This window comes from Alnus glutinosa, chromosome 3, assembly GCF_958979055.1.
Source record: "Alnus glutinosa chromosome 3, dhAlnGlut1.1, whole genome shotgun sequence".
Taxonomy (NCBI): Eukaryota; Viridiplantae; Streptophyta; class Magnoliopsida; order Fagales; family Betulaceae; genus Alnus; species Alnus glutinosa.
In genome coordinates, this window is record NC_084888.1 from 35,858,063 (window position 1) to 35,985,312 (window position 127,250).

The following is a 127,250-nucleotide window of genomic DNA, read 5'->3' on the forward strand; positions in this document are numbered from 1 at the left end:
AGCTGAAATACGATTAGAGATGGTGTTGTGAGTATTTTGTTGAAGGATGATATCCTAGTATGGAAGTGTAAGATGCCATTTTTTCTTGCTTAAGACCTATGTGTAGGCGTGATATCTGTAATGGAGTGATTGTGTGCACATATGTCTGAGCCACCGTTCAAAAATATTATTGTAGAAGGGTCTATATATAGAAACTTCCAAGCGGTAGACTGAAACTGTTACATATGATCACAGCTATATAGTATGTTTTAAATGTTTTCTAAATAGTTGGTGCTTACTGTATTAGCTATTGGTAAATTGTGACTGATATAGTACTCGCATGACTAAAAATAAAGGAAATGTTGGTTCTTTGTAAAAACTCAGTTAGTTTAATATCATTAAGGCCTTAGTATGTTTTATACTAAGACAGTGGACTCATTATTTCACCTATGCGGATGTGGATACCACCACAACCATGTAGATTATGCTCTTATGATTGCAGGTACTCCTGAGGCGGATGATGATCCGATAGCATTCTATTTAGGTTACTACGATCGAAACCCGTAGCGATAGTCGTAGTGGATTGACTATAGTGTCCTTATTTTGAGTACTTTTATTTATGGCTTGTGACGTATGTGTCACATATTCTTTTGTATAAGCTATTCTTTTGTAATAGTTATATGTTATTAAGCCTTAAACAGTTAAATTTGTGTTATGGCTCACTTTTATATAGACAACAATTTTCTTTATAGTTATCATTTTCCGCTATAATTGATGGTATCATAATGTTTTCCGCTGTAGATATAACTATGCTTATTAGGTGCATGTTATAGGGCAAGTGTCATATGTTGGCTGAGCGACACTTAGCCGTGTCACTGTGATAACTCGTTTTACATTTGTATTTTTTTTTTTTTTTTAAAAAAGGATCGTCACATATCATGTTTGGATCGTGTCAAAGTACGTATGAGTATAAGACTATATATTAACCCTAACTCGACTAATTTAATTAAATATCTTAGACCTCTTAACCCTAACGAAATGTGAAATTAAAATTTTAGAATAACCCGACTAAGGGTGGTTCTGCCACCTAATCTTAACCCACTCATTTTGCTTTGGATTCATCTCAACTTTGCAAACATTGTAAAAAATCGCCGGCCCACCCTAATAAATCTCAATCATGAACTTTTTTTTTATTATTATTATTTAAATGAAGGAAATGGATTATAGGGGAAGATATTTCTTACTCTTGATCCGGATGGAAGAGAGAATGGGGAATCCTCTAAAATTGCTTTAAAAAACAAGATTGAAAGTAGCTCACTTAGAGTATTCCTAGTAGCCTCACCAAAGTAGTTAAAAACCACTTTTCTCTATTCTGGTGAGTCACTTTTTTAAAGTTCCCCTAGCTGCCTCGGCATTTTAACTATTCATTATCATTATTCCGTTTAAATAATACTTTTTTCAGATTTAATTTCTTTATTCTTTCTCTATTTAATCTTATTATACAACAAGCTATCATACATTTTCATCTTGAGATTAGATCATTGCTAAGAAATTCATAGAAGATTTCATTTGCTTCTTAACCAAATTCAAGAAAGAAAAAAAAATAAATAAATAAATAAGTGAAAGAACCACAAAGTTTATGTCAGAAACAAAGAAACCTTCAATATGACCATTATTGAATGCTTGCGATTCTGAAATTGAAATTTGAACTTGCTATTGAATTGCTTTATATTTAGAAAAATATGATCGGTAGAAACTTGGTATTGAATACTTCATTTTTTTTTAATAAAAAAAAATATATGACCTTTTAAAAAGGACAAAATTAAAACAAATATTACAGTTACAAAAAGGCAAATTTAAAAAAAAAATTTATCGTTAGGAAAAGACAAATTTTTGAAAAATATGATTATTAATAAATGATAAGTTTTCAAAGATATGATTATTGAAGAGAGAATAGAGAAAGATTCTTTAAAAAAAGAAACACTCTATATTGGATAATATTCTCAATAGTTAGTAAATGGGCCGAAGAGCTCAATTCGGCCCATTCATTATTCATAGTCCCAGAGAAAGCCAAATTTAGGGTCCATTACCCGGGCCCATCAATTCATCGAAATGGGTTAGGCCATGAGATCCACCACTCGGCAAAGCCAAGCTCACCCGAAAGTAATTTGTAAGGAGCCCATCAAGACTCCGAGATACCCGGAGGTGTCTCGGACATTAAAGCCCACGTTTCGGTTAGCAATCCCGCGGTCCATAACGTGAGTGCACACTATCCGAATGCAAGAAAATGCATAGGTTGGACACGTGGAGACCCATGTTTCGGAAGATATGAATACCCACGTTCCGAACATGGAGACCCACGATCAGAGAGTCAATTCTCTCCATTTTCCGGGTAAACCGACTCAACTCTTCAATATAAATACAAACCTACCTTCAGGTACGGTATTTCCTAGCTAAAATTATTGTGATTAATCCTTGATTCACATTCTTCAGAAAAACTGACTTAAGCATTGGAGTGGGACCGGTTGGCACCCTTGTAAGCATCCTTATCGACCTTACTATTTTACAAGAAAAAAAAAAAAAAAAAAAAAAAGAACTTTCTAATAGCTTGTGCTACCAAACCAAAAATTGTTTGAACAAAGTAATTTACAACATATAAACGTACGTATTATTCATAGATATTGCCTTTATCTTTCGTTAGTATTCAATTTCAAACTCTTTTATACTTTATATCAAATCAATCACTTCTTATTATTATTCAAACAAAAATTTCACAACTTAAAATAAATCACTTCTTACTACATCAATCTCTTCTTATAACTTGTTTGGACTGGATTTTTTGGCAAGGTTTACCGCTCTATTTTTTTTAACAATTTTATATCAAATTAATTATTTTTTTAACAATTTTTTTTTATTTTTTTATATCACATCAATTACTTTTATATACTTTTTTGTTCACTTTTTTATAAAAAATAAATCAAAATTTCTCTCTATTTTATATTACATCAATAATTTTTTATCACTATTTTTTTTAAAAAAAAAAAAATAAAAAAATAAAAAAATTTAAACAACTCAAATATTTACCAAACACACCGGATTGACATGCATACGTTTGAAAGTTGTTTCTGTGTTCTGGCGTAAACTTGACAAGTTTGTGGAATGGATATTCCTCGGAATCCTCTGTTATGAAAACATTCCTGACATTAGGAGTCGTAGACCTATAATTGACTTTGAAGTCTGTGTCACTATTAAATTGCATTTGCAAATCAGCTTTCAAATTGGGGTGACCTCATGTCGTCTTTTCGCTGTCGGAGTTATAATTTATGGGGAATTTTATTTCTAAGAGAAAATAAACTTAAAAACTTGTGCACGAACTCAACCATAAAGTGTTGGGCATAGCAGTTGCGCATAATATATGAAAACCGGTATAAATACATGGGATCTTAAATACATGGTATAAAATACTTGCCTAACATGGGATAAACTGGTATAAATACATGGTATAAATACATGGGATCTTAAACCGGTATCAATCTATGACAATTGATGCCATTTTTTATTTTATTTTTATATATACGCAATAAAAACAGAGCATGCGCTCTTCGTCTTGCATGCTGACGTGCAGTTATTATTCTGTTATTTGTCTTTGCTTTTGCATTCTGACGTGCAGTTACGTTTCTTATTTTTCTCTCCTGCTGTGCAGTTTCTCTTCACAGGACAAAAAACTCCTTTCTGTTCTCCAACTCCAAATACAAGAGTCGTCAACAAATATGAATAGAAAAGTAAAAAAAAATAATGGAAATCAACATGTTCTAATGTTGACGTGAAAAAATAAACGGTTAATATTGCCTCCAATTATAATAAAGAAAAGTTCTCCTTTAATCTTGCGGGCACTCTTAACCGTTCATTTTTTGTAGGAGATTTTCAGTAGTCTTTTCACCGGGGCAGGCGAAACTCAATCCATATAAATTCAAATAAACAATTTGTGGTCTCTATTTTTATTTTTATTTTTATTTTTATTTTTTTGACTCACCGATATTAACAAATATATCCTTATTAATTATTGGTAACTTACTAAGCTATCCTCACTGAAGCTTGACAAATCTATTCATTAAATGCAGGCATGAAGTTTGTGTCAATTGTAGAATAAATTTTGTGAATTCACATCAAATCCAAGGTACAAATTGGTACAAAAATCCAAATTAAAGAATGAATCTGCCACAAAAGTCTCAAGGCATATATCAATCAACTTTCATAATAAATTCTTTGACCTTTCCAACCATGCAACTTGCGAAATATATAGGGCCAAGAGAGAGAGATAAGGGTCAGCATCACTAATTTCTTTATTTTTTACGATTTAATTTAAAATCGTAATTTTTGTCTACAAAATCGTAATACCAAACACACCTTAAATCGGACGAACCATACCTTCACTACTTTTTTTCATTTTAAAAATTATTTCTCAGTGGTGCGATTGTTGTTGGGCTTCAAAGGGATTTCTTAAACTTATGGATAAGTAAATAATGATTAAAATTATTTACCAATCTATAAAAACCGGTATATGAATAGGTCAAACTACCATTAATTATCAAAAATGCCACTTCGTTAGTATTGGACATTAAAATGGATGGATAAGTGGCGCACTTGACCCACCTCTTTTCTGTCTTTTTTCTTAAAATATTTTATTTTCTCTTAAAAAAACTAAAATGAAAAAAAAAAAATAAATAAAAGGAAAGAGAAAAAAAAAATTAAAGGGTGGTCTAATCATCCCCAAAGTCATTTATTATGTTTATTTTGTTTTTATTATTTAATAATTATAATGGGAGAAATTATGTTATTTCAAAAGTAAAAAATGGGGGTATTATCGTAAGAAAGACAAGTTTTCACGGGCAGCGCACGTGACTACATTTGCATCCATTTTAACGTCTAACGCTGACAGAGTAACCTTTTTGACACGATATAATAGTTTAACGTAATCATATTCCACTTTTTAAAGTTTGGTAGCGTAAATGAAAGAGTGGTTGTTTGTAGGAAATTCTATCTTATATGAACACATTATTATTTATTACACAAATCAAAAAAAAAAAAAAAAAAAAAAAAAAAAAAAAAGAAAGAAAGAAAGAAAGGAAAGAAAATCAATATATAAGAGACAAGCTGATTTTAAAAGGAAGTTATGTGTCATTATCAAAAGAGAATGCTATTTAATAAACGGCTATATGATTATTATATAATTAAAATGATGCGATAATAGTCTTTAATTTTTCTTTTCTACAGGTCATTGCTAAATCAAAAATTAATTTTTATTGTTCTATTATCTCAATTTTATAACATTCTACTAAATAAAATCTCAAAATTGTAACGGGGCATTGACTTGTTCTTTACGTAGGCTTTACCACTTTGATCACTGCCTTACAAAACTTATCACATTTGGTTGACCTCGGTCCACACGTACAAGTCGTCTTGTTTGTTGGCGTCATAATGGTGGAATTTAATTTATATAAGAAACGAAATTAAATCAATTTTTAGCGCCTTTTCCTGGTAAGAACTTCTTTCATTCGATTTTTTTTTTTTTTTAAAAAAAAACTTTATATAAGAACCATTTCTGATACTTAGATAGATCGCCAAGTTTACAGCTGACACTCCAATGGCAAGCAAAAGCTTTAGTCTTTCATGGCTGCTCCTCAGTCTCGCCTCCACTCTCCTTGTTGCTCATTCTGTTTCTGAGAATGACCGAAAGGTAGATATCTCTATAGCTAATGTCTTATACTTTTTATGAAAGCGTTCTTCTAATTACCCAATTTATTCAGGGCAGAATCTCTCTAAAATTAATCCCCCTTTTTTTTTTTCTTTTATTTATTTATTTTTCATGTGGGATGATTTAATTTTAATAGACTTCATTTTCTACCAATGCTATTGTGCACGTAGGCTTATATTGTGTATATGGGCAGCAGGAAGATGGACGAGGTTTCCACGTCATCCCTTCACACAAGCATGCTACAAGATGTCATTGGCAGGTTCTAAAAGCAGAACAATGAAAACCATTAGAAACTTGCTATCTGATGCTTAATTGAATTTCGAATTATTGTTAATCAGTTCATGATCACTTAATTTGTTTTGAATTGTTCATCAGTTCATCATAACTAAACTAGATCTTTCAAGGTCGTACTTAAATTGGGTAATTTTTTCTTAACTTTGTTTGATCTATATATACCCGTAATGAGTCGACCATTAGACCTCTCATAAAGAAAGTACCTCTGGACTTCAAAACTTCCCACTCCCATATTTCTTTTTGCAAATCAATTTTTTTTCTATAATTTGTACTGCTTGACCTCCAACATATTTATGTACCTGCATTCAGCAATGTTGGACCAGAATCACTGCTCTATAGCTACAAAAAAAGTTTCAGTGGATTTGCAGCGAAGCTAACCGAGCAAGAAGCCCAAACAATGGCTGGTCGGTGAACAAAATCTCCCCCCCCACCCCCCCCAACGTTGGTTGGGATTCTTGGAATTTTTCAATTTACCCATGTTTTCTATATCCATAACGACATGTTTTGACAATGAATACGTAGGAATGGACGGCGTAGTGTCCGTGTTCCCTAACGAACAGAAAGAGCTTCATACAACAAGGTCATGGGACTTCCTTGGATTTCCACAAGAAGTTAAGCGATCAGCTGTTGAAAGCGACATTGTAATAGGAGTTCTTGACACTGGAATTTGGCCGGAGTCTGATAGCTTTAATGACAAAGGATTTGGTCCACCACCTAGCAAATGGAAGGGATCCTGCCGAGCCTCAACCAATTTCACTTGCAACAAGTATGAATGTTTACTAAATGCGCACACACACACACATGTAAAAAGAGTCAAAAGCACCACTGAACTGAGAAATGCTGTTACACTTCTGCAGTAAAATCATTGGAGCACAGTATTACCGTAGCTCTGGAGATTTTGAAGTAACTGATATAAAATCTCCTAGAGACACAGATGGCCACGGGACACATACTGCATCAACAGCAGGTGGGAACGTGGTTAACATGGCAAGCGTGCAGGGCATCGGCTTGGGAACAGCACGAGGAGCGGTTCCATCAGCACGTATTGCTGTTTATAAAATATGTTGGACCTCTGGGTGTTTTGATGCTGACATTCTTGCGGCATTTGATGATGCCATCGCTGATGGCGTTGACATAATAACTATTTCCGTCGGTGGATCCACTGGGGCATATTTTACCAATTCAATATCCATTGGTGCCTTTCATGCTATGAGAAATGGAATCTTGGCATCAACTTCTACTGGGAACAGGGGTCCAGGTCTAGCAACCATCACAAACTTTTCGCCATGGTCTCTCTCTGTGGCTGCAAGCACTATCGATCGAAAGTTCATCACTGAGGTCCAATTGGGTAACAGCAAGATCTATGAGGTAATCAGAAAGTCCAGCCCCCTGTTTTGTCCTCTGCTATACATATAAAGATTATGTGCAATTTATCCCAAGAAATAATAACAGTTTAACAATGAAATGCTGACAAATAAAGAAAAGAGTGCTATAAACATGCTTACTGTCATTGAATGCTTTCATTTTATGCCAAATTTTCAGTATTTAATATCTAATTAGTTAGTTTCAAGTATTTATGCATATATATATATATATATATATATATCCAACCATTTGCTTTAATCATGTGGAAATAGTACTCGTGCCTAGAATTAAAACTTCAAACTAATTTGGAGAAATCATTTGCTCCATGCATGTGTAGGGAATTTCAATTAATACATTTGACCTCAAGAACGAAACGTATCCAATAATTTATGGAGGTGATGCACCAAACACCACAGAATTTTCCTCGGGGCTCCAATCCAGGTAACTACAAAATCAACAAAAACCCAACATGATTAATTCCTTGTTTGTAAATAATAAGTTTGATGTACGTATAGACGACAAAGGGAATAAGTTTAACCTTTTGCTTGTGTTTGCACAAATCTATCAAACTAGCAGGTGAAATATTCCTTAGTACGGTAGCGAAATATTTGAGATATTACACTTTTTACTACAGTTTTCTTACAAATTGACGTGTAATTCAATAAATAATTAACAAGTCAGATCTTATGGACTGCCAAATGATAGTTAAAAAGTGGAACTTCTTGTTACAATATTGCAGGTATTGCTACACAGATACGCTCGACAAAAATTTGGTGAAAGGGAAAATTGTACTTTGCGATGGCCTGGGTGATGGGGAAGGGCCATTATTAGCCGGTGCAGTTGGCACCGTGTATCAAGCCCGACGTTCTGATGCTTTCTCTTTTCCCTTGCCTGCATCTGCCCTTCGCCCAGAGGATGGTGCCAACGTTTACTTATACGTTAATACGACAGGGTATAAATCTAAAAGAACTTGGACATTAATGAAGAAGTTCAGGAAACATGTATATACTAAGCCTAAATATGAACGTACACGATCTGCAGGGGACCAACTGCGAATATTCGTAGGACAAAAGAGCGTAAAGATGCATTTGCCCCTTACATTCCCTCCTACTCATCAAGGGGTCCAAATCCTGTTACACCCAACATTCTCAAGGTAATTAACCTAGTAAAAATCTTATTTACATTTGCTTCCTTTTATTACTTTTCTCATTAAATATTGGAAACTTTTTTTTATTTTGTTGTAGCCGGATTTAGCTGCTCCCGGAAATAACATTCTAGCAGCCTGGTCTCCGATTTCCCCAATTTCTGAAGTGGAAGAGGATAAGAGAGCACTGTCATATAATATACTGTCCGGGACATCAATGGCTTGCCCACATGCTTCAGGGGTGGCTGCCTACATCAAATCCTTTCACCCCACATGGTCGCCTGCCGCTATCAAGTCGGCTCTTATGACTACTGGTAATATATGTATATTGTATAGTCCCTATTTTTGATAAATTAATGCATGTATTACTCACTCTCATTTGGTGTATTACTTGCAGCTAGCCCCATGAGTGCTGGAAAGAATCCGGAGGCTGAATTTGCATACGGTGCAGGCAATTTAAATCCTCTTCAGGCACCTTATCCTGGTTTAGTATATGATATTGATACGCTTGACTACGTAAAATTTTTGTGTGGACAAGGATACAATACTAAGTCATTACAAATTCTTGCTGGGAACAACAATACCTGTTCTGAAGCTACTAATGGAATTGTCTTTGATCTAAACTATCCTTCATTTTCCCTAGTCACGCCTCCCTTGGAATCTATGAGTCAAGTTTTCAAACGGACCGTTACAAATGTTGGATCACCAACGTCTACATATAAAGCTATTGTGACCACCCCACCTGGACTTATAATCAAAGTGAATCCTAGCGTTCTGTCATTCACATGTCTTGGACAAAAGCTATCGTTTGCGCTCACGATTGAAGGAAAGATAGAGAATTCGATTGTATCTGCAGCTTTAGTGTGGACTGATGGTAAATTCCGAGTGAGGAGCCCCATTGTGGTGTCTGTTCCATGATTCGTGAACATTCTATGCTACATGTATTACGTAAATAATTGAAGCAAAAGCCTGGAAGGAATTTGCACAAAATAGCAGTGGCAAAACATGTAGGAAAATGGTTGTAATTTTTGAGCCTTTGCTCCAGTTCTTCACTGCATTGTAGTGTACCAAATAACGATTCTGTTTCTAATTTAATGCTCTATTCTGTGTTGTTTTCAACTTTTTTAGGTAACTACGGTGCGTTTGTCATTGCAAATATTTTTTATAGATAAAAAATGCAATTTTAAATCAAATCGGTTACAAATATGTTTTCAAAAAATTGCGATTTAATAATACAAAAGATCTATTTTTTCAAATTGCAAGGAAAAATGGTTTTTTTTTTTTTTTTTAAACGCACAACTTTAAAGGCTAAATTGTGATTTTAAAGGCCAAAATGCGATTTTATCAAAAACTTAACTTCGTTTTTAAAAATCAGGTTTCCAAAATCGTACATTTTAAAATTGTTATTTTTAAATTGCATTTTTTGAAATTGTAAATCCAAGCGGACTCGTAGGAGAGGGAGAGAATAAATTTATGCTCAAAATTGTATTGTTTAATTTAATCATATGAATGAGAGTAATTCTAGATGTCATATATACTTAAGCAAAACGACAAAGCTTTAAAATAAAAGTTAAATAAAGGTAGAGAGCGGGAATTACCGAAAGCTATGGGCTATAACATTAACAATACGTACATTAGGTTTACGTTGATGTTACCACGTTATTGACAAATTTCAAACGAAGTAGTGTACACGGTTATTAAAAAAAAAAAAAACCCGACCTTGACTTGGTGATCTTTAGTTGACTGGTCCACGTGTTTGTTGGAGTCACGATTGTGGAATTTAATTTCTATGAGAAATTAACATCAAAACTTTACTACTGAATATAAAAATGACGTGGCTGGCCACCTTCATTGGTTTTGGGTTCGAGCTACCCTTCAAATCGTATACTATTTTGGTATATAATTGTAAAGACCAAAAAAATAAATAAGGAATTTAGCAATTAATAAATTATATTTATTAAATAGATGAGACTAATAATTATATTCTAAGGAATAATATTTATATTATTGAAAACAAAATAAGTCTTAGGTGAAATAATAGAATTACAATAATAATAATAACGGGTCTTAATGAATTAAATGAGTAGTGAGTAATTAAATTAAATGTAGGGTTATATATTAGTTATTAAAAGATAGGATTTTAATATTGTGGGGTCCTAGTGTAATTTATGAAAGTCTAAACATTTAAATAAAAATGTAATCTCACTTTGCTACATGTCACCATTGGATTGGTTAGGAAAAGATAACATCATCTTCTCCCGACCACCCATAATGGAACAAGTGTCCCACTCAGTCTCTCTCCCTCGTTCCTCTTTCTTTTCTTCTTGCTTTTCTTTCTTTTCTTCTCTCCATTCCACGCAGCCCCTCCTTTCCCTTGTTCACATTTCTCTCTTCCTCATTTCTTCTTCACTCACTCGCACACACACGGCCGTGAGAGAGAGAGAGCTGCCATGGGAGAGATTGATGCTGAGAGTGAGGCGTTGCAAATTTTTGAGAGGGAGATTTAGAGCACGACGCAAAGAAGAAGATGAGAAATGGATTTTCGGACATGGGTCTTTGTAAGGTAAAATCCCTAGTTTTTCTTTGTACCCATGTGTTACCCATTACTTATATACCACGAAAATCATATTTAATTGTTAAGATTATATGTGGGTTTGAGTTAGGTTGATTTTTAGGGACTTTGGAAGGGAATAACCAAATGGGTATTATTGTTGTGGAATGGGTTTCGATTTTTGAAGATCATAGTTGATTTTTGAGTGGTTTATTAAGGAATTTATGCCATAGAAGCTAGAAGTGTAAGGATTGAAGCTTTTCCTTGAAATTCCATCAACCCATTAAATTTATAGTTTGAAATTATATTGTTTTGTAGAAATTCTTATTGGGTCCGAAATTAGGGTTTAATGTTTGGTGATTTTAGGGGTTTCCATGGACTACTATTTGAATTGGTGCGTGTGTGTGAAGTTTGGGTATTTGATTTGCAATAATTGATGGATGATAGAGAATATAATTTTGGTTATGTTTGCTTGTTAGAAATGGTTAGTTGTGTTGCCTATGGAAGAGATTGAGTGTATTTGGGTTGGGTTGTTTATGAATTGGTATGAAGCCTAATGGACATTGTTATGTAATCTTGTAGAAAATCTAAATGTGTCCCCACTTGAGAATAAGGAATTTATTGGGTATTTATGGATGAAGTTTTATGAAGTTTGTTAATAGATTATTGATGATTATTATTATGATATTCTAGTGGGAGAAATGTGGGCATTTCCATTTGAGAAATGGGTTGAATCTTAATATGCGAAGGGTAGTTGATGGACGCTTATTTAGGTGGATTGGTGATGTTAAATTGTTGAGTGTTGGGTAAGTGTTGGCTTGTTGGAGAATGGTTTGAAGTTAATGTATTTAGACTCTTTGTATAGATAACAAATATGGTAAGGAATTAAAGTTGGGCCTTTATTATACTTATATGAACCGAATGAGATCAAAGGACTTTAGTGTTAGTACCAAATGAGAAAATGAAACAAACAACGAAGGAAAACGAATAATTAAATAATTAAAGTGTAATAAATGAATATATATTATAATATGCGATTATAAGTTAGTTTAATAAGAGTTATTAAATTATAATGTTAAATAAGATTAAAAGTTCTAAATCTAAACTACTTACATGGTTAGTAGTCAATAAGGATAAAACATTGAATATATTAGAAATTGTATTTAAGGATAAGAAACGAAATAAGCTATAAATCTAAAGCCTAATATTTATATCATAAGGGACAACGATTAGGATAAGAACGTCAAAGAGTGGTAAATTGTCCAAATAACCTTAAGACAACAAATATAAAATAGTGACATTATAGAAATACATAAATAGACTCCAAAGTCAATTAATAATGAAACTAAATGATTAGTGTGTCTACTTATGCAATACGAAATACCTAAGCGTATTATGGGTTTGTGCTTAACTTAATAAGCACTTTATACATATATGTGCATATATATGTATATGGATTGAATACACTTAGCTTAAAATGGATAACCAACTATAAGGCTTATAGTCAATAATGATAATAAGGGAACGTGGTACTCAATTTACCTAAATACGTATACCAAGTGTTTAAGTGTATCATTAGATTAGGTTTAAGCCTGTTAAGCGTTGCATGTGTGTGTGTGTATATATACATACACATACACAGACATATACATGAATATAACTCTGGTAAATAATGCTAAGTTAGTACATAAGTAATAAGCTATAAAAAAAGTAACAATAATGACAATATGATGTAACGATAATAAAGAGACATAAAATAACAAATGTGTCTTAAAGATTATAGTGGAACAAAATATGAACCTAAACCTAAGTGTTAACCTACAAGTAGCTAAAAGTGCCGAATCAGCTTTACAAGCTGGTATTGCAATGTGTGAGCACGCGGGTAGTTAGGATGCCATAGAGTATGAGATTCAATAGTGTAGTCTAACGATACCAATGTTTGCAGGATCGTGTCCGGATTGGGGACCTTAAATGGTTCTCCAATCTAGAATTCAAGTAACTAGAACACGGGGGAATGTCGGAGTCATGAGTCCAATGCAGCTAAGGTGAGTATTCTACTCACTGAGAAGTATTATTTTCATATGATGAATTGCAAAATGTATAGTGTTTTACAAACCTGAACCAACTGTATGTTGATTATGATCTGTTTTGGATGCTTTGAGTACTTTTGAGTATATTGAAATTATGATGATGTTTTGAAATATGAATATGATATGTGATTTTAGAGTGAGTATAAGTTGGAGATTTAAGTTATGAAAATTGTGTAAGAAATGACATGTAGAACTGTTTATGTTTATAAAGAAAGCATGTGTTAAAAGCATGATTATGAAATTAAATGTATAGTATTTAAGCATGAGCATTGAGCATTGAGCATGAAACATGAACGCATAAACAAACTGTTAGGGGGATCTATGCCCCATAGGCATGAACTAGAAGGGGGACATACGCCCCAGGGGGATCTACGCCCCAAACGCATGAACTAGAAGGGGGACATACGCCCCAGGGGGATCTACGCCCCAAACGCATGAACTAGTGGGGGATATACGCCCCAGGGGGATCTACGCCCCTTACGTATGAACTAGTGGGGGGACATACGCCTCATACGAACACACGCATGAACTATGGGGGGACCGACGCCCTAGGGGAATTTACGCCCCATACGAACGTACACATGAACTAGTATTGGGAGATTTACGCCCTTAGGAATATACGCATGAACTAGTATTTCGGGACCAACGCCCCATAGGAATACAATCGAAACTTACATGAGCATGTATAGCATTGTTTTCATGAGTGTGATGTTTTTATACTATGAGTAGTTTTGCTAGACGTATTAGTATGCATAAGAGTCTCAATGAAAAAGAACTTATGTATATTTCTATCGGATGGTTGCATGATTTAAATGCCGTTGTTTCTTATAACGAATCTTCTACGTATAATCTTAGCTGTCTAGTATGTTTAAATGTTTTCTATTAGTCGGTGTTTGCTATATTAGCTATGGGGGTTTTCAAACAAAAGTTTATAAAATTGGTAGCTGTTACAGTGTACGCGAGACTAAAATAAAGAAAAGTTGGTTCTTTGCGAAAACTCAGTGAATAGTATACCTCTGAGGTCTTAGTGTATTTATTTATGCTAAGATGGTGGGCTCATAATTCCACTTATACGGATGTGGCAAACTCCCACAACCGTATAGATGATGTTCCTTTGGCTGTAGGTACTCCGGTCGTAGTTGATGGTGTTGTAGATGTGTACTTGAGATATTATGACCGAAGCTCGCCGCGACGGTAGTGATTGCGGGGCAATGGACGTCCTCTGTTTTATTGGTTTGTTTATGGCTTGTGATGTCTGTGTCACTTGTTATTGTATAAGTCATTATGTTATGTATTTAATTTGAGGAAAGATTTAAACAGATAGATGTAATATTGGCTCTTGTTTATGATTAATTTATGATAGAGTTTTAAGATGTGATTTCTGCTATTAGGTTTATGTTTTCCGCTGCATAGTAGATAGATGTTATACTCTGATTTACTAGGTATATAACATGGGGTATGTACCATATGTTGGCTTTGCGACATATCGTCGTGCCACTGTGAAGATCCGTTTATGTTTTGAGTACTTTTGTTTATGGCTTGTGACGTATGTGTCACGTATTCTTTTGTATAAGCTATTTTTTTGTAATAGTTATATGTTATTAAGCCTTAAACAATTAAACTTGTGTTATGACTCACTTTTGTATAGACAACATGTTTATTTATAGTTATGCTTTTTCGCTATAATTAATGGTATCATGATGTATTCCACTGTAGATATAACTCTGTTTATCAGGTGCATGTTATAGGACAAGTATCATATGTTGGCTGAGCGACATGTAGTCGTGCCACTGTGATGACTCGTTTTACGTTTGTATTAAAAAAAAAAAAAAAAAAAAAAAAAAAAAAAAAAAAGCCAGGTCGTCACATGTCATGTTTGGATCATGTCAAAGTATGTATGAGTATAAGACTATATATATATATATTAACCCTAACTCAACTAATTTAATTAAATATCTTAGACCTCTTAACCTAACGAGATGTGAAATTAAAATTTTAGAATGACCCGACTAAGGGTGGTTCTGCCACCTAATCTTAACCCACTCATTTTACTTTGGATTCATCTCAACTTCGCAAACATCTTAAAAAATCACCGGCCCACCCTAATAAATCTCAATCATGAACTTTTTTTTTTTTTTTTTTTTTTTAATTTAAATGAAGGAAATGGATTACAGGGGAAGATATTTCTCACTCTTGATCAGGATGGAAGAGAGAATGGGGAATCTTCTAAAATTGCTTTTAAAAAACAAGATTGAAAGTAGCCCACTTAGAGCGTTCCTAGTAGCTTCACCAAATTTGCCTCACCAAAGTAGCTAAAAATCACTTTTTTTATTCTGGTGAGTCACTTTTTTAAAGTTCTCCCAACTACCATACATTTTCATACAGCAAGCTATCATACATTTTCATCTTGAGATTAGATCATTGCTAAGAAATTCACAGAAGTTTTCATTTGCTTCTTAACTAAATTCAAGAAAGAAAAAAAGAAAAGATAAATAAAAGAACTACAAAGTTTATGTCAGAAACAAAAAAATCTTCAATATGACCGTTATTGAATGCTTGTAATTCTGAAATTGAAACTTGAACTTGCTATTGAATTGCTTTATCTTTAGAAAAATATGATCGGTAAAAACTTGGTATTGAATACTTCATTTTTTTTTAATTAAAAAAAAATATGACCTTTTAAAAAAGACAAAATTAAAACAAATATTACACTTACAAAAAGACAAATTTTTGAAAAATATGATTGTCAATAAATGATAAGTTTTCAAAAAAATAAGATTGTTGAAGAGAGAATAGAGAAAGATTCTTTAAAAAAAAAACACTTGAAGTATGTTGGGTAATATTCTCAATAGTTAGTAAATGGGCCAAAGAGCTCAATTCGGCCCATTCATTATTCACAGTCTCAAAGAAAGCCAAATTCAGGGTCCATTACCCGGGCCCATCAATTCATCGAAATGGGCCGGGCCATGAGATCCACCACTCGGCAAAGCCAAGCTCACCCGAAAGAAATCTGTAAGGAGCCCATCAAGACTCCGAGATACCCGAAGGTGTCTCGGACATTAAAGCCCACGTTTCGGATAGCAATCCCGTAGTCCATAACGTGGGTGCACACTATCCGGATGCGAGAAAAAGCATAGGCCGGACACATGGAGACCCACGTTTCGAAAGACATGAATACCCACGTTCCGAACTTGGAGACCCATGATCAGAGAGTCGATTCTCTCCATTTTCGGGGTAAACCGACTCAACTCTTCAATATAAATACAAACCTACCTTCAGGTATTCCCTAGCTAAAATTATTGTGATTAAATCATTGATTCATATTTTCCAGAAAACTGACTTAAGCATCGGAGTGGGACCGGCTGGCACCCTAGCAAGCATCCTTACCGACCTTACTATTTTACAAGAAAAAACAAAAAGAACTTTCTAATAGCTTGTGCTACCAAACTGAAAATTGTTTTAACAAAGTAATTTACAACATATAAACGTACGTATTATTCATAGATGTTGCCTTTATCTTCAATTAGTATTCAACTCCAAACTTTTTTATACTTTATATTAAATCAATCACTTCTTATTATTATTCAAACAAAAATCACTTCTTACTACATCAATCACTTCTTATTATTTGTTTGGACTGGATTTTTTGGCAAGGTTTACCGCTCTATTTTTTTTTTAACAATTTTATATCAAATTAATTATTTTTTTAACAATTTTTTTTTACTTTTTATATCACATTAATTACTTTTAAATACTTTTTTGTTCACTTTTTTATAAAAAATAAATCAAAATTTCTCTCTACTTTATATTAAATCAATAACTTTTTTTTATTATTTTTTTTTAAAAAAAAAAATTAACAACCCAAATATTTACCAAACACACCGGATTGACATGCATACGTTTGAAAGTTGTTTCCGTGTTTCTGGCGTAAACTTGACAAGTTTGTGGAATGGATATTCTTCGGAATCCTCTGTTATGAAAACATCCGATTAATCCTCTGTTATGAAAAAATTCCTGACATTAGGAATTGACTTTGAAGCTGTGTCACTATTAAATTGCATTTGGAAATCCGCTTTCAAATTGGTTGACCTAAGGTAGTCTTTTACCTGTCAGAGTTATAATTTATGGGGAATTTGATTTCTAAGAGAAAATAAACTTGAAAACTTGTGCACGAACTCAATCATAAAGTGTAGAGCATAACAGTTGTGAATAATACAAAACATATGAATATATCTTATATCAGTGAAATTTATCACATGGGTCTCATCTTTATTTATTATATTATGCACTTGTGCACAATATAATAAATTATAAAAACTGTCGCTTCATTAGTATTGGACATTAAAATGGATGGATAAGTGACGCACTTGACCCACCTCTTTTCTGTCTTTTTTCTTAAAATATTTTATTTTCTCTTAAAAAAACTAAATTTTAAAAATAAACAAAAAAAACCTAAAATGAAAAAAAAAAAAAAAAAAACCAAAAAGGAAAGAGAAAAAAAAATTAAAGGGTGGCCTAATCATCCCCAAAGTCATTTATTATGTTTAATTTGTTTTTATTATTTAATAATTATAATGGGAGAAATTATGTTATTTCAAAAGTAAAAAATGGGGTATTATCGTAAGAAAGACAAAAGTTTTCCTGGGTAGTGCACTTGACTACATTTGCATCCATTTTAACGTCTAATGTTGACAAAGTGACCTTTTTGACATGATATAATAGTTTAACGTAATCATATTCTACTTTTTAAAGTATGGTAGCGTAAATAAAAGAGTGGTTATTTGTAGGAAATTCTATCCTATATGGACACATTATTATTTATTACACAAATCAAAAAAAAAAAAAAAAAAAAAAAAAAAAAAAAAAAAGAGAGAAAGAAAATCAATATAGAAGAGACAAGCTGATTTTAAAAGGAAATTATGTGTCATTATCAAAAGAGAATGCTATTTAGTTGACGGCTATATGATTGTTATAGAATTAAAATGATGCGATAATAAAAATTAGTCCATAATTTTTCTTTTCTACAAGTCATTACTAATCCAAAAATTAATTTTTATTGTTTTATTATCTCAATATTGTATAACATCCTACTAAATAAATAGCATTACTGATGTCAAAATTGTAACCGGGCATAGACTTGTTCTTTACGTAGGCTTTACCACTTTGATCACTGCCTTACAAAACTTATCACATTTGGTTGACCTCGGTCCACACGTACAAGTCGTCTTGTTTGTTGGCGTCATAATTGTGGAATTTAATTTCTATAAGAAATGAAATTAAATAAATTTTTAGCACCTTTTCCGGGTAAGAACTTCTTTCATTCGATTTTTTTTTTTTTTTTTTAAAAAAAAACTTTATATAAGAACCATTTCTGATACTTAGATCGCCAAGTTTATAGCTGACACTCCAATGGCAAGCAAAAGCTTTATTCTTTCATGGCTGCTCCTCAGTCTCGCCTCCACTCTCCTTGTTGCGCATTCAGTTTCTGAGAATGACCGAAAGGTAGATATCTCTGTAGCTAATGTCTTATACTTTTTATGGAAAGCGTTCTTCTAATTACCCAATTTATTCAGGGCAGAATCTCTCTAAAATTAACCCCCCTTTTTTTTCTTTTATTTATTTATTTTTCATGTGGGATGATTTAATTTTAGTAGACTTCATTTTCTACCAATGCTATTGTGCACGCAGGCTTATATTGTGTATATGGGCAGCAGGAAGATGGACGAGGTTTCTACGTCATCCCTTCACATAAGCATGCTACAAGATGTCATTGGCAGGTTCTAAAAGCAGAACAATGAAACCCATTAGAAACTTGCTATCTGATGCTTAATTGAATTTCGAATTATTGTTCATCAGTTCATGATCACTTAATTTGTTTCTAATTGTTCATCAGTTCATCATAACTAAACTAGATCTTTCAAGATCGTACTTAAATTGGGTAATTTTTTCTTAACTTTGTTTGATCTATATATACCCGTAATGAGTCGACCATTAGACCTCTCGTAAGGAAAGTACCTCTGGACTTCAAAACTTCCCACTCCTATTTTTCTTTTTGCAAATCAATTTTTTTTCTATAATTTGTACTGTTTGACCTCCAACATATTTATGTACCTGCATTCAGCAATGTTGGACCAGAATCACTGCTCTATAGCTACAAAAAAAGTTTCAGTGGATTTGCAGCGGAGCTAACCGAGCAAGAAGCTCAAACAATTGCTGGTCGGTGAACAAAATCTCCCCCCCCCCCCCCAATTGGTTGGGATTCTTGGAATTTATCAATTTACCCATGTTTTCTATATCCATAACGACATGTTGTGACAATGAATATGTAGGAATGGACGGCGTAGTGTCCGTGTTCCCTAACGAACAGAAAAAGCTTCATACAACGAGGTCATGGGACTTCCTCGGATTTCCACAAGAAGTTAAGCGATCAGCTGTTGAAAGCGACATCGTTATAGGAGTTCTTGACACCGGAATTTGGCCGGAGTCTGATAGCTTTAATGACAAAGGATTTGGTCCACCACCTAGCAAATGGAAGGGATCCTGCCAAGCCTCAACCAATTTCACTTGCAACAAGTATGAATGTTTACTAAATGCGCACACACACACATGTAAAAAGAGTCAAAAGCACCACTGAACTGAGAAATGCTGTTACACTTCTGCAGTAAAATCATTGGAGCACAATATTACCGTAGCTCTGGAGATTTTGACGAAACTGATATAAAATCTCCTAGAGACACAGATGGCCACGGGACACATGTTGCATCAACAGCAGGTGGGAACGTGGTTAACATGGCAAGCGTGCAGGGCATTGGCTTGGGAACAGCACGAGGAGCGGTTCCATCAGCACGTATTGCTGTTTACAAAGTATGTTGGACCCTTGGGTGTTCTGATACTGACATTCTTGCGGCATTTGATGATGCCATCGCTGATGGCGTTGACATAATATCTATTTCCATCGGTGGATCCACTGGGACATATTTTACCGATTCAATTTCCATTGGTGCCTTTCATGCTATGAGAAATGGAATCTTGGCATCAAATTCTGCTGGGAACAGGGGTCCAGGTCTAGCAACCATCACAAACTTTTCGCCATGGTCTCTCTCTGTGGCTGCAAGCACTATCGATCGAAAGTTCTTCACTGAGGTCCAATTGGGTAACAGCAAGATCTATGAGGTAATCAGGAAGTCCAGTCCCGTGTTTTGTACTCTGCTATGCATAAAAAGATTATGTGCAATTTATCCCAAGAAATAAAAACAGTTTAACAATGAAATGCTGACAAATAAAGAAAAGAGTGTTATAAATATGGTTACTGTCAGTGAATGCTTTCATATTACTCCAAATTTTCAGTATTTAATATCTAATTAGTTAGTCTCAAGTATATATGCATATATATATATATCCAATCATTTGCTTTAATCATGTGGAAATAGTACTCGTGCCTAGAATTAAAACTTCAAACTAATTTGGAGAAATCATTTGCTCCATGCATGTGTAGGGAATTTCAATTAATACATTTGACCCCAAGAACGAAACGAATCCAATAATTTATGGAGGTGATGCACCAAACATTACAGAAGGCTACTCGGGGCTCACATCCAGGTAACTACAAAATCAACAAAAACCCAACATGATTAATTCCTTGTTTCTAAATAATAAGTTTGATGTACATATAGACGACAAAGGGAATAATGCTCCGTTTGTTTGGGCGTAAAATATTTTCTGTATTTTTCGGTATTTGGTGCAACAGTAAATGATGGTCAACGGAAATCATTTTCAGTTTTATCATAAAAACTTCTTTAATTTTTGAAAAATCATTTTATGTATTTAAATTCTTCGTTCTTGCACGCACGTTTGTGGGAATCCGTCACCGCTGGGCATTGGAGTTTGTTTGTAATCCGAATTTGCCACCGAAGGTCCCCGAATTTTGGTATCCGATTGCCGAAATCTCAAACGACAAACCATTCTCAAATCATTTTTCTGAAAAATGATTTCGTTGAAAATATTTAACGATGAAAAACATTTTAGGTCGAAACAAACGGAGCATAAGTTTAACATTTTGCTTGTATTTGCACAAATCTATCAAACTAGCTGGTGAAATATTTCTTAGTCTCGTAGCAAAATATTTGAGATATTACAGTTTTTACTACAGTTTTCTTACAAATCGACGTGTGATTCAATAAATAATTAAACAAGTCAGGTCTTATGGACTGCCAAATGATAGTCAAAGTGGGACTTCTTGTTAAAATATTGCAGGAGTTGCTTCCCAGGTACGCTGGACCAAAATCTGGTGAAAGGGAAAATTGTACTTTGCGATGGCCTGGATGATGGGGAAGGGCCATTATTAGCCGGTGCAGTTGGCACTGTGTATCAAGGCCGACGCACTGATTCAGCTTTCTCTTTTCCCTTGCCCGCATCTTCCCTTCGCCCGGAGGATGGTGCCAGCGTTGGCTTATACGTAAATACGACAAGGTATAAATCTAAAATAACTTGGACAATGAAGAAGTTCAGGAAACATGCATGTATATACTAAGCCGGAATATGAACGTACACGATCTGCAGGGAACCAACTGCGATTATTCGTAAGACCAAAGAGCGTAAAGATGCATTTGCCCCTTACATTCCCTCCTCCTCATCAAGGGGTCCAAATCCTGCTACACCCAACATTCTCAAGGTAATTAAACTCGTAATAATCTTATTTACATATGCTTCCTTTTATTACTTTTTTCATTAATTGGAAACTATTTTTTATTTTGTTGTAGCCGGATTTAGTTGCTCCCGGAGTCAACATTTTAGCAGCCTGGTCTCCAATTTCCCCAATTTCTGAAGTAGAAGAGGATAAGAGAGTACTGTCATATAATATACTGTCGGGGACATCAATGGCTTGCCCACATGCTTCAGGGGTGGCTGCCTACATCAAATCCTTTCACCCCACGTGGTCGCCTGCCGCTATCAAGTCGGCTCTTATGACTACCGGTAATATATGTGTATACTGTATAGTCCTTATTCTTGATAAATTAATGCATGTATTACTCACTCCCATTTGGTGTATTACTTGCAGCTATCCCCATGAGTGCTGGAAAAAATCCAGATGCTGAATTTGCATACGGTGCAGGCAATATAAATCCTCTTCAGGCACCTTTTCCTGGTTTAGTATATGATATTGATACGCTTGGCTACGTAAAATTTTTGTGTGGACAAGGATATAATACTAAGTTATTACAAATTTTTGCTGGGAATAACAATACATGTTCTGAAGCTACTAATGGAACCGTCTTTGATCTAAACTATCCTTCCTTTGCCTTAGCCACGCCACCCTTGGAATCTATCAGTCAAGTTTTTAACCGGACCGTTACAAATGTTGGATCACCAACGTCTACATATAAAGCTATTGTGACTACCCCACCTGGACTTATAATCAAAGTGAATCCTAGCATTTTATCATTTACATGTCTTGGACAAAAGCAATCATTTGCGCTCACGATTGAAGGAAAGATAGAGAATTCGATTGTATCTGCAGCTTTAGTGTGGACTGATGGTAACTTCCAAGTGAGGAGCCCCATTGTGGTGTTTGTTCCATGATTCGTGGACATTCTATGCTACATGTATTACTTTAAATAATTGAAGCAAAAGCCTGGAAGGAATTTGCCCAATATAGCGCGCAGTGGCGGAACGTGTAGGAAAATGGTTGTAATTTTTGAGCCTTTGCTCCAGTTCTTCACTGCATTGTAGTGTACCAAATAACGATTCTGTTTCTAATTTAATGCTCTATTCTGAGTTGTTTTCAACTTTTTTAGGTAGTTACGGTGCGTTTGTCATTGCAATTTTATAAATAAAAAGCGTGATTTTAAACCAAATTGTTTATAAATACGTTTTAAAAAAATGACGATTTAAAAATACAAAGAATCTATTTTTTTAAATCGCACGGAAAAATGGTACTTTTTTTTGAAAATTCACAACTTTAAAGACTAAATTGCGATTTTAAAGGTCAAACTATCATTTTGTCAAAAACTTAACTACGCTTTAAAAATCAAGTTTCCAAAATCGTTCATTTTTAAATAACATTTTTTGAAATTGCAAACCCAGGCGGACTTGAAGGAGAGGGAGAGAATAAATTTAGGGTTTAGGGTTTAGGGAATTAATTTAGAGAATTAATTTAATCGTGTAAATGACAGTAATTTTAGATGTCATACCTATGTCACTCTAATAATGATGTGACATTTAAAATCATAATTTGATCATAATTCAATAATGATAAATCACAAGTCGAATGGTATTTAAAAGTCACATCATTATTAGAAGATACAAAAGGAACATGAGTATGATGTTTAGAATTACTGCGTGCTCATTGTCATATCATTTAAAATTTTCAGGAATACAAAATTAACTTGTACCATTACTCCTATGTCATATCTTTCAAAAGTCTACAGTCTCAACTTTCCAAATGAGCCGCAGCACAAAACATGAAAGAACTTTTAAATGTAAAATTTATTTCGAATGATATATTTTGTTGGGACACCTTTTAGAAATTTTGCCAAAATTTAATTTACTCATTTGGATAATGATTAATTGTTTTGTCATCAAAGTTGCATTGAACGGGCCTCGGCCGGATCCTGCTTACTGCTGTAGGATAAACAACAGCAAGCTATTAAGGGTTCTTGTTTGGTTCTTCTCCTGTTCTATGGCCATAAAACAGAGCATGTTCCTCCTCCCCTTTCTCGCCAATCTCTCAAGGTTGGAGAGAGAAAATTTGATGGAAGCAGCTAAATTACGAATGAAAAATGTACTAACATTGAAGAATAAATTAATATATAAAAAAATAAAATTAATATCCATTCATTGTTAACAAAAACAAATAAACATTAACTATTTTTTAATATATTTCAATTTTTAACTCAAACACCTATAAAAAACTCGACATTCTTTTACAATATGACTGAAATTCTAGTTATATAATTGCAGTATAAACGGAAAAGTAAGCCTACTTTGTTGTTCTTGTTGCGTTAAAAAACTCTTTTACCTTTCCGAGGCTAATGCTCATCCGCCTACTGCCAACTAAAGCCAATGGAAGAAAACTTGAATATGAAAGACCACATGGGAATGATCCCTGTTAGAATGGATTCCCCATGGGCCATCTGTGTCAAAGAAAAGAGATGCCGAAAGCATGAAGATTCCATTGTATCTGCTGCTTTAGTGTGGACTGATGGTAACTTCCAAGTGAGGAGCCCCATTGTGGTGTCTGTTCCATAATTCATGGACATTCTATGCTACATGTATTACTTAAATAATTGAAGCAAAAGCCAGGAAGGAATATGCACAATGAAGAAGTGGCGGAACATGTAGGAAAATGGTTGTAATTTTTGAGCCTTTGCTCCAGGAAGGAATTGTAGAGCTTGTTTGGTAACCGATCCAAACAATTTCAATTCCCATTTTACTTCTTTCAAAAAAATCAAATCAAAAACATTTCAATTTTTTTACACTTTTTACATCACATCAATAATTTTTTATTACTATTCAAATAAAAAAACTCACTACAAAACAAAACTTTTTCACTTTTCTATAAAACATTCTCAAATTCTATATCACATAAATTATTTATTACTACTATTCAAATAAAACATTCCATTTTCCACAACTTACCAAACAGCTTCGTAGTGTACCAAATAACGATTATGTTTCTAATTTAATACTTTATTCTAGTTGTTTTCAACTTTTTTAGGTAACTACGGTGCGTTTGTCATTGCAATTTTATAGATAAAAAGTACAATTTTAAACCAAATCATCAAAAATAAATTGTTTAGAATTGCGTTTTTAAAAAATTACGATTTGAAAATACTGAAAATTTATTTTTTCAAATCGCACACAAAAGAGTACTTTTTTTTGAAAATGTACAACTTTAATGGCAAAATTGCAATTTTGTTAATGGCTAAATTGCGATTTTGTCAAACGCTTAACTACGATTTTTAAAATCGAGTTATCAAAATCGTACATTTTAAAATTATTATTTTTATATGACACTTTTTTAAATCGCAAATCCAAACGAACTCGTAGAAGAGGGAGAGAATAAATTTATGGTCAAAATTATATTTTGTTTAATTTAATCGTGTACATGAGAGTAATTCTAGATGTCATAATCATGTCACTCTAATTAATAATGATATGGCATTTAAAATCACAATTTAATCATAATTCAATAGTGATAAATCACTAGTCCAATGATGATCTTAAAAGTCATATCATTATTAGAGAGACACAATAAAAACATGGGTATGACGTCTCGAATTTCTCTGTACATAATGTCATGTCATTTAAAATTTTTAAATAATGTGACAAAATATTCACTATATGACAATATATACATCATCAAATTTGTAAATTATAAGGTTAAGTCTAAGAGACGAACTGTGCATCACTGGTATTTCTACATGTTTCCTGTGTATTTTCATTGTGTTCCTTTAAGATTGATACGATTTTTAAAATTATCATTGGATCAAAATCTAATAATAATCTATTACAAATCTAATACTAATTTTAAAATCACATTAATTTTGAAGGACACAAGATGAACTTGTACCATTACTCTTGTATCATCTAATTCTCTTAGACTTCTCAAACTTTTATGTTATTGGAACAATCTCATCACATACCTTTCAAAAGTCTACAGTCTCAACTTCCCAAATGAGTCGCAGCACAAAACATGAAAGAACTTTTAAACGTAAAATTTATTTTGAATGATATATCTTGTTGGGATACCTTTTACAATTTGAAAAAAAACAACAGCAAGCTATTAAGGGTTCCTGTTTGGTTCTTCCCTTGTTCTATGGCCATAAAACAGATCATGTTTGTTGGGGATAAATCCCACTCAACCCGATCCAAAGAGGAGATTCAAAAGTCTAATAAGGTCCAAACAGATAAGAATGATGATCATTATCAGAAGTCTAAGAAGATACTCAATTAGAAGTCTAGTAAAGGATTGAAGTCCAATTAGAACTCGGACAGCAGTTCTAAATCAACAAGGAGCAGGAGTCCTAATCCAGGTTTGACTCCACCTCTATGCCTATAAATAGGCTCATACCCCAGGTATAAAAGAAGACTCGATTTTATGCATAGAACATTATTTTCTCACAGAAGCTAACTTAGGCATCGGAGCGGGACCCCCGGAAGGGTCCCTAGGTTTTGTTGTTTTGCAGAGTTATTGAGAAGCGTGAAGAACATCAAAGGAACGTGCAGATTCACACCATACCGGAAACTGTACCAACAGTTTGGCGCCGTCTGTGGGAAACGATTATTCGTTCCTCATAAAAGAAAAAGAAGATCCAGCATGGTGATGAACACACGTTCCGGAAGCCAGACCAATCGACAGCCCGTGGCCCCACAGGAACCGGCTATTCAGAATAATTTGCAGCCTCCACCGAACCCTCCCCCGGGGGGTGGAGATCAAGATCGCATAGCAGCGTTGGAAGCCCAGATTGAAGACTTAAATGCAGAATTGTTACGCATGAGGACGAGACAGCCCAATCCCGAGATGAACAGGGATGAGCGTGAGGAAGAAGATCACAATAGCAACATTAATCCTCGGAGGGAGGATGACCGCCAAGGAGATCTGAGCAGAATTATTGCCGAGCTGGAGAGAAGGTGCACGTACATGGAGATGGAAAGAAAGGACAAAGGCAGATCCGTAATGGTGGACAAGCTCCTAATGGGTACAGACTCACCCTTCACCAGACGGGTGGCAGACTATCAGCTTCCCGATAAGTTTAAGGTACCCCAAATTCTAAGTTATGCAGGAGACAGAGATCCCTTGGATCACCTAGAGAATTTCAAAGCTCATCTAGACCTTCACGGGACACCCGATGAAGTAGCATGTCGGGCCTTCCCTCTTACTCTTGCGGGGAATGCCCGAGACTGGTTCAGGAAGCTGCCCCCGAATTCCGTTGATCAGTTCAAGGAATTGTCCAAGATATTCCTAACGGAGTTCTTGGCTTTCCGGACAAGGAAGAAACCTTCGGGATATTTGCTATCATTGCACCAGCATGGCAATGAGAGTCTTAAAGAGTTTATGGCTCGGTTCAACCGAGAGAAGGCTACGGTAGAAGATCCGACCGAGGATATGATCTTTGCTGCCATTTATCAGGGAATTTCACCCGAGGAGCCTTTGATGAAGAAATTGATCCGGAAGCAACCGAGTACCTTGCAGGGCCTCATGGATAAGGTAGAAGAATTCATCAATCAGGAAGAGACGCTGAAGTCTATGGCCAGTTCTAGACTACCCCGAGAGACAGCCCCAGAAAAGAAAAGGAAAGAATTCAAGAAAGCTGATTGGGAAGAGCAGAGGCAGGTAAAGAAGTTCAAAGATTACAACTTTACACCTATCAATGCCGAGAAGGAGCCTCTCGGATTAGTCCTAGCCGAGAGCAAGAACAACTTCTCGGATCAGTCCTTGCCGAGAAGGAGCCTCTCGGATCAGTCCTAGCCGAGAGCAAGAACAACTTCTCGGATCAGTCCTTGCCGAGAAGGAGCATCTCGGATCAGTCCTAGCCGAGAGCAAGAACAACTTCTCGGATCAGTCCTTGCCGAGAAGGAGCCTCTCGGATCAGTCCTAGCCGAGAGCAAGAACAACTTCTCGGATCAGTCCTTGCCGAGAAGGAGCCTCTCGGATCAGTCCTAGCCGAGAGCAAGAACAACTTCTCGGATCAGTCCTTGCCGAGAAGGAGCCTCTCGGATCAGTCCTAGCCGAGAGCAAGAACAACTTCTCGGATCAGTCCTTGACGAGAAGGAGCCTCTCGGATCAGTCCTAGCCGAAAGCAAGAAGAAACTTCTCGGGGGGTCGGATTTAACCCTCGGGTTTTGCAGGTTTTTCAAGATACAGGGAGAAAACCCTAAGGAAAAACAAGAAGGTAATTGGGGGGTAAGATTTAACCCTCGGGTTTTGCAGGTTAGCAGGTTTTTAGAAGGAGACAAAGATCGGGTTTCCTTAGACATGGAATTCCCATTATTCAAGCAAGCTTTGGATAAGGGAATTGGGGGGTAACTGTTGGGGATAAATCCCACTCAACCCGATCCAAAGAGGAGATTCAAAAGTCTAATAAGGTCCAAACAGATAAGAATGATGATCATTATCAGAAGTCTAAGAAGATATCAGATCAGAAGTCTAAGAAGATACTCAATTAGAAGTCTAGTAAAGGATTGAAGTCCAATTAGAACTCGGACAGCAGTTCTAAATCAACAAGGAGCAGGAGTCCTAATCCAGGTTTGACTCCACCTCTATGCCTATAAATAGGCTCATACCCCAGGTATAAAAGAAGACTCGATTTTATGCATAGAACATTATTTTCTCACAGAAGCTAACTTAGGCATCGGAGCGGGACCCCCGGAAGGGTCCCTAGGTTTTGTTGTTTTGCAGAGTTATTGAGAAGCGTGAAGAACATCAAAGGAACGTGCAGATTCACACCATACCGGAAACTGTACCAACAATGTTCCTCCTCCTCTTTCTCCCCAATCTCTCAAGGTCGGAGCGTGAAAATTTGATGGAAGCATGAATGAAAAATGTATTAACATTGAAGAATAAATTAATATTATGAAAAATAAAATTTTTAATATCCATTCATCGTTAACAAAAACAAATAAACATTAAATATTTCTAAATATATTTTAATTTCCAACTCAAACACCCATAAAAAAAAAAAAAAAGAAAAAAAAAGTAAGCCTTCTTTGCTATTCTTGTTGCGTTAAAAAAAACTCTTTTACCTTGCTTTTCGAGGCTAATGCTCATCCGCCTACTGCCACCTAAGCCCAATGTGATGTAGCACGTGAAGTGCAGTTCCTAGAAGGAACCTGAGAAGTGGTCCCAAGCATAAAAGAAATTAATAATTAATAATTTTTATTAATCTTTTTCTTTTGGAATAAGTTTTAATTTTACTAATAAAATAAGGTTTATTATTGCCATTAGGAAATGTTTACTTTTACTACTAGAATAAGGTTTACTATTGCTATTAAGGAAGGTTTACTTTTTTTTACAAGTATTTCTCTTCTATAAATAGACTTACTTAATTATTATGTAAAACTCACTCAATTGAATTGTGTTGGGGTTATCCCACATCGGTTGTGGAAGGGGTTGGTGGTCAGTTTATAAGTGTGAGGGAAAATCTCACCTCATGAGCTAGCTTTTGGGGTGAGAGAGGCCCAAGACCACCTAACACTGGTATCAGAGCCCAGGTTTACCAACAAGTCTCAGGCCCAACAGTCCACGGGAGAAACGAGTTGTCCTTGCTTCGACCCAAGGCCCGATGTGTGAGGGGGAGATTGTTGGGGTTATCCCACATCGGTTGTGGATGGGGTTGGTGGTCAGTTTATAAGTGTGAGGGAAAGCCTCACCTCATGAGCTAGCTTTTGGGGTGAGAGAGGCCCAAGACCACCTAACAAATTGTTATAAAATAGAGAATTCTCTCTCAAATACTCTACGAAATTTTATATTTCTTTTAGCCTGTGAGCTTGTTTTATCTTTTTAGAGTAGAAGACGAAAACGAAAACGAAGACGATTCTTCTTGTAGAATCAAAGACGTTGCTATTTGATTAGTTACCTTAGTCTTTCGCTATAATATTTGGTATTAGAGCAGACAGTTGGTTCTGCTATGACCGTTACGCTGATTGGCCATGATCAGGATAAAGCCTGTTCTGATACCAATTGACGTAGCGGAAGACTATGGTAACTAATCAAAGAGCAGTGTTTTTTATTCTGCAATGAGAAGCGTCTTCGTCTTCTATTCCAAAAAGTAAACATTCCCTATTAGCAATAATAAACCTTATTCTAGTAGTAAAAGTAAAATTTATTCTAAAATGAAAAAATTTATAAAATTTATAAAAATTATTAATTATTGTTTTCTTTTATACTAGGGACCACCTCTTAGGTTCCTTCTAGGAACTGCACTACATCACGATGGAAGAAAACTTGAATACGAATTCAAGACCACATGGGAATGATCCCTGTTAGAATGGATTCCCCATGGGCCATGTGCGTCAAAGAAAAGAGATGCCGAAAGCATGAAGATTCCAGGGAACATCTAACACCACAAAAGTTCAAACAAATTAATACAAAAATCAAAATAATTCAGGCATGACCTGATTAAGAACAAAACAACCAAGATAGTCAATCGCATTGGGGATAATATAACGACAGATTTCTTATGTCCAAATGCTAGCAAGACCCGGTTCATTTTTAGAGTGATATCATATAAATAGTAATACTATTTAATAGACTATTATACAACTTTCGTACAACTAAGAGATGTCACACATTTAAAATTTGTCATTGATTTTTTTTTTTTTCCTCGCAAGTGTTAATTTAATGGCTGATTTTCACTGTTACACCATCAAATTATATGATAGCTGTATAACAGTATACTAAATAATATTACCCATAATATAAATGACCATAGTCTTACTTGAAAGAAAAGAAAATCAAATAGAAAAATAAAAACAAAGCAGAATAAAGAGAAAGAGACAAGAGATTTTACATAGTTTGGTCTATGACCTGTGTTTACAAGATAAAACCCAAAGGGCTACATTATAATATTATTTCTCTTGATAAATTTACAATTCAAATAATCCCTATTTATAAGAATGTAAGGAAAATACAAAAATGTATAAAAGAATATTAAATCAATGTATTCAATTCTAATTTGATTATAATCAATTACAATCAAATCGTACAATCTCATACTCTCCTATCATATTCAATTACAATTGTACGAAAAATATATTTTCTAACATCACTCTCAAACTCAAGGTGGATGATTCTGAAACCTTAAAGTTTGCTTTCTTTTTTCTTTTCTTTTTTGTTTGAGATGGTAGGTAGCAACAGAGGCCGAAAAGTTGGAGTAGATGGCGGCTAGCGGCAATGGTTGGAGGCGGTCAACAACAATGATTGAAGATGGGCCTTTAATAACTATAGGCCAAAACAATGACCAATTATGAGCCAAAATAAAAGCCGACAAAGGGCTGAAAATGGGGCCATATATGATCGTGGCCAACTTGGGCCAAAAAAAGGGTCATCTATGGGCCTAAAATATGATCATAGATAACTAGGAGCTGAAATTGGCCTGAGTTTTAAATAATACCACAAAGACTAAACCTAAGTTTTTAAACATACTGCAAAAGCTAAAATAATGAGCCAAAATAAAAGCTAACTATGAGCAGAAATGGACAACCTATCTCTTTTTTTTTATTATTATTATTTTTTTTACATAACGAAATTTCTCTTTTCCACAGCAACCGTACGAAAGAGAAGAGGAAAGTTGAGAACACCTAAATGCGTATTATCTGAGTGCGGCAATGCTTTCTTTTTTTTCTTTTTTTTTTTTCATTTTTTTTTTTTTTTCATGTGTCTGGAGCCTATGATCTACCCCACCAAGTGTGAATCTGCCGCTGGCCTTGACTTAATTATCTTCATGCGGCAATTTGAGGGAGAGAGAGAGAGAGAGGGAGAGGAATATGCAACAAGGTTGAAACTTATGGACGAAGTTGCTTGTTGCAACTTATGGACGAAGTTGAGATCGCGCGGACTTCCTCCAAACATGCACGTAGTTGATACCAACATTTTTTTTTGGGTCGTCAGATATTCTGCAAGATCCATGGCGAAGAGATTCGCAAAAGTATTCATTATTAAGAATAAGACAAAAATAAAAGTAAAACAAAAATTTACAAGATCATTAGATCGAACACCGGAATTAGTCAATAGCTTTGATATTATGAAAAATTATCACTTATCTCAAAAGTTTAAGTTAGTAAGAAGATGTAAATTTAATTATTTAATCATACTTTAACACTCCCCCTCACGTACGAGGTTAAACTCCCTTTGAATAACTGAGGCCCAACATGTAAAATATTTAATTAAAATATTTATCCGACCATCTACTTGAGCATATAGGTTCATGTAGACTCTCTTAAATGTTAATATAGTTTTGGAGGATAGTGGTAAGTAATGCACCATAATCAGTGCGTGAATTAATTGATGTTGGCTGACTGCTGAGCTGGCCGATCATGTATGCTGGCAGTAGCTGTGCCTGAATCAAAAGATAGCTTTACAGATGAGAGTCCTGCTGAGGTATTGTTATATGCATGTGTGGCTGACATGGAAGCTTTCGGTGCAGATGAAGATTCTGCACAGTCAGCATCGGATATTATCTTAACGTACACTCTCCGGCAGGCTCCATTGTCTGCAAGGTGACGAAGTCCAATTTAACGACGGTTCCGATTAATATTTCTAACCGTTCCCTTGACATCTAGATATTGTTAGATGTCAAGGGAACGGTTAGAAATATTCAGAATTGTCGTTAAATTGGACTTGGTCACCTAGTTGTGCATTTACCATTAGTACGTGGTAGAGTACGTACTCGTGCCAATATATAGATTGAAGCATCTGTTTGAAAGGTTTCAGCCCACACCCCAAACCCCAACTTCGTCAAAGCCCACCAGTTCCATTATATATATATACAACACACATTCTAGCCAATTAAGTTTATAGCTGACCCTCCAATGGCAATGGCAAGCAAAACCTCCAGTCTTTCATGGCTTCTCCTGATCAGTCTCGCCTGCACTCTCCTTGTTGGTCACTCAGCTTCTCAGAATGACCGAAAGGTAAATATCTCTATTTATGGAACAGATCGATCTTATAATATTTATCCACTTTATTCAAGGCCAAATCTTTCTAAAGTTGGCCTTGTTTTTAAAAAAGACCCAACTTTAGAGAGACCCACAATATTATATAAAATATTATTTTATTTTATCATTCGATGACCTTGGTGGTACAGATAGCTACATAGCATCTTCCTCACTTAATTAGTGGGGAGTCAGTCATGCATTCGAATTGTAGCACTTACTCTTAGTCACGCTGTCGATGTTAGAATGATTTAACGAGCAGCCGGCCACCATTTTTTCCACTCTCTAGCTCACCACTAAAAGTGCTCAACTCCGCCACCCACTCTAGTAAGTGCTTCCTCACACTCCATCCCATAAGTTGCCAAAAGAGATCGAGTAATCGGACAAGAAGAAGAAGAAAGCATCCCTGGCCTACTCATGATCATGCTAGATCATGCCTCCCATGATGACCAACACCAAGTCCTTTTCGAGTTTTTTTTTTTTTTCTTTTTTTTTATTAATAATTAAGAATCTTATAAACAACAAAATTTACAAGCTAGAACGTTAGAGCATACTTGAGGCCGAGGCTACAACAAATTATAAGACATGGAGGTCATACTTGTTAAATCACCACTTATTTTAAAAGTTTAAACTAATAGAAAAAATGTAAATTTAATCATTTAATTATACTTTAACATTACCAACCACTAATTAATCTATACATGGGGAAGGAAGGTGATCATCCCTTATAATCAAAGGAATTAAGCTTGGCTCTAACCCAAAAAACAATTTTGTTACAAACACTAGCTTGAGAATGACTCTGGAAAAGCTGAAAATTCCTTTCCCCCCAAATTCTATAAACGGTAGCGGAAATCATCAATTTAATTAATTAGTGATCATAAGATTAGGGACAAAATTGCTTCTGGTAGAGTGAGCCAGTCAATGAATAGATCGTTCTGATCATTCAATTCTCCCGGTCAATGAAAATGTTTCTGCTCCATATATATATATATATATATATATATGCAATTATTGTAATTACGTTACTACTTTGATTACTAGTGGCCTATTTTAGTTTCCATTCATTACAAAGTAAACCAAGCCTAACTGGTCTCGACATGTTCATTATTTATAGTAATTATAATCTATTTGTCCAAATATTATTTTTATAATTATTTTTTCAAAAAAAAAAATGATGAAGTTAGTAAAAAAAAAAACATTTAATATTATAATAAAAACTATAATTGTTATTTTTAAAAATTTGGACAGTGGTTTATTTATTAACTTTATAGTTTTTTTTTTTTTTTGGACAATGGTTTATAATATTCTTTCTGCGTTGTATGTGTAGATCTAGTTGTTTATTATGTAGAGTTGTATAATATAATGGAGAAATTAAATATTATTTCCGCATTAATATTCTTTTCACAATATTTTTGGAATGTTACTTGTGGTTTGAAATTGGTATTTATCCATATGATGTCGATTCAAAATAGAAAAAATTGAAATCATTCCCTTGCCATGATCCCGTAAATATACTCGAGACTACCATGAGATAATTGGGATAGAATATATTGGGATCCTTATCCCAATATTATTGCAGGGAATTATGGGAAGATCTAACCCGTAATTCTTGAAAATGTGCTGGAAGGTCTCAATCTCGGATCCTCCGGGAGAACTTCTTATCCCGCACAATACAAGATAGGTTATATGATTTATTCCTTTAAGAATAAATTATATTTTTTCAAAAAAAAAAGACCCACATTATTTTTTGTTTTTAAAACCCTAAATAAAAAAGACAGAAATTTCTTACAAAACGGTTTCTATAACCCACATGTAAGAATGACATGTGTCATTTAAGCATGTGAAAATCACATGTTTTTTTTTTTATTAATGCTATTAAAATAACATGTGAGAAGTACATGCTATTAAAACATGTGTTTCTCACATGGCAAGGGACACATATCAATCTTAGATATGATTTGTATGAAATTTCCTACAAACTGGTTAATTTATAGGAAATTTATGTCAAATAAAAAATTTAAAAGGCTGCCGAGTGTCGGAGTTCACCATAATCTATCGTTGGTCGCTGGAGTTTTCTTGAATCTATTGTCAAATTCGTTGAAATCTGTTGCAGGTCGCCGAAAAATATTTTACGTCAAAACAAGTGGAGCCTCATTTATTTATTGACTTATTTTTTTTAAAAAAAATGTGGGTTCGTAATTTTAGTAATTTTCATGTTTTCATTGGTATGATATAGACATGCAATATCACAACTAAAAAAATTAACCAGAGAGACCTATTTGTCCCAAAAGAAACTGATCTCAAAAGTGCCTTAATAGTAATAAGGCCCATCATAGTTATTAGGGATTGAAATACGCCCAGCTGTTTAACTTGTCAAATGTATATGCCTTCATTTAGCAGTATTGGACCGGAATCTCTAATCCATAGTTACTCAAGGAGTTTCTGTGGATTTGCAGCGAAACTAACCGAGCAAGAAGCTCAAAAAATAGCTGGTCGGCGAACCTATTCTCTCCCCACCATGTTTTCTAGATCTACAATAAAAATTGTAAGTTGTAACATTAATGAATCCAGGAATGGATGGCGTAATATCTGTGTTCCCTAGCAAACATAAAAAGCTTCAAACAACAGGGTCGTGGGACTTCCTTGACTTTCCGTAGCAAGTTCATTGGAGACTTATTGAAAGCGACATCATTATAGGAGTGCTTGATCAACTCTGGAATTTGGACGGAGTCAGATAGCTTTAGTGACGAAGGATTTGGTCCACCACCTACCAAATGGAAGGGCACCTGCCAAGCCTCGGCCCATTTCACTTGCAACAAGTATATATATCTTTGCAACCCTATGTTTTGCCTATCAACACGGCCACGCATATGCAAAGACACACACAAAGACATACATAAGAGTCAAAAAGCACAACTAATTAACAAATGTGGCTACACTTACGCAGCACAATCATTGGAGCACAATATTACCATAGCAGTGGAGTTTTTGGCGAAAATGATATCAAATCTCCTAGAGATTCAAATGGCCATGGGACACATGCTGCATCAACAGCAGGTGGGAACCTAGTTAATTAGCGGGGCAAGCCTACTAGGCTATGGCTTCGGAACAGCACGAGGAGGAGTTCATCAGCACGTATTGCCGTGTACAAAATATGTTGGACCGATGACGTGTCCTGTGAAGATGCTGACATTATGAAAGCATTTGATGATGCCATTGCTGATGGCGTTGACATAATATCTCTTTCCCTCGGTGGCAAATCTCCTTCCAATTGCCATTGGTTCCTTTCATGCTATGAGAAAGGGAATATTGACATCAATGGCTGCGGGTAACGAAGGTCCAGCTCTAAAATCCATCACAAACTTTTCTCCATGGTCTCTGTTTGTGGTTGCGAGCACTATAGACCGAAAGTTCTCCACTAAGGTCCAATTAGGCAACAAGAAGATCTATTAGGTAACTAAAAAGTCAGCCTTGTGTTATATAAGCTGCTTTGAATATCTATATTATCACTACATGCTACTATCTTCTTCATTTTACTCCAATTTATTAGTACCTAAATTTTAATTTGAAGAATTTCTTTACTCCATGTGTAGGGAATTTCAATTAATTCAATAGGTCCCATTCCAGGTAACTACAAATATTAATGAAACGTATTCAATAATTAATACTTTTGTTTTTGTTTGCATAAATCTATGAACTAGCAATTGAAATATTTCTTGTGTTTTAGAAAAGTAGTACCAATTGTAGACACATTCCAACATGATAATTAAAATGGAACTTAATTATTTTTAAAATACAGGGTTTGCACAAAAAATTCATTGAACCAAGATTTGGTGAAGGGTAAAATTGTGCTTTGCGATGGCCGGACAACAGGGGAAGGGGCATTCTTAGCTGGTGCAGTGGGTATTGTGATGCAAGGCCAACCACGCCAAGACACTACTTGATCTTTTCCCTTGCCTGCATATTACCTTCGCTCAGAGGATGGTAGCAACGTGTCCTCGTACATAAATTCAACAAGGTATATATTAATCTAAAATAACATAGACCATTAAAGCAGTTCGATCGTAAAACATAACAATCCTAATGAACACACAATTTATAGGGGTGCAACTGCGACTATTCATAAGAGTAACGAGGTTAATGATACATTTGCTCCTTACATAGTCTCATTCTCAGGCAGGGGTCCGAATCCAGCTACACCCAACATTCTCAAGGTAACCTAGTACTAAACTTATTTACATTTGCCCTCTTGTGTTACTAATTATCTCATTGAACCCTTTTCTTTTTTCTTTTCTTTTTGTGTTGTCGTAGCCAGATTTAGCTGCTCCCGGAGTTCACATTCTAGCTGCATGGTCTCTAATTTTCCCAATTTTTGAAGTTAGAGGTGATAACAGATTGCTGCCATACAATATATATATTCTCTGGGACATCAATGGCTTGCCCACATGCTACCGCAGCGGCAGCCTACATAAAATCTTTTCAACCCACATGGTCACCTGTCACTATCAAGTTGGCTCTTATGACCACTAGTAATATCTATATAATGTATAGTCCCATCTTGATAACCAAAACCATGGCTAACTCACTCTCATTTGGTGTATTACTTGCAGTTGTCCCCATGAGTGCTAAAAGAACTCTATGGCTGAATTTGCGTATGGTGCAGGCAATATAAAACCTCTTATGGCTCTACATCCTGGTTTAATATACGATATGGATGAACTTGACTACATAGAATTTTTGTGTGGTGAAAATCAATATGATACCACGTTATTACAAAGTGTAACTAGGGATAATAGTACCTGTTCTGAAGCCACTAATGGAACCATCTTTGATCTAAATTATCCTTCTTTTGCTCTATCCACGTCACCCTCAGAATCTATCAGTTATGTTTTCAACCGGACCGTCACCAATGTTGGATCACCATCGTCTATGTATAAAGCTATTATGACCACCCCACTTGGACTTACAATCAAAGTGAACTCTAGCATTCTATCATTCATATCTCATGTGCAAAAATTATTGTTTGCGCTCACGATTTAAAGAACAATAGATAAATCCATTGTCTCTGCTTCTTTAGTGTGGGATGATGATACCTTCCAAGTAAGGAGTCCTATTGTTGTGTATGTTGTACGATACATGACATTTTATGGTACTTGTATTACGTAAGTAATTATAAGAAAAAGCTTTGAAGCAATATACATGAAAGGTTAGAATGAAAGCAATGGTGGAAGGCAAGGGATTTAAAATGGTTGTAATTTATGCCTTTAATTTGCTGCAATTCTGCACTGTATTGTAGTTTACACTTCTAAAGAAAAATAAATAAATAAATAAATCACTGTTTTGAGCTATGACGACCCCTTTTTTTTTTTTTTTTGAAAACATACAAACGGATCTTCACATTTGCACGATTACATGTTGCTTGGCCAACATATGGCACATGTCCCATAACATGCACCTGATAATCAGAGTTAAATCTAATAGCGGAATATAATAATCAATGTGCAGCGGAACACATATCATAAGCGGAAATACATCTAATACATAACAGTTAATTACAACAAGAGCCATTTACAAGTCTATCTATTTATGGCTTATAAAATGTATAATTACATACTAAAATACAGGTTCAACAAATACATGTGCCACGTAGGACATGAGCCATAAATAAAATATCCAAAATACAGACTACCCTTGAGTCCGTAACTTATGACTGCCACGATATGCTTCACTCATAGCATCGCATACGCTAAGTGGACGTGTCAATATCTATATCCGCATAACCTACAACCAAAGCATCAATGTCTGCACGGTTGCGGGGGTTGCCGCATCCGCACAGGTGAAATTATAAGCCAACCGTCTTAGCATAAATAAATACACTAAGACCTCAGAGGTATACTATTCACTAAGTTTTCGCTAATAGCCAACTTTCCTTTTCTATTCATGCGTACACTATAACAGCCACCAATTTTATAAACTTTTGTTTGAAAACCATCATCGCTAATATAACAAATACCGACTAATAGAAAACATTTAAAGCATACTACGTAGCTGAGCTTATACGTATAAGTTCCATTATTGGAAACAACTACATACATCATCACCTACTATAGTACCTTTGATTTAGTGAGACTTAGAAAACAATTGCATTTAAATCATACAACCATCTGATAGAAATATACATAAGTTCTTTCCCATTGAGACTCTTATACATACTCACACGTCTAGCAAAACTACTCATAATATAAGAACATCACACTTATGAAAACAATGTTATACATGCTTATGTAAGTTTCTGTTGTATTCCTATGGGGCATAGGTCCCCTAATACTAGTTCATGCGTATAGGGCGTAGGTCCCCCAATAGTTTGTTTATGTGTTCATGTTTCATGCTCAATACTCATGCTTAAATACTGTACATTTAATTTCATAATCTTGCCTTTAAAACATGCTTTCTTTATAAAACATAAACAGTCCAACATATCATTTCTTAGACAATTTGCATAACTTAAATCTCAAACTTATACTCACTCTAAAATCACATATCATATTCATACTTCAAAACATCATCATAATTTCAATATACTCAAAAGTACTCAAATCATTCAAAATAGATCATAATCAACATATTATTGGTTCAAGTTTGTAAAACAATATATATTTTGCAATTCATTATATATGAAAATAATACTTCTCAGTGAGTAGAATACTCACCTTGGCTGCGCGGATATTAAGCACTAAGTCTCCTAGGCACCACCTTGCAATGCATTACTGTAAAAACAAAACATTACACATTATTGACAACTTCTGATACTCAACTCACATTTAGCTCTTAAATTGCTCAAGAGCTAACCCATGAAAAACCCATAATATTTTAAGGGTTCCAAACGTCTACCCATAAATCCTAGACACTATCTAAAACTCAAACAATATTAACCCAAAGTATTTACTAAGGGTTAGATATTAAAATCATTATTTAATTAATTACTCATAATATTAATTACTTACCCGTAATTAATTTCACTAACCCATAAATTATTTTCACTAACACTTTTATAATAATATTAGCCTTAAAATTATATTCACTTATTTCTAAATTATTTCTCACTAATATTTTCTCAATATCAATAATTCTAATATTATGTTCGTTAATCTTTTTACAACAATTACTAACTAATTAACATAATTTAACGATCTAGATTTTAATTACTTAAAAACCTTCAAATTAATTTAACCCATCAAATTAAGGTTTCTAAACTTTAAATTATAATTTATAAAACACTGCCCCAAATACAATATTATTAACCTAATAGCTTTTATTAAGGGTTAATAACATAAAAATTCAATTAAAATTAAATACTCAAAAGTTAGGGTTTGAAGAAACTCACCAAAAATTCTACAAAATGTAAATCCAACACTTGAAGAGTGTTTAGCAAGCTCCTCACACAACAAATCCTATAAGCACATAAAATCAAATTCATATATCTTTAGATTTAATTTAAAATCTCAAAGACCAAGAGTTTGCGAAAATACCTCAAACCAATCGGTAGAAACGTAGTTCAAGTTTCGTAGATCACGTTACCAAAGTCGGATTTGAGTTTGGACAGTTTGATTTTCGTAAATCATAATTTTTGTATGAAAAACCTTAAGAAAAAAATTCTTTGATTCCTGTTTCTTTTTCTCTCGGGTCATATGACGCTTTCCCATTTATTTATTTTTTCTTTTAAAGAGCAGAGGCACATGGCCTTTGCTTTGGAAAGGCCATTTTGGCCTTTCCATTTATTTGAGAAGGGAGGTGCACGTGCACCTCTTCTATTTATTTATTTATTTTTTTTTGACTTTTGACTTTTATTTTTCTTTTATTTATTTATTTATTTTTATTAATTTAATGGTCATTTGGCCATTTCTTTCTTAACGACGGTATGGCCTTGATTTAAAGGCCATCGGGCCCCGTTTTCTATATATATATATATAATTTTATTTTCTAATTTCTTTTCTTTTCAATTTTCATTCCTAATTTCTTTTATAATTTTTTTTTTCCTTTCTATTTCTTTGGACCTAAAAATATTATTTTACATTTTTTAATGACACTAAATTAATTTTAATCAATTATTTACTCAAATTTTGTATTTTAATTACTACAAAATGTCTTGGATATTACATTCCTCCCTCCTTACAAAAATTTCATCCTTGAAATTTAGACATTAATTCGCTTTACACACATACGAGCATGTGTTCCATATTAAAAATACCCATACATGTATGCATTTTACTTGGGGTACTTACGCGAAAATTGTATGACATAACAATCATACCCGCATTTATTCTGTAAAATGAGGGATCACTCCCGCATTTAACGGTCGAACACTCATATGACTTTCTCAACACCGTGATTTCACTACAGAGTTTTCACCAACGAAATGAATTTTGCGTTTTCTTATAAACCATAGCTTGTTTTGCACTTCTTCATAAGTGATTTGGTCTTTTGTTTATCAAAATATATCAATAATAAAATTAACCACTCGCAATAGAACGAATCATTGTATGATAAGGCTATAGAGAGGGTGTCGAACCTCAAGGACTGCAGGGGTATTATTATCAAGCTTATCGAGATTAAATATAACTTAATTAAAAATATGTTTGATTTAGTTTTTGTTTTCTAAAAATAAATGCATAAAAGTAAAAGACATAAATTTAAAGATAGTAGAGATGAGATAAAGAATAGGGGATTGATTTCACCACTCACCGCATAACAATGGTTAATAATAAATTAATAAGGAAAATTCATACTATGCATGATATAGGGCTCGTCTCACTCGAGTAGTCAAGAAAGTACCTTTAAAGAATAAGTATAATCCATCTTCGGTTGGCACAAACCGTCCACCTAATAACTAAGATGCAGTACGACCCGTCTTCCCTAGGCATGGACTAGTTACGTCTTTAATAGAATATACACACAATCAATGGAATAGTATAACCCATCTTCGGTTGGCACGGACTGTCTACCTAAATTACACTAAACTAGGGTGTAGTTCAATTCGTCTTCCCTAAGCATGGTCTATCTAATCCTCTTGATCATATATCAATTAAAACCGTTGTATAACAATCATTCACATAATCACAGAAAATATGAAGAATTGAGTTCAATCAATATGAAAGACTTTCTAAGACAAGATAAGAAATTCATAATGATTAAATATAAACATTAAAATCAATTTTCATACTTATACAACCATCATGCATAGAGAAAATTCCAAACTAAAATACAATTAAACTATTGTTACTTGGAAAGGGCTACATCAACACCCTATTAAGAATTTAGTCGCTCATCGTAGTGCTGGGATGGCCTCCTGCCATGTTCTTCTCCTCTTCAACTTGTCAGGCCTCCAAGAAGAATTTTTGTCTAAATCTAATTAAGCATAAGCCCAGGCACCAAGCACACATTCTTTTGAAGCTTAGGGGTTATTTATAGGGATTATGAGAGGCTTAGAAGCTCTTGTAATTCCAGAAAAATCGTCTCTTGAGTCTTCTTGTCCAAGTAGGAAAAGAATTCCAAATACGTCCAGGATTGTGGTCATTTATTGCGAGGCGATTTTGGCATAGTAAATGTCCGAATTTGGGAAAATATATTTCAAACATATTTGTTTTATTTTTTATTAGCTTTCCAACGCCATCAATTTAATTGTAATATGATATCTGACGCAAAAGATATGATCAAAACACTGAAACATATGCAGAATTCAAATTTGAATCCAATCCAATTTTGACTCTTAGTGGAGAAATTCCGATTTTATCCTTCTCTTGATTTGATTAAACCTAACCACATCATATAGGTATTCTATTATGATTAGTTAAGTTTAAACATATCTTGTAGGTCTTCTCAAACTGTACTTTAAGCCCAAAATTAATGGAATTAATTGCATCTTTATTTAAAACCTGAAAACATTAAAACAACACAAAATCAAACAAATAACAATGCTAAGGAATTAACATATATAAGTTAAAGGGCTTGAATGTGTAACATTCGACGCTTATCAATAAGTCAATTTCCATTGAATACAAAGAAGTACATCACAAGTAAAGGGTCGCAAACACGTTTGCAACAAATAAATACGAGGAAATGTTATGAATGGCCCCTAAAATTAGAAGACATCATGACTGATTATGTGATGGACATACATTTTGCACTAGGAACAACTCAATATTTTCGTAGTTGAGCACATCCATATTGCCCAAAACGTTACATGTTTCACATTGGCGACACCTTGCATTTCACAAGATCATCAATTTGAAACACAGATTTGCGACAATGTTTTTTCACATAGCTTCCTTCACTATGTAGGTAATATCCACTTTGAACGAGTGCAATCTTCCCTAGAATCATGCACCACTTCAAAGTTCGTTGATCGTTTCACACCAACTTCATGCCAAATGAAATGGCGTTCCATGTTAGCGTTCATATGACGTTACATGCGATACAACGTTTACAACTACTGACGGATATTATGACCAACTCCACCGATTCCCACACGCATAACTTGAGCATATCCTCGAATGTTTAAATAGATCTCTCGAATTAGCCGTCCGTCTGCAAAGGGCATGTTGAACTAACACTCACAATACACTTTGAGTCAATCTCACCATCACGAGATTTCCACTTAGTGCTTTAGTCGTGACAGTGGCTTAAGTCGCGTGACAGGACATCTTGCCGTCAAGATCTCCTAGCACTACAAGCTATCAACGTTACCTCATGTCTCCGTCTCTCAACTCCGAAATGCATCAAGACTTGGGTGTTAAGCGTGTATTCCACGCGCACTTCACCATAGAGGTATTGCCCACAAAATAGTAGGGCATAGGCTATATCCTTGTTATTACACAAGGGTGGATCCCTGCCTATTGTGATGTATTTGTGCAAACCACATACCCAACAATTTTCCTGGGTAGTTGAAGCACAAGTGCAATTGTGTGTTCTTGTTCTATTGTGTTAACTACGTGTCCATTCTTGTTCATTACATAAACCAATAATGACATTTCCTCGACCAAAGTTCACCTCTCATAAGCTTGACGAAGAATCCCTTTTACTAAGCACTTCCAACACTGATACCAAGTGTCTTCCATGCTCGACACAACTAGTCTAATAAACTAACATGTCAACAGTAAACTCAGCTGCTCAGATGTCAAGGTACCCATGGAACGCTTGATTCATCAAGTCCATAAATACCAACGGTGTATTTGTCAATCCAAATGACATCACCAAAAACTCATAATGGTCATACCATATATGGATCATTGACTTTGACACATTTTTTTTTTTTTGCACCAAAAGTCAATGGTATCTCCGAAGAAAGTCAATCTCCCAAGAATACTGAATCTCCATGAGTTAACCGAACAAGCTGTTAGTCTTCTTTATGGAACACTCATCCTAGATCGTCTCTAGGTTTAACACACGGTAACCTATGCATTCTCGCATAGACTCGCGACTAAAGTGGAAACATTTGCACTACCCGGATATTCTTAACTTGGACTCGATTTGAGCTTGGCTTAGGCATAAGCCAAACACATAAGTATACACTCTCGGACATTCATCATTGTCAAATGTTGGAGAGAGATAGCGAAGTAACTCGTAAACGAGACCCGCAAAGTTCGAACTCTCTATACTATGGGGTAGGAATACAACTACCAACTTGTGATTATCTATGTTCACTTCTACTCTTTGGTCGTCAATCAATCCAAATTGACACCAAAGCCCTAACGAGTTAATATCGTAATTCAACATAGTAAGCTTTATTGTTTAGCATGTTGAACACCGAAATCCTATATGCATGGCATTAAAACTCAACACATTACATGTTGAAGCTAAATATGCTAACATTAAAACTCTACAGGCATAACATTGCTAGCTTCACTAACAGTCTTTTCTCTAATACAAATGGAACGATTGTCCACACGCTCCCTACAATCGAAGGCGTCACCAACATGAGTGATCACGCATGAGTTCTAATCTAAAGGTTCGATGCTCAATTTGCATAACTTACAAATGCAAATGAGACAAGGGTAGACAACTTAACATATCAAACTAAATGAGTTAGACACTATAGCTCATCATGTCAAACACTAGAACTAACAATGTCATCAACTATATAGTGCTAAGGCAATAACTTCCCTGTTTATTGTGGAAAAATGCATCAGCAATAGAAATGGTCACGCACTTTGATTTTAAAGGTTTGATGCTCATTATGCATGTAACCATGCATAGTGAGACATACGAATGGATAAAACTCAAATAAGCCAAATGCACACAATGCTACAGCATAAAGATATAATACTTGTGGCATCATTTGCGGGAGTTGGACAGATTTCAGCATTGCTCAATGTAAGTGGGCACACCATACTTGAGCAAACTGTCTCGACTAATAGTTTCCTGCTAAAGGTACTTGAATTTGGCAGCAACAAGTTGGCGACCTCACGCGAAATGACTTCATTGACCATATTTACAATGTGCCCTAGGTCTTCCTCGATATACATCTGAGTGTAGCTCCAATACTCTACACTGGGCAACACTAGAGTTCCTTTAAGTCAAAGCGGCTAACGATGGACATAGCTTTACGAGGTGGCCAAGTTTACCACATCGAAAGCATACATGTGATTTGACACATACACCAAAGCGGCTCGCAAATTATGACATCCCACATCGCCTGGGAATGGGGATGTGCTTATATGTATAAATGCACCATTTATGACACAATGTGTTTTAAAGCCGTGATGATCATGAACCTATTAGAACTTTGCCGTTAAGCGTACTTCTGCGAGAGCAATCCCAAGATGGGTGACCTCCTGGGAAGTCTAGTTTGGGGAACCAAAAGCAGACAATATTGTGTCATGGGAGGTGGGTCGTTACAGAATGGTATCAAAGTCATTGCCCAACCTGAGATGGTGGGAGCGTGCACAAGCCCATGAGGATTGCTAGAGGGCACTCGCTGGGACCCCAAGAATGGGGTAATCCCATGAGGGTCGCCAGCGGGGACGCTGGGTCCCAAGGGGCGGTGATTGTGACATCTCACATCGCCTGGGAATGGGGATATGCTTATATGTATAAATGCATCATTTATGACACAACACATTTTAAAGCCGTGATGGTCATGAACTTATCAGAACTCTGTAGTTAAGCATGCTTCTGCGAGAGAAATTTCAGGATGGGCGACCCCCTGGGAAGTCTAGTTTGGGGAGCTAAAAGAGAACAATATTGTGTCATGGGGGTGGGTCGTTACACAAATGCATCCTCTTCTCCAAGGAACTTAGAGCCACAACCAATAAGTTGCTTCTTCAACAGTGAGGAAGCATGAGCTCCCAATGGCTTTGATCATTCATTTTTATTTTTTTTTCTCAAATGATTCGTGGTCAAAGGTCCATCAATGAGGAATGCCTAGGACCACTACTAACAACCAATTTCCTCAACAGATGGTAGGAGGAGGTAGAGGCTCCAAAAATCACTTTCACCTCAATCACTCATAGGGGAATCCTCTTCCTCATTGCGTATCGACATTGCTTGTCTAGGCGGCATGACTTTGTCTGCACAATGAAATGCCACATAGACAATACTGGGAAAGAAAGATTATATGCATTACAATACCCATGCGATGTACACAAGAAGCTTATTCTAAATCATTCCCAATCTAAGCGATATACTCTACACAATCACATCAGAGTTATCCTACAAAGTGAAAGTGAGAGGAAAGCTACCTACACACATAGATCTAATAATATGCATTACAAAATCTATATAATGCATATGAAGTATTACACTTTAATTTACTATCTTTGTTGAATCTTTTAAGATTTCCTACGGCTCTTTTGTCTTCCCTAGACTATGACACAACCTTAAGTTTCCACTTCTCTGCTTTTCCTAACCAGCCCTAGAGTGAACTGCTCTGATACCATTAGCTGTGATGACCCTTTTTAAAAAAAAAAAAAAAAAAAAAAAAAAAAAAAAAAAAAATAAAAATGGATCTTCAGAGTGGCACGACTACATGTCGCTCAGCCAACATATGACACATGCCCTATAATATGCACCTGATAATCAGAGTTAAATCTAACAGCGGAATATAATAATCAATGTGCAACGGAACACATATCATAAGCGGAAATATATCTAATACATAACAGTTAATTACAACAAGAGCCATTTACAAGTCTATCTATTTATGGCTTATAAAATGTATTACACTAATTACATACTAAAATACAGGCTCAACAAATACATGTGCCACGTAGAACATGAGCCATAAATAAAATACCCAAAATACAGACTACCCTTAAGTCCGTAACTTATGACTGTCGCAATATGCTTCACCCATAGCATCCTATACGCTATGTGGACATGCAATATCTATATCCGCATAACCTACGACTAAAGCATCAATGTCTGCACGGTTGCGGGGGTTGCCGCCACTACAAAAAATTTTGGATTTCTAGACGGTTTCAAATCGTCTAAAAATGGTAAAAAACCGTTTGGAACAAAGTCCAAATGGTTTGGCCAAAACCGTCCAAAATCATTAATTATTAATTTTTTTTTTTTATATTAATATCATTTATTAATTTATTAATATTAATATATTAAACCCTAGCACAGTCCTCCGACGAATCAGATCCCTGGCCGGCCTTCCTCTCTGTCGATCGGATCTTTGGCCTTCCTCGTCGGCGATCGGCCCCACCTTCGTCACCGACGGCGAAAGGTCCTCTTTCCTCTCTCGATTGATCACCGTCATTGGCCATAGGAACTTCGTGTTCTCCGGCTTTTCTGGCGGTCCCCCGGCGACGGAAGTGGCGATTAATGCGTGAACCTGTTGACAGCGACGATCACCTTGGAGTTTTCGGTGAGCTTCCCTTGCGAGTTCTCCGGCGACTCGAAGGGCTAGGTCTCCGGCAAGTCCCCGAGCTCATATCGTATCGGCAAGTAGAACCCGTACGACGAGTGCGGCGACTCCATGTGAGTCGACGACGAGCGACTCTGAGTTCCTCGACGATGCGATCTGAGCTGGTGATCTGACTTCTTCATGGTTGCTTTGTTGTGTTGGTGTAGGTAGCTAGCTGGTGTTCTCATTTTTAGTGGGCTGTGAGAGGGAGGAAGGAAAGGCAGAAAGTTTTGGGGCAAAAATATTTTTTTTGAAATTGAATTGAAGCTGTGCTCATATAAATGCAAGAATTGAATGTAAACAGACGGTTCGTCCCAAACCGTCTATAACAGTTCCAGACGGTTTTGTCCCAAACCGTCTGTAAATTTGCATTTATTGATGAGTTTTTGAAAACCGTCTTTAATTCTTATAGACGGTTTGATTAAATTGTCCATAAAATTTCAGACGGTTTTGTTCAAACCGTCCACAAAACTTTTTTTTTATAGACGGTTCTAAAAAAAACCGTCTCTAATGGTTTTTTTATAGACGGTTTTAGAAACCGTTTAGAAAAAAACCGTCAAGAATTCTTTTTTTTTTTGTAGTGCGCATCCACACAGGTGGAATTATGAGCCCACCGTCTTAGCATAAATAAATACATTAAGACCTCGGAGGTATACTATTCACTGAGTTTTCGTAAAGAGCCAACTTTTCTTTTCTAGTCATACGTACACTATAACAGCCACTAATTTTATAAACTTTTGTTTGAAAACCCTCATAGTTGATATAACAAACACCGACTAATAGAAAACATTTAAAGCATACTACGCAACTGAGCTTATACGTAGAAGTTCCATTGTTGGAAACAACTATATACATCCTCACCTACTATATAACTTTTGATTTAGTGAGACTTAGAAAACAATGGCCTTTAAATCATGCAACCATCCGATAAGAATATACATAAGTTCTTTCCCATTGAGACTCTTATGCATACTAACACGTCTAGCAAAACTACTCATAATTAAAAAAACATCACACTCATGAAAACAATGTTATACATGTTCATGTAAGTTTCTGTAGTATTCCTATGGGGCGTAGATCCTCCAATACTAGTTTATGCGTATGTTCCTATGAGGTGTAGGTCCCCCAATACTAGTTCATGTGTATGTTCGTATGGGGCGTAGGTCCCCCAATAGTTTGTTTATGCGTTCATGTTTTATGCTCAATGCTCATGCTTAAATACTATACATTTAATTTCATAATCTTGCTTTTAACACATGTTTTCTTTATAAAACATAAACAGTCCAACATATCATTTTTTAGACAATTTGCATAACTTAAATCTCCAACTTATACTCACTTTAAAATCACATATCATATTCATACTTCAAAATATCATCATAATTTCAATATACTCAAAAGTACTTAAATCATCCAAAACAGATCATAATCAACATATTGTTGGTTCAGGTTTGTAAAATAATATATATTTTGCAATTCATCATATATGAAAATAATACTTCTCAGTGAGTAGAATACTCACCTTGGCTGCGCGGATATTAAGCACTAAGTCTCTTAGGCACTACCTTGCAATGCATTACTGTAAAAACAATACATTGCACATTATTGACAACTTTTGATATTCAACTCACATTTAACTCTTAAATTGCTCAAGAGCTAACCCATGAAAAACAATATGTATTTTGCAATTCATTGCACATTATTGCACACTATTGCAATTCAGGTTTGTAAAACAATATATATTTTGCAATTCATCATATATGAAAATAATACTTCTCAGTGAGTAGAATACTCACCTTGGCTGCGCGGATATTAAGCACTAAGTCTCTTAGGCACTACCTTGCAATGCATTACTGTAAAAACAATACATTGCACATTATTGACAACTTTTGATATTCAACTCACATTTAACTCTTAAATTGCTCAAGAGCTAACCCATGAAAAACCCATAATATTTTAAGGATTCCAAACGTCTACCTATAAATCCTAAATACTATCTAAAACTCAAACAATACTAACCCAAAGTATTTACTAAGGGTTAGATATTAAAATCATTATTTAATTAATTACTCATAATATTAATTACTCACCTGTAATTAATTTCACTAACTCATAAATTATTTTCACTAACACTTTTATAATAATATTAGCCCTAAAATTATATTCACTTATCTCTAAATTATTTCTCACTAATATTTTCTCAATATCATTAACTCCAATATTATGTTTGTTAATATTTTTACAACAATTACTAACTTATTAACATAATTTATCGATCTAAATTTTAATCACTTAAAAACTTCCAAATTAATTTAACCCATCAAATTAAGGCTTCTAAACTTTAAATTATAATTTATAAAATACTGCTTCAAACACAATATTATTAACCCAATAGCTTTTATTAAGGGTTAATAACATAAAAACTCAATTAAAATTAAATACCTAAAAGTTAGGGTTTGAAGAAATTCACCAAAAATTTTACCAAATGTAAATCCAATACTTGGAAAGTGTTTAGCAAGCTCCTCACACAACAAATTCTATGAACACATAAAATCAAACTCATATTTCTTTAGATTTAATTTAAAATCTCAAAGACCAAAAGTTTGCAAAAATACCTCAAACCAATCGGTAGAAACGTAGATCGGGCTTCGTAGATCATGTTGCCGAAGTCGGATTTGAGTTTGGATGGTTAGATCTTTATAGATCATAATTTTTGTATGAAAAACCTTAAGAAAAAAATTTTCTCATTCCTGTTTCTTTTTCTCTCGGGTTAGATGACGCTTTCCCATTTATTTATTTTTTTTCTTTTAAACAGCCTAGGCGCACAGCCCTCTGCTTTGGAAAGGCCATTTTGTGCCTTTCCATTTATTTGATAAGGGAGGTGCACACCTCCACGTGCACCTCTCTTCTTCTTCTTCTTCTTTTTTAACTCTTTGACTTTTTTTTTCTTTTATTTATTTATTTTTATTAATTTAATGGTCATTTGGGCCAACAGGCCCCCTTTTCTATATATATATATATAATTTTATTTTCTAATTTCTTTTTTTTTTTTCAATTTTCTTTTCCAATTTCTTTTATAATTTTATTTTTATTCTATTTTCTTTTATAATTTCTTTTTTTCTTTTCTATTTCTTTAGGCCTAAAAATATTCCTTTACATTTTTTAATGACATTAAATTAATTTTAATCAATTATTTATTTAAATTTCATATTTTAATTACTACAAAATGTCTTGGACATTACATGAGCCGTTTTTAAAACTTAAAAACGACTCAAAATGTTTTAAGCCCCTTTTTTTGAGCATATATATTATCCACATTATGCACATATATATATATTTTTTTTTAATTTAAGTAGCATATATATATATATATTAAAGATTCTACTTATAATTTAAATAACATATATATTGCCCGCATTATGCACATATTTTTTTTCATCCTAATTTTATACTATAATAAATGTTTTTATATTTTACAATTTAATCTTTTATATATTACACTGGGTTACTAGTATTCACAGCTGGGAATTCAATTTGATCTCAATATTCCATACTTCACAAGCGGCTATATTTGTAATATATCTTAGAAAATTATCGCTTGGATCAACAAAATTCAATTCAAAATTTTTTTCAATATCATATTTTCGATCACTAAGTAAAGAGACAAGTAATTGTGTTTGAATTGTATTGTCTTTCTTGATTATTACAGCAGAGTGTAGAACACCTATATATACATGGGCAATGAGTTTATGTTACAGAAAATGATCCCACGGATTGTGGGGTAATAAATGTACAAGTTATTGTCCTGCCTTGTGTGATGTGATTCAATTGCCTTGTAGAGATGATTGCTGATGTTCAGGCTTAATGTTTGTGTCCATTTCCATGTACGCACGGTTCCATGCTGTGTATGCTTTGATTTGCAGAATCTTGCCTTGTGAGGTTGATCGGATGAGTTGGTGTATCATGCTGAGCTGGATCACCTTCCTGTGATTTCGTGATTGGCTTGATATCATGCTGAATATCTGCTAGTGTCTTAATATGCCCCCTCAATTGAAGCGGAATTTCAATGATGCTGAGATTGTCACGAAGAGTGGTGAAGCGGGTGGAGACAAGAGGTTTGGTGAAGATATCCGCTTTCTGATCTTTAGTGGAAATAAACCGCACTTCCAGAGCTTTAGAGGCTACCTTGTCACGCACAAAATGGAAGTCGATCTCGATATGTTTAGTGCGGGCATGGAACATGGGATTAGCCGTGAGGTAGGTAGCTCCAAGGTTATCACACCAAAGGGTAGGTGGATTTGTGAGGAAGACTCCAAGTTCCTTGAGAAGGGATTGCAACCATTGGAGTTCAGCCGTGGTGTTGGCTAGTGACCGGTATTCAGCTTCTGTACTTGAGCGTGAGACAGTAGCTTGTTTCCGTGAGCTCCAGGAGATAAGGTTGGAACCAAGGAAAATACAGTAGCCACCGGTGGATCTTCGATCATCGGGGCAGCCAGCCCAATCAGCATCGGAGAAGGCATGTAATTGTACAGGAGAGTGGCGTCGTATTAGAAGGCCATGGAAGAGAGTATGCTTCAAGTATCAAGACACTAGCAGATATTCAGCATGATATCAAGCCAATCACGAAATCACAGGAAGGTGATCCAGCTCAGCATGATACACCAACTCATCCTATCAACCTCACAAGGCAAGATTCTGCAAATCAAAGCATACACAGCATGGAACCGTGCGTACATGGAAATGGACACAAACATTAAGCCTGAACATCAGCAATCATCTCTACAAGGCAATTGAATCACATCACACAAGGCAGGACAATAACTTGTACATTTATTACCCCACAATCCGTGGGATCATTTTCTGTAACATAAACTCATTGCCCATGTATATATAGGTGTTCTACACTCTGCTGTAATAATCAAGAAAGACAATACAATTCAAACACAATTACTTGTCTCTTTACTAAGAAACAAAGTGGAGGATAAAAGTTTACACAAAATAAAAGCAAAGTACTAAAAAACTAAAATGAAGGTTTGATGAATTAGAACATCCAGAGATATTGTATGTACGCATCAAGTAAAGCAAATTCAAGGGGAAACTTCACTAGCTTGCAGTCTTGCACCTCTGATGTGCCATAGATATTGCAATGTTAAAATTGAATTATCAAAAGTTGAAATGTAGATATTTTATTTTTCAGTCATTTTTAATTTCACTTCTATTGTTAAATTTTGTGTTAACTCAAATGGCTAATATGTAAAATGATTCTTATACTCTATAAAATTTATAAAATACAAATTTAAAAATTTACCTTTAATTAAAAAGTTAAAAACAAAATAAAATAAAAAATAAAATAAAAAACAAATGGACCCACGGACCGTGAATGTCCACTTTTTTGTTAATTTTAAAAATATGAGTATAAACAACAAATTGTGATTGGCATGACTCCAATTACATCCTCACCCGTATTAACAAATTGTGATTGAATGAGACAAGATGCAATTAAAAAAATAAATTTAATTATTTAATTAATACTTTAATACCATTATTAGGCTTTTATAACCTGTAAATGACTTCTTGTAGCATGGTTGTGTGAAGGAAACTTCGTCCAACTGCCTGTTGCTCATATATATACACAATAAAACAAGCTTGCATGCACAATATCATTATCATTGGTAGAGTATAATATAAAACCTACTAAATCATCCGAGACATTTGGCCGTGAATAAAGTTCAAGGAATTTGCCTCATGGTCATTATGAGAAGTTGAGTGGCCAACAAGAAGAGAGAATGCTAGACCGAGGGGGAGAAGCCATGAATGACTAGAGATTTTGCTTGCCTTTGGATGGTCATTTATAAAATAAAAAAAAAACTTGTCTATCGCTTGCATTTTATGTAGGTATCTTCATATAGACCTACCTGTCTGGAACAACTATATCCTGCATCACTCGTTTTGTAAATTGCTTGAATTTATGCATTATTTTGACAATTTAGTAATAGATATCTTAATTATGAGTGATAATTTGTGTTCGCATGTTGGGTTTGAGTCGTTTCGAATCATGGATATAAGATTATATAGGTTAATTCTAATCCAATTCATTTAATTAAATAAGTTAGATTCTTCAACCATAACTTGCTAATTTCGGGTCGGGTTTGAATCATGTCGAAACATGAATATAAGATCATAAAGATCAAATGATACAAATTTAACCCGACTCTTTTAATTAAATAGATCATATTCATCAATTTTAACACGCTAATTTGGTGTTAAATTCGATTCGAATTCACATATTATGTACCAAATTGCTAGCCCTAATTTCAATCTCATAACACAACAGTTTCCTTGGTTGACCCAAAAGGAAATTAAAAAACGGACATGATCCAGAAGATGAGAAGGAGATGAAGGCTGTGATTCAATGTCCAATTTGGGGAGTGAGGTGTATTGCATTGGGCTAGGGATTAGTTGATGAATCCTAGGCTCGGCCTTTACGCTCTGTACACCCCACTTTTGTGCAGCTAGCCCAAAGTACTGCTACGCCAAAAAATGAAATTAGATACCCTAATTTTTTTAAAAATTAATTTTTAAGGTTTTTGTTTTAAAATTTTTTATTAAAAGTGACACGTGTCATTATTTTATTGGCGCAGACGTAACATTCTAACATAATCCATCAAGGGTATATTTTGAAAGAATTTAACTACAGCGAGTGGACTAATTTTTAGGCATAACCCCATAAACCTTTAAGTTTATTTTAATAATAATACATGACGCTAATTTTTTAAATTAAAAAAACACCACACAAATTGAATTTGCATTTTTTCTTTTTTCTTTTTTTCAATAGATCCCTCAATTTGATGCTGAGAACGTAGGACTTTCGGAAGGTGTTCATTTTAATATACCTCAACGATATTGGGCCGGCCAAGGAAAGTCTCGTGCTATGATGGGTCGACTTGTGCGCTGGCCTAGGATCAGTTGGGCACACATAATATGGCCCATCTAACCCAGATTGCTCTGATGAGCCGGGAGACAAATATTCCGGTATTTGGGAAACTTTTGGGTGGGCTTTTCAAAACCTAGTCGTTTCTTGACTGGGCCAGGCCAGATTGAATAAAAAGAGTTTTGACTTCCAATCTTACAATTTTTATCATTTATTTTTAGGGATAAATACCCCATTGGTACCTGAGTTTTACGTGTTTTTAAATTTAGTACCTCAGTTTTGTTTAGTATCATAGGTGGTACCTGAATTAAGGGTAAAAACCCATTTGGTACCTCTGTTAGATTTTCCGTCCAAATTTTAACGCCTCGCCACGTGTCAACCGCTGAGGTTGACACGTGGCACTACATAAAAAAAATTTAAAAATTTAAAATTAAAATATTTAGAAAATGATTAAAAATAATAAAATTTTTAAAAAAAAAATTAAAAAAAGAAAAAAGAAGAGGGGTGGCTGAGCCACCCCCTTGGCCGGTCTGGGGTGGCCGAACCACCCCCTATGGGGTGGTTCGGCCACCCCACAGTTGAAAAAAAAAAAAAAAAAAAAAATTTGTTTTGAAGGGTTTTGGCCCTAGGGGGTGGTTCGGCCACCCCCAAGGGCCAACCCTCAATTTTTTTTTTGTAGGGTTTTGGCCCTAGGGGGTGGCCGAACCACCCCCTAGGGCCACGGGGGTGGCCGAACCACCCCCTAGGGCCACGGGGGTGGTTCGGCCACCCCCAAGGGCAAACTCTCAATTTTTTTTTGATGGGTTTTGGCCCTAGGGGGTGGCCGAACCACCCCCTAGGGCCAAAACCCTTCAATTTTTTTTTTTTTTTTTTTTTTTTTTTTTTTTTTTCAATTGTGGGGTGGCTGGGCAAAATGGGGTGGCCGGCCACCCCCATGGTGGCCAAGGGGGTGGCTCAGCCACCCCTCTTCTTTTTTCTTTTTTTAATTTTCTTTTTTAAAATTTTATTATTTTTAATCATTTTCTAAAGATTTTAATTTTTAATTTTTAATTTTTTTTTTTATGTAGTGCCACGTGTCAACCTCAGCGGTTGACACGTGGCGAGGCGTTAAAATTTGGACGGAAAATCTAACAGAGGTACCAAATGGGTTTTTACCCTTAATTCAGGTACCACCTATGATACTAAACAAAACTGAGGTACTAAATTTAAAAACACGTAAAACTCAGGTACCAATGGGGTATTTATCCCTTATTTTTAAGATAATTGCACTACTGGTCTCTGAGATTGACCTAATTGTGGTACTATAATTACAAATTACTCTCTAAACCCATTTTCTGTCTACCAAGTAAACAAAGTCCGTTAGTAGATTACAATATAAATGATATTTATAGGTTGTCTCAGTATTTATATGACGTGACAAACTAACAGATTTTGTGGACGAAAAACAGATTTAGGGAGTAATTCATAATTATAGTTTACCACAAGGACTTTCTATGAACTTTTTATACTACAGGGAGTGATTCGTAATTTAAATCAACCTCAAGGACTAATGGTGTAATTATCCCTTTATTTCTGCGTAACAGATTTTCACTGATCTTTTCACTAGAGGCAAGCTAAACTCAAGTAAAAACCTGTTCGTGGCCATCTCCAAACAGAGAACAGATCAGACTAGCATGAGATTCAAATTTGCAATTGACAAGGCTAATCATCATCAAACCCAAATAATTGCTAGTATGAAGTTGTTTGTATCTTATTTAGGCCATTTTAATGTTTAATTGTGGCTTTCACTGCCTTCATATTTTGGAGGGTTAGTTGTAAGTAATACACCATAATCTTGAAGACCGATTTGGGAGGCCGGATTAGTCATTGGAGTAACTAGTAAGAAATAGTGGAATGGTAAAACTATTCAATTTCAGTGCATAATAAAGAGAAAAATAAAGACAATAGCACACATAGAATTTGTGTGAGATAAAGATAATTAATAGCAAACAGAAATGACTTGCAATGGCGCAATTAACTCCGCTCCTTCCTTACTCTTAATTCACTTCATTCATGACACCTTGAACTAGGAATTAGTGTAAATTTTTTGTTCTAAATATGAGTCACTATCTCGAACATGGAAAATGAGTAGGAAAAAACACCAATTAAGGGTAAATTGAATATTTTTGTATTCCTTCTTCCTTATCTTTCTCCATTTCTTCCATTACCAAGCAAATGGAAAATATCATTTCGCTCTTCATTTCTCATCCTACCCTCTATTCATCTCACTTTTATGCTCTACCATTCGTTGTTAACAAAAACAAATAGACATGAATTATTTCTTAATATATTTTAATTTTCAACTTAAACACTTATAAAAAAGAACTCGACATTCTTTTTCTTTTAGATATTGAAAATCATCTATGATTGAATCTATATTAAATTTTGTACGCAGCAATTTATTTTTCGATGTACTACACTAAAGAATCAGTCAAAAATTTAAATTTAATTTTGTTGAGAAGCCAAATTTTTAAAATATGCATAACTGAAATTCTTGTTATATAATTGCGGTATAAACGGAAAAAGTAAGCCTAGCCACTATAAGGTTCTTGTTGCGATAAAAGACTCTTTTACCTTACTCTCCAAGGCTTTGCTCATGCGCCTACTGCAACTAAACTGACGCCGGACAGAATAACAATTATTCTGCAGGCTACTCAATAAGCAGTTTGCAAGCAAGGAAACAGAAAATTATCCCAAACACAAAGACAATCTTTGAATTTTAATGAAAATTTTAATAATCAAGAATGTCAAGAAACGCCCACAAGCCGGGCTATTATAGCTGAAAATGACCAAAAATAGCAAAACTCTAATAACCTTAATAAAACGAAATATAGAAAAAAATAATTTTAAAAAAAATCTAAAAATAGGGTTTTGAAAAGGAAAACAGTAAATTTTGGGCTCAAAACGAGGCTCATCAAGCGTAGCTGGGTGACCACGATGTGCACGCCGAAGAGAGTTTTCCGAATTGGGGTCATATGCGCGAATCGGATACTCGTAGCCAAAGTTATTTTTAAAAATCTGCAGCGTACTCAAAAATTGTCCCAATTACGCTAGATCACGATTTCTTTCCAATCTTGTGCTGATCTGTCTGCTCCAGATAATTCAGCACCATCAATATACAATCTGGCATCCTAACATCATCTTATTCGGATCCCCTGTATCATAAACCTAATAGAAGAAAACTTGAATATGAAGGACCAAATGGAAATGATCCCTGTTAGAATGGATTTCCCATGCATGTGTTGCAAGGGCGGAACTACTTGTATCATGGAGGGATGAATGTCCTTCCAAAAGTTTCAAAATCTTCCTTAAAATATATATATTTTTTTTATATATATGTCCCTTCAAAAGAATATTTTGTCCCCCTTAAAATTTTCTTTCAAATTTACTCCTATTTCAACTTAGAAAACCGAAAATACCCTCATTTATTTAGTTCTCTCCGGGCTTGAGACTTCAATTGGCTTCTTAGAAAACCGAAAATACCCTTAGTCTATGATTCTGAAGCTCTCTAGCGTCATGTCAAATCACCAACACTTACTTTTTGATTCAGCCCCTCATTTTTGGGATTGGGCCTTTCATCTGTCTCTTCTTTCTCAAAACTACACATCTCGATAGGAAGTATTCATATTCTCTGCAAATAGACTTTTCTCCCTTTCTCTCTCAAATGAGAAGGAAGAAGAGGAAAATGAAAAAAACCCACAAAATAAAAAGCTAAAAAGAGAGGGATAAAGGGACAATGAATGAGAGTCCCTTGCCATTTGATTCTCTAGTATTTGGTTTATTTGTATGTTTTGTTTTGTTTTTCTTTTTCTTTTTGGGTTTGATCTTGAGTTATTTGTTAAATCAGAGACTTTTGTAGATTTTCATGGGTTAATTGTTGTCTTGTGAAATATGAGTATTCTTGCTTTTGATCAATAAAGTGGGGATATTAGATGGATTTTTATGATAAATCTTGGCATTCTAGGTTCATGGTAATCAATAATGCAAAACCACCTTCGATCCACGCCCACTTCCTATTTTACCCTAAATTAGGGGAAAGTCTTGTTCTTTGATTTTTTATTTTTTATTTTTTTTTTGTGTGTGTGTGTGTGTTTTTATGTATGTTTTTTGCTTAATTATTTGTTTATGCAGTGAATATATGGTGAAAGTCAATTTAGTTTTATATTATTTTGCTTGAAAATGGCGTTAAGTTAAAAAGAAAGCTTTTATCTCATAGAATTAATGGCATAAAATATCAATATTACTAATAAGAGCAGAAATTGAATAATTTGATTTTCTGATGTTTTATATACTAATTAATTTCTACAAGAGTCACAGACACAAATGCAGAGACTATATGTATTTATTTAAGTTCTGTAAGAAATTACATATGTGTCCCTTAGACACATTTAATTCATTGTAACGGTTGAAATTTAAATAATTATCATAACGGTAATTATTTAATATAAGGATTGAATATGATTTATTCCACATTAAGTTATATGAAATCGTAACGGTTTAAAACGGTTTTTATATTAATTTTTTTGATTTATTCTCCTTGATGGGAGGAGAATAATCAGCTATCTATTGATGATGAGGGTCCCTAGCCTACCTACATATAGAGCCATGTGTATCCATCTATTGGCACACTCATAGGCATAGGCCAGAAGAACTCTCTGAATTTTGTTTTTACAGATTTTGGTGTTGTAGAAAACTTCTTCGTTCTTCGTTCTTCGTTCTTCATCAAACTTGAACAAAATATGGCTGGAGGTATTTATAATTCCGCTGCTTATTATTTTATAGCATTTTATTTATATATTATGCTTACAAGTTCGTCCCCGAACACCACAAATCTTAGTTCCGCCTCTGCATGTGTGTCAAAGAAATGAGAAGCCGAAAGCATGAAGATTCCAGGAAACATCTAACAGATCGACTAACGTACACCACAAAAGTTCAAACAAATTAATACAAAAATCAAAATAATTCCGGCGTGACCTGATTAAGAACAAAACAACCAAGATAGTCAATCGCATTGGGGATAATATAACAATAGATTTCTTATGTCCAGAATCCAGATGCTAGCAAGACCCAGTTCATCATTTTTAACCTCGTAATTAGAGTGATTTAGTAGTGCCGATATCATGTAAATAGTAATGCTATTTAGTAAATTATTATACAACTGAGATGCCACACAGTTAAAATTCATTATTTTTTTTATTTTTTTTCTCGTAGGTGTTAATCTAATGATTGACTTTCACTGCTACATCATCAAATTATATGAAAGTCATATAACAATCTACGAAATAACATTTATACGATCGACCATAGTCTTGCTTAAAAAAAAAGATAATCAAATAGAAAAGTAAAGACAAACTAGAATATAGAGAAAGCGACAAGAGATTTTACGTGGTTTAGTGTATGACCTATGTGCACAGAATAAAACCTATAGTGTAAATGACCATAGTCTTGCTTGAAAGAAAAGATAATCAAATTGAAAAGTAAAGACAAAGCAGAATATAGAGAAAGAGACAAGAAATTTTACGTGGTTTAATGTATTACCTATGTGCACATGATAAAACCTATAGGACTACATTACATTATTATTTATCTTGATAAATTTAAAATACAGATGATCCTTATTTATAGGGATGTAAAGAGAATACAAAAATGTATGAAAGAATATGATCAATTCAAATCAGAATTGAATACATTCAATTCTAAACAATTACAATCAAATCGTATAATCTCCTATTCTCATATCATATTCAATCACAATTATATGAAAAATATATTCTCTGACATCCCCTTCAAACGCAAGGTGAAAGATTCTGAAACAAAATATATGAGTTTGATTTCTTCTTTTTTTTTTTTTTTTGGGAGATGGTAGGCAGCAGCAGAGGCTGAAAACTTGGAGTAGATGGCAGTTGACGGCGATGGTTGGAGGCGGTCAGCAACAGTGATTGAAGATGGGCCTTTAATAACTATAGGCCAAAAAAATGATCAGCTATAGGCCAAAATAAAAGCCAACAAATGGCTGAAAATGAGGCCAACTATAGGCCAAATATGATCGTGGCCAGCTTCGGCCAAATATGATTGTAGCCAACTAAGGGCTGAAATTGGTCTGGGTTTTAAACATTGCCACAAAGGTTAAACCTGAGTTTTTAAACAATACTGCAAAGGCTAAAATAATGAGCCAAAATAAATTAAAAGCCAATTATGTGCTGAAATAGACAATTTGGCCTCTTTAATTTTTTTTTTTTTTCTTTTTCATTTTTTGTTTTTTTACATAACGAAATTTCTCTTTTCCCCGTTTCCACGGTAACAGTACGAAAGAGAAGTGGAAACTTGAGAACATCTCAATGCATATTATCTGAGTGCGGCAACAGGCTGTGCGGCAATGCTTCTTCTTCTTCTTCTTCTTCTTCTTCTTTTCATGTCTCTGGAGCTTATGATCTACCCCCACCAAGTGTGAATCTGCCTCTGGCCTTGACTTAATTATCTTCATGTGGCAATGTGGAGAGAGAGGAATATGCAACGAGGTTGAAACTTATGGTCGATCGAAGTTGAGATCGCGCGGACTTCCTTCAAACCACGAAGTTGATAGTTGATACCAACATTTTTTTTTGGTTTTTCGTCAGATACTTTGCAAGATCTATTGTGATGAGATTTGCAAAAATATTCACTATCAATAATAAGAAAAAAATAAAAGAAAAAAAAATCACAAGGCCGTTGGATCGAATATTACTTATCCCAAAATTTTAAGCTAATAAAAAGAGAGTAAAATATTTAATTAAAATGATAGGTAAATGAAAAAAGACTGGATTTGAACTCAGGACCTCTGTTCTGATACTATGTTAAATCACCGCTTATCTTAAAAGTTTTAGTTGATACAAATATGTAAATTCAATCTTTTAATCAATACTTTAACACTCACTCTCATGTGTGGACTCAAACTGCAAGCTTAAACTGATAGCTAGAAAACATGATTCGAACTTAAGACCTTTGCTTTGATAACATGTTAGATTATCACTTATCCAAAAAACTTAAGCTAATAAGAAAATAAAAATTTAATCATTTAATTAATACTTTAACATTATTCTCTATTGGTTTAATTAGAAGATGCACTTACTATATTATTTACCTACTTATTATTGTTGAGTCATATTACCCTTGTTAATCCCCTTTATAGCTTGTTGCTTATTTACTGAGTTGCTAATATATTTTTAACCCGCATACATGTATGTGTGTACATATATATATATATACACATTTATACATATACACACAACGCTTAAACCTAATCTAATAATACACATAAGGTTGGTTTAGTAGTTCTTTATATAAGTTATGTCCCTTAAGCTATAATCATTATGTATTCCATTTATTTATTTATTATACTCCTTCACTTACTCAATTTACTTATTTCCTTAATTTATTTCTAGTTTGGTAAATGTTCCGACCATTAACTCATAGGACTTAACGTTTTACACTTACCCATTCATCATATTGTTCTAATACCCTTATACATTAATTATTCCTCATGCCTTTCTAAAATCCAACCCAACCTAAGCTCATAAACATAACCAAGTACCCTACTAGCACTCAAAACCACATAACTATACCTACATAATATTTCACTCCCTATTTCCATCATCTTTGTTATTAACACAAAAAGATCCCACATTAACTTTTAACATTGAACATCAACTCCTCATTGGCTTCCCACACCAAGAAACCATCCAACCTAAAGCACACCAAACAGAATTTTCCACCAACTATAGCCAAGTAAAAATGCCATACAAAACATCTCCAATTTTCATTAACATAATCTCCCTAAACAATCTTCTTGGAAAATCACTCAACCATTAACAATCCATAGCACCCATTCGGCCTAGCTAGGAAAAATACCCATAAACATTACAATTAAAACTAAGAACACACCCATCAACTAGCATTTCAACTCACATGGCCACAACAAAGAGACTAACTAGATCCTTTAAAAATTCAAACATTAAAACACCGACGATCCAAGCGAATTCAAACACTCAATAAGAATCCAAGAACCAAAAGACCATACATCAACACTGCCGTGACCCACAAAACAGCAACCACCGGCCCACAAAACCAAGCCAATCAACCCACACAACTCCATTATCAACTTACTAAAATTTACTCCAAAACATCCCATGAATTTCCCCCAATTTAACTAACCCATTCAACTACAATTTCCACCAAACATCAACTAAATCCAGAATTTCCAGCACCCAATCAACAATTCTAAAATACAAATCCAAAACCTATTTAGAATCATCAAATACCAATATAGAATCACAAAACCTAAATCCCAAGAGACATGGCACAATTCGGCCAACACACTCATTGAAACCCTAAATTTCTTCTATCTAAACCATACCCAAATCCAACCTCATTTTTGATAAGCATTAACCCTAAAATATAACTACAGAAATTACCCAAAAGAAAACCCTAGGATTTCAATTTATAAATCAAACCCCAAAGAAGGACCCATTCGGTCAAATCCACAATAACACACACACACACAACCGGCCAAACCCACAAAAGAGCCTATAAGAAACCCATTCCGAAATCAAACTAAAAAGCTAGAGGAAGAGAATTTTACCTTGTTGATTTTCGTTGGTTTACCCCCATGGCCGCACTACACACACACACCATCATGTAAATCTCTCTCACAGGTGGTTCTGTATTGGTGTGCGAGAGATGAAGGGGGAAAGGGAAGGGAAGAAGAGAAAAGAAGAGGGGAAGTGGGCTGGGTGGCGTGCGTGAACAGAGAGGAGAAAGAGGGTAAAGAAAGAAAAAGAAACAAAAGAAATAAGAGAAATGACTGTACAACTCTTATACAACTTCAACAACTTTTTTTTCAAACTAATTATTGGATCTGTTTTCTTACATGAGAGTCTTAAATATCCAATAGTTAATCTTAAAAAAAGTTGTTAGAGTTGTACAAAAATTGTAAACGTATCATATCTCGATAGATAAAGAGCAATATAATGAATTGGGTTTCAAAAGAATAGGGTTCTAAGTTTGAGCGGATCTTTAAAGTAACAAAATAATAGCGAACACTATTATTGAATCAAAATCTAATAGTAATTTATCTTAAATCTAATGGTGATTTTAAAAACCACGTCACATTTAGGTGTGTGATTTTTTTTGTATTGTATTTTACTATTTTTTTTTTATATATATTTAAAATTATGAATACTGAGGAAATTTATTTTTTGAAATTATATTTGGATGGTTTAAAAAATCTGAAACAAAATTAGAAAAAGTTAAAGAAAATTTTAATAAAATTGGAATATAAAAAATCCACCCAAATATATTTTCCAAAAATAATATATATATAATAAATAAATAAAGCATGAATTATCCAAACATATATGCCCTAAATATCTCTATGGAAGCGATCTTATGATTATCCACTTTATTCACCGCCAAATCTCTCTAAAATTGGCTTCTTTTTCATGTGGAATGATTTAACTGCTGGTTTCTATTCTACCTATGATATTTACTCTGCATGCATGCTTATAATGTAGAACAAAAATTTTCTACAAATCGATTTGTAAGAAATCTTTTAGAACTTACATATAAGAGTGATATATGTCTCTTGGTATGTGAGAAGCACATATTATTTAAATAGCATGTGCTTCTTACATTTTTTTTTAATAATATTAGTAAAATTAATACATGTGTATTTCTCATATATTTAAATGACACATATCATTTTTATATGTATGTTCTAAAAAATTTCTTACAAACTAATTTGTAAACAATTTCTGTGTATATTGTGTATATGGGCAACAGGCTGATGGACGAGGTTTCCACGTCATCCCTTCACACAACACAAGCTTGCTACAAGAAGTCATTAATTGGCACGTTATAAAAGCAGAACAATGAAACCATTAGAAACTCGCTTGAATTTCTTGTTTTAACGTGCTTTTCGAATTGTTCATCAGTTCATGATCATAACTAAACCATTTCTTTCAAGATCGTACTTAAATTGGATTTTTTTTAAAAAAAAAATTAATAAAATAAAATAAAAAACACATATCTTTAACAAATCCACTATTAAATACGTGGAACTCACATACGGTCACATAAATTCAATTATAAATTTACACATTCCTTATACAGAGATAGACAAGAGATGTGCAAGAAAATAAAACAAAATTTTTTTGTTTTAGTATAGTCATATAGCAATTTAGCAACGGTTTTATAAGGGGTTACTGTTCTCCAATTTGAATCTTTAGAATTGTCGCTTTATGCAAAAATGAACTTTCATAATTGATTGATATTGTCACATCACATCAACCCAGTAAAATAGACATGAGATATGAGTATGATTTTTAATATTATTCTAAGAATCATTTGAAAGTTTTTATTTTACTTTTTAAGAATAATAATATTTAGTATATTGTTATACGACTGCTATCTAACTTGGATAACGTGACAGTGAAATTAATTAGCATTTGGATCCACAAAGACTTGTAAAAATAAAAAATCAATCGCTGACTTTTACTGTCACTTCATTCAATTATATGACAGTCATATACCAATCTACTAAATAGTATTTTTTTTAAAAAAAATAAATAAATAATAGATGACTGCTTTGATGTTGAGACCGTACACTTTCGGAAGGTGTTCATTTAAAATTTAAAATAGTCTTTTCATTTTTTTTCTTTTCACTTTCCTTTTAGGCCACACAGCAGGACGATACAACGATATTGGGCCGACCAAGGAAAAGTCTCATGCAATGAATGGGTCCTGTGCGCTGGCCTAGGCTCAGTTGGGCACACATAACATGGCCCATCTAACCCAAATCGCTCGGATGAGCCGGGATACATATATCTGGGTCTTTGGGCAAGTTTCGGGTGGGCTTTTTAAAACCTACTCGGGTCAGGATCTTATCAAGTTGCTAGTATCTTATATATCATCAAACCCAAATAATAATAATAATTTTTTATTATTATTATTATTATTTTTTTTTTATAGATAAACCCAAATAGTTGTTAGTATCAAGTTGTTTGTATCTTATTTAGGCCATTTTCAAGTTTGTGCCTTTAACTGCTCAAAACACAAAATGTTAATATAGTTTTGAAGGTTAGTTGTAACTAATAGTCTAATACACCATAATCTTAAGACCTATTTGGGAGGCGGGATGAGTCCTTGAAGACTAATTTTATCAAATTGTGTGGAATAAGGCAAACAAAATTTATATTGGGAAAATTTTGAAAATAAATTAAGGGAAAAATATAAAAAATCATCCTCAACTAACAGCCAATTTAAAAATAACCTTGTGAATTTTCAAGTATTCTAAAGTGATCCATCAAACTACCAAGATATGCAAAAAAATAAAAATAAAAATATACTCATATTTTAAAATAGCCTCGTGAATTTTCAAGTATGCCTCCATCTTACCTTAGCTTGGAGGATGGTAGTAACGTGTACTCATACATAAATTCGACAAGGTATTAATCTAAAATAACTTTGACAATTAAAGCAATTCACAAAACATAACAATCTTAATGAACAAACAATTTACAAGGACGCAACTAGCTGCATGGTCTCTAATTTCCTCAATTTTCAAAGTTAAAGGTGATAACAGATTGCTACCATACAATATATTCTTCGAGACATCAATGGCTTGCGCACATGCTACAGCAGCGACAACGTACCTACATCAAATCTTTTCAACCCGCATGGTCACCTACTACTATCAAGTCGGCTCTTATGACCATTGGTAATATCTACATAATGTATAGTCCCATCTTGATAACCATAACCATGGCTAACTCACTCCTATTTGGTGTATTACTTGCAGCTGTGCCCATGAATGCTAAAAAGAACTCTGAGGTTGAATTTGTGTATGGTGTAGGCAATATAAATCTTCTTAAGGCTCCATTTCCCGGTTTAATATATGATATGGATGAACTTGACTACATAAAGTTTTTGTATGGCGAAGACCAATATAATACCACGTTATTACAAATTATTACTGAGGACAATAGTATCTGTTCTGAAGCCACTAATAGAACCGTCTTCGATCTAAATTATCATTCTTTTGCTCTATCTACGTCACCCTCAGAATCTATCAATCGAGTTTTCAACCAAACTATCACCAATGTTGGATCACCATCGTCTACGTATATTGTGACCACCCCCACTTGGACTTACAATCAAAGTGAACCCTAGTATTCTATCATTTACATCTCTTGAACAAAAATTATCGATTGCACTCACGATTGAAGGAACAATAAATCTATTGTCTCTGCTTCTTTAGTGTGTGATGATGACACCTTCCAAATGAGGTGCCCTATTGTTGTGTATGTTGCATGATGCATGACATTCTATAATCTATGGTACATGTGTTACATAAATAATTATAAGAAAAAGCTTTGAAGGAATATGCTTGAAAGGTTAGAATGAAAGCAGTTAGGGCTGTATTCGAGCCGAGTCGAGTCGAATATTGAATGTTCAAGCTCGGCTCATTTAATTTTATTTCGAACACGAGTCGAGCTCGAATATATCATCGAACAAAATATTCTGTTCAAGCTTGGCTCGTTTAATTTTATTTCGAATACGAGTCGAGCTCGATCTTATCACGAGCTGCTCAATTAACTTATTCATTTCTTATATAAAGTAAATATCATGATTGTTTATATTTTCATAAATCCATACTAATCATTAATTAATTAAGTCATGTTAAAATTTTATCATCTTAGATCATTAAATAAATTAACTTGAATTTTAAATAATATAATCTCGAGTTTATATGTATGTATATAAATTTATTATGCACATATACAAATTACATGTGTGCACACAAACACATAGAACCACACATACTCACAAACATACTTATGTACACACAAATCTATAAAATTAAACTCACAACAATAATTCAAGCTATATCTATCATATTAGGAAGATGATTTATTTTTACTTAAGATGTTCTTATTACAAAATTAAAATAATACTAAGAAAAAATTTAAAAATGAAGTTATACGAGTTTATATAAGTTTATCCGAGTCGAGCCGAGTTTATACGAGTATGTCTCGTTTAATATTCGAACATATTATTGTGTTCACGAACGGTTATTTATTATTCAAACCGAGACCGAATCGAGTTTAGCCGAACCGAACCGAGCCGAATTCACGAGTGGCCGAGCTCATCTTACACCCCTAAAAGCAGTGGTGGAAGGCAAGGGATTTAAAATGGTTGTAATTTATGCCTTTAATTTGCTTCAGTTCTGCACTGTATTGTAGTTTACCAAATAAAGATTCTACTTTTAATTTAAATAGCATATTACCCGCATTATGCACATATTTTTTTTCATCCTAATTTTATATATATTATAATAAATGTTTTTATATTTTACAATTTAATCGTTTATATGTTACACGGCATTACTAGTATTCACAGCTGGGAATTCAATTTGATCTCAATATATATTGCATACTTCACAAGCGGCTATATATATTTGTAATATATCTTAGAATTCAAAAGTATTTTCAATATCATATGATCAATCAGTAAGAAACAAAGTGGCATGGAGGATAAAAGTTTACACAAGAAACTAAAATGACGTTTGATGAATTAGAACATCCAGTTCTAGAGATGTATGTAAGCATCAAGTAAAGCAAATTCCATAAAAAATGGCTTTGATACCATAAAAAAAGAAAAATAAAAGATAGCAAATGAGTTGTTCATCTACATGTTAGATGCATGTCAAAAGAACGGTTAGAAATATTCAGAACTGTCGTTAAATTGGATTTAATCACCTAGTTGTGCATTTTCCGTCGGTGGTTGATCAGTACGTACTCGTACAGTCGTACCAATAGAAGCATCTCTTTGAAAGGTTTCAACCCACACCCCAAACCCCAACTTCGTCAAAGCCCACCAGTTCGATTATATATACATGCAACACACATTCTAGCCAATTAAGTTTATATAGCTGACCGTACCTTCCAATGGCAAGCAAAACCTCCGGTCTTTCATGGCTTCTCCTGATGATCAGTCTCGCCTGCACTCTCCTTGTTGGGCACTCAGCTTCTAAGACTGACCGAAAGGTAATTATCCACTTTATTCACGGCCAAATCTCTCTAAAGTCGTTGGCCTTGTTTTTCATGTGTGATGATTTATGCTCATTTTGTTTCGGCGTAAAATGATTTTGGTATTTTTCGGTGTTTAGTAGGAGCGAAAATAATGGTCAACCGAAAAATGATTTTCGTTTGACCAAAAATGCTTAAGAAATTTTGAAAAATGATTTACACTTTTTAAAAGCATAAATCATTTTCTGTAGATGGTAAACGCAGTCGACCTTTACGTTTAAACAGTTGACTATCGCCGGATTCCGACACCGGTTGGTGCAGGAATCCAACAAATTATGTCGGAATCCGGCAACATCTGGCAACCGTCGCTAGATTTTGACAGTACCATGTCAGATTCCGGCCAGACTAGCTAGAGCAGCCGGATCTGGCCAGAACGGAGCATTAACATGTTTCATTTTCTACCTATGATATATGTACGTTGTGCATGCATGCATATATTGTGTATATGGGCAACAGGCACTTGGACGAGGTTTCCACATCATCCCTTCACACAAGCATGCTACAAGAAGTCATTGGCAGGTTTTTATTTTTGTTTTTATTTTTATTTTTATTTTTATGAATCATATATTGGCAGGTTAATTATAAAGGCATGCTTGAATTAATTTCTTTTTATAGCGCGATTTTGAAACTATTAACCTGATAATTTCTTGTCACATTCCATTGAAAATTACATGCATTAACGAGCTATATTTTCAAAAATATCAGAAAGAGATCGAGTAGGTTGTTTATATTAGTAGATATTCCTTTTCATTTAAGAAGTACAAATTTCCTCTTATTTTTAGAAAGATGCATACGCGGCAAAACAAACATATATATATATATATATATATATATATATATATATATATATATATATATATATATATATATATATATATATATATATATATATATATATATATATATAAGCTTAGTTTTTTCCTACCTAGCTACCATTCACCACTGATCCATCAGCCAATCCAACAAAGAGAAATGATTAAAACACTCACAATGCACAATAATGATACAACATCAATGCACATTGGGGTGGGACCCACACATTGGTGTTGTGTCATTGTTGTGCACAAAGAGTGTAACGATCACTCCCCATCCAACCAAACCTAGTGACTCCGGCCGTCTAGAGAAATGATCCATACACTCATTTCTCACAACAGCCCCACAACAAGCTAACGTGGCTGGTAATATTTTATTATTTTTTTACAAAAAGAAAACAAAAGAAATAATAAAATATTACCAGCCACATCAGCTTGTTATGGAGCTGTTGTGAGAAATGAATGTAGGGATCATTTCTCCTCCGTCTAATACGTACACTAATCATTGAAAATCTAACAAGTTAGACGATCATATATATTAACAAACGGTACGTAAGAGCCCACCCTCTATCTCGATCCCTTGTGGGCATGTGGCCTTCTTTATTTTATGTTTTTTTTTTCAGTTTTTTTTTCAAACCCGAAATAAAAAATTAAAAAAATTAAAAAGGCCGCCTAGTGCCAGAGTTCGCTAGAATCTGTCCCTGGTAATCATAGCGAAGTTTGCTGGAATCCACCGTCGTCCACTAAAAAATATTTTAAGTCAAAACAAGCGGAGCTTCAGTTTTTATTTTTATTTTTAAAAAAAGGTGGGTATAATTTTAGTAATTTTAGTTCAATTTCAGTGACTAAATGTGTTGTCATCACACTAAGGAATATGAATAGTTATTTCATTCTATCTTTATTCATTTTCAGTAATAACTTTTTCTTAATCAAATAATTATTCTTCATACAAAATGCATGTACCCTAAGTTTTCATCACTCATGAGCCATTCGCAATCAAACCACTGTTCCACTAAGAAGGATATATCTCCACCCCTACCTTCCCTCCTCTGTGAGGTGGGTGATGATGGAGTCACCCAAATCAACCTCGTTGTAGAGGTGGAGCCACCCTCCACTGCCTCCTTCTATGGGGTGGAGGCAGTGGTGGCGATGGCAAAAGGCCGGATTTCCATTCCTATTTTTCTTTTTTAAAAAAAAAATGGAAAAAGAAAAAAAATTGCATAATTGCACACGATTAAGACATATTGATATGAATTTGGATATACATTTCGTGTTTTCAATGGTATGATATAGACAATATCAAAATTAAAAAAATTGACCATAGGGGCCTATTTGTTCCAAAAGAAACTCTCAAAAGTGACTTAATAGTAATAAGGCCCATCATAGTAATTAGAGATTCAAATGGGCCCAGCCGTTTAACTTGTCAGGTGTATATGCCTTCATTTAGCAGTACTGGACCGGAATCTCTACTCCATAGCTACGCAAGGAGTTTCAGTGGATTTGCAGCGGAACTAACCGAGCAAGAAGCTCAAAAAATAGCTGGTCGGTGAACCTATTCTCTCCCCCACCATGTTTTCTAGATCTACAACAAAAGTTGTAAGTTGTAACATTAATGAATGCAGGAATGGATGGCGTAGTATCTGTGTTCCCTAGCGAACATAAAAAGATTCAAACAACAAGGTCGTGGGACTTCCTTGGCTTTCCGCAGCAAGTCCATAGGAGACCTATTGAAAGCGACATCATTATAGGAGTGCTTGACTCTGGAATTTGGCCGGAGTCAAATAGCTTTAGTGACGAAGGATTTGGTCCACCACCTACCAAATGGAAGGGAACCTGCCAAGCCTCGACCAATTTCACTTGCAACAAGTATATTCATCTTTACAACCCTATGTTTTGCCTATCAACACGGCCACACATATGCAAAGACACACACAAAGACATACATAAGAGTCAAAAAGCACCACTAATTAACAAATGTGGCTACACTCATGCAGTAAAATCATTGGAGCACAATATTACCGTAGCAGTGGAGTTTTTGGCGAAAATGATGTCAAATCTCCTAGAGATACAAATGGCCATGGGACACATACTGCATCAACAGCAGCTGGGAACCTAGTTAGCGGGGCAAGCCTACTGGGCTATGGCTTCGGAACAGCACGAGGAGGAGTTCCATCAGCACGTATTGCCGTGTACAAAATATGTTGGACCGATGACGTGACCTGTTCTGATGCTGACATTATGAAAGCATTTGATGATGCCATTGCTGATGGCGTTGACATAATATCTCTTTCCGTCGGTGGCCGACATCCTCGGGACTATTTTAATGATCCAATTGCCATTGGTGCCTTTCATGCTATGAGAAAGGGAATATTGACATCAATGGCTGCGGGTAACGAAGGTCCAAATCTGCAATCCACCACAAACGTTTCTCCATGGTCTCTCTCTGTGGCTGCAAGCACTATAGACCGAAAGTTCTCCACTAAGGTCCAATTAGGTAACGAGAAGATCTATGAGGTAACTTAAAAGTCCAGCCTTGTGTTATATAATTAAGCTGCTCTGAATATCTATATTATCAGTAAATGCTACTATCGTCCTCATTTTACTCCAATTTATTAGTACCTAAATTTTAATTTGGAGAATTTCTTTACTCCATGTGCATGTAGGGAATTTCAATTAATACTTTTGACCTCAAGAATGAAATGTATCCAATAATTTACGGTGGAGATGCACCAAATACTATAAGCGGTTTCAATAGTTCCCAATCCAGGTAACTACAAAATGAAACGTATTCAATAATTAAGACTTTTGCTTTTGTTTGCATAAATCTAGATATGAACTAGCTGTTGAAATATTCCTTGTGTTTTAGAATAGCAGTACCAGCTGTAGACTCATTCCAATTGCAATATGATAATTAAAATGGAACTAAATTATTGCTAAAATACAGGTTGTGCACAAAAAATTCACTGGACCAAGATTTGGTGAAGGGTAAAATTGTACTTTGCGATTTCCTGACTAAAGGTGAAGCGGCATTCTTAGCTGGTGCTGTGGGTACTGTGATGCGAGGCCAAGAACTCCAAGATGTTGCCGACTCTTATCCCTTAGATGCATCTTACCTTCGCTTGGAGGATGGTAGCAAGGTGTACTCATACATAAATTCAACAAGGTATTAATCTAAAATAACTTGGACAATTAAGGCAGTACGCAAAACATAACAATCATAATGAACACACAATTTACAGGGGCGCAACAGCTACTATTCATAAGAGTAATGAGGTTAATGATATATTTGCTCCTTACATAGCCTCCTTCTCAAGCAGGGGTCCGAATCTACTTACTCCCAACATTCTCAAGGTAACCTAGTACAAATCTAGTAATCTTATTTACATTTAATTTGCGCTCTTGTTTTACTAATTATTAATTGTCTTATTGAACCTTTTTTTGTGTTGTACGTTGTACGTAGCCTGATTTAGCTGCACCCGGAGTTCACATTCTAGCTGCATGGTCTCCAATTTTCCCAATTTCAGGAGTTAGAGGTGATAATAGACTATTATCATACAATATAGAATACGGGACATCAATGGCTTGCCCACATGCTACAGCGGCGGCTGCCTACATCAAATCCTTTCAACCCACATGGTCACCTGCCGCTATCAAGTCGGCTCTTATGACCACTGGTAATATCAATATATTGTATAATATTTTTTTAGTAGATTAATCTCATTCTTGATAACCATAACATTGTCTAACTCACTCCCATTTGGTATACTACTTGCAGCTGTCCCAATGAGTGCTGAAAAGAACATTGAGGCTGAATTTGCATATGGTGCAGGCAATATAAATCCTCTTAAGGCTCCATATCCTGGTTTAATATATGATATGGATGAACTTGACTACATAAAATTTTTGTGTGGTGAAGATCAATATAATACCACGTTATTACAAATTGTTACTGGGGACAACAGTACATGTTCTGAAGCCACTATTGGAACCGTCTTTAATCTAAATTATCCTTCTTTTGCTCTATCCACGTCACCCTCGGAATTTATTAGTCAAGTTTTCAACCGGACCGTCACCAATGTTGGATCACCATCGGCTACGTATAAAGCTATTGTGAGCACCCCACTTGGACTTACAATCAAAGTGAACCCTAACATTCTATCATTCACATCTCTTGGACAAAAAAGATCGTTTGCGCTCACGATTGAAGGAACAATAGATAAATCCATTGTCTCTGCTTCTTTAGTGTGGGATGATGATACCTTCCAAGTGAGGAGCCCTATTGTTGTGTATGTTGCGCATGATGCATGACATTCTATGGTACATGTATTACATAAATAATTATAAGAAAAAGCTTTGAAGGAATATGCATGGAAGGTTAGAATGAAAGCAGTGGTGGAAAGGCAAGGGATTTAAAATTGTTGTAATTTATGCCTTTAATTTGCTTCAGTTCTGCACTGTATTTTTTTTTATTTTTTTGATGAATAAAAGATTTTATAAGGCTCAACTCAGCAACCAATACACTCCCTTGAAAACTGGAAACAACTCCTGCATAGGGACAACAAACCCCTAGCTAGGAAACCAAGAGAGAAAAAACATCAACGATAACCCTACTGTTTCCAAGAACACAGCAAGCAACAGCATAATACAAAGACCACCAGAACCTGCTATTAGTAGACACAATCAACTAAAGCAATCATCCAAAAAACAAACACCCATCTACAAGATCAAAACAGAAAAATCAAACCCCCATCAATCCTCAAAGACACATAGGACTCACAACATCCCATCACTCCAGAAAATGCAGATTCCATTTAGCAACAAGGTTCATATACTTCTTGAAATGGCTGATCTTCCCTTTTGCTACAATCTTCGCTCGAGCTTCCCACCTAACACGAGTCAAAATTGCTTCCTCCGTGCGTGGAGTGTTATTGTGCAAAAGGTCGTTCCTCTGCTTCCATATATGGTACACAGTAGCTCCAAAACACAGTCGACCCAAAACTGCTCTTAAACTTTTCCCCTGCATCACCTTCAAGCTCCAGACTACAATATCATCCCAATCCAAAGGCACATTGTAAAAAGAACACTCAGCCATGATTTCAGTCCAAATCCGCCTACTAAAACTGCATCTAAAGAAAAGATGCTCACGGCTCTCTTGAGCACCATAGCAGAAAGGACAAAGAATCTGCCTTGAATAACCCCAGCAACACATGCGTTGTTTAGTGATCAAAGCATCCCTGAAAACTAGCCAAAGCATGAAAGAATGCCGAGGGATAGAAACAGGAGCCCAAACTATCTTCCACCATTCAACTACCGGATGCACTTCTCTCAATTTTTCCCAAGTGTCCGAGCACTTATATATGCCACTTCGAGAATTCCACACTGGCTCATCAGCATTTCCAACCTCAACTGTGTGAAGTTGACTCTGAATCTCAACAAGATCATCTGACCGGGCATAAGGCCAAAACCAAGCACCATTCTTCATAATGACATCTAGTTTGGCATGCAGGGGAAAACCTGAATCATGAACGATTCTATAACCATATTTATCCAAAAGACAGCCTGCAAGATGCCAATTATCCAACCACAAGAACACCTTATTACCCCTCCCAACCTTAAAACGAATGAAGCTTTTGGCTATGTCTCGGAGCTTGAGAATCTTCTTCCAACTCCAAGAACAAGAAGCTGGAATAGGAACTATCCAGAAGCTCCTACCTTTCAACCAGTTTGCTTCAGTCCATGCTACCCATAAAGAGCCTGCTTTTGAAAATAAACTCCAAACATGGTTAAGCATCGAAGCCTGATTCCAAATAGCAATGTCCTTGATCCCAAGACCCCCTTCTCTTTTAGGTAGACAAACCTTTCTCCAAGCCACCTTAGCATGAGCTTTTGAATCACTACCACTCCATAAGAATCTATTTAGTTTCTGCTCAATCAAATGAATAACTCTCTTGGGCAGAATGAAGACTTTGGCCCAGAAAACCTGCATGCTAAGAAGCACGGATGACAGAAGTTGAAGCCGGCCAGCAAAGGAGAGATTTTTTACAAGCCAAGAATCAATTCTTGCTGTAATTCTATTAACCAGGCATTCACAATCAGAGGAAGATAAACGCTTAGTGACAAAGGGAACACCAAGATATCTTACTGGAAGAGAGCCCTCCGGCATGTGAAGAATCTCCAAGATGGGTTGCTTGACAGCAACAGGAACACTGGCAAGGAAAATAGAGCTCTTAGAAGGGTTAGCCTTCAACCCTGATAATTCCTCAAACTTCTGCACTGTATTGTAGTTTACCAAATAAAAGATTCTACTTTTACTTTAAATAGCATATTACCCGCATTATGCACATATTTTTTTTCATCCTAATTTTATATATATTATAATAAATGTTTTTATATTGCACGGGAATACTCTTATTCACAGCTGGGAACTCAATTTGATCTCAATATTCCTTACTTCACCAGCGGCTATATTTGTAATATATCTTAGAAAATTATCGCTCGGATCAACAAAATTCAATTCAAAAGTTTTTTCAATATCATATGATCGATCAGTTAGAAACAAAGTGGAGGATAAAAGTTTACCAAGAAACTAAAATGAAGTTTGATGAATTAGAATATCCATAGATGTATGTACGCATCAAGTAAAGCAAATTTCAAGGGAAACTTCACTTGCAGTCTTGCACCTCTGATGTACCACGGATGTTGCAATGTTAATATTGAATTATCAAAAGTTGCAATGCAGATATTTCATTTTCAGCCATTTTTAATTTCATTTTTATTGCTAAATTTTGTGTTAACTCAAACCGCTAATATGTAAAATGATTCTTATACCTTGTAAAATTTATAAAATACAAATTTAAAAATTTCCCTTTAATTGAAAAGTTAAAAATAAAATAAAAAATAAAGTAAAACAACATGACAAAAAAAAAAAGGGTTAAACACCTTTTTAGTCCCTGAGTTTTGACAACTTTATTTTTTAGTCCCTAAGTTTCAATTCGCATCACAAATGATACATCAATTTTGGGAAATGACCAAATTAGTACCTCGGTTAACTTCTCTGTCCAAAAACTAACGGTCCGCCACGTGTCAACCTCAGAAGTTGACACGTGGCACTATATAAAAAAATTAAAAATTAAAAATAAAAAATCTTTAAAAATCAATTAAAAAATTAAAAAAAAAATTGAAAAAACTAAAAAAAAAAAAGGGTGGCTGAGGCCACCATGGGGGTGGCTGGCCACCCCCATTTTGGCCAGGGAGGTGGCCGACCTGTCTGGGGTGGCCGAACCACCCCCATGCGGTGGTTCGTCCACCCCCTGGACAGAAAAAAAATAAAAAATAAAAAAATAAAAAATTGGGTTTTCCGTTTTGCCCTTGGGGGTGGCCGAACCACCCCCAAGGGGCACGGGGGTGGTTCGGCCACCCCCAAATCGGTCGGTCTGGGGGTGGCCGAACCACCCCCGTGCCCCCAAGGGAAAAAAAAAAAAAAAAAAAAACCCTAAAAAGAATTGTTCCGTTTTGCCCTTGGGGTGGCCGAACCACCCCCGTGCCCCTTGGGGGTGGTTCGGCTACCTCAAGGGCAAAACGGAAAAATTCTTTTTAAGGTTTATTTTTCCCGTTTTGCCCTTGGGGGTGGTTCGGCCACCCCAAGGGCAAAACGGAAAAAAAATTTTAGGGTTTTTTTTTTTTTTTTTTGCCCTTGGGGGTGGCCGAACCACCCCCAAGGGGCCCGGGGGTGGTGCGGCCACCCCCAAGGACAAAACGGAAAACCCAATTTTTTTTTTCTTTCTGTCTAGGGGGTGGCCGAACCACCGCATGGGGGTGGTTCGGCCACTCCAGACTGGCCGGCCACCTCCCTAGCCAAAATGGGGGTGGCTGGCCACCCCCATGGTGGCCAAGGGGGTGGCTGAGAGCCACCCCCTTTTTTTTTTAGTTTTTTCAATTTTTTTTTAATTTTTTAATTGACTTTTAAAGATTTTTTATTTTTAATTTTTAATTTTTTTATATAGTGCTATGTGTCAACTTCTGAGGTTGACACGTGGCGAACCGTTAGTTTTTGGACGGAGAAGTTAACCGAGGTACTAATTTGGTCATTTCCCAAAATTGATGTATCATCTGTGATGCGAATTGAAACTCAGGGACTAAAAAATAAATTTGTCAAAACTCAGGGACTAAAAATGTGTTTAACCCAAAAAAAAAAAAAAAGAAGGACCCACTTCTTGGCCGTGGGTCTAGTGACCCACTGCGTGAATGTCCACTTTTTCCTTAATTTTAAAAATGGGGGTGTAAACAACAAATTATGACCGGCATGACTCCAATTACATCCTGACACGTATTAACAAATTGTGATTAAATGAGAGTCATGAGACAGGATGTAATTAAAAAAAATAATAATAATTTAATTAATACTTTAACACTATTTTTATGCTTTTATAATCTGCAAATGATTACTTTTAGCATTCTTGTGTGAAGGGAACCTCGTCTACCTGCGCGCCTGTTGCACGTATAGACAATATAACTGTATAAGCCTGCATGCACAATATAATTGGTAGAATATAAAACCTGTTAAATCATCATAGACATTTGGCCGTGAATAAAGTGGAATGAATTTGCCTTTTGGTTATTATGAGAAGTTGAGTGGCCAAGAAGAAGAGAAGGCTAGACCGAGGGGGAGAAGCCATGAAAGATCGACTAGAGATTTTGCTTGCCGATCGCTCGCGTTTTATGTAGGTCTCTTCATATATACATACCTGTCTGGAACAACTGTATCCCGTATCACTCGTTTCTTAAATTGCTTGAATTTATATATTATTTTGACAATTTAATAATAGATGTCTTAATTATGATTGAGTGATAATTTGTGTTCGCGTGTCGGGTTAGAGTCATTTCGAATCATAAATATAAGATTATATAAGTTAACTCTAACTCGACTCGATCATTTAATTAAATAGGTTAGATTCTTCAGCTCTAACTCGTTAATTTCGGGTCGGGTTCGAAGGTCATGTCAAAAATTGCCAATCTTAAATGTCATATGTCGGGTTCGGATCGTGCATATCGAAGCATGAATAAAAGATTATATAGTGTTGTACCAAAAATTGTGCAAACCCAAGTATAGGCTTTTGCAAGTAATAATTCTCAGTAAGTACGAGGTCGATCTATAGGGAATGGTAGATACTACGTAAAATTCATATTATTGTGCAGAAAAGTAAATTGAATTGATTTTTTCACTAAAAAAGTGAAGCAACGGAGAGATGATGAACTAAAATAAAATTAACTAAAAAAAATTAATAAAAAGAAAAAAAAAATCAAAAGAAAACACTAAGGCTTCAGGGATCAACCTAGCTAGCAATTTATTACATATTCTTGAGACATATATTTTTAACCCAACTAGGTAGAGAATCAACTCTCCTAATTGGAAAATAAAACAATTAAGTGCAAGGTAAATATAAAATAAATTAAATATGGGTTGATTGAGAATTTGATTTCAAAAACATGACACAACAAATTAAGCGTTCAATATATTTTCAAATCAAATCAAACAAAGTAAGTATTCGATATAAACAAAAATCATAATATTATGAAGAACAAATATCATTAATGAATCAAAATAAACTTGTCTCATTAAATTACTCTCAAATAAAAAATATCCCCAACATTTAATCACTAATCTATGAAGAACAAATAACATAGTCTCAAGAACACATAATAAAAATACTAGGCTTTACTCCTAGCCTTAACTAGAAATTTAGTCACTCATGTTTATGAAATTATAAATAACAAAACCAGTTGAGAGTCTTCAGGACTGCCGAATAATTCTCCACGCTCGCCCCCTCTCTCCCCCTTTTTCCCTTACAAAAGCAAAGCATGATATATATATAGAGTGCATGAACTAGGGCTTCGGTGCTCCCTTGTTAAGGAAAGAATCGGTGGCCTCTTCTTAAGGAAATAATATACGTGTCTCTTGGTGCTGCCCTTTCCAATTTCGCTCCAAAAAAATCTGTCTTCACGTCTCACGTTGCTAGCTGCAAGTATTTGGAAAGAATCTTGACTCGGTGCTGCTGCTTTTGTTTTTTTTTATTATTATTATTATTTGGAAATAATCGGCACATGCACATCTGGAGAATTAAAATATCTTCTAACAAAATATCCTCTGTAGCACCTCTTCCTTCCCATTTCAGGATATATCTTACTTGAGAAAAACATGGCACCAATCTTGGAGAGAATCACGAATTTCGCTTCTCAATTCCTTGCCCCGCATTAGCTGCTTTATTTCCTTTTTAAGGCCTACAATTTGCTCTTCAAATTAGACAAAATATTCTCTCAAAATTTGCTCTTCTTATTTCCTTTGTAATTCCTACAAAAAATATAATTCATTGCATTAATATCAATTTAAGCTCAAATTTAATAATTAAACAATATTCTACAATTAAATAATAAATGCAAGAATTAGAATAAAACATTGTATGATAATGCTTATTTTAATAGAGAAAATATGCATTTTTAAGCTATTATCATATAGATAAAATGATTCAAATCTAACCTAACTCATTTAAGTAAATAGATCATATTTATCAATTTTAACACGTTAATTTTGTGTTAAATTCGATTCGAATTCACGTATTATGTAACAAATTGCCGGCCCTAATTTCAATCCCATAACACGACAGTTTCCTTGGTTGGCCCAAAAGGAAATTAAAAAATGGACATGATCCAGAAGATGAGAAGGAGATGAAGGCTGTGATTCAATGCCCAACGTGGGGAGTGGTGCGTTGCATTGGGCTGAGGATTAGTCAGTGGCTCCTATGTTGGGCCTCCGCTTGGTACACCCCACTTCTATGGGACTAGCTCGAAGTACTGCTAATCCAAAAAATAAAACCGGATACCCTAATTAAAAATGAGGGCGCGGGGGGTGGCTAGCAAGGAGTGGCCTCCGACCCACCCCCAAATTTGGATGGGGTCGGCCGCGAGCCATCCCTAGCAACCTCTGGGTGGCTCATTGACCATCCATTTTTTTTTATTAAAAAAAATAATTTTTAAGATTTTTAGTTTTTATTAAGAGTGACATGTGTTGTTATTTTATTGGCGCGAACGTAACATACTAACAAAATCCATCAAGGGTTTGAAATAATTCAACTGTAGGAAGTAAATTATTTTTTTGATATACTCCAAAAACTTCTAAGTTTATTTTAATAATAACAAATGGAGCTAATTGTAATTTAAAAATAAAAAATAAAAAAAACACCAGAGAAATTGAATTTATATTCTTTTTTCTTTTTTCTTTTTTTAATAGATCCCTCAATTTGATGCTGAGATCGTAGACTTTCGGAAGGTGTTCATTTCAATATCCCTCAACGATATTGGGCCGGCCAAGGAAAAGTCTTGTGCTATGATGGGTCTTGTGCGCTGGCATAGGATCAATTGGGCACACATAACATGGCCCATCTAACCCAGATTGCTCTGATGACCCAGGATACATATATTCGGGTCTTTGGGCGACTTTCGGGTGGGCTTTTCAAAACCTAGTCGCCATCTTGAAGGAGTACTCGTTTCTTGACTGGGCCAGGCCAGATCGAGTAAAAAGAGTTTTGACTTCTAATCTTTGGGTCTGTTTAGATTTACGATTTCAAAAAGTGCGATTTTAAAATAGCAATTTTAAAATGTGCGATTTTAAAAAGTGATTTTTAAAAGCGCAGTTAAGCGTTTGGCAAAATTACAGTTTGACATTTAAAATCACAGGTTAACCTTTTAAAATACTGCGTTTTCAAAAAAGTACCACATTGCCTGCGATTTGAATAAGCACTTTTCTGCGTTTTTAAATCGCAATTTTTTAAAAACGCAGTTTTCAAACGGTTCATTTTCTACGATTTAGTTTAAAATCGCACTTTTTCACTACGAAATCGCAATTCCAAACGCACCATTTATCATTTAGTTCTGCACAACAGATTTTCAGTAATCTTTTCACGGGAGGCAAGCGAAATTCAAGTACAAACGTGTTCGCGGCCGTCCCCAAACAGAGAACAGACCAGACTGGCATGAAATTCAGATTTGCAATTAACAAGACTAATCATCATTCATCATCAAACCCAAATAATTGCTGGTATCAAGTTTTTTTTGTATCTTATTTAGGCCATTTTCATGTTTAATTGTGGCTTTCACAGCTGCCTTCATATATTGGAGGGTTAGTTGTAAGTAATACACCATAATCTTGATCATGAAGACCGATCTGGGAGGCCGGATGACTCATTGGAGTAAGACTAGTTTTATCAAATTATGAGGAATAAAGCAAACAAAATAATATGTGGAAAAATTTGAAGTAATTAAACAATACTAGTTCATCACTCTAGAATTTGAAATTCTAGATCTGGAATCCCATTTGTTAGGGAGGAGAAAAATAAAGAAATGGTTGAATGGTAAAACTATTCAATTAAGTGCAAAATAAAGAGAAAAATATAAATAATAGCACACATAGAATTTGTGTGAGATAGAGATAATAGCACACAGGAATGACATGCAATAGGCGCAATTAACTCTGCTCCTTGCTCTTCACTCACTCATCCATGACACCTTGAACTAGGAATTAGTGTAAATTTTTCGTTCTAAATATGTTAAAGCATTTTTAAAATTAATATGTATATATATTTATTTTGTGTCTTGGGAATGTTTTAAAATGAAGGTATTAAAGAATATTAAATGAAGATAGTCCCAAATAAAAAAAAAAAAAAAGAAAGTATAGTTGACATTTGTAAGGCCTAACACACTTTAAGCATTTAAAGTAATGCTTAAATGTATGCACTTACATGTATACTCTAGTACGGAGCAAAGCACTGGACGCGTGCGTGTGTGTGGCAGTAGGCTGTAAGGCGCTTTGATGGCACACTTAGCTTGGAGCGATCTAATCATAACCTTTTGATTTTGGATGGTTGATCAATCGATTTAGGGGTTTGATCTAGACCATAAGATCCAGGGGTTAGATTTACAGGACCATCACTAAAATAAACTGTAAGGTCAAATTACATTTGATTTAACGGTTGAGATTAATTAATAACGATCTAATTGTTATTATTAAATAATTATTAACAGTTATTTGATCTGATGGTCAGAATTAAGTATCTATTAAAAAAACAGTTTACGACTGTTATTTAAGCAATGGATTAGCAGTTATTCAACATAATACAAAAGTAACTGCTGTCCAGTTATCAACATAATACAGAAGTAACTGTTGGCCAATTATTAAAAAACAAATAAAAAAATCATTTTTAAAATTACAAGTTTCAGTTTGTCTCTTGCTATAATAGAAAAATCTGAAAATGTTCTGGTTTTTTCGTTTGTGCAAAACGCAATTAAACAAACAGAGAATTCTAGGCTCCATTGTATCCTGGAGAAATATTTGTTGTAACCCTTTGCATACCTTTCTGGTAAAGGCAAATAATTTATTAATGAAAACGACATTGTAACGTGCCTTAAAGAGCATTTCATTTTTCTGCTTTCTTTTACTTTTTTTTCTAACAAAATATGAGTCACTATCTGGAACATGGAAAATGAGTAGGAAAAAATATCAATTAATTTATAAGGGTAAATTGAATATCTTTGTATTCGTTTTATCCCTTTTTTCTATCCCATGGGAGCTGAGGGAAAAATAAGATGAGTCCAAATGGAAATTCCTTCCTTCTTCCTTATCCTCTGTCCATTTCTTCCATTACCAAACAAAAGGACAATATAATCTCACTCTTCATTTCTCTTCCTACCCTCTATTCATCTCACTTTTTCTACTCTACCATTCAGACCTAGAACCTTCTTTCGGTGCCCACCAACACCAAGTACAAAGGTCTTCGTTTACTTGACTTACAAGTCTCTCCTTTTGCCTAGCTTACTGAGAAAGAATCCCATTCTTCTTTCTTTTCATTTTGTGGGAGATCTAGAAACCAGTTAACATGCATGAACCATTTGCGAGTGTTAATTGAGAAAATTAACAGAAAAAAGGCATTAAATTGTTTTTAAACGTTTTAATCGTGCAGCACATTCAGACCCTTGGGATACATGTTTACGCGTAAAGACCCCAAATTAAATTCAGTTATTCAGACTTGGGAGATAATAACATGGCAAAGAATATAAGGTTGGTAGACTATGCAATATTCAGTAAAGCAAGCAAGGACGATTAGATAAGAAGTTTGCCTATCCTTTTTTTTTTTTTTTTTTTTTTTTTAATATAAATTAAATACATTTCTTCTTATCAGTTAAGCTTTTCGAATGAGTGGTGATTTAATATAAAGATATAATTTTTTGCCACCCAAGACACAACTCTTGATTACATTGCCCATATGGCAAGGTGTTTCTTAGCTAGCTTTAGGGTTTTATTTCTAAATAAATAAATAAAAGGAAAAGTTGCCACATGGGCAAAGGTGGCTGGTTAGAAGTTCTGTCTTGGAATGACAATGTATCATATCTTTTTAATATATGGTTCTGAGTTTAAACATTGTCTCTGTCATTCACCTCACATTTCAATTAAATATTTCGTGTACTGAACCTCACTAATTTAAGAAAAGTTTAAACTCATTTAAACTTTTAAAATAAGTGGTGATAATTTAACGGCTTTAGTGAAAAGGAAAACCTCACATAGGTGCGAAAAAAATGGAGTTTACCTAATATCTGTGTGTTGGAAGGGGGGGGGGGGTGGGGGTGTGGTTTCTTCTCAATGCTCTAACGCCCACTCCAAATATGGACCAAATTGTCTCATGACGTTCTGAACCCAGCTCATGTACCACTTCTAACAGCAATGCATCGTGGTCCCACATATATCATCCGCTAATAAACGACGAATTGTGTGGATTTTTCAAATTTTAGCCTCCAGCCGTAAGTGATAAGTTAGTTCCACCCCTGACTTCAAGTCGATGGTGCCCGATTTGTCTTGATTTCCCACTTATGAACAAATCTTGTTCAATAAGTACTTATCTTTACAAAAAGTAGAGATTCCCTTTTCTTTTCTCTTTTTAGCTTTAATTAATGCTTTAAAATCACAACAAAATGTTTAATAATCAAATGATCATATAGCTGAAGATTAAAGTTTGTGGAAAAAAATACACATAATCCCCAGTAAGGAGCCTCAGACTTCGACCAAAGCTATAACCTGGTAGTTTTGTTTTCCTTTTTTTTCTTCTATGCGATAGAAAGGGAAGGGGGTTGATAGGTTTATGGTTTGCCACGTACGATGAGGTGTGAGAGATGCATATAAAAGATGTAGAAGAATCATTTCTCATTATAAAATTCAAGCCTTTTTTTTTTGTTCAAAATTTATAAAGGTATTTTTGTTTTATTAAAAATAAATTAGGGACACTTTTGTCTTTTTGTGGGACAAAATGGGTAATTACAAATTGTTTGTAGTTTGAAAGGATATTGATGCAATTTTTAGTTTTTGGGGCATTACAAATTGGGTATTAGTTTAAAGAGATATATCAATATGTACTTTTCCCAAAATTCATCCACTCAAATTATCCAAGGGGCTATATATGTTGCTTAAGAACTCGTAAGAACTCGTATTCGAGTTTTCATACAAAGCAATTTATTTGAAGAGTTAATACTGTGTATCTAAGACACATAGTAATGCTAGAAACCACATTTCATCTCATATATATCCCTACAATACATATTTGGTAGTTTCAATCAACCCTTTGATCAATTATTATTAAAAAAAAAAGAAATTCAAGAGTTAGTTGGGATTGTCACGTCACCATAATTATGATATAACTAGGGGCGGAGCCACCAAAGGTCTCCCCCCCCAAAAAAAAAAAAAAAAATTAATTAATTTTTACCCCTATTTTTTAAAAAATTTATAGTTCTGGCTTCCCAAATAATTTTTTTTCAATTTGGCCCCCTCCCAAAACCTGAAAGCTGGCTCCGCCCTGGATATAACATTAGTCCTAAGAAGGTTGTGTTTTCTCCTAGACTTTAGCATCGAAAGCATTACAAATTGAATAATGTTATATATATATATATATATATATATATATATACACAATACTAGCGTGACAATCTCAATCAATTCTTAAATTTTTTTATTTTTTATTTTTTAACAAAGATAAGATTTATCCAAGGGTTAGTTAGAACTGCCACGTAAGTATCGTGAGATATTTGTAAGAAAAAAAAAAATTGTGGTTTCTAACATTACTCTAACTACATTAAACATCTTGAATTTAGAAAAATGTTGAATCTATACAACTTAATTGTTGATATATGTCAACATGTTTTTGAAGAATTGGAAGGACGTTAACAGTTTTGTTAGTACGTAGCTAACGTAGCTCCAATCACATGATAACACATAATACATATCAACATGTGAAAGCATAGTAGAGTAATGCAATCGTATTTAACCAAACTTTTCTGATAAAATCTGATAGATGATCAATTAGAGCATTCGAATGAATTAGCTAGGTTACGGAAGAATTGGGTTTTGAGTATGAAACGGATTTTTAAAATAATAAAATAATAACGAACACTGTCGATTAAAATTGCATGTCATTGTCAAAAATCATCATCGTATGTAATAAAACATCAATTAATTAAGAGAGTAAAAGAAAATAAAAAACACATATAAAAGTAACCAAAAATCCATGTTAATTTGCAACATCTGGCCTTTCCTCTGTCGTTATCTCTCCGGGGAAGACGACTTGATTGAAAGCTCTTTCTCTGGCCCACCCTCAAGAAACTTAAGAGAGATGAAAACGCGTGGCCCGTCCGCTACCTTTTCTTCGATCTGGCAGCCACACGTACATGCACCGTTCAAATAGAAAAAGAGCCGCCGTACCCCCCAGCTTTAAAATTAAAACCTTTCATGGCTTTCTAGCTCTTAATTTAATTTCATAAAGCCTTCTTTGCGTCCAAATTTATTGTGGAAATGGATATACCAAAGCTTTTTCGGCTCTTTTTCTGGCTCTTGATGATCGTTGCCATCCTTGATCAACAACCAAAAGTGTCAGGAGCCAGGGGACTGTCGACACTCAAAGCTGTCAAAGATCATCAACAAGGTAAGCAAAAGAACAAAACCTTGTGGTTGGCGGTAGATATGGGCATTTATGAAATAGAGGAATGATAATATATATTGTGATAAATTTATAGGGTACTCGAAGTCGATGGCATTTGTTGCGACACTTGGGATCGTGTGCAAGTGTTGCGATGGTAGTGGAGGAGAATGCAGAAGCACGTGGAACTCCTCTTGCCCTAAGCTCCAATGCCTACCATGGAAACTTCGTCAGTAATATTATAATTATAATTAATGTACTTTCATGTTATTTACTATTTATATATCCTATATATATGCCTATATATATATATTACTATGTATCTTTTATGCTAGCTTGTTACATGTTGTAAAGATTTCCTCCCGGCCGGCCAACATAATTGGAGGAATTTAGTACCTTCATGTTATTTACTATGTATACTATATATTTGTGGCCTATATATTTCTATATATGTATCTTGTGTGCCTAATTATTATTATTATTATTTTTGGACTGTTAGACTTTTTTTTTCTAATTAAATATGGGAGAATGATTACAATAGTGGATCTTTCTTACTTCTTATCCTAATGGAAGAGAAGATGGACTATTAGACTTAGCCTTGTTAGTATCACGCTAGCTAGTTTATAGTTAAGATAGAAAGAGCTGGAGAAAATTCTATTAAAAAAGTGTACGATTTTTATGTGCTAAATGACACATGACAATTTTATAAACTTGGTTGGAAAAAGTTTGGAGGAAAACTCTCTTCCTTTGGTAATGCTCTACATTAATTAATTAGAAATTTCCATGTATGGCCAACTTTTTGGTAAGCAAGTGAATATAGCCACGTTTAAACCAAATAGATCAATAATTATGTCCAATAAATTAAAACAAGAGTAAGGCTAGAAATCATGTTTTAATCCTACCATTATCCCATTCTATTAACATGGTAGTACCAATTAGTTATTGATTTTTTTTTCTTTAACAAATACTAATTGGCACCGCCATGTTAACAAAGTATAAAGTATTGGAATAAAAACAAAAAAAAAAAATGTAATTTATAGTATTATTCATAAAAATAATGCAAAGGTTCAACCCTTCCTCTTCCATAGTCATTCATTTTTGTTTTGGGCCAATAATAGGTTGAGCCATTTTTGGATAGTGAGGAAGTAAATAGATAGAATTAACCCATTAAATTTTATAACTATTACAACCGACACATATTATTTTTATAAATTGGGTTGGAAGAAATTTCTATAACTTAATTTAAAGAAAAACTTATATATGTCCTCAGTTTATTTTCCATACATACCAATTTGCACATGGTATGAACAAAATGTGAAAATGAAGTCCCTCTATTTGAATAAATCTAACGTGTTGTGCCGGCAAAGACATCTAAATCATGATTTTAATGAAAAAAATCCCATGTAGCTAGAAGAAAGATAACGTATTTGTGGTGGTTCGACGATTGCCGACGAACCTTAGCTATATCCACATGAAAAGATAATTTCGATAGAAATGTTAAAATACAAATTGATACCCAATTAGATATTTTCATTTGGTGTTACAAAACGTGGAATTAACGATTCTCTAGCCTACACCACTTGGGCTATACAGTAAGTCAATAGTACTCTCTCAAAAGTTAGACCAATAATATAAAAAAAAATCCGAAAATTCTATCTTTCTGCCAACACTACGCTTAAATAAATACCATGGATTGCAGCAGCTTCTGAGCAATAATAATAATAATAATAATAATATACGCGAATCACATAAAAAAAAAAAATAATAATAATAATAATATACAAATGACGTCCCCAATTTCATGATGGAGCAATTTTTTTCTAAAAGAGAAAAAAGAAAAAGAAAAAGAAATTCACCCACCACATAAATATACGGAATTTACATATTTTTCTAAAGATTTTTCGATGAGCTTATTTAGTAATTTTTTGCATAAAATCTTTTGAGAATAATAATCAAAACCTATTGAGCCACGCAAGGAAGGGTGTGCTTATTGTCAAACAATTTTTATTTTTATTTTTATTTTATTTTTTTTCAGGGCAAATGGTCAAATTGTCAATCAATTTTGTGAGAAAAATCTAGATGTCGAGGACACGACTATCCAACGAAAACAAATTCCGTCGCATTAATAAATCATAGTAATCATACCACTGTATTTTTGGTCCATAAATGGAGAACTGCCACCAGTCATGCATCCTTCATTTGTTGAATTTTGAATCATTTCTGGTCTATAAAGGAAATTTTTATTGAGAGTTCAAAGTTTTTCTTTAAGGGTTTGTTTAATTTTGTGATCATTTCAAAATGTACTATTTAAAAAATAGCAATTTTAAAACATTGAATTAAAAAATATAATTAACTCCTTTTAAAAGTGATATAGAAAGAATGTGGAGCTAGCATATATAATTATATATGCTATGCACTAACCCCAAGAGGATTGAAATGGGGCAAGTGTGGTCTAGAAAATGTGGCATTCCATGATTCCATGATTCCATGAATGATTCAATTGCATGCCCTTATCCCAAGTTATCCAAAAGGAACCTAGTGGAATGCATATCAAAGAAAAATTCTTCAACAATCAATCGTATCATCCTAATGACAATCCAATCCTTATTACTAGCAGCTAGTTTAATTGATCTCGATCGTACGTTAGGAAGGATACGGAGAACTCGAATCTAGATCATAGTCTTCATCTATTTAGTGCATTATTTTGCTTTCTAGCTTAGAATCTTATCATCAAAATCACGTTTATAAAGTTTTTGTCAACATTGAAAACGCCAAGATAAATAACGTCTCATTAATTAGTGATTAGCTTTCTCTTAACTCTTTTAAGTTTTGGCATTAACGCGCTATCTATAGGATTCTAGATATTCCTGCCATCAACCATGATTGAAAAATAGCCCTTCTTGAGGGCACTGAGAATCTGAGATATCCATATCCTTGAGTCACGTACTCACTCATTGAGGGGAATCCAAAATTATTTCGCTGACAATGTGGCAACAAGTGGCAAGTGGAAACTAATCCGTTCTACTATTTGCCACAAAACTAAATTAGAGCATTTACATTCGGTTTTGCAATTTTTTTAATTTTTTTTTAATAATATTTTAACTAAAAACTTACATTTTTTCTATATATGAACATGAAAAAGTTTAAATTTAAATTTTAACTAAAAATTTACACTTACTAATTCTTGGGCTAAAACAGCTAGTCGATGCAGATACACTTTCAACGAAATTTGCATTCTGGCTAGTCAAAATAACCTTTGGATAGTTAGGTTTAAATGCTCTTAGCCTTAGAGCATTCACATCAAGTTAAGCAAATTTTATCTAAATTTTAGCTAAATAATCACATTTTTTATTTTAGTTATTCACTTTTTCAAAGGACCTACATCTTACTATTTTCATTATCAACTTTCACTATCCCATTTAAAATATTATTTTTTTATTCACTTTCACTATTCCCAAAGAATATAGAGAATTAGATTGATTTTTTTTTTTTTTATACATTGTTCGACAAACTTGTTGAGCACCGTAGCAATTAGCCATTTTTTTTATAGCTAAAATAACTAGCCGAATTGGGCTTTTTTTTTGCCCATTTTTACTACAAAGATATTGAAAACAGGAAAATAGTTCTTCTACATCTTTTATACTTCTCTTTCACATCTTATTTTACGTGACGTCCTTTTTTCATTTTGTGAGAGAGAGAATGAACACAAAAAAAAAAAAAAAAAAAAAAAAAAAAAAAAAAAAAAAAAAAAAATGTAAGATGAGATGTGAAAGAGGTGTATGAAAGATGTAGGAGTATCATTTCTCTTGAAAATAACATTTGACAAGCTAAATGCAAGAGATATGATATCATATCTCCCAAATGAAAGTGCTACAAAGATATCCTTGATAAATATATTGGAAAGATATTGTTCATTGTACTTAATTTTTAGGGGATTCACTGATACCCTATCTAGCAGAAAGAAGCAAATAAAGTTTCCTCGATCCTCAGTTTCTTGGATAGCATTCGACAAGAGTTTAGTAGATGGAATCAGGGCCATATCCAAGTTGATTTTCAATGGAAATCTTTTCAGTAACATCTTGACTAACTCTCTTTCCGCCCTTGAGTCTTTGATTCTCATTTGGCCGAAAGAAAACTCTTTGATTTTCAAAGATTTGCGGGGAAGATAGCTACTGTATATCTTTCACTAATGTATGAGAGGAAAAGGAAGGATGACAATTCATCCAAACCAATGAAAAAAGAAAATGATGAGTAGAATAATTGGGAGTCAAAACTGTTTGGCAAAAGCAGGCATAAAATTCAAGTTGAGCCACCTACCTTATCCATTTATCTTCTTGTGGGCCTATGCTACCATAGCAACCTTAGCTTCCCCCACAGCTTCCTTTTTTTTTTTTCCTGCTCCAATGACAGAAAACTTTCTAATTGTGAGTGGTTTTAACGAGATCTATCCGTCCGAACATGTGTTTGGATTATCCGAATACATGATTGAACAAGTAGATAGTTAAAGTATTAATTATTAATCGATTAAATTCACAATTTTTTATTAATTTAAGATTTTGATATGAGTATTTTTTTTTTTTTATGCTATATATCATAGCAAATGTCGTGAATTTGAACCTTATCTTCATCAATTCACTCTATAAGTTCGAACCTTGTCCCACATAGAATTGTTAGAATCAAAGTAAAGATACTGAGTTCAAACCTTATCTACTTACTAAAAAAAAACTTTAAACCCACGATTAAGGGAAATCACTTTTAAAATAAGAGATAATTTAACCTAAAGAACCTCCTCTTCAAGCAAATGAGCCTCATCAAGAGCTCTTCAGTTTTCACAATTATATATGTGTCTGGGCAATTAGATCCTGGGCCTTGTTTGCCAAGTGACATTACAGTACACAGTAATGCGTGTATTGTTTATGTATTTTTTTTTTTTTTACTTTTTCATATTTCTTAATACCAATCAACATCAAAATATTCCCATTTTTTTCACTTTTTATATCACATTAATAATTTCTTGTTACTATTCAAATAAAAAAACTCACTACAATACAAAACTTTTTCACTTTTTTACACAATTTTTTTTTTATTTTATATCACATCATCACTTTTTACTAATTCTAAAATTAACAACCTACTACTCTGTTCTGTTCTATAATGTCACTTGGCAAACAAGACACTGATCCCCCCCTTCCATCTGTCTCCCTCTCCCTTAAAATAATAATAATAATAATAATATTATTATTATTATTATTATCAAAAAGAAAAAAGAAAAAGAAAAAGAAGGGCACGTAAAGAATGGCCATGAACATAGGACAATAGGTAGGTCATGGAAGCATGGGAACACGTGGCGGTACGGGTTTGGAGGTGGCAAGATGTCCACTTGGATGCGAAAGAAGCACCCATGTGTCAAAGAGGGAGAGAGGTAGGAATCAATGAAGGCACATGGGGGGGCAGCATCCAAGCACCGTATTTTGGGGCTTTATAAATAGCTGCCACCGTTCACTAGGCCTCAACATCTGCAATCTTCACGTGCTCTGCTCTGCTCTGTGCTGCTCTGCCTCTGCCTCTGCCTCTGTCTCTCTCTCTCTCTGCTTTCCTAATTTATCGCTTTCTCTGCAACTCTGCAAATCTTATCCCAATTCTCCTTTTGGGTCTTGGCCGTTAAGAGATATCCATCTCAGAGTAGTTTTGTTCGTTGGTTGACAAAGAAGGCAGCAAGTGATAATTACTATGGAGAACAAGAAGCAAGTGGGTGGCTCTTCTTCATCCATGACTTTTGATCACCTTTTTGGTCCTAAAGACCCATCTTCAGCTTCTTCATCATCCTCCACCGGATTATTTGGTTCCATTTTTCCACCACCCTCTACGGTACCTATTTATTTTCTACAACCATTTGCAGTAATATATAAATATTATTTACACAACATGAAAAAACATTAAGTGTTTATTTACTCTACATATATATATACAATTACTACGTGTGGGTTCCTCTTCCTTTGTTATTGTTAAATCATTCTTTTTTTTAAGTAATTAAGTTAAAATATTGATTAAATGATTAAATTTTTTTTTTATTAGCTTAAATTTTTAGAAAAAATAGTAGTTTAATTCAGTATTAGAACAGAGATATTGAGTTTGAATCCTAACTCCATCAATTTATCTCATTTTAATTAAATATTTTACGTGTTAAGCATCACCTATTAAAAATAAAAGAAGCTTGAGCCCATACGTAAAGGGAAGTGTTAAAAATTAATTAAATGATTAAATTTATCTCCTCCTATCTAATTAAACATTTTAAAAAAAGTAGTGGTTTTGAGATATTTTTTCAATTTTACCGCATAAACTATCTACGAATATAAAAAAGTTTTCAAAGGGTAACAATTAGCAAGTTCTTAATTTCTTTGCTTCGTTTATTTTAGGTGCCAGGAAGGGACTACTCTCATAACCAAGGCGGCAGTGCCAAATATGGAAATCCAGGTATATATTATTAATTTGGTTAAACGATAACAAATTAACCTCTACTTGAACTCTCATGTTCTTTTACCACCTGAGCTATCATCTACGGGTATGTTTCGCAAGTGAGGAATAGAAGGGAACAGTGGGGAAAGAATTTTTGAGTTAATAAAAAATGATAGTTGTGAATATAAAGTAAAATGTGAAAATAAAGTTAAAAATGTTTGTATTGCTTGCCAAACAAGGCCGTACGTCATGGTTTGAAGTGTTGCAGGAAAAAAAATAATAAAAAGAAAGTGAAATGACTTTCCGTTTTCACATGAAATGATATTTGGCTTTCTTTATATACATGGAATTGGACCCTCCTCTATATATGTACAACTTAATTTTGATGGACCGAGTTTCATTTCAAATTGGGTTGTAAAAGATTTTCCAGCTCAATTTATAAAATTGTCATCATTTCAAATTGGGTTGGAGAAAATATTTTGGTCGAATTTATAAAATTATCATGTGTTCCTTAAATAACGTGTACGAATTATATATTTTCTTAATAGTATGTGAGAATTATAATTTTTTTTTTAAAAAAAAATGCACAATGCTTCTCTCATGCTTAAAGGACAAATATCAAGCTTATAAACTAAATTGAAAAAAGTTTCTTCTACCCTATTGGAAAGTCTGTCCCTTTTTTTTTTTTTATCAATTTCTGATCCTACCATTTGTTGGGGATTTAAATGCTTGATTTTGTTATCTGGTTCTTCGTCTAGAATGTTAAAAAAATAAAAAAAATAAAAAAAATTGTGAACCTGTAAAAAGATATTGCAGGACCTCATCTGGCTTCTCTTTTTTTTTTTTTTTTTTTTTTTCAGATGTTATCAGTACTCAAATCAGCAAGGGCACTGAACGAACTGGCACAAGAACTGGAGAATTAAAGGGTTCCAATATTTATCAGAATGAAACAATGGAACCTTGCTGTTTCAGCTCATCCATCTACTATGGCGGCCAAGAGAATTATTCTCCAAGAACCCGCTCCTCCGAATCTGACCATATTGTGAGTGTGTAGAGTAGTCGTACTTCATCTTCTAATGAATAAAAATGTGCCAGTCATTTTATCACTTTATACGAATGTGCCCAGAAAAAGAAAAGTAGACGTACGTGGCTCATGCAGCAGAAGAAGCATGCATAGATAGCAGTAGTCAGGCCAACAAAAACAATAATAATAATAATATGGTACAAACATGTGTGAATATTAAGAATCATATTGAAGAACAAAAGAAAAAATTGTCAGCATGCATGCTTGTCAATATAGCAATAAATAAGAGACATCATTAGTATCTGAAATTTGGTCATGTTTGAGTGATTTCTTGTTATCTGATATGTATATGTTTCAATATATCATCAGTTGAAGAAAGATGGGAGAGACGATGATTCAAATGGAAGCAATCCGAATAGCGCTTCAAGAGGGAACTGGTGGCAGGGTATGATCATTGATGGTTGTTGAATATTGTAGATAAATGGCCATTGAGATTAGCCTCGCGTACGTCGTTTTACAAGTTCTAGAAAACTGCTTTAACCAAACTTTTTGTTTCTGCAGGTTCTCTCTATTACTAACACTTTTGCCCCTACATCAAATGAACTCACCACCTTTCACAGGTATATATTCAGAATTCTCTTAGCAAATATTGGTTGATCGATGGATCTTATTATGTGCTTCTGTGAGAGAACATTTCCGTTTTAGATTCATAATAATATATATATGAAACTGTTTCACTTTTCTAGAATTTGGCAGTGATATTATAACGGGTCTTTTAAATGGGAAGTTGAGAAGACAAAACTCGTTAATTTGTCCCTTTTTATGTGTTTTTGGGCAGTCTGATCGATGTCCTTGAGCTCTTGTCCTAATGCTCCTGTTTATCACTAATTTGCAAATAATTTGTTTAAACAAAGCGGTTAACTGCTAACATGAATACTTAGATGCTGATTAATAGACCTAAAGTCAAAAATAAGGGGAGAATTGAACTTTACTTATAACTTCTAATTTTTCATTACTTTTGAAAAAATGTTACTCAAACTTTAAAGAAAAAAAAAAAAAAAAAAAAAGTCAATTTAGAGTATCTATCTTTCAATTTCTTTCAATTTCAACCATTTATTAGAATTTTCCGTTAAATTCTATCAAAATTTTCAAAATACCCCTTTTTTTTTTTTAGGAAAAAAATTGCTAGGATTTCAGTATTGATCAGAATTTAACGAAATTTGTGCATGCCTGAATCTTAGAAATTTTGATAAGATTTAATAGAAAATTCTAACGGATGATTGAAATTGAAAAAAATTAAAAGATTGATACCCTAAATTGACATTTTTTAAAGTTTGTGTATCATTTTTCAAAAGTGATAGATAATCAGAAGTTATAAGTAAAATTCTCCAAAAAGTAAGAGGGAGAGAGAATGTCAAATAAAAGCTTAGTTAATATCCTATCACTCTAGAGTAAAATGGAATAAATGGGGACCAATACATAAAGAATTTAACTTAAAATAAAAGGTATAATATGGAGTTAAAATTTATACTTAATAATTTTGTTCTAATGAAAATCATATTAATTAAATTACATACCAATTATCCCAAAAATATAGGCTCATAAAAAATAATAAATTTAATTATTTAATCAATGTTCCAACCAAGAGAAATTTGTTTTAAGAATTCGACTCAAATATTTATATATAAATGTACGAAATAAAAATAGAAGTTAGTCTTTACACTGAGCAACATATAATCATTACATCCATTAATTCTTTTACGGCCGGGTATATATCATGAATATTTTCACTATTTAATATTTGCCTTCTCCTATCGCCCTTAAAACAGCTACTGAAATGATGTTTGTTTATATTGCAGGGGTGGTGAGAGCATGCAGCAGCTTAATAGTATGGAAATAAGATGGTAATATTAGAGCATAACATGGTGAGGACCGACTTCCGAAAACATGTTGGGTTCTTTTTGTCCCAGCAACTCAATTTTGGCAAGTCGTACGTCTTAGGTACAAGTGCGGATATCTCTAGGCCAGGAGAGCTTAATGTCGTCCCTGATCTACTGCCCAGAAAAATAATGCGCTCCCTCTACTGGAGTCTTGTATGAGCAACTTCAATATATATGCTCTTGCTGATCTGGGTTTTAACACTCTAATTGTATCTCTATATGGACCAAGTATGGTTATGTGAGTTAAGTAATGCTTTCTAGAGAATAGTTTTTTTTTTTTTTTTTTTTTTTATCTTTTTTGCCCTTTTGAAAAGGTGTTTGATGTACGTGATATAAAAATAAAAGTAGTTTTGAGTCTCTCTTCTTCTGCATGTACTAATTTTTTATATTAGATAAAGTTGATAACATGTTTACAACAAAAGCTATGTTCAGGAGAATCATTTCTTGATTTGGTTGTTCAAAATGATAGAGATCGGGTGCAATTAATTGACATCGATCGCACTAAAAATGCTAGAAATTGGAATGGTTTATTTTTCTAGCTAGTTACCTTTTTTGTTCTTTTCTTTGTGGCCCCATCAGCGGCGGATGGTCCATGTTCCGCGATTGAAATTGATGGGATGTGGCCAATATTAACATATATTAAAGTCAACTATTTTTTATTAATTGAAGCCCTTAAGATAAATGATGATTTAATAAAGAATCAAAGTAAATGAAGGTCTTAAATTCAAACTTTATTTCCATCATTTACTCAGCATTTCAATTAAATATTTTACGAATTCTTGTGTAAGGAAGAGTATTAAAATATATATTAAAATTAATCATCTTTTATGTATTAACTTAAACTTTGAGAATAGACTGGGCCTGTTCTTGTCTAAGATCGAGTATTGTTGAAATTAGTTATTAGCAACATGAGTCAGTTATCCACTTTATCTTTTAGGAAACCTGACTAATAAAGTAATTACTTATGGGCAAAAAGCAGATAAGAAATTAATAATCAACAAAAGACGAACACCAAGAATTTATTTATTAATTCCTCAGGTGATGGAGATAACAGTAAACTTATAATTAGCTGGCACTCATGAAGAACAAGCTACAAGGATACAGTCTCCAGACACACTGGTACGTACGTACGACTAACAGTGAATACTCAACAACATTGCAAACAAACAAGCAACAGCACATCTGCAGCAACTCCGGCTGATGGTCTTCAGTCATCAAGGCAATGTATAAGCTGCAAAATAGAATTAATGAGCAGATTAATTTAAAGAGAAGAACATGAATTGAAGTGAACAAATTGCACTAATGAATACGCCAACATACCTCCACACTTGTAACCCACAGCACGATTAGCAATGTTGCAGCGTTTGGGTATGGTGACTGCAACTACTGGGTTGATCCTAGAACTCTTAGCTATATCAGAAAGCAAAATGGCGCAGAGGCAACTCACGTCAACATTTTTCACCACAGTGCAGCACTTATCTGAAACTTCAGCTTTCTCATCATGCGCTGCCAATGTACAGGGAGCCAGCTTAGTAACCTCATTGTCAATGGAGGATTTCCCACATTGATGATCACCAGCTCCATGAACCCCACGCTTCCCATCAGGTCCTAGAAATATCATAAGAAGCACAAGAAAGGAGATGTGCTTCATTGGAGCTCCCATTTCTTCAATGCTCGCTCGCTGTGCACAAAAACTTCTCGACTTGGCGGGCTTTTATAGTACTCAAACAGGCAGCTAACTCAAAAGGTGCTTACACGCGCGACCTAGTGGGGATAGCAGTAGCTAGGAGGTAAAAATTCGTATTCTTTATTGCAGGTTTACAGTACACCTACTCTTTTAGCGAAGTGTATAAAGATTAATTAATTACATGCCTAAATAGGCCAATGAAGCTTAGTGATTAACTCTTTTCTACATTTACATATCACCTTAATTTTTATCCTTGAGAAGGGGCAATTAAGGAAAAGCTTTTCATATATTAATCAAGAGAAAAAGCACTTCTGAGTTTCATTTATATTGATTCATCACAATAAATTATATGAATTAATCTACTATTCAAACTGGGGATATATATAAGTAGCAGTGAAGCTTAATACACCACTTTATTTCATAAACTTAATCGAGTTTGAACTTAACAATATGATATTAGTCATTCCCTTTTGTTGTTATTACTGATCAACATGAGAGATTCCATCAACGTGAAATTAGGTACTCTTAACTTACCAAAAAAAAAAACTGTTCACATTTCTCTTAAGGAGAAATGGCATTTTTTCCATAATTAATTATAAACTACCACCTATATTACTTATCCTTAGTCCCCACAAACTGGTAACCATGTATGGAGGTTGATGTCTATCAGATCAGTGTTGGAAGGTCAAAGAAGTTGGTGACCTAATTAATGACAGGAAAGCTAGTGACCGACGCCCTGTAATGTTCCGTTTGTCAAGCGCCGTCCATCTACTATATCGTTTGTTGCGGAACAGCAACTATAACTATAACGGTTCTAAGATAGTAAAATTTCTTGTCGAGTAAGTTTTTACCCACACAAAAGGTAACTCAAAGTATAGTTCGAACCTTATTTTAAAGTTTTGGTATCACTTTGTCACCTCCACACAAATCAAAAGATAAGTTGGACCAAAAAAAAAAATTAATAAGTGAAATAACTAAATCCATTGTTATGAGAAAATCAATTCTTAAACATTAAAGAAAAAAAAAAAATCAGCAACCCCATTCTCAAAAACATGTATGACTAAGCATGTGATCATATATATATAGTTGGATGAATTGAATTGCGATTACTTTTCATACCTAAAATTCCCCTTTTGATAGGAGAGCACACAACGACATCCATGCATGGACTCTCTCATGGTAGCACTAAAAGCCCATGTTCATGGTCCCTAGTCAGTTAATTAATTACCCAAAAAAATAAAAATAAAAATCGTCCCTGCTAGTCAGTCCACATTCATGAATGCAACGCAATAGAGTGGGGGATGGTATCCGTTACGTTTCTTAAGCTTTCTAATTAAAGTATATTTAAGAAATAAATTAAGGGTAGGCCAGCAAGACTTTTTATGTATACATTGAACTGCAGGTGCAGCAATCAGGAAATGCGAAAGCTACTAGCTAGTCCCTGTCCATTGAATCAAATACAAAAAGTTATATGGGTCCTTAATTTCTTCAATCTCGAAGTCAAATTTTAAAGAGGAAAACTTCATGGGGCTCAAAATCTTCTAGGGCTAAAGGTTACCCCTAGGGTCATTTATCCTAATATTTAACTCATAATAATCTATATTAATTCCATCCCCTAGAAATCAGAATGGTCACCTGTAAACGTACGTTGCCAATTTTTTACTAATGATTTACGTACGTACCCATCCAACCATAACAAATTTGTTGAGTAATTAAGTACTCTAATGATTGAATTTGCGCATGCAAGCAGATATTAGATCATATTGTTACAAAGATGCTGCACGGCTAGTACGACAAGAATGCTATATGTTAAAAGCATTATAACTTTTATTATAATTCTCTTACAAAGTAATGATGTGTAGCACTTATCACATTTACAAAATAAAGTAAAAATTTATATACCATTCAGTTTCCATAAAATGTATACTACTATATGATACTATCACATGAGTGTGTAATTGTAAGGAAATTATAACAGAAATCTTAACACCCCAAACATTTTTTGGGCAACAATGCAGTACTAGTTATAGCGACAACGATATTCCATTTAATTTATTCTTGAATAATCGATTGTACTCTAAAAAAATTGGAAGAGGCCTTAATTTAATTGTTTTTCTTGCTTGAATGATCAATGGCTAATATAACGTTAAGTTCTTGCAGTACTATCGTATATGTGTCGCTCTCATTACGTGTCAGTGTTAATCAATTTATAATTATTTTAAGAGTAATATTATAAATCATATTTTTATCTTATCACTGTATTATTATTATGATGTAATAGAGCCAATCAGCCCTCGATTTTATTTTTATTTTTTTAATTTCTACTGGTATATATACTTCTACAATTGATAATGATAATGCAATTAATTATTTCAATCTTAGTACGACTATACAACAAGTTGTATAGTACAATAAGAACCCAAAGTTAGAAAAAAAAAACCAGTGCTTTATTTATTTCATAGATATTTGGATGTCACAATTAAGTGATTTGGTACAAGAAATAGATATAAGCATAAAGCACGTTGATGGCCATAATAACTGCTTCAAACCCGTAGGCACCATGACTCTCCAGAATTCTCATGGCACTATATAATCTGCAAAACAGAATGAGCAGATTTAGGAGTATCAAAAGCTCAATAAAAATTGATTACTAAGGCAAAAAGTACTTAAAATGAAGTCATTTTAATTAATATAATAAAGTTTTAGTTTAAATGTTAAAAAAATTAATTTAAAAATCATTTTTCTAGCTTTTTGAGATATACTATTACTAATCAAATTTTCATGTTCAAGTTTTATTAATATGTGAATTATTCTCAATAGATAATATAACTAATTAGAATTTAATTAGTTGCATGTGTACGTACTAAAATCAATGGCACACAATCGAAACTAGTAAAAACAACCAATTAAAATCAATAGTGTATGATAGTAAATATAATGTATAAAATATCAACGAAGTCATAAAGAATAATAGAACCAAGAAGCAAAAGATTAAAAGTCATGAAAGAAAATAAAAGTTGGTGGTGCTTTTCTACTTTTTTGACAAATTTAATATACAAGGCATTTTCTGGGGCCTTAATTAGGCGGTGGCCGGCCTAATTGGCCTAGCTAGCCATGGAGCCGCCCCGAAAACAATGCACATAAGCTGTGCTATTTAAATAAGAAGAATGCTAAAGCATGCATCTTCTGGTGTTCTCCTAGTATTCTCTTGGAATGGCATAGATGTAATTTTTTTGATTAAAAAATTACATATATGTCATTCAAAAGGACATAGATGTAATTTTTTAATTACATCTATATCATTTCAGGAGAACGCCGGAAGATGTTCTAACATTTTTCTTTAAATAAATATTGAATGTGGAATTTGCATTTGGCTTGCCTCCAATGAAAAAATCACTGTAAATTCTCAACTGAAAAAATAATGGAGATGGTATGATTAAGTTATTTTTTTCACTAGAGTTAATATTTACTGTTTTTTTTTTTTCACTGGACGATCTCCGGTAATTTTAGAAATGGAAAAAAAATAATAATAATAATAAATTGATAAGTTAATTTTTAAAGTATGCCAACAAACCTCCGCACTTGTAACCCTTTGCACGATTAGCAATATTGCAACGTTTGGGTATGGTGACTGCAGCTGCTACGACGACTCCAAGTTGCTTAGCCTGTTCAGAAAGTACAGCGACACAAAGGCATTTTGTGTCCATCTTTTGCACCTCAGCGCAGCAACTATGAGGAACCCTAGCGTTTATGTCCTGCGCTGCTTTACCACAGGGAGCCAGCTTTTCGAAGTCAGCAGTGGAATGTTTATCACATTCACCACCAACCCCATGAACTCCATTCATGAACCCAGTAATGCCCAGAATCAGAAGCAACACTAGAAAGCTTATGCAGTACTTCATTGGAGCTAGCTTCCATATCTTTCACTGCAGTGCCCGGGCTTTTATACTCAAACAGGAAGGAGAAAAAAAAAAAAAAAAAAAAAAACTATAGGATTACAGTGCTCTTTCAAGCCAATGAAGTGAAGGTCGTTTACGCCTGCAATTCTTCGATTCCTTTTTTATACCTTTCCCTCCTCGAAGAAGGTGCAAACAAGACCTTTTCGTAGCTCTTGTTTGTGCCGACTGCTGATTGAATCATACAAAAAGATTCTGTTGGCTCTTTCTCGACTGTGAAACTTCAGAGAGGACAAATTCACATATGTAACTTTCTAGAGTCAAAATCTCCATGCAGTTATTTTTTCACTGGGAGATAGAATGATTAGAGGAGAATTCCAGTTGTTTTTTTTCAGTAAATTAAAATTAATCTTTACCGTTTATTTTTGACTGGATTTATATTGAGCAAATTTTTCACTGCAGGAATGAAAACAAGAGTTTTTCATGAGTAATGATATACATAGCCCTATATTATCTCTTAATTTTCTCAAGCTTATGTGGCGTGTTTCTTACGATTGAAAAATTAATTAATTTTCATGCATTAAATACTATAAAGAATCGTGACAAAAACTTTGGAGAACGAGCAAAAATAATAAGGCGACGTGTAGCATTACTCGCATGAATCATGACAGTGTTTGTGCTGATCGATCGATTGAATCATCCAAAAGATTCTGTTGGTTCCTAGCTTCTTGAGTCTGAAACTTCAGTGAGGACAAATTCATATATATATATATATAGTCAAAATCGGAATGCTAATTAACCCTCAAAAATCGGAATGGACGCTTGTAAAGTTTGGCAATTTTTTTATTTGGATCCAAATTAAGTCTCTTCGTACTACTCAATCATCAATTTCTTTCTGGCCTAATTCTTTATACTGCTGGTTAAATTTTACCTAAAAAATAATTGAACAAATAAAAAATTAAAATAATTAAATTTGCGCAAGTCGGATCTACGTACATATTGCCAATTGTAAAAAATGACCTGCGCGCCTTCATTCATCAACTTAGGATGATGCTTGTATTGGTCCTAGTTGTTAGACATGCAGGTACAATTTCGTACTACTATGGTACTACGTTAGCTTTTAGAATAATTGGTGAATTAAGATGGTATTAAAACAAAGTTTTGAGTTTAAACTTTTTTTATGTAATTTACCTTTAATTTTTATTAAATATTGTACGTGTTGGGCTCCATTCATCACTTATTGAGCAAAGTTTGAGTCTGTATATGAGAGTATATTAAAAACCATTTTCTACTTGTTTAAACTTTTAAAATAATTAGTAATTTAATACTAGTTAATTTGTCGAACGTCAAGTAATGCTTATGGTTCTGCAGCTATTTACCAGTGTGTTTGGATATAACTCTTCAACCCATGACGATGCAAATCCAAGACAATAAACATTCTTCATAATAATTCTTGATCAGTTTCAATTGTGCAATTTCTATCTGAATAAACTGAGGGGTTCATTAATTAGGCACTTTGTGGCTTCGGTCTGTCCAGGGCGAACTTCCAACTTTGGGGGTAGGATTGAAAAAAATAATAATAAAAAAAAAAATTAACAATTGTCATTCTGAACAATAAGTTATTCATCATCCAAAGACATTCTTTTTTGAGAGGGACAAAACTTAAGGGGTGACAATTTGTATTCGTGTGTCGGTTCGAGTTGTGTTGAGGTATTGGTCAATCGTAATCTGACTCATTTAATTAAATATGTATGACATCTCAATTCAAACTCGTTAATTTTGTGTTTCATCCGTATTGGATTTGCTGTGTCCAAAATTGACAACCCTAAATATTGTATGAAGAGTTTGGAACGTATCGAGACATGAGACGTATAATACTATAGGAGTTAACCTTAACTCAGTCTATTTAATTAAAATTGTCAAACCCCTCATACCTAACCTATTAATTCAGTGTTGAATTCACATGAGATTTGCAATTCATGTAAAAAATTGACAACCCTAATAGAACTCCAAAGCAAGATCCAAACAATTTCTTTATTTATTTTTCAGGTGCCCGGATGTCATGCAGAGTGAACCGACTAGTTAGATTAAGTAGCAACAAGGATACAATCTAAGCATAATAGTATTAAACAGCAAATACTTCATAAGCATGCAGAGGCACCGTGACTCAGGAACTTCAGTCTTTAGGGCAACGTATAAGCTGCAAAACAGAACAAATAGTTTTGAGATGAGATGAAATAGCTAGGCCATTGTACCTGTTAAAGAAGCAGGGGAGAAAAGCACTAGGAAAGGGTGAGTGAATGGCAATAATATATATGTAAAACTGACCTCCACACTTGAGTCCCACTGGACGATCAGTAATATTGCAGCGTTTGGGAACGGCCAGTGCAACATCAGGCTTAACTCTGGCGAATTTAGCTGTATTGGAAAGAATAACAGCACAAAGGCAAGTTGGGTTCTGGGTAAGCTTTTTCACCTGAGTGCAGCACCTGTCAGAAACTCTAGCATTCTGAGATTGTATTGCTGATGCACAGGGAGCCAACTTCGTAGCCTCCATGTCAGGAGAAGATGTCCCACATTCACCGGCCCCATCAATCCCAGCAATGCCTAGAGTTATGAGAAGCATTAGAAAGCAAATGTACTTCATTGGAACTTCCATTTCTTTGATGCGATGCTCACACTTCAACTCCGCGGGCTTTATAGTGAAACAAGCAGCTCAAAAGGCGCTTGCTTGCACGCGAAGCCCGTAAGAGAGGTAGTGCGCATGCGGCGGTTTAGTATAAAGAGATATGCATGCTAACCGATCCCAGTAGTGCTCACTCTGCACTGACGTTCTCCAATTCTGACCCGTAATGTATACTGGCCGACTTTCCAATATTTTTTGATTCTTAATGTAATTCTCAAACTTAATGGTGTTAATGTCTACCGACAAAAATTATCTTTATTTTTTTTAATAAGATAAAAATTCGAAAGAAAAAAAAAACAAAAATTAAAAACCAAAAACTGAAAATAATAACAATAATAATAACCTAGAGCCACCCCCAAGTGCAAGTCACCCCCAAAAAACGTATGGTGGTGCATGGCAGGACCAATCCCGACTCTAGGCCCTTTTTTTTTTTTTTTTTTCGGTTGATTACTTTTTTTTTATTATTATTATTATTTTTTATTTTATGAAGAGTATTTTTGTCATTAGGTGAGACATTGACATCGTTTTATAGCTTAAAAAAGACATTAACACAATTGATAGTTTTAAAGGACATTGACAATAGAATGATAGTCTGAGAAGTATGTTTATTTGTCTCTATAAAATATTCAAAAAAAATTATTATTTAAAAAAAATCTTCACTTTTTTGATATACAAAATTACTAATAAAATAGTTTGTATTCAAGATATGATCAGGGAAGATGAAAAAAAAGAAGGAAAAAATGCAAAAATAAAGGGGTACTACTACATGCTTTTGTTTTGAAATCTTTTTCCACTCATTTTTTTCTTCTTTTTGATAGTGGATACAGCACTAGGAAAATGATATTTTGTAGAGTGTACGTTCATGATTCCCTGGCCGTTCTTTAAGCCAATGAAGATAATGGAATCATCAAATTTACTTTAAACCTTAAATGGGTTCGTGAGCAGCTGACATGCAGCAAAAGGGTGAAGACATTCAAAAATCTACCCAGCTAGCTGTCTCTCCCCTGTTCCTCTAGAATCTATCTGATATATCTCTCTAAGACTAGCCTCACCCTTTTCACACATTCAACCAAACAGTTTCCTCGAAACTGTTTCCATATTAATCAACCTTACGACCACAAGTAGTCATTATATGTTCATTTTATTGCACATGACTATTCCCTCAATTTGTGCTCACTTGCTATAATCTCTTGCTGCTTACAAGTAACAAAGTATCCACTTTCTGTACTATTCTTCCATTATCATTCCTCTAGCTTATTATAAATTTAGGTTATTGTTATTCTAGTCAACTACGCTAATTGTTGATACAATATGATCGCTACCCCAAGAACTAATTTGGTACATGTAAAAACAAAAGAGCAAAGGGTGACTCGGTTAAGATATTGGCAGGAATACTCTGAATCTTTAATGCTTAAGTCATTGAGTCGTTTTAAATAATATAAGAAGATGAATGTTAAGTGTTGATGTAATTTTTGGTCCGGTGACGAGGCATCATCAGGGACGTCCCTTCGTCTGTGTCTGGACTTGCAAAATAACAAAGACCCGCCGAGGGTTGGCCGACGAAGCCTCCTCCGATGATCAAGTTAGTCAAGTGTCTAAAGAAGGGGGAGAAGGAGAAAGTCAATCTGTCTAAAATAGATTCTAATACCCCCTTTTATACCCCTGTATGTTGTATGTCCATTTGGCCCCTGTCAACCACAAGGCTCCACGTAGACGTCTGATATCATCTTTGACTTCATTTGACTGGTCTAATAAATACTGAAGGTTGCTAGTGACCAAGGATCAAGCCCCAAGATCCAATCCGGAGTCCGGGGTCCGAGGACTAATATGAAGGGCAAATCTGGCCCCACTTTAAATAGGGCACAAATATTCCCTAACAATTACCCCCCCAATTCTCCTATCTTTATTATAAAGGTAGGGAGAATTTACCTATTGGAACCTCTAGAATTTAATTGATTCTGCCGATCATTCTTCATCCACTCTGCGTAATGCTCTCCTCGGACTCCGTGGAAACTTAAGCATTTCTTTGACCGCCGCTCCATGCGGCTCCAAGCCATTTATGGCAAGCAATCAGGAATTTATTTCCGTCATAAATTCACCATAAGTTAAGCGCACCTAACACCCCGTAAATCGTGCATGCAGTGATCATTATTGTTTTTCTATATATTCGCACTTTCCTTCGCTGGAATGTCATTGGTCTTCAGATTGCCCATTTGAGTAGATCTTCCTTTCTATTTATCCCTTTCCCGGAGATCGGATTTCCCTTTCATTCTTTTTGAATTCTCCTGATCTTCTCGCAATGCTCCTCATTCCTGGTACGGTCCTCACGACCGAGCATATTCACAAATTCATCATGGATGGCCCTAGAGTATTCGCTCTTCACGGCGGTTCTACTGAATGTGCGATCTCCGGCTTTAGACACAAGGGTGTGTGACTTCCGGCTTTACGCCAACCTGTTCTTGTCCAACCTGCAGGAATTGTGTAGCACCCCAATTTTACCCCGACTGCTCACGAGAGCTCAACCATTCAAGCCGCACGTGAACTTTGCGCGGGTGAACCCTTCAAAATTTTCAGGCAATTCATCTTTGCAGTGCCAGGATTACTTGTAGTCAGATGACTACCCTGCACAATATTCCTTCGGGGTTGTCTGTTCTTTTTGTCTTCATGCATGTGTGTACTCTGAGTAAATCTAATAAAATCTTCTTGGCAACATGAATTCCAAATCAATCTTCAATAATCTCTTCGGACTACCACCGAAATGGATGTCTCATAAATCATAAAATTATGCACGCACAACATTGTGTCAAGCATTCGCATTATGCTTCCCCGGACAATAACTCTGGTAGCACTTTAACATGTCCATCGTTCTCAATAGTCAGGAATCTATCGCCGGACCACCAATTTCCTCTGATAGATGGATGCCCGTTGGTTGGCGTTTGAAGTACGGGACTACTGGGGGCGCAGTGGCCCTTTCCTTTTCTTCGAAGAAGAGGTAATCGTCCCAATTTCTCTACTCGACTTCTAGGTTGTTTGACCGGAAATCTCTTGTCTTTGATATAACCCCAAGCACAAACAGCTTCCAAAAAATTGATTTCAGCCCCATATCGAACGAGCTGCCATAATCACTTCTGTCTTTGCTAGTGTAGCTGGCAGTTTTAGTTATCTTCTTCATGGCTTCAAATTATGAGCATTCCAAGGTCCAACTTTGCCGATTTCTTTATGGAGGTAAAAGTTTCATTCATCGGCAAATTAACTAGTGTCATCTCCTGTTAATACATCCCTAGTAACAATAGTCAGGTGTGGGAGTCGTGTCCACCGGCGACGCACCCCTACCGAGCAAGCTTTCTTCACAAGGTCTTTGATTATTGTAATTTCTTGAACATCCTCTCGTTGGAGGACATCTCTTCCTTACTGGACAAAGGAAATAATTTCGACTTGCATTCGGTCTCACCTTTTTTTTTTGTTAATGAATTGAGGAGATTCTTTATTGTCTAGGGTGACAATGTTTGAATCACGACGGGATGTCAAGACGACCCCTATCCCCTAAGGCTCACTGCCATCACCGGCATCCAGAGCTAGCCTTTTCAAGACTGAGTGCAAGAATATTCCAAGCCCCAAATTTGTCCATGCTGGATTCTTCTGATCGACTGTATAAGCTCTGGTCATTCATTCTTTCAAGTCATGATCTCTACGTCGGAGGTGCTCAAGGAATCCATTTGGAGTAGGTAGGGTAGTCGGAACCCGAAAAGGGTACCTTGATTCACACTTTGGAGCCTGCCCACTCAAATTGATAAAGTTTATATGGGTTTTCTTTCTACCCCCTATATACGAAGGGGAGTGGCGTCCGTGGTTGTCTCTGAGCTACCCCCCTCTCCATTCAAAGAGAAGATAGTTATCAGGGTTACCTCTCCCTCCAAGAGAGGGTAATCATCCAAATCCATAGGCATGGTCCTTTGCTTGAAGGAGGTCAGCCATCATGGTTACCTCTATCTCATCACACGCTTTCCGGGGGCTACGTCGATCTCCTCATCTGAGTTAAGTCTCTACTCCATCCAAAGAGGGACTTCACTTGCTACTTCCTCTCCAACTTAATGGATCCAGTCTACAAGGAGCCGATGTTCGACTCATTCCCTTATCCAACAGGGGATGTTTTGTCCGAGAAAAATTTTTCAGTTTCCTTATCCGAGGAGGACCCCCTTATCTAGGGAGGAACAGTCCATGAAACATCCCATTCATTTTTTTGTGTTATCCTACAATAGAAGCCCGAATACCAATAGTATCCCGGGAGCAAAGTCTGCTGCAGGGGACATTTTCCTAGCCCGATTTGTTAAAGGGGTTCACTCCCCATTCTTAAGGGTTCCTAAGCAGCAATCGATCTTGAAGATGGGAAATTATAATTTCCCATGCCAAATCCGTTATTATTAATCTACAACACTCGGTAGGTCAGCCTCTCTAGCGTTCCCAGCAATCATTCCGATGCTATCCATGGACGGATTCGCTTCTGTTTAAATTCTGTGGCTACTTCCCTGTACTCGTTAGGATTATCCCAAGGCCGAGATGTAGGAATTTCAGGCTCATCCAACGGAGGATGTCCTCTTAATTTATCCCACTTTCAGAGTGGGCTCCTTTATTCTTTACGAGGTTTTATCCTCATCCTTCCTTGTCCAATGACCATGAGTGTTTGTTGTCGGACTCGTTGTCCGGGGTCTCGACCGATATATCTTATCTCCAATTTTATTCCTCACGATTCACGAATGGGATCCACATCGTTAGGTGGAGAGATTTACCCCCCAACCATCCAAGGTCCAACTCTATAAAGTCGGTCTGAAAGGCGTCAATGCTTTTCTCATCTCCTCCCTTATGCATCTATAAATATAGGCCTGGGCTCGCAGCTCATCATTGAGATTAGGTTATCTCTTCAATTATCCCTTCGAAACCTCCCAAGAAAAAATCTGAGGGAGTCTTGCCAGTGGAGATGAGTTGTCTTCCCCTGATTTATTATAGGGGTTTATTCCATGTCCTAATTTTTTAATGAGGTTGTACTCCTCACCCTGATTTGTTGTGGGGGTTTACTCCCCGTAATGTAATTTCCATCTGTTACGATTTCCTTTTCAGTTCTGCTGCGATTTGCCCCGGAAGTGTATCAAATATTCGATAACCAATCCTCCAATCTCTTACCCCCCCCAAAGCACTCCGGTCTGGGGAAAGGTGGCCGGAGTGATTTGTCCCGGGAACAGAGATCCGACCAGGTCGTATGGCGACAAGAACTTGTGAAAATAAATCAACAGCTTAGATGGGGAAGAATCGCTAAACATCTAAAAAGCCTAATGCTGATGTCCTCATCACCCCCCCTGTCCTCAGCCAGGAGGGGTGTCTCTGTCCGAGATATAGGACGTTCCTCACCACCCCCCTGTCCTCTACCAGGAGGGGTGGTCCCTGTCCAAGATTGGACGTTCGTTATCACCCCCCTGTCCTCTACCAGGAGGGGTGTCCTTGTCTGGTGTCTTGACTTTGCCCCCTTTTTTTTTTTTTAACGAGGTTATCTCCTCTCCTTGTTTTTTAACGAGGTTATTACTCCTCTCCCGATTTTTTAACGAGGTTATTACTCCTCTCCTTATTTTTTACGAGGTCCTATCCTCGGCCCTATTTTTTACGAGGTACTATCCTCGGCCATTGTTTTTTACGAGGTCCTATCCTCGGCCCTGTTTTTTACGAGGTACTATCCTCGGCCATTGTTTTTTACGAGGTCCTATCCTCGGCCCTGTTTTTTACGAGGTACTATCCTCAGCCCTGTTTTTTACGAGGTACTATCCTCGGTCCTGTTTTTTACGAGGTACTATCCTCGGCCATTGTTTTTTACGAGGTCCTATCCTTGGCCCTGTTTTTTACGAGGTACTATCCTCGGTCCTGTTTTTACGAGGTACTATCCTCGGCCATTGTTTTTTACGAGGTCCTATCCTTGGCCCTGTTTTTTACGAGGTACTATCCTCGGTCCTGTTTTTACGAGGTACTATCCTCGGTCATTGTTTTTTACGAGGTCCTATCCTCGGCTCTGTTTTTTACGAGGTCCTATCCTCGGCCATTGTTTTTTACGAGGTCCTATCTTCGGCCTTGTTTTTTACGAGGTACTATCCTCAATCCTTTTTTTTACGAGGTACTATCCTCGGCCCTTGTTTTTTAACGAGGTCACCCCCTCGGATTCCTTGTTTTTTAACGAGGTCACCCCCTCGGATTTCTTGTTTTTTAACGAGGTCACCTCCTCGGCCCTTGTTTTTTAACGAGGTCACCTCCTCGGCCCTTGTTTTTTAACGAGGTCACCTCCTCGGATTCCTTGTTTTTTAACGAGGTCACCTTCTCGGATTCCTTGTTTTTTAACGAGGTCACCTCCTCGGCCCTTGTTTTTTAACGAGGTCACCTCCTCGGATTTCTTGTTTATTATTCCGGAAGTGTCATCGGAAATTAATCCAGCTCTCGCCCTCAAACAATGCTCTCGGAATGTAACTTCGAGAGCTTTCCTTTTCGTTTTATTCGTTTGCATAATAAAAACAAAATCTCATGCGAAAGTGCTATAGAAAGAGATTAATGAATCCAAAGGGGAGATTATCAAGATGAGGTCAATTCCCATCTCTATAGTATGAGCTCTCTCTCTCTCTCTCTCTCTCTCTCTCTCTCAATCTCATGCGAAAGTGCTATAGAAAGAGATTAATGAATCCAAAGGGGAGATTATCAAGATGAGGTCAATTCCCATCTCTATAGTATGAGCTCTCTCTCTCTCTCTCTCTCTCTCTCTCTCTCAATCTCATGCGAAAGTGCTATAGAAAGAGATTAATGAATCCAAAGGGGAGATTATCAAGATGAGGTCAATTCCCATCTCTATAGTATGAGCTCTCTCTCTCTCTCTCTCTCTCTCTCTCTCTCTATCTCTCTCTCTCTCCTCTTCATACAAACACTTGACTGACTCGATCGTTGGAGGAGACTTCGCCGGCCAACCCCCGGCGGGTCTTTCTTGTTTTGCAGGCCAAGACACAGACGAAGGGACGTCCCTGATGATGCCACATCACCGGACTAAAAATTGCATCAACATTAAGCATACCTTTAACTTAGGATTTGAGACTCTTTGTTGTAGGGCTGTTATCGATTAAGGCAAATATGCCCTCACAAACAAAGTACTAGTCAATAATATCTTGCTGCTTACAAGTAACAAAGTATCCATTTCCTTCAATATTCTTCCATTATCATTCCTCTAGCTTATTTTTCTTTTATAAATTTAGGTTATTGTTATTCTAGTCAACTACGCTAATTGTTGATACAATATGATTGCTGCCCCAAGAGCTTATTTGGTACTTGCAAAAACAAAAGAGCAAAGAGTGACTCGGTGGAGATACTGGCAGGAATACTCTGAATCTTTAATACTTAAGCCAGTGAGTCGTTTTAAAAGGTATAACTGAAAATAATATAAAAAGATGAATATTAAGCATACCTTCAACATAGGATTTGAGACTCTTTGTTATAGGGTTGTTACCGATTAAGGCAAATATACCCCCACAAACAAAGTACGGGGGAGCAGGAACCTCGATCTCATGGAGACGCTTTCTATTCCAGTATCTTCTTGATGGATTTTTCCCAAGTGGTGCCGGGTCTATATTGGGAAGTAGTCTATAGGGGAAGAAGAGGCAAAATCGTTGTAATCGATCGTGGCAAGATTACAGTGCTTTTTCAAGCCAATGAAGTGAAGGTTCACGCCTGCAAAAGGCTTAAGTTCCTTTTTTATACCTATCCATCCTTGAAGAAGGTGCAAACAAGACCTTTTCATAGTTCTTGTTCGTGCTGATTGAATCATCCAAAAAGATTCTGTTGATTCCTTCTCGACATTGAAAGTTCAGAGAGAACAAATTCTATGTAACTTTCTAGAGTAAAAATCTCCATGCAGTTTCATTGGGGAGATGGAATGATTAGAGGAGAATTATAGTTGTTTTTTCACTAGAATTAATCTTTACCGTTTATTTTTTACTGGATTATCTTGAGTAATCTTTTCACTACAAGAATGAAAACAAGAACTTATACATAACCACATTATCTTTCCATCTCCTCAAAGTTTATGTGACGTGATTTTCAATAAAAGAAAAAAAAATCAATTTTTATGCACCAAGTACTATAAAGAACCGTGCCACATAAACTTTGAAGAATGAGCGGAGATAATAAGGGGAAGTGTAACATTATACTCACATTTCATGGTGTTTTTGCTGATTGAATCGTCCAAAAGGTTCTCTGGTTCCTTCTTGAGTGTGGAACTTCAGAGATGACAAATTCATGCATATATATATATATATATATAGATTCTCTTGGTTCCTTCTCACTTTAACACAGTTTCCCATTATTAACAACAAGAACTCAGCAATCCTTGGACAATTTTTCAGCACAGTACTTGCCACAAGTCCATGACCGGATTTTATGGTGGTTCCGAGCAGTTTCGACCATAATCTTTGTAGCTGAGTAAGCTTTTGCTTCCCAAACTGATGTATCTCTGCAAATTTTAAGTTTGAGATCCACATGCAACATTTCCACCAAACCGATACATGCCCAATTTTTCAGACCATGTGTGAAGGATATCACAAATCTAATAAGACATCTATAGAGACCATCAACCGATAGGTGTATGGATTGATTTTCAGTCAGCATCTTCTAGAAGGTCTCCAAGACGGTTATGATGAGCTGGATTGTATATTCATATTCTGCATTTTCTTGTTATGGTATCAGAGCTATTCTAAAAGATTTTTCATGTCTTCTTCAAGTTTTACTGTTGACGATTCTTCTCCCTATCACCTCCACCATGGAGATAGTCCAGGGACTGTCCTTGTTTCTCAACTTCTTGATGGTGATAATTACCACACATGGAGTCGTTCCATGGTGATGGCCCTTACCGCTAAGAATAAACTTAGTTTTTTAAATGGTTCATTGAGTAAGCCATCCAATGAGTCAGGCGCTGAATGTCATGCCTGGATTCATTGTAATACGATGGTTACCTCATGGATTCTAAACTCAGTTTCTAAAGATATTGCTGCCAGTGTTATCTATATTGATAATGCTGTAGATGTCTGGATTGATCTCAAGGAACGCTTCTCACAGAAGAACGGGCCTAGGATCTACCAGATACAGAAATCCATATCTGCTCTCTCCCAGGATGATCTCTCTGTCGGTGCTTACTTTACTAAGATCAAAGCACTATGGGATGAGCTCAGTAATTATCGTCCTATTCCTTATTGCTCTTGTGGGTCTATGAAAACTATTCATGAGTATTTCCATCACGAATATGTTTTTCAATTTTTAATGGGATTGAATGATACGTTCTCCCATATTTGTGGACAGATCCTGTTAATTGATCCATTACCTCGAATTAATAAGGTTTTTGCCTTAGTGCTTCAAGAAGAACGTCAACGTGAGGCCTCAGCATCTGTTGGATATTTTGCTCATAATTCTGCTGCCATGATGAGTAAAACTGCTTCTTCACCGCAATCTCGCTCTGGCAAGCCACAGGGTCTGCGCAAAGATAAACCAACTTGCAGCCATTGTGGAATCATTGGGCACACGATGGAAAAGTGTTATCGCCTACACGGTTACCCGCCAGGCTTTAAGTTCACCCAAAACAAAGGCAGCTCTCATTCGGCCAACAATGTTCAGGACCCAGACCACCAGCCGGTTCCTCATCTCTCCATCACACAGGAACAATGCCAGCAGCTGCTAGCTCTCATCAAACCTGCTTCCTCTGATCCTTCACCTGCTATCCATCAAGTAGGTAGTTCCTCTCACCAAGATCACCTTTTCTCAAAAGTGACAGGTAAATTTCTTTCCTCTACATTGAATAAAAGACATTATGTTTTCTATTCATCTTCAACTTTCACGATTGCATCAAAATATCATCATAAACAGCCTTGGATCATCGATACAGGTGCCACTGACCATATGGTCAGTTCCATCCACCATTTCACGACTATCACTGCAATTATATCTTCCCACGTCAAATTATCTAATGGCCAATTTGCCTTGGTCACGCACATTGGCACCGTTAAATTTTCAGATTCCTTGATTTTAACTAACGTCCTTTGTGTCCCTTCTTTCTCTTTCAATCTTATCTCTGCCAGTAAACTTATCAAATCCACTCTTTGCTGTCTCATATTTATTCATAAATTCTGTTTTGTGCAGAATCTGACCAGCTGGGAGACGATTGGAGTGGGTGAAGAGAAGGATGGTTTGTTTTACTTGGTGCGATCAGAATCTGTTCCTCTTGTTTCTTCTGCTGTTTCAATCAAAAATGTAACAAGTGATATTTGGCACTATCGCTTAGGTCATTTATCATCTTCTAGGCTTAGTTTGTTACATAACTCTGTTCCGAACATTTCTACTATTAATTCCAAAAATGTTTGCACCATATGTCCACTTGCTAAACAAAAAAGACTTCCATTTCCTATTAGCAATTCCATCACTAAATCACCTTTTGAACTGGTTCATTGTGATATATGGGGTCCTTTCTCGGTTAAATCAACAAATGGTTCTCATTATTTTCTAACTGTGGTTGATGATCATAGTCGATTTACTTGGGTGTTTCTGATGACGCATAAATCTCAAACTCGTTGTCTTTTCCAATCTTTTGTTAATCTCGTTGAAACTTAGTTTCCCTACAAAGTTCAAAGCTTACGCACGGATAATGGCCCTGAATTTCTTATGTCTGAATTTTTTGCTTCCAAAGGCATTTTACATCAGCGTAGTTGCATTGAGTCACCACAACAAAACGTCGTGGTTGAGCGTAAACACCAACACTTACTCAATGTAGCTCGTTCCTTAAGATTTCAAGCACATCTTCCTCTTTTTTTTTTGGGGAGAGTGCATTCTTACTGCTGCACACATAATCAATAGGATCCCCACACCATCCCTTTCCAACAAATCACCATTCGAGATTCTATATCAGAAACCTCCTACTTACTCTCATTTACGGGTCTTCGGCAGTTTATGTTATGCCTCAACATTAACTCGCTCTCTATCTAAATTCGATTCCCGTGCTAAACCTTGCTTATTCTTAGGCTATCCCTCTGGTGTTAAAGGATACACTTTATTTGATCTTCACACCAAATCTATTTTTATGTCTCGGGATGTTACTTTTCATGAATCTATCTTCCCTTATGCTTCCCATCTTTTACATTCAACTTCCGATGGTTGTTTTGTTTTTCCACTTTCATTTCCTGATACTACATGTACCTACCCTCCTACTCAACCAGTACCTCGTTCTTCTTCTTCCTCACCTCACATTTCCCATTCCCCTCCTATTTCTTCTAACTCTTCTCAACCACCTACAATTCCACTTCGTCGATCCACACGAGTTAAGCATCCTCCTAGCTATCTAACAGATTTTCACTGCCAGGTAGCTACTTCTCCTCCCTCACTTCTTTCCATCCCTCTGGCTGATTCTGCACCTTCATCAGGTATAAAATATCCCCTCTCTTCTGTTCTTTCTTATCATAAACTTTCTAACAATCATTTGCGTTTTAGCATGTCTGTCTCTTCAGCTTTCGAACCTCAATTTTATCATCAGGCTGTTAAACATCCTCATTGGAGAGCAGCTATGCAAGCTGAAATTGCTGCCCTTGAGGAGAATCATACTTGGATTCTTGTTGACTTACCTCCCAACAAGAAACCAATCGGTTGTAAATGGGTCTAAAGAGTCAAGTACAAATCTGATGGCCAAATTGAAAGATATAAGGCCCGGTTAGTTGCAAAAGGGTACACTCAGTGTGAAGGTCTTGATTATCACGAGACGTTTTCTCCCGTGACTAAGCTTACCACTGTCCGTTTACTGTTTGCCCTTGCTGCTGCCAATCATTGGTGTTTACATCAACTTGACGTCAACAACGCCTTTTTGCATGGTACCTTAGATGAAGAGGTCTACATGCAACTTCCACCCGGTTTTGCTGCCAAGGGGGAGTCCAAGGTTTGCAGGCTTACCAAGTCCTTATACGGTTTAAAACAGGCCTCTCGGCAATGGTTCTCTCGGTTCTCCACGACACTAATTCATCATGGTTTTGTACAATCCAAAGCTGATTACTCCCTCTTTACCCGTTTACAAGGCACTTCCTTTATTGCCTTATTGGTTTATGTTGACGATATCCTTATTGCCAGTAATGATACTGCAACTGTTACTCTTCTCACTGATTTCCTTAATTCACAGTTTCGCCTTAAAGACTTGGGACCCGTAAAGTTCTTTTTAGGTTTAGAGATTGCTCGAAATTCCTCTGGGATTTCTATTTGCCAGCGTAAGTATGCACTTGACATTCTTCAGGACAGTGGGCTCCTTGCAGCAAAACCTGTTACCTTTCCATGGAAGCCATCTTAAAACTCTCCAAGGACAATGGGACTTTTCTTCCTGATCCTTCTCAATACAGAAGATTAATTGGTCACTTAATCTATTTGACCATCACACGTCCTGACATTGCCTATCATGTTCAAGTTCTCAGTCAATACATGGCCAGTCCTCGCCAACCACATCTGGATCCTGCTCTCCGGATTCTCCGATACCTTAAGCATGCTCCTGGTCAAGGTCTTTTGTATCCTTCTCATTCTAATTTTAAACTTAAAGCCTTTTGTGATAGTGATTGGGCAGGGTGTTTTGATACTCGCCGCTCCACCACCGGTTTCTGTGTTTTTCTTGGTGCTTCTCTCATTTCCTGGAAATCAAAGAAACAGCATATTGTTTCTCGCTCATCTGCTGAAGCCGAGTATCGCTCCATGGCCTCTTGTTCATGTAAACTCACTTGGTTAATTGCTTTGCTTCGGGATTTTACCATTCTTCATCCACAGCCTGCTCTACTCTTTTGTGATAGCAAAGCTGCTCTTCACATTGCCGCAAATCCTGTTTTTCACGAACGCACTAAACACATCAACATCGACTGTCACATCATTCGTGATAAAATCCAGCAAGGTCTACTACGCACCATGCATGTTACCTCTCAGCATCAGGTTGCTGACATTTTTATGAAACCCCTTGGCAAGATTGCTTTTGAGTTTCTAAAGTCCAAGATGAATCTTAATTTATATCTTCCTCTTGAGGGGGAGTATCACAAATCTAATAAGACATCTATAGAGACCATCAACCGATAGGTGTATGGATTGATTTTCAGTCAGCATCTTCTAGAATCAGCATCTTCTAGAAGGTCTCCAAGACGGTTATGATGAGCTGGATTGTATATTCATATTCTGCATTTTCTTGTTAGAGTGAGCTGTACATTGTAGATTCGTTTTGTTATTCTTCTGTTAGCCTTTTATTCCTTTGTAAAGTCTTTATATACTGTAAGCAACCAGTGCATGAAATATATCGAAGAGGAGGGAAATGAACGGCTGAGGAGAGAGACACTTGAACAGTTGAACTCTCCTCTTTTTGTTGGAGAGAGAACGTTAGAAGGGAAAGAGTTAACGGGAGAGTAACTCTGTAAATCATATTAAAAACTCATCTGCCTCTCGCATAATATAAAGACACATGGCAATTTATTAAGATGGTCGGAAGAAATTTCCATTAAACCAGTTTGGAGAAAATTTTTGTCCACAAACAAGTATGACCTCTTAATCCTAACCCGCTAATATTAAGTTGGGTTTGTGTGGGATTTTCGTTGATAGTGTTAAAAGTTGTCAGCCCTAAATATTGCATGAAGGGTTTGGATGATGTCGAGACATGAGTATGAATCATAACCCGCAAATATTAAGTTGGGTTTGTGTGGGATTTTCGTTGATAGTGTTAAAAGTTGTCGGCCCTAAATATTGCATGAAGGGTTTGGATGATGTCGAGACATGGGTATGAGACTATATGGGTCAACCCTAACTCAATCTATTTAATTAAATTTGACAAATCCCCAAACATAACCTACCAATTATGTGTTGAATTCTTTTTGACCATAAACAAGTATGACCTCTAAATTCTAACCTGCTAATATTGAGTTAGGTTTATATCGGATTTGTTAATAGTGCCAAAAGTTATCAGCCTTAAATATTACATGATGGGTTTGGATGATATCGAGACATGAGTATAAGACTATATGGGTTAACCATAACTCAATCTATTTAATTAAATTTGTCAAACCCATCAGACCTAACCTACTAATTATATGTTGAATTCGTGTCAATTCGTGTCAGATTTGCGATTCATGTTAAAAATTGTCACCTTAATAAAATCCAGAAGCAAAATCCAAACAATTTCTTTATTATTTATTTTGCAGGTGTCTGGAAGCATGTCAGGCTGAGCTGACTAGCTAGATTAAGCAGCAACAAGGATACAATCTAAGCATAATAGTATTAAACAGCAACTACTTCATAAGCATGCAGAGGCACCGTGACTCAAGAACTTCAGTCTTCAGGAAAACGTATAAGCTGCAAAACAAAACACATAGTTTTGAGATGAGATGAAATAGGCCATTGTACCAGCTAAAGGAACAGGGGAGAAAAGCACAAGGAAAGGGTGAGTGAATGGCAATAATATAAATATAAAACTGACCTCCACACTTGTATCCCACTGGACGATTAGCAATATTGCAGCGTTTGGGAATGGTCGCTGCAACCTCTGGCTTAGCTCCGGCGCTTTTAGCTGTATTAGAAAGCATAGTAGCACAAAGGCATCTTGGGTTCTGGGAAATCTTTTTCACCTGACTGCAACACCTGTCAGAAACTCTAGCTTTCTGATACTGTGCCGCTGATGCGCAGGGAGCCAGCTTCGAAGCCTCCTTGTCAGGAGAAGATGTCCCACATTCACCAGCCCCATCAATCACAGCAATGCCTAGAGTAACGAAAAGCATTAGAAAGCAGATGTACTTCATTGGAACTTCCATTTCTCTGATACGATGCTCACACTTCAACTCCCCGGGCTTTATAGTGAAACAAGCAGCACAAAAGGTGCTTGCGTGCGCGCGAAGCCCATAAGAGGTAGTGCGGCGGCTCAACATGGCATCCCGATTTCTAGTGAGATCTTCAAATTTTAGTTAAATAATATATTTTTATTATTTATCTATCACTTTTAACAAATTTCATAAACTAAAATTTTCAAATATTTTTCTATTTCAATTAAATATTAATTTTTTTATTGATTTTAAGCAACTGCTGCTAACAAATAAGGAGAGAGAGAGAGAGAGAAAAAAAAAATGGAAAGTGGAGTGAAATGAGAGAGAAATGATAAAATATTCAATAGCTCATGAAATTTATGGGTCAAATTTGGAATGAAATTCTGACAATAACCAAAATAGAGAAATTATAGAGAGTTTGTTAAAGTGAATTTTTCTGAGTTTTCACCAAATTTTAGTGAAAATTTTGAAATTGAAAGCTAACTAGGAATGCTCTAACTCCCAGCGCTCACTCTGCACTTGGGGTGAAAAAACCACGATTACAACCTGCATCCGTTATCTGGACCTATATAATATCCATTAATCGTATATGCAGATGCGGATAGTGATTTTAGAGAATGTGGCTCCCCGCATTCCCTTTATATATATTTAATTAAATTCACTAAAACGACATCGTTTTAGTGTTACAGTAAGTTTAAGACTTTTTTGTTATATTAGGTTTTGTTTACTATTATCTCAAAGTCATACCTTCACTCCATTTAATTTTTCTTTTCTTTTCTTTTATTTGAGTAATCCTTTGAGTAATCCAAATCTCGATTACTCTATAAAACAATGACCATTTATGACAGATAATCTTGAACTGTATAACAAGTAAAATCTTAATTTATTTAAACTTGCGTATAGATTTGTATAGTAATCTAAAAGGTTCATTACCTTATATAGCATATAATAATCGCACGGATGCGGTTGTGGATACCTAAAATTAATAATTGCATTATGCGGATATTGATAATAACCGCATCTACATTTTCACCCATTCTCTACACTAATCGAGATTTCATAGACAAAAAGTGTGATTTTAAACTAAATCACAAAAAATGAATCGTTTGGGAATTACATTTTTTTTAAATTGCGACTTGAAAGCGCAGAAAATCTACTTTTCAAATGTGTTGTTTTTTTAAAAACGCATAATTTTAAAGGCTAACCTACGATTTTAAAGGTTAAACTACGATTTTGCCAAGCATTTAACTGCGTTTTTAAAAAAAATCACTTTTTCAAATCGTATATTTTAAAATCGTTATTTTTAAAGCGCATTTTTGAAATTGCAAACTTAAAATGACTCTTGATGTCTCACCTAAGACTAGTAAAAAGACAAAAATGGTCTTTATTTTTTATTAATAACATAAAAAATCGAGAAAAAAAAAAAAACCCAAAAACCCAAAAACCAAAAAATGAAAAACAAAAAACAAAACTGGAGCCACCCCACATGTCACCCCCAAAAAACATTTGGGGTGATTGGACCAACCCTAGACTCTGAGTGTTTTTTTTTTATATGTTGATTACCTCTTTTTTTTTTTTTTTTTTTTACTTTTTTTAGATTTTTTTTTAAAATTTTTATTAAGAGTATTTTTGTCATTAAAAGAGACATTGACACAATTAATAAATCGAAAAGACGTTGACAATAGGACGGTACTTTGAAGAGTATGTGTACAGTGTACTTATCCTTATATATATATATATATATATATATATATATATATATATATATATCTTCTTTTTTAATATACAAAATTACTAATAAAATAGTTTGTATTCAAGATTTGCTTAGGGAAGATGAAAAAAATGAAGAAAAACAAACACAAAAAGAAAGGGGTACAAGCTTTTGTTTGAAATCTTTTTTTTTTTCTTTTCTTTTCTCTTTGATAGTGGATACAGCACTAGGCCAACGATATTTTGTAGGGTGTTCATGATTACCTGGCCGTTCTTTAAGCCAATGAAGATACTGGTATCATCCAATTTACTTGAATCCTTCAGAAATGGGTTCATGAGCAGCTGACAGCAAGACGGTGAAGACATTAGAAAATCTACCCGGCTGCCTCTCCCCTGTTCCTCAAGAATCTTCTCCCCTGTTCCTCAAGAATCTTCTCCCCTGTTCCTCTAGAATCTATCTGATATATCTCTCTAAGATACTAGCCTCACTCTTTTCACCCATTCGACCAAACAGTTTCCTTGAAGCTATTGTCATACTAATCAACCTTACGACCTCAAGTTGTCATTATATGTTCATTGAAAAATTTACCCACCGCCTCTCCCCTGTTCCTCTAGGACCTTCTCCCCTGTTCCTCTAGAATCTATCTTGGTATCATCCAATTTACTTTAATCCTTCCGAAATGGGTTCATGAGCAGCTGACAGCAAGAGGGTGAAAACATTAGGAAATCTACCCAGCTGCTTCTCCTCTGTTCCTCTAGAATCTTCTCCCCTGTTCCTCTAGAATCTATCTGATATATCTCTCTAAGACTAGCCTTACTCTTTTCACACATTCGACCAAACAGTTTCCGAAACTATTGTAATACTGATTGACCTTACGACCACAAGTTGTGCGTCATTCATTTTATTTCACATGACTATTCCCTCAATTTGTGCTCACTTGCTATAATCGCTTGTTGCTTACAAGTAAAGTATCCATTTCCTTTACTATTCTTCCACTATCATTCCTCTAATTTTTCTTTAACAAATTTAGGTTCTTGTTATTCTAATTTTTCTTTTACTATTATTGCACTCTCCACAACAAGACCTTCACTGCATTAGGTGTACGTTGAGCCTTACTTATTCAAAATAGACTAAATAGTTTAAATTCACATGTAATTATGTATGGAAGTATTAAAAGCATTAATTAAATAATTAAATTCAGTATTCTACACTTCTAATGTGGTATTGCTAATCATCATTTGTTGGAAAAAAAAAAAGAAGTTAAACGTGATTGGCACTGACATATCAACAAGGTTGATGGATGGAATTAAAATGTGATTTAGTTGATGTAAATAGTTTTTGTTTGTACCGGGCCTTGCCCATTTTTCAGAGTAATGTTACGTGGCAATAATCGGTCTTTCAAAATCAAATTTTTTTAGAGACATGCTATTTAGCATATTTGGATCATTCTCCTATCATTTGATATTGAAAATTAAAAATTAAATCTATAAAATCCACAAATAATCCACGTGTATCACTGTCAGAAATAAAAGAGGCGGCGAAACATTGATGGTGGGGCAAAGTTTCTAGCGCCATTGTCCCGTTTTAGTTGCTATTCTTTCTAATTGTATCGCTTGAATCTTTCCGTTTCAATATCTATCTCCGTTTCCATTCAAGCCCTAACACACAATCAAGGTTCACATCATAGTTCATACCACACTGCTAATTGTTGATACGGAACCATCGCTACCCCGGACCCATTTTAGTATTTGCAAAAACAAAGGAGCAAAGGGTGACTCGCTGATGATATTGATGTTGAGTAAAATTGAGCGGAAAAAACAAAATTTAGAAAAATCAATGCGACTTTGAGGAGTGTATAAACACTTTCTTTAAGGTGATAATTGCCCCATTCAAAAGAGTTTGTTGCCGGGTTACAAGCAATTCACCTCCAGGATACAACAAAGTCACCAACTGCAGACAACAATTCTTAAGTTTTTTCTTTAGAGTTTCTCTACAAAGTTGTGTAATTGATTTGAGAAAGTGAGAGAATAATAATAATAAATTCGTAGGAAAGTATATCTATTTATAGATTTTAAATGGCATTTATTGAAAAGTTGTATCTTTTCAACTTGTAGTTGCAAACGGTTACCTATATAAATTATAGAGTTAGTTACATATCACAAACTGCTGCAGTTGGCTTAGTGGTTCAAGGTGCCTCTTCACAAACACCATGGCAATGGTTCGACTCCTCACAACTGTACCCAAGCAGTTATTTTTTAATAACTTTTTTTAATAACTGTCATAACTGAAGCATGGACCTCAAGTAGGACGATCCAAGCCCACGTGTATTTAATGGACCAGGCCTATATGTTAAATGAAAATAAAATGCAAACTTTCATAGTAAAGGAGTTTCGAACCTCTCACCTAGAACACAAAAGAATAAGCCTATACCACTTAGCCACAACATTAATATGCCACTTTATTAATATAACAATCTAAAATTATTTATAACAATCCCCCACTTAGATTGTAATATTAAATACTCAATCAAATACAAATATCCTCATGCATACAAGAAAGTATCTTTCGATTTAAACTTTCAATTAGTGTAAGTATTTCAAATTTCTAACAAAGTCAATGGTGGCCTAAGCTTAAACCAAGACTTTATATGTTAGAAATGGAAATACCACACACATGATTTTATCCAACTTTAACGAAAAACTCACGAATTTAATTGCACTTATATATGTGCTCCATCCTGGTTTTCATGAACATTTACAAAAGTAAACCTTAAACTTTTGCTAGAAATTATTTCACTTCTTATGTTCATATAGGTGAAGTTCCTTTTACAGTCTCTGTTACTTCAAACATTTAGAGTATTATTGAACTTCATTAAGAGTATAACACTCATCCTTCAATTATTGTAACAGCCAGCATTGAACATCTTATAGTGAGTTTTCATGAAAAATAAATTTCAATGTTTTGCAGCCACTTAACTGTAACTTGTTATTACCCTTTAAACCTAAAACTATTTTTTAAAATAGTATTAGGTTGGGTTCCCATTACAGGTGACTTTTTAAAGAAAGGTTTCAAACCCATTCCACTAGATGTATTTTTCACTAAATCTCTCGAGAATCCCTTAGTAAATGGATCTGCCAAGTTTTTACTTGACCGCACATACACAATAGTGATAATGCCATCTATTATCAACTGTTTGACATATTCATGTCTCAAGCTAATATGTCTAGATTTTCCATTATAAACTTTACTATATGCCCTAGACAAAGTAGCTTCACTATCGCAGTACAAAGAAATGGCTGGCATCGGTTGTGGCCACAACTTTATATCTAATAACAAATTCCTTAGCCATTTTGCCTCTTTGCCCGCTGCTGCCAAGGCTATAAATTCGGATTCCATTGTGAAATGTGAAATACACGTCTGTTTCTTAGAAGCCCATGAAACCGCTCCACCACCAAGGGTAAATACCCACCTAGACATAGCCTTATTATCACTCGCACTAGTTATCCAACTAGCATCAGTGTAGCCTTCTAGTACTGATGGAAAATTTGTATAATACAGTCCTAATTCAATTGTTCTTTTAAGGAACCCAAGGACTCTACCAATTGCTTTCCAATGTTCCGTACTAGGATTGTTTGTATATCTAGAAAGTTTGAAAACTGCAAAGGAAATATCTGGCCTAGTGCAATTCATTGCATACATCAAGCTACCAATTGCACTAGCATATTCTAACTGAGCAACTACCCTACCAGAATTCTCACTTAATTTAAATGTAGAATCATATGGTGTACTTGCTTCTTTAATTCTTAAGTGTTGAAATTTAAGAAGCATTTTCTCAATATAATGAGATTGACATAGAGCATAGCCCCCACTAAATTTCTTTACTTTGATACCTAAGATTGTATCAACTTCTTTAAGATCTTTCATTTTGAACTTTGAAGTTAGATACTTCTTAGTTTCAGATATTCCTTCCATATTTGTTCCAAATATCAACAAGTCATCCACATAAAGACAAATAATCACACCATAACAATCAATGAATTTAGAATAGATACATTTATCAGCATTATTATACTTAAATACATGAGATAAAATGACAGAGTCAAATTTCTCATGCCATTGTTTTGGTGCTTGCTTTAATCCATACAGTGATTTGATTAGTTTACAAACTTTCCTTTCATTTCCAAACATAACAAACCCTTCAGGTTGTTCCATGTACACCTCTTCTTCTAGATCACCATTTAAAAATGCAGTCTTAACATCCATTTGATGTACATATAAATCAAAAATTGAAGCCAGTGCCATAAGCACTCTAATGGATGTTATTCTAGCCACTGGTGCATAGGTATCAAAATAATCTATCCTTTCCTTTTGTTTAAAACCTTTGGCAACCAATCTAGCCTTAAAAGTTTGAAGAGATCCATCTGTATTGTATTTTCTTCTAAATACCCATTTACAACCTATATGTTTAGATCCATGAGGTAAATCAACTAAAATCCAAGTATTGTTTGACAATATTGAATCCATTTCATCATTGATTGCCTCTTTCCAAAATGCAACATCTCTAGAAGCCAAAGCTTCTTCGTATGTTTTAGGATCTTCTTCTATATTTAATAAAATTGGTATCTTGTTGAGAATAATTTCTCTGTTTCCTTCCAAAAGAAAAATAATAGCCTGAGACGACACAAAATCAGGATCCAAATTCTTTTCTTTCCTAGCTCTTTGACTTCTCCTAGGTTCAATTAAGACCTCATGATTTTTTCTTTTATTTTCTTGAGATGAACTAGGATTTAAGTCTATTTCTGGTACTTGAGTAGGAACTGAAACAATTTTAGAATCATTATAGAATTTATCTCCAATAAATTCTACATCCTTTGATTCTACTATAATATTAGAATCCAAATTTAAAAGTCTGTAAGCTTTTAAATTTTCAGCATATCCTACAAAAATACTCTTTAAAGCTCTTAGTCCTAATTTTGTTCTTTTTGGGTCTAGAACTCTATAAAAGGCTAAACAGCCCCATACCCTAAGGTATTCCAAATTTGGTTTTCTACCTTTCCATAATTCATATGGTGAAACTTTAAAAACTTTGGAAGGTATTCTATTATGTACATGACATGCTGTAAGCAAAGCTTCTCCCCATAAACTAAAAGATAATTTTGCATTCAAAATCATAGCATTTACCATGTCAACTAGTGTCCTATTTTTTCTTTATGCCAAACCATTTTGTTGTGGGGTATAGGGTGCACTAGTTTGATGTATAATACCATTCTCTTCGCAATATAAAGTAAATTCAGTTGGAAAGTATTCACCACCTCTATCACTGCGAAGTATCTTAATTTTCTTTTCCTTTTGATTTTCAACAGTAGACTTATAACATTTAAACAAACTAAAGGCCTCATCTTTACTTTTCATTAAATATACATATGTATATCTTGAAAAATCATCAGTGAAAGTAATAAAGTATCTATTGCCTCCTCTAATTAAAACACCATTAAGTTCACAAACATCAGAATGCACAAGTTCTAATAATTTTGAATTTCTGTTTGTTTTGGGAAAAGGCTTCTTTGTCATTTTTGCTTGAATGCAAATTTCACATTTAGCACTATGATTATGATTATATGAAATCAAACCATGCTTAGACATAAATTTTAAAGATCTAAAATTTAAGTGTGCTAAACGATTATGCCACAAAATTGAAGACTCAATAATATAAGAAAACCAGAGTTTATATTATTAATACTTAACTTATACATGCCATCACAAGAGTATCATTTTCCAACAAACACTCCTTGTTTGGATAGAATCAGGTTATCAGACTCTATTACAGCCTTGACACCTTTCTTACAAAGAAGATTTGCAGATACAAGATTTTTCCTAATTTCTGGAACATGAAGAACATTTACAAGAATAAGTTTCTTTCCAGATGTAAACTGAAGTTCAACAGTTCCTTTTCCCATAACTTTTGCAGTGTTGGAATTTCCCATTAGCACTTCTTGTCCATCAACAGCTTCTTCATAATTTTTGAATTGAGATTTGTTGTTGCAAACATGAATAATAGCGCCTAAATCATACCACCAATCAGAAGATTTGGTTGATGTTGCCATGTGTAACTCTGTAATCATGCTAATGTGCATTTCAGAAATCATGGCTATGATTTCAGAAGTCTCCTTTTCAGTTAAATTTGCACTATTGGAAACTTTTGTATCATCCTTCTTTTGCTTCTTCTTGTATCTGCATTCTCGCTTGAGATGTCCCTTCTTTCCGCAAATGTAACAAGTTTTGTTTTTCTTAAACTTGTTATCGTTGCCAGAGTTGTTGCTGAAATTATTA

General features: G+C 35.0%; 8 protein-coding genes, 2 long non-coding RNA genes and 1 pseudogene across 11 annotated transcripts; 6 read left to right on the forward strand and 5 right to left on the reverse strand.

Annotated features, from left to right (window-relative positions):
* The first annotated feature begins 5,575 nt into the window (after positions 1–5,575).
* On the forward strand, positions 5,576–9,656 carry LOC133863649 (cucumisin-like). The gene is made up of 10 exons (XM_062299688.1): positions 5,576–5,716; positions 5,905–5,993; positions 6,338–6,432; positions 6,551–6,794; positions 6,886–7,396; positions 7,731–7,834; positions 8,133–8,345; positions 8,435–8,546; positions 8,638–8,851; positions 8,935–9,656. The coding sequence occupies exons 1-10, from the start codon at positions 5,624–5,626 to the stop codon at positions 9,453–9,455; spliced, it is 2,196 nt and encodes a 731-aa protein (XP_062155672.1). The 5' UTR covers positions 5,576–5,623; the 3' UTR covers positions 9,456–9,656.
* A 1,247-nt stretch (positions 9,657–10,903) lies between these two features.
* LOC133863650 (uncharacterized) lies at positions 10,904–14,551 on the forward strand. 2 transcript variants are annotated; one of them, XR_009899417.1, is made up of 3 exons: positions 10,904–11,100; positions 13,034–13,133; positions 14,282–14,551. It is a non-coding gene; the product is annotated as an uncharacterized LOC133863650 (long non-coding RNA). The 2 variants fall into 2 exon arrangements; XR_009899416.1 differs by having other exon boundaries at positions 14,303–14,551.
* Positions 14,552–18,495: 3,944 nt separating this feature from the next.
* LOC133864406 (cucumisin-like) lies at positions 18,496–22,963 on the forward strand. Its single transcript, XM_062300734.1, has 10 exons — positions 18,496–18,680; positions 18,867–18,955; positions 19,300–19,394; positions 19,508–19,751; positions 19,841–20,351; positions 20,674–20,777; positions 21,432–21,647; positions 21,738–21,849; positions 21,938–22,151; positions 22,237–22,963. The coding sequence occupies exons 1-10, from the start codon at positions 18,588–18,590 to the stop codon at positions 22,755–22,757; spliced, it is 2,199 nt and encodes a 732-aa protein (XP_062156718.1). The 5' UTR covers positions 18,496–18,587; the 3' UTR covers positions 22,758–22,963.
* A 9,254-nt stretch (positions 22,964–32,217) lies between these two features.
* LOC133863417 (cucumisin-like) lies at positions 32,218–37,997 on the forward strand (annotated as a pseudogene).
* Positions 37,998–38,390: 393 nt separating this feature from the next.
* On the reverse strand, positions 38,391–49,320 carry LOC133862645 (uncharacterized). The gene is made up of 4 exons (XR_009899264.1): positions 49,262–49,320; positions 40,216–40,282; positions 39,542–39,598; positions 38,391–38,633 (listed from the first exon to the last, which is right to left on the reverse strand). It is a non-coding gene; the product is annotated as an uncharacterized LOC133862645 (long non-coding RNA).
* Positions 49,321–68,685: 19,365 nt separating this feature from the next.
* Positions 68,686–74,096, forward strand: LOC133864107 (cucumisin-like). Its single transcript, XM_062300327.1, has 10 exons — positions 68,686–68,790; positions 69,263–69,351; positions 71,095–71,186; positions 71,267–71,510; positions 71,639–72,158; positions 72,308–72,411; positions 72,589–72,807; positions 72,884–72,995; positions 73,105–73,318; positions 73,420–74,096. The coding sequence occupies exons 1-10, from the start codon at positions 68,692–68,694 to the stop codon at positions 73,950–73,952; spliced, it is 2,226 nt and encodes a 741-aa protein (XP_062156311.1). The 5' UTR covers positions 68,686–68,691; the 3' UTR covers positions 73,953–74,096.
* An 18,074-nt stretch (positions 74,097–92,170) lies between these two features.
* LOC133864848 (uncharacterized) lies at positions 92,171–96,360 on the forward strand. Its single transcript, XM_062301278.1, has 6 exons — positions 92,171–92,518; positions 93,067–93,124; positions 93,967–94,148; positions 94,500–94,575; positions 94,692–94,750; positions 95,990–96,360. Exons 1-5 carry the CDS (start codon positions 92,381–92,383, stop codon positions 94,706–94,708), a joined length of 471 nt encoding a protein of 156 aa, XP_062157262.1. The 5' UTR covers positions 92,171–92,380; the 3' UTR covers positions 94,709–94,750; positions 95,990–96,360.
* A 717-nt stretch (positions 96,361–97,077) lies between these two features.
* LOC133864985 (putative lipid-transfer protein DIR1) lies at positions 97,078–97,743 on the reverse strand. Its single transcript, XM_062301444.1, has 2 exons — positions 97,391–97,743; positions 97,078–97,301 (listed from the first exon to the last, which is right to left on the reverse strand). The coding sequence occupies exons 1-2, from the start codon at positions 97,731–97,733 to the stop codon at positions 97,285–97,287; spliced, it is 360 nt and encodes a 119-aa protein (XP_062157428.1). The 5' UTR covers positions 97,734–97,743; the 3' UTR covers positions 97,078–97,284.
* Positions 97,744–100,182: 2,439 nt separating this feature from the next.
* LOC133864471 (non-specific lipid transfer protein GPI-anchored 9-like) lies at positions 100,183–101,672 on the reverse strand. Its single transcript, XM_062300814.1, has 2 exons — positions 101,332–101,672; positions 100,183–100,351 (listed from the first exon to the last, which is right to left on the reverse strand). The coding sequence occupies exons 1-2, from the start codon at positions 101,657–101,659 to the stop codon at positions 100,335–100,337; spliced, it is 345 nt and encodes a 114-aa protein (XP_062156798.1). The 5' UTR covers positions 101,660–101,672; the 3' UTR covers positions 100,183–100,334.
* A 2,038-nt stretch (positions 101,673–103,710) lies between these two features.
* On the reverse strand, positions 103,711–104,315 carry LOC133864778 (uncharacterized). The gene is made up of 2 exons (XM_062301192.1): positions 103,982–104,315; positions 103,711–103,853 (listed from the first exon to the last, which is right to left on the reverse strand). The coding sequence occupies exons 1-2, from the start codon at positions 104,310–104,312 to the stop codon at positions 103,837–103,839; spliced, it is 348 nt and encodes a 115-aa protein (XP_062157176.1). The 5' UTR covers positions 104,313–104,315; the 3' UTR covers positions 103,711–103,836.
* A 14,413-nt stretch (positions 104,316–118,728) lies between these two features.
* LOC133863418 (non-specific lipid-transfer protein 4-like) lies at positions 118,729–119,200 on the reverse strand. The gene is made up of 2 exons (XM_062299354.1): positions 118,870–119,200; positions 118,729–118,745 (listed from the first exon to the last, which is right to left on the reverse strand). The coding sequence occupies exons 1-2, from the start codon at positions 119,198–119,200 to the stop codon at positions 118,729–118,731; spliced, it is 348 nt and encodes a 115-aa protein (XP_062155338.1).
* Between the last annotated feature and the right edge of the window lie 8,050 nt (positions 119,201–127,250).

Coding starts and splice junctions, on each gene's coding strand:
- LOC133863649 (XM_062299688.1), top strand. CDS start 5,624: ATGGCAAGCAAAAGCTTTAGTCTTTCATGGCTGCTCCTCAGTCTCGCC. Junction 6,433..6,550: donor AGAAGCCCAAACAATGGCTG/GTCGGTGAACAA, acceptor ATGAATACGTAG/GAATGGACGGCGTAGTGTCC. Junction 8,852..8,934: donor GTCGGCTCTTATGACTACTG/GTAATATATGTA, acceptor TATTACTTGCAG/CTAGCCCCATGAGTGCTGGA.
- LOC133864406 (XM_062300734.1), top strand. CDS start 18,588: ATGGCAAGCAAAAGCTTTATTCTTTCATGGCTGCTCCTCAGTCTCGCC. Junction 21,648..21,737: donor TTATACGTAAATACGACAAG/GTATAAATCTAA, acceptor CACGATCTGCAG/GGAACCAACTGCGATTATTC. Junction 22,152..22,236: donor GTCGGCTCTTATGACTACCG/GTAATATATGTG, acceptor TATTACTTGCAG/CTATCCCCATGAGTGCTGGA.
- LOC133864107 (XM_062300327.1), top strand. CDS start 68,692: ATGGCAAGCAAAACCTCCGGTCTTTCATGGCTTCTCCTGATGATCAGT. Junction 72,808..72,883: donor TCATACATAAATTCAACAAG/GTATTAATCTAA, acceptor CACAATTTACAG/GGGCGCAACAGCTACTATTC. Junction 73,319..73,419: donor GTCGGCTCTTATGACCACTG/GTAATATCAATA, acceptor TACTACTTGCAG/CTGTCCCAATGAGTGCTGAA.
- LOC133864848 (XM_062301278.1), top strand. CDS start 92,381: ATGGAGAACAAGAAGCAAGTGGGTGGCTCTTCTTCATCCATGACTTTT. Junction 93,125..93,966: donor TGCCAAATATGGAAATCCAG/GTATATATTATT, acceptor TTTTTTTTTCAG/ATGTTATCAGTACTCAAATC. Junction 94,149..94,499: donor CCTCCGAATCTGACCATATT/GTGAGTGTGTAG, acceptor ATATATCATCAG/TTGAAGAAAGATGGGAGAGA.
- LOC133864985 (XM_062301444.1), bottom strand. CDS start 97,733: ATGGGAGCTCCAATGAAGCACATCTCCTTTCTTGTGCTTCTTATGATA.
- LOC133864471 (XM_062300814.1), bottom strand. CDS start 101,659: ATGAAGTACTGCATAAGCTTTCTAGTGTTGCTTCTGATTCTGGGCATT.
- LOC133864778 (XM_062301192.1), bottom strand. CDS start 104,312: ATGGAAGTTCCAATGAAGTACATTTGCTTTCTAATGCTTCTCATAACT.
- LOC133863418 (XM_062299354.1), bottom strand. CDS start 119,200: ATGGAAGTTCCAATGAAGTACATCTGCTTTCTAATGCTTTTCGTTACT.